The following is a 140348-nucleotide window of genomic DNA, read 5'->3' as shown; positions in this document are numbered from 1 at the left end:
TCACACACACTGATCAAACACAATGAGTAAATATCACACACTCTGATCAACACAATGAGTAAATATCACACACTCTGATCACACAATGAGTAAACATCACACTCTGATCAACACAATGAGTAAATATCACACACTCTGATCAAACACAATGAGTAAAAATCACACACTCTGATCAAACACAATGAGGAAAATCACACACTGATCAAACACAATGAGTAAATATCACACACTCTGATCTAACACACTGAGTTAATATCACACACTCTGATCAAACACAATGAGTAAATATCACACACACTCTTATCAACACAATTGAGTAAATATCACACACTCTTATCAAACACAATGAGTAAATATCACACACTCTGATCAAACACAATGAGTAAATATCACACACTCTGATCAAACACAATGAGTAAATTTCACACACTCTGATCAAACACAATGAGTAAATATCACACACTCTGATCAAACACAATGAGTAAATATCACACACTCTGATCAAACACACTGAGTAATATCACACACTCTGATCAAACACAATGAGTAAATATCACACACACTCTTATCAAACACAATGAGTAAATATCACACACTCTGATCAAACACAATGAGTAATATCACACTCTCTGATCAAACACAATGAGTAAATATCACACACACTCTGATCAAACACAATGAGTAAATATCACACACTTTGATCAAACACAATGAGTAAATATCACACACTCTGATCAAACACAATGAGTAAATATCACACACTCTGATCAAACACAATGAGTAAATATCACACACACTCTGATCAAACACAATGAGTAAATATCACACACTTTGATCAAACACAATGAGTAAATATCACACACACTGATCAAACACAATGAGTAAATATCACACACTCTGATCAAACACAATGAGTAAATATCACACACTCTGATCAAACACACTGAGTAAATATCACACACTCTGATCAAACACAATGAGTAAATATCACACCCACTCTTATCAAACACAATGAGTAAATATCACACACTCTGATCAAACACACTGAGTAAATATCACACACTCTGATCAAACACAATGAGTAAATATCACACACACTCTTATCAAACACAATGAGTAAATATCACACACTCTGATCAAACACAATCAGTAAATATCACACACACTGATCAAACACAATGAGTAAATATCACACACTCTGATCAAACACAATGAGTAAATATCACACTCTCTGATCAAATACAATGAGTAAATATCACACTGTCTGATCCAACACAATGAGTAAATATCACACACTCTGATCAAACACAATGAGTAAATATCACACACTCTGATCAAACACAATGAGTAAATATCACACACACTCTTATCAAACACAATGAGTAAATATCACACATTCTGATCAAACACAATGAGTAAATATCACACACACTCTGATCAAACACAATGAGTAAATATCACACACTCTGATCAAAACACAATGAGTAAATATCACACACTCTGATCAAACACAATGAGTAAATATCACACTGTCTGATCAACACAATGAGTAAATATCACACACACTGATCAAACACAATGAGTAAATATCCCACACTCTGATCAAACACAATGAGTAAATATCACACTCTCTGATCAAACACAATGAGTAAATATCACACACACTCTGATCAAACACAATGAGGAAATATCACACACTCTGATCAAACACAATGAGTAAATATCACACTGTCTGATCAAACACAATGAGTAAATATCACACACACTCTTATCAAACACAATTGAGTAAATATCACACACTCTTATCAAACACAATGAGTAAATATCACACACTCTGATCAAACACACTGAGTAAATATCACACACTCTGATCAAACACAATGAGTAAATATCACACCCACTCTTATCAAACACAATGAGTAAATATCACACACTCTGATCAAACACACTGAGTAAATATCACACACTCTGATCAAACACAATGAGTAAATATCACACACACTCTTATCAAACACAATGAGTAAATATCACACACTCTGATCAAACACAATCAGTAAATATCACACACACTGATCAAACACAATGAGTAAATATCACACACTCTGATCAAACACAATGAGTAAATATCACACTCTCTGATCAAACACAATGAGTAAATATCACACTGTCTGATCCAACACAATGAGTAAATATCACACACTCTGATCAAACACAATGAGTAAATATCACACACTCTGATCAAACACAATGAGTAAATATCACACACACTCTTATCAAACACAATGAGTAAATATCACACATTCTGATCAAACACAATGAGTAAATATCACACACACTCTGATCAAACACAATGAGTAAATATCACACACTCTGATCAAACACAATGAGTAAATATCACACACTCTGATCAAACACAATGAGTAAATATCACACTGTCTGATCAAACACAATGAGTAAATATCCCACACTCTGATCAAACACAATGAGTAAATATCACACTCTCTGATCAAACACAATGAGTAAATATCACACACACTCTGATCAAACACAATGAGGAAATATCACACACTCTGATCAAACACAATGAGTAAATATCACACTGTCTGATCAAACACAATGAGTAAATATCACACACACTCTTATCAAACACAATTGAGTAAATATCACACACTCTTATCAAACACAATGAGTAAATATCACACACTCTGATCAAACACAATGAGTAAATATCACACACTCTGATCAAACACAATGAGTAAATATCACACACTCTGATCAAACACAATGAGTAAATATCACACACACTCTTATCAAACACAATTGAGTAAATATCACACACTCTTATCAAACACAATGAGTAAATATCGCACACTCTGATCAAACACAATGAGTAAATATCACACACTCTTATCAAACACAATGAGTAAATATCACACACTCTGATCAAACACAATGAGTAAATATCCCACACTCGAGTCAAACACAATGAGTAATTATCACACACTCTGATCAACACAATGAGTAAATATCACACACTCTGATCAAACACAGTGAGTAACAGCACACTCTCTGATCAAACACAATGAGTAATATCACACACTCTGATCAAACACAATGAGTAAATATCACACACTCTGATCAAACACAATGAGTAAATATCACACACACTCTGATCAAACACAATGAGTAAATATCACACACTCTGATCAAACACAATGAGTAAATATCACACACTCTGATCAAACACAATGAGTAAATATCACACACTCTGATCAAACACAATGAGGTAAATATCACACCACTTCTGATCAAACACAATGAGTAAATATCACACACTCTGATCAAACACAATGAGTAAATATCACACACTCTGATCAAACACAATGAGTAATATACCACACTCTTGATCAAAACACAATGTAGAAATATCACACACACTGATCAAACACCCAATGAGTTAAATGATCACCACACTTGATCAAACACCAATGAGTAACTATCACACTCTCTGATCAAAACAATGAGTAAATATCACAAACCTTCCTCTATCAAACACAATGAGTAAATATCACACACTCTGATCAAACACAATGAGTAAATATCACCCACACTCTGATCAAACACAATGAGTTAAATATTCACACACACTGATCAAACCACAATGAGTAAATATCACCAAACTCTGATCAAACACAATGAGGTAAATATCCACACACTCTGATTCAAACACAATGAGTAAATATTCACACACAATCTGATCAACACCAATGAGTAAATATCACACACTCTGATCAAACCACAATGAGTAAATATCACACTCTCTGATCAAACACAATGAGTAAATATCACACACACTCTTATCAAACACAATGAGTAAATATCACACACTCTGATCAAACACAATGAGTAAATATCACACACACTCTGATCAAACACAATGAGTAAATATCACACACTGATCAAACACAATGAGTAAATATCACACACACTGATCAAACACAATGAGTAAATATCACACACTCTGATCAAACACAATGAGTAAATATCACACACACTCTGATCAAACACAATGAGTAAATATCACACACTCTGATCAAACACAATGAGTAAATATCACACACACTCTGATCAAACACAATGAGTAAATATCACACACACTGATCAAACACAATGAGTAAATATCACACACTCTGATCAAACACAATGAGTAATATCACACACAAACAAAACTGATCAACACAATGAGTAAATATCACACGCCTCTGATCAAACACAATGAGTAAATATCACACACTCTGATCAAACACAATGAGTAAATATCACACACTTTGATCAAACACAATGAGTAAATATCACACACACTGATCAAACACAATGAGTAATATCACACACACTCTGATCAAACACAATGAGTAAATATCACACACTCTGATCAAACACAATGAGTAAATATCACACACACTGATCAAACACAATGAGTAAATATCACACACTCTGATCAAACACAATGAGTAAATATCACACTCTCTGATCAAACACAATGAGTAAATATCACACTCTCTGATCAAACACAATGAGTAAATATCACACACACTCTTATCAAACACAATGAGTAAATATCACACACTCTGATCAAACACAATGAGTAAATATCACACACACTCTGATCAAACACAATGAGTAAATATCACACACACTGATCAAACACAATGAGTAAATATCACAAACTCTGATCAAACACAATGAGTAAATATCACACACTCTGATCAAACACAATGAGTAAATATCACACACACTCTGATCAAACACAATGAGTAAATATCACACACTCTGATCAAACACAATGAGTAAATATCACACTCTCTGATCAAACACAATGAGTAAATATCACACACACTCTTATCAAACACAATGAGTAAATATCACACACTCTGATCAAACACAATGAGTAAATATCACACACACTCTGATCAAACACAATGAGTAAATATCACACACACTGATCAAACACAATGAGTAAATATCACACACTCTGATCAAACACAATGAGTAAATATCACACACTCTGATCAAACACAATGAGTAAATATCACACACACTCTGATCAAACACAATGAGTAAATATCACACACTCTGATCAAACACAATGAGTAAATATCACACACACTCTGATCAAACACAATGAGTAAATATCACACACTCTGATCAAACACAATGAGTAAATATCACACACTGATCAAACACAATGAGTAAATATCACACGCACTCTTATCAAACACAATGAGTAAATATCACACACTCTGATCAAACACAATGAGTAAATATCACACACTTTGATCAAACACAATGAGTAAATATCACACACACTGATCAAACACAATGAGTAAATATCACACACTCTGATCAAACACAATGAGTAAATATCACACACTCTGATCAAACACAATGAGTAAATATCACACACTCTGATCCAACACAATGAGTAAATATCACACACTCTGATCAAACACAATGAGTAAAAATCACACACTCTGATCAAACACAATGAGGAAAAATCACACACTCTGATCAAACACAATGAGTAAATATCACACACTCTGATCTAACACACTGAGTTAATATCACACACTCTGATCAAACACAATGAGTAAATATCACACACACTCTTATCAAACACAATTGAGTAAATATCACACACTCTTATCAACACAATGAGTAAATATCACACACTCTGATCAAACACAATGAGTAAATATCACACACTCTGATCAAACACAATGAGTAAATATCACACACTCTGATCAAACACAATGAGTAAATATCACACACTCTGATCAAACACAATGAGTAAATATCACACACTCTGATCAAACACACTGAGTAAATATCACACACTCTGATCAAACACAATGAGTAAATATCACACACACTCTTATCAAACACAATGAGTAAATATCACACACTCTGATCAAACACAATGAGTAAATATCACACTCTCTGATCAAACACAATGAGTAAATATCACACACACTCTGATCAAACACAATGAGTAAATATCACACACTTTGATCAAACACAATGAGTAAATATCACACACTCTGATCAAACACAATGAGTAAATATCACACACTCTTATCAAACACAATGAGTAAATATCACACACACTCTGATCAAACACAATGAGTAAATATCACACACTCTGATCAAACACAATGAGTAAATATCACACACACTGATCAAACACAATGAGTAAATATCACACACTCTGATCAAACACAATGAGTAAATATCACACACTCTGATCAAACACACTGAGTAAATATCACACACTCTGATCAAACACAATGAGTAAATATCACACCCACTCTTATCAAACACAATGAGTAAATATCACACACTCTGATCAAACACAATGAGTAAATATCACACACACTCTGATCAAACACAATGAGTAAATATCACACACTCTGATCATACACATTGAGTAAATATCACACACTCTGATCAAACACAATGAGTAAATTTCACACTCTCTGATCAAACACAATGAGTAAATATCACACACACTCTGATCAAACACAATGAGTAAATATCACACACTCTGATCAAACACAATGAGTAAATATCACACTGTCTGATCCAACACAATGAGTAAATATCACACACTCTGATCAAACACAATGAGTAAATATCACACACTCTGATCAAACACAATGAGTAAATATCACACACACTCTTATCAAACACAATGAGTAAATATCACACACTCTGATCAAACACAATGAGTAAATATCACACACACTCTGATCAAACACAATGAGTAAATATCACACACTCTGATCAAACACAATGAGTAAATATCACACACTCTGATCAAACACAATGAGTAAATATCACACACACTGATCAAACACAATGAGGAAATATCACACTGTCTGATCCAACACAATGAGTAAATATCACACACTCTGATCAAACACAATGAGTAAATATCACACACTCTGATCAAACACAATGAGTAAATATCACACACACTCTTATCAAACACAATGAGTAAATATCACACACTCTGATCAAACACAATGAGTAAATATCACACACACTCTGATCAAACACAATGAGTAAATATCACACACTCTGATCAAACACAATGAGTTAAATATCACACACTCTGATCAAACACAATGAGTAAATATCACACACACTGATCAAACACAATGAGGAAATATCACACACTCTGATCAAACACAATGAGTAAAAATCACACTCTCTGATCAAACACAATGAGTAAATATCACACACACTCTGATCAAACACAATGAGTAAATATCACACACTCTGATCAAACACAATGAGTAAATATCACACTGTCTGATCAAACACAATGAGTAATATCACACACTCTGATCAAACACAATGAGTAAATATCACACACACTCTGATCAAACACAATGAGTAAATATCACACACACTGATCAAACACAATGAGTAAATATCACACACTCTGATCAAACACACTGAGTAAATATCACACACTCTGATCAAACACAATTAGTAAATATCACACACTCTGATCAAACACAATGAGTAAATATCACACTGTCTGATCAATCACAATGAGTAAATATCACACACTCTGATCAAACACACTGAGTAAATATCACACACTCTGATCAAACACAATGAGTAAATATCACACACTCTGATCAAACACAATGAGTAAATATCACACTGTCTGATCAAACACAATTGAGTAAATATCACACACTCTGATCAAACACAATGAGTTAAATATCACACACTCTGATCAAACACAATGAGTAAATATCACACACACTGATCAAACACAATGAGTAAATATCACACACTCTGATCAAACACAATGAGTAAATATCACACTGTCTGATCAAACACAATGAGTAAATATCACACACTCTGATCAAACACAATGAGTTAAATATCACACACTCTGATCAAACACAATGAGTAAATATCACACACACTGATCAAACACAATGAGGAAATATCACACACTCTGATCAAACACAATGAGTAAAAATCACACTCTCTGATCAAACACAATGAGTAAATATCACACACACTCTGATCAAACACAATGAGTAAATATCACACACTCTGATCAAACACAATGAGTAAATATCACACTGTCTGATCAAACACAATGAGTAAATATCACACACTCTGATCAAACACAATGAGTAAATATCACACACACTCTGATCAAACACAATGAGTAAATATCACACACACTGATCAAACACAATGAGTAAATATCACACACTCTGATCAAACACACTGAGTAAATATCACACACTCTGATCAAACACAATTAGTAAATATCACACACTCTGATCAAACACAATGAGTAAATATCACACTGTCTGATCAATCACAATGAGTAAATATCACACACTCTGATCAAACACACTGAGTAAATATCACACACTCTGATCAAACACAATGAGTAAATATCACACACTCTGATCAAACACAATGAGTAAATATCACACTGTCTGATCAAACACAATTGAGTAAATATCACACACTCTGATCAAACACAATGAGTAAATATCACACACACTCTGATCAAACACAATGAGTAAATATCACACACACTGATCAAACACAATGAGTAAATATCACACACTCTGATCAAACACACTGAGTAAATATCACACACTCTGATCAAACACAATGAGTAAATATCACACACACTCTTATCAAACACAATGAGTAAATATCATACACTCTGATCAAACACAATGAGTAAATATCACACACACTCTGATCAAACACAATGAGTAAATATCACACACTCTGATCAAACACAATGAGTAAAAATCACACACTCTGATCAAACACAATGAGGAAAAATCACACACTCTGATCAAACACAATGAGTAAATATCACACACTCTGATCTAACACACTGAGTTAATATCACACACTCTGATCAAACACAATGAGTAAATATCACACACACTCTCATCAAACACAATTGAGTAAATATCACACACTCTTATCAAACACAATGAGTAAATATCACACACTCTGATCAAACACAATGAGTAAATATCACACACTCTGATCAAACACAATGAGTAAATTTCACACACTCTGATCAAACACAATGAGTAAATATCACACACTCTGATCAAACACAATGAGTAAATATCACACACTCTGATCAAACACAATGAGTAAATATCACACACTCTGATCAAACACAATGAGTAAATATCACACACACTGATCAAACACAATGAGTAAATATCACACACTCTGATCAAACACAATGAGTAAATATCACACTCTCTGATCAAACACAATGAGTAAATATCACACTCTCTGATCAAACACAATGAGTAAATATCACACACACTCTTATCAAACACAATGAGTAAATATCACACACTCTGATCAAACACAATGAGTAAATATCACACACACTCTGATCAAACACAATGAGTAAATATCACACACACTGATCAAACACAATGAGTAAATATCACAAACTCTGATCAAACACAATGAGTAAATATCACACACTCTGATCAAACACAATGAGTAAATATCACACACACTCTGATCAAACACAATGAGTAAATATCACACACTCTGATCAAACACAATGAGTAAATATCACACACTGATCAAACACAATGAGTAAATATCACACGCACTCTTATCAAACACAATGAGTAAATATCACACACTCTGATCAAACACAATGAGTAAATATCACACACTTTGATCAAACACAATGAGTAAATATCACACACACTGATCAAACACAATGAGTAAATATCACACACTCTGATCAAACACAATGAGTAAATATCACACACTCTGATCAAACACAATGAGTAAATATCACACACTCTGATCAAACACAATGAGTAAATATCACACACTCTGATCAAACACAATGAGTAAAAATCACACACTCTGATCAAACACAATGAGGAAAAATCACACACTCTGATCAAACACAATGAGTAAATATCACACACTCTGATCTAACACACTGAGTTAATATCACACACTCTGATCAAACACAATGAGTAAATATCACACACACTCTTATCAAACACAATTGAGTAAATATCACACACTCTTATCAAACACAATGAGTAAATATCACACACTCTGATCAAACACAATGAGTAAATATCACACACTCTGATCAAACACAATGAGTAAATTTCACACACTCTGATCAAACACAATGAGTAAATATCACACACTCTGATCAAACACAATGAGTAAATATCACACACTCTGATCAAACACACTGAGTAAATATCACACACTCTGATCAAACACAATGAGTAAATATCACACACACTCTTATCAAACACAATGAGTAAATATCACACACTCTGATCAAACACAATGAGTAAATATCACACTCTCTGATCAAACACAATGAGTAAATATCACACACACTCTGATCAAACACAATGAGTAAATATCACACACTCTGATCAAACACAATGAGTAAATATCACACACTCTGATCAAACACAATGAGTAAATATCACACACTCTTATCAAACACAATGAGTAAATATCACACACACTCTGATCAAACACAATGAGTAAATATCACACACTTTGATCAAACACAATGAGTAAATATCACACACACTGATCAAACACAATGAGTAAATATCACACACTCTGATCAAACACAATGAGTAAATATCACACACTCTGATCAAACACACTGAGTAAATATCACACACTCTGATCAAACACAATGAGTAAATATCACACCCACTCTTATCAAACACAATGAGTAAATATCACACACTCTGATCAAACACAATGAGTAAATATCACACACACTCTGATCAAACACAATGAGTAAATATCACACACTCTGATCATACACATTGAGTAAATATCACACACTCTGATCAAACACAATGAGTAAATTTCACACTCTCTGATCAAACACAATGAGTAAATATCACACACACTCTGATCAAACACAATGAGTAAATATCACACACTCTGATCAAACACAATGAGTAAATATCACACTGTCTGATCCAACACAATGAGTAAATATCACACACTCTGATCAAACACAATGAGTAAATATCACACACTCTGATCAAACACAATGAGTAAATATCACACACACTCTTATCAAACACAATGAGTAAATATCACACACTCTGATCAAACACAATGAGTAAATATCACACACACTCTGATCAAACACAATGAGTAAATATCACACACTCTGATCAAACACAATGAGTAAATATCACACACTCTGATCAAACACAATGAGTAAATATCACACACACTGATCAAACACAATGAGGAAATATCACACACTCTGATCAAACACAATGAGTAAAAATCACACTCTCTGATCAAACACAATGAGTAAATATCACACACACTCTGATCAAACACAATGAGTAAATATCACACACTCTGATCAAACACAATGAGTAAATATCACACTGTCTGATCAAACACAATGAGTAAATATCACACACTCTGATCAAACACAATGAGTAAATATCACACACACTCTGATCAAACACAATGAGTAAATATCACACACACTGATCAAACACAATGAGTAAATATCACACACTCTGATCAAACACACTGAGTAAATATCACACACTCTGATCAAACACAATTAGTAAATATCACACACTCTGATCAAACACAATGAGTAAATATCACACTGTCTGATCAATCACAATGAGTAAATATCACACACTCTGATCAAACACACTGAGTAAATATCACACACTCTGATCAAACACAATGAGTAAATATCACACACTCTGATCAAACACAATGAGTAAATATCACACTGTCTGATCAAACACAATTGAGTAAATATCACACACTCTGATCAAACACAATGAGTAAATATCACACACACTCTGATCAAACACAATGAGTAAATATCACACACACTGATCAAACACAATGAGTAAATATCACACACTCTGATCAAACACACTGAGTAAATATCACACACTCTGATCAAACACAATGAGTAAATATCACACACACTCTTATCAAACACAATGAGTAAATATCATACACTCTGATCAAACACAATGAGTAAATATCACACACACTCTGATCAAACACAATGAGTAAATATCACACACTCTGATCAAACACAATGAGTAAAAATCACACACTCTGATCAAACACAATGAGGAAAAATCACACACTCTGATCAAACACAATGAGTAAATATCACACACTGATCTAACACACTGAGTTAATATCACACACTCTGATCAAACACAATGAGTAAATATCACACACACTCTCATCAAACACAATTGAGTAAATATCACACACTCTTATCAAACACAATGAGTAAATATCACACACTCTGATCAAACACAATGAGTAAATATCACACACTCTGATCAAACACAATGAGTAAATATCACACACTCTGATCAAACACAATGAGTAAATATCACACACTCTGATCAAACACAATGAGTAAATATCACACACTCTGATCAAACACACTGAGTAAATATCACACACTCTGATCAAACACAATGAGTAAATATCACACACACTCTTATCAAACACAATGAGTAAATATCACACACTCTGATCAAACACAATGAGTAAATATCACACTCTCTGATCAAACACAATGAGTAAATATCACACACACTCTGATCAAACACAATGAGTAAATATCACACACTTTGATCAAACACAATGAGTAAATATCACACACTCTGATCAAACACAATGAGTAAATATCACACACTCTGATCAAACACAATGAGTAAATATCACACACACTCTGATCAAACACAATGAGTAAATATCACACACTTTGATCAAACACAATGAGTAAATATCACACACACTGATCAAACACAATGAGTAAATATCACACACTCTGATCAAACACAATGAGTAAATATCACACACTCTGATCAAACACACTGAGTAAATATCACACACTCTGATCAAACACAATGAGTAAATATCACACCCACTCTTATCAAACACAATGAGTAAATATCACACACTCTGATCAAACACAATGAGTAAATATCACACACACTCTGATCAAACACAATGAGTAAATATCACACACTCTGATCAAACACATTGAGTAAATATCACACACTCTGATCAAACACAATGAGTAAATTTCACACTCTCTGATCAAACACAATGAGTAAATATCACACACACTCTGATCAAACACAATGAGTAAATATCACACACTCTGATCAAACACAATGAGTAAATATCACACTGTCTGATCCAACACAATGAGTAAATATCACACACTCTGATCAAACACAATGAGTAAATATCACACACTCTGATCAAACACAATGATTAAATATCACACACACTCTTATCAAACACAATGAGTAAATATCACACACTCTGATCAAACACAATGAGTAAATATCACACACACTCTGATCAAACACAATGAGTAAATATCACACACACTCTGATCAAACACAATGAGTAAATATCACACACTCTGATCAAACACAATGAGTAAATATCACATACACTGATCAAACACAATGAGGAAATATCACACACTCTGATCAAACACAATGAGTAAAAATCACACTCTCTGATCAAACACAATTAGTAAATATCACACACACTCTGATCAAACACAATGAGTAAATATCACACACTCTGATCAAACACAATGAGTAAATATCACACTGTCTGATCAAACACAATGAGTAAATATCACACACTCTGATCAAACACAATGAGTAAATATCACACACACTCTGATCAAACACAATGAGTAAATATCACACACACTGATCAAACACAATGAGTAAATATCACACACTCTGATCAAACACACTGAGTAAATATCACACACTCTGATCAAACACAATGAGTAAATATCACACACTCTGATCAAACACAATGAGTAAATATCACACTGTCTGATCAAACACAATGAGTAAATATCACACACTCTGATCAAACACAATGAGTAAATATCACACTGTCTGATCAAACACAATGAGTAAATATCACACACTCTGATCAAACACAATGAGTAAATATCACACACACTCTGATCAAACACAATGAGTAAATATCACACACACTGATCAAACACAATGAGTAAATATCACACACTCTGATCAAACACACTGAGTAAATATCACACACTCTGATCAAACACAATGAGTAAATATCACACACACTCTTATCAAACACAATGAGTAAATATCATACACTCTGATCAAACACAATGAGTAAATATCACACACACTCTGATCAAACACAATGAGTAAATATCACACACTCTGATCAAACACATTGAGTAAATATCACACACTCTGATCAAACACAATGAGTAAATATCACACTGTCTGATCCAACACAATGAGTAAATATCACACACACTGATCAAACACAATGAGTAAATATCACACACTCTGATCAAACACAATGAGTAAATATCACACACTCTGATCAAACACAATGAGTAAATATCACACACACTCTTATCAAACACAATGAGTAAATATCACACACTCTGATCAAACACAATGAGTAAATATCACACACACTCTGATCAAACACAATGAGTAAATATCACACACTCTGATCAAACACAATGAGTAAATATCACACACTCTGATCAAACACAATGAGTAAATATCACACACACTGATCAAACACAATGAGTAAATATCACACTGTCTGATCAAACACAATGAGTAAATATCACACACTCTTATCAAACACAATGAGTAAATATCACACACTCTGATCAAACACAATGAGTAAATATCACACACTCTGATCAAACACAATGAGTACATATCACACACTCTGATCAAACACAATGAGTAAATATCACACACACTCTGATCAAACACGATGAGTAAATATCACACACTTTGATCAAACACAATGAGTAAATATCACACACACTGATCAAACACAATGAGTAAATATCACACACTCTGATCAAACACAATGAGTAAATATCACACACTCTGATCAAACACAATGAGTAAAAATCACACACTCTGATCAAACACAATGAGTAAATATCACACACTCTGATCAAACACAATGAGTAAATATCACACACACTCTGATCAAACACAATGAGTAAATATCACACACTCTCTGATCAAACACAATGAGTAAATATCACACACACTCTGATCAAACACAATGAGTAAATATCACACACTCTGATCAAACACAATGAGTAAATATCACACACTCTGTAATGAGTAATGGAGCCAGCAATAGGATGCAGACCACACACGCACGCACACCTCAAAACTACTTTCAATTCTAGTTCATTCATGCTGTTCGTTTGTTTCCCTTTTTGCTTTTTCTTTTCCATTCATGTAGAGCCAACAGGATGAGGGAGAGGATGAGAGGGAGAGAGCCATGGCTGCAGGCGGTAGCGTTGAGGAGGACATCAAGCACAGCCCTGTGGATACTAAGACTACTGTGGTAGGTAGCCAAGCTGTCACTACATACAAGTATCTGCTGGTGCAGGTATCTCTGTGTGATTAGAAAACCTTCATCTCTGCTGCTTGGCTAGATTACAGCCAGCTACGCCAATTAATTATTGACGAGTCTTACACATTTAACCTGTGATCCATTTGAGTGTGTAGGACTAGGTTCCTATCCAGCAAACCAACATTTAATTAGTTCTGTGACAGTTCCCAGAACATTCATTAGGCCACGGGCAAATGTTCTCTTTACCGAAGAACTGTCCAGTCGTGCTGATGATTATAGAATGTTTGTATAAAACGTTCCCCTGACGTTCCAAGAACGTTCCTAGAAAACATTTTGTTTGTTCTTTAAAGGTTCCTAGAATGTTTCTGGGAACCGTCTGGTGGGAACATTGTGGGGACATTTACTGGAAACATTACTGATTCATTGTGTTATTACATTACCTGGAAACCTAATGAGAACGTTTGGGGAATGTTCTGTGATGGTTGTTACAGATGTTGTGCACAACATTTTTGTGAATTTTAGGAGAACATTCCAAGAATATTTCATAAAAAAATTAAAATAAGAAAATAAATTGATTTTGTTTTAAAAAATGTGAATGTTTTTGGGATGTTATCATCCTAATGTTGGATAAAACCCTAACTATAAGTTAATGGGAATCTTAGCTAATATTTTGGGAATGTTCCCAGTTTGCTGGGTATGCTATTCATTGTCAGCAGTGGATGACAATGTGACTCATTTGACCCTGTACAATACCAGTCAACGTTTGCACACTCTTGGCATTCTCTCAACCAGCTTCATGAGGTAGTCACCTGGAATGCATTTTCAATTAACATGTGTGTCTTGTTAAAAGTTAATTTGTGGAATTTCTTTCCTTAATGCGTTTGAGCCAATCAGTTGTGTTGTGACAAGGTAGGGGTGGTATACAGAAGATATAGCCCTATTTGGTAAAAGACCAAGTCCATATTATGGCAAGAACTGCTCAAATAAGCAAAGAGAAACGTCAATCCATCATTACTTTAAGACATGGCAAGATCTTTGAGTTTCTTCAAGTGCAGTCGCAAAAAAACATCAAGCTCTATGATGAAACTGGCTCTCATGAGGACTGCCACAGGAAAGGAAGACCCAGAGTTACCTCTGCTGCAGAGGATACGTTCATTGGAGTTACCAGCCTCAGAAATTGCAGCCCAAATAAATGCTTCACAGATGCTTCACAGAGTTCAAGTAACAGACACATCGCAACATCAATTGTTCAGAGGAGACTGTGTGAATCAGGCCTTCATGGTTCAAATTGCTGCAAAGAAACCACAACTAAAGGACACCAATAAGAAGAAGAGACTTGTTTGGGCCAAGAAACAAGAGCAATGGACACTAGACTGGTGGAAATCTGTCTTTTGGTCTAATGAGTCAAAATTTTTGATTTTTGGTTCCAACCGCTGTGTCTTTGTGAGACGCAGAGTAGGTGAACGGATGATCTCCTCATGAGTTGTTCCCACTGTGAAGCATGGAGGAGGAGGTGTGATGGTGTGGGGGTGCTTTGCTGGTGACACTGTCAGTGATTTATTTAGAATTCAAGGCACACTTAACCAGCATGGCTGCCACAGCATTTTGCAGCGATACACCATCCTATCATTTGTTTTTCAACAGGACAATGACCCAACACACCTCCAGGCTGTGTAAGGGCTATTTGACCAAGAAGGAGAGTGATAGGGTGCTGTATCAGATTACCTGGCCTCCACAATCACCTGACCTGGTTTGGGATGAGTTGGACCGCAGAGTAACGAAAAAGCAGCCAACAAGTGCTCAGCATATGTGGAAACTCCTTCAAGACTGTTGTAAAAGCATTCCAGGTGACTACCTCATGAAGCTGGTTGAGAGAATGGTTGAGAGAATGCCAAGAGTGTGCAAAGCTGTCATCAAGGCAAAGGGTGGCTATTTTGAAGAATCTTTTTGTTTAACACTTTTTTGGCTACTACATGATTCCATATGTGTTATTTCATAGTTTGGATGTCTTCATTATTATTCTACAATGTAGAAAATAGTAAAAATAAAGAAAAACCCTTCAATGAGCTATACGGAGAGATCACTTTTAACAATACACTATTAACTAAGAACAGTGATACAATACATGACCAAAAGTATGTGGACACCTGCTCGTCGAACATCTCATTCTCAAATCATGGGCATTAATATGGAGTTTGTCCCCCCTTTGCTGCTATAACAGCCTCCATTCCTCTGGGAAAGCTTTCCACTAGATGTTGGAACATTGCTGCGGGGACTTGCTTCCATTCAGCCACAAGAGCATTAGTGAGGTCGGGCACCGATGTTAGGCGATTAGGCCTGGCTCACAGTTGGCGTTCCAATTCATCCCAAAGGTGTTCGATGGGGTTGTGGTCAGGGCTCTGTGCAGGACAGTCAAGTGCTTCCACATTGATCTCGACAAACCATTTCTGTATGGACCTCCCTTTGTGCATGGGGGGCATTGTCATGCTGAAACAGGAAAGGGCCTTCCCCAAACTGTTGCCACAGGTTTGGAAGCACAGAATCGTCTAAAATGTCATTGTATGCTGTAGTATTAAGATTTCCATTCTCTGTATCTAAAAGGCCTAGCCCGAACCATGAAAAACAGCCACAGACCATTATTCCTCCTCCACCAAACTCGACAGTTGGCACTATGCATTGGGGCAGGTAGCATTCTCCTGGCATCCGCCAAACCCAGATTAGTCCGTTGGACTGCCAGATGGTGAAGCATGATTCATCACCACTTCGCGGCAGAGCCGTTGCTGCTCCTAGACGTTTCCACTTCACAATAACAGCACTTACAGTTGACTGGGGCAGCTGTAGCAGTGCAGAAATTTGACAAACTGACTTATTGGAAAGGTGGCATCCTATGATGGTGCCGCTTTGAAAGTCACAGAGCTCTTCAGTAAGGCCATTCTACTGCCAATGTTTGTCTATGTAGATTGCATGACTGTGTGCTCGATTGTATACACCTGTCAGCAACGGGTGTGGCTGAAATAGTCGAATCCACTAATTTGAAAGGGTGTCCACATACTTTTGCATATATATTGTATATGTTGCTGTCTATGTTCATGCTGTCTATGATCTATGTTCCTTCAAGTCTAAAGTTGCTTCCTTATTTCTCTTCTTGGGACTGCCATTGGAAGTCCTACTCCCCCATTGAACTGGCTAACCCCCAGTCTTTGTATGTATCTTGTATGTAGGACTCTGACGGGTGGGTAATAGTAAGCAAAGTCCCTCCTAAGGTAGCCGAAAAGAGAAACATTGTCAACTATAAAGTTATGGCCGTCGATAACACTGTGGCTGAAGGAGCGCTCGGCGGCGCCAGTGGTGTCGTTGTCATCAAGGAGTTTGGCAAACCATACGAGAGCTTCAGCAGTGAACTAGCGTCCAAGACCGAGGAGATGGAGGAGAAGACCTACACCCTGGGCAAGTCCTACGACACCATGTCAGGCAAGATCGTCACCATGACGACGCATGCCAAAGATGGCGGGGAACCGGCCGTAGCCGCTCCGGCGGTGTTCGCCAGGGAGCTGAAGAGGGCGGCGGACCAATCCACCACCACTGTGAAGATCATCCCGGTGTCGACTGAGTACGAGATGCCAGTGTCGGTCCACTTGAGTCTCCCGCCCATAGAGGGAATGGGACCCCCAATGATCACCATCCAGGAGGCCAGGACCCCCTCTCCATCTGAGGGAATGGGACCCTCCATGATCACCATCCAGGAGGCCAGGACCCCCTCTCCATCTGAGGGAATGGGACCCTCCATGATCACCATCCAGAAGGCCAGGACCCCCTCTCCATCTGAGCCCAGCGACGGTGGCCTGGGCGCCATGCGGACCGTAGTGTCCATCCGCTCCAGCCAGGACATCAGTGATGCTGCGAGAGCAGACAGCAGGAAGCAGCTAAGGGAGACTTTTCTCTTGGGAGACAGGAGCACCACCCCTGTTGCGCCTCACACACCCCTCTCGCCACGGTCCCCAATGGCCAAGTCCCCAATGGCCAAGTCCCCAATGGCCAAGTCCCCCATGAAGATGCCCAAGCCTCAAATGGTCGATCTGCGTCTGAGCCCCAGCCCTGTGTCCTATCTATCCAGAACCCCATCGCCCTCCAAAGTGGTAGGATGATATGAAACCCCCCCAAATACCTGAAACCCCTTCTCCCTAACCCCCCACTTTATCCTCAGCTACTTCCCCTTCCCCCCTCTCCCTAAGCCCCCACTTTATCCTCAGCTACTTCCCCTTCCCCCCTCTCCCTAAGCCCCCACTTTATCCTCAAGCTACCGTAAATTCCGGACTATTAAGCGCACCTGAATATAAGCCGCACCCACTGAATTTTTAAAAAAGTATTATTTTGAACATAAATAAGCCGCACATGTCTATAAGCCGCAGGTGCCTACCGGTACATTGAAACAAATGAACTTTACATAGGCTTTAACGAAACACGGCTTGTAACAAAAATAAATAGGCTTTAACGAAACACAACTTGTAACAAAAATAAATAGGCTTTAACAAAACACGGCTTGTAACAAAAATAAATAGGCTTTAACGAAACACGGCTTGTAACAAAAAAAAAAAAATTAGCAGTAAACAGTAGCCTACCAAGAAAGTCATTGCTCCAGACCAAGCTCCCGTGCAGCAGCTCGATTTCCTTTTCCAACAGCCAGATCAATCGCCTTCAACTTGAAAGCTGCATCATATGCATTTCTCCGTGTCTTTGCCATGATGAGGGTGACAAAATGACTACCGTAATCAGAATGATGGGAAGTTTGAGAGCGCTCGATTTAAATCTAAACAGTAAACAAAAAAGTTGTTTGACCTTAACCCGTTCGGCAATTTCATTGGTCTAATGAAAGCTTCATGCCGCCAAAAAACTGAGCACGTCACAGAATGTGTTTTTTATTTTTTTTTATTTGAAAGCAGGAAAAATCCATATATTAGCCGCGTCATTGTTTAGGCCGCGAGGTTCAAAGCGTGGGAAAAAAGTAGCGGCTTATAGTCCGGAAATTACGGTACTTCCCCCCTCTTCCTAACTCCCCACTTTATCCTCAAGCTACCCCCCCCTCCCTAACCCCCCACTTTATCCTCAAGCTACTTCCCCTTCCCCCCCTCCCTAACCCCCCACTTTATCCTCAAGTGACTTCCTCTCCCCCCCTCTCCCTAACCCCCCACTTTATCCTCAAGTTACTTCCTCTCCCCCCCTCTCCCTAACCCCCCACTTTATCCTCAAGCTACTTCCCCTTCCCCCCTCTCCCTAACCCCCCACTTTATCCTCAAGTTACTTCCTCTCCCCCCTCTCCCTAACCCCCCACTTTATCCTCAAGTTACTCCCCCCCCTCTCCCTAACCCCCCACTTTATCCTCAAGTTACTTCCCCTTCCCCCCTCTCCCTAACCCCCCACTTTATCCTCAAGTTACTTCCTCTCCCCCCCTCTCCCTAACCCCCACTTTTTCCTCAAGTTACTTCCTCTCCCCCCTCTCCCTAACCCCCCACTTTATCCTCAAGATACTCCCCCCCCCCCCCCAACCCCCCACTTTATCCTCAAGCTACTTCCGCCCCAGCCTGTTTGGTCGTCTTATCCACTGCAACAAGGCTGGACCCTGCGCTGTTTTGCACTCGACTGAATGTTCATGGGAATTGCATGGGAGTCTGTTTTTTCTTTTTATAGTTTGCTCTGTTTAGTTGATCCCTTTGCCACTGTATTTGGTGTCATTTGTTCACTGCTTGCCTTAGCCAAACTTGCTGCTCCATGGGTACTGGCATTTGTTTACCTCTTTCATTTCGATTTGTACATGAAAATCGTGTTTTGTTTTAAGCTGGTCCCCATGCTGCTAGCCACACCAAATGAATGCTTTCCACTTTGGCTTATGGTACGGTATACTATGGTTGGTATGCCACTGATTGCTTCAGCCCTGCCACTTTTACTTTGACTTCCCTGGGTTTGCGCTCTCTGACCTCTCTGCAGCTTGATCTGACATGATGATATTGGCCCTATTCATAAGAGGAGACCCTCCGACACACAAGACACAAGACACTCTTGTCTGTCTCACCTATTGCCTTTGTGACTGACATTCTCAAGAGAAAAACAACTCGAGTTCAGTGATTGACATGTCACAGGAAGGTGTTTCTACCCATGTGCTCTGTAAAAGAAATGCATTGCTCCGAGTTGCATATTATAGCATAAAAACTGAATTAAAATAGTTGGAAACCAATTTGATAAAACCTTTGTAATTCTTGCATTGTCTTATAGAAGGAAATCAATCTAGGTTGTGATTGACATAATTATTTTTTGAATACTTTAGAATAAAATTTGACAAACCCAATTTTCTCAAACCCAATCTTCTAAGTTTACCTTTCTTAGCGATCAATCATCACCTCAATGCTCTTATGAATAATCCCGTCCAACCCCTCATCCCCTGAGCTTGTGTCAGGGCATTGTGTGAAAGACCTGTCTCTTTGTCTCTCCTCTTCTGTACGTACAGTATCTAACTGTGTGTGTGTCTCTCTCTTCTACTCCTTTTGTGTTGACTCTCCCCATCTCTGTCTGCTCAGCCAAAGCCGACCTTTGAGGAGATGTCCCCGGAGCTCACCGCTCTCTTACAGTCGGCCAGAGATCAGACCAGCACGCGGGTCTGGACTGCTTCGCCTGCCTTTAGTCAGACCGTGTTTAAGGTGGCCTCTTATACCATATAGATAATATACAACTCAACAAACGTGACGACAGCAGTTGTAGTGCATGCATATTTTTTAAATGATTTTTTAACCTTTTATACAGGTGATTCTCATTGAGATAACATCTCTTTTGCAAAAGACCTGTTCAGTATCTTTACTGTTTGTCACTGATGTGTTTGTTCTTGTTGTTGAGGAAATGAAGCCACTGTGTTGTCTGTCAGGATTTTCTGTCCCCTGTCCATCCGTCCGTCCTGCCGGCCATTGAAACAGTGGACAGGTTTATGAGGAGGAATGGTTTGTCTTGACAGAGGCACCACATGGTCCTGGGGCCTTATTGAGTAGGAATGTGAGAGCGTTACCCACTTGGCATATTTGATTTTGCAACTCTACTCCACCTTTAGGTCATTTTGATACCTGAAAGTATCAAAGCAATCATCCAATGGACAGCATGTTAAATGATTTAAACATGCATTCAGAAAGATCAGTACTAACATATGAAGTAACCCTTCCCTACTGTATGGAAGCAGATTCTAGGTTATCCACCCACTCTGCCCAGAGTGGCTGAAAACTTTCTTTGGTGATGAAATTTCACTTCCTTATGATCTAAAATACATTTTTACCAAAAGACAAATATAATTATTCACGTTCTAAATCGTTCAGTGTGGACTTTTCCTCTAACATCCAATAATAAGCACCAAGATCTGTTGACATAGAGGTGCAGGTTTCTTATAACAACTGTTGACATAGAGGTGCAGGTTTCTTATAACAACTGTTGACATAGAGGTGCAGGTTTCTTATAACAACTGTTGACATAGAGGTGCAGGTTTCTTATAACAACTGTTGACATAGAGGTGCAGATTTATTATAACAACTGTTGACATAGAGGTGCAGGTTTCTTCTAACAACTGTTGACATAGAGGTGCAGGTTTCTTCTAACAACTGTTGACATAGAGGTGCAGGTTTCTTATAATAACTGTTGACATAGAGGTGCAGGTTTCTTATAACAACTGTTGACATAGAGGTGCAGGTTTCTTATAACAACTGTTGACATAGAGGTGCAGGTTACTTATAACAACTGTTGACATAGAGGTGCAGGTTTCTTATAACAACTGTTGACATTGAGGTGCAGGTTTCTTATAACAACTGTTGACAAAGAGGTGCAGGTTTCTTATAACAACTGTTGACATAGAGGTGCAGGTTTCTTATAACAACTGTTGACATAGAGGTGCAGGTTTCTTATAACAACTGTTGACATAGAGGTGCAGGTTTCTTAACAACTGTTGACATAGAGGTGCAGGTTTCTTATAACAACTGTTGACATAGAGGTCCAGGTTTCTTATAACAACTGTTGACATAGAGGTGCAGGTTTCTTATAACAACTGTTGACATAGAGGTGCAGGTTTCTTATAACAACTGTTGACATAGAGGTGCAGATATATTATAACAACTGTTGACATAGAGGTGCAGGTTTCTTATAACAACTGTTGACATAGAGGTGCAGGTTACTTATAACAACTGTTGACATAGAGGTGCAGGTTTCTTATAACAACTGTTGACATAGAGGTGCAGGTTTCTTATAACAACTGTTGACATAGAGGTGCAGGTTACTTATAACAACTGTTGACATAGAGGTGCAGGTTTCTTAACAACTGTTGACATGGAGGTGCAGGTTTCTTATAACAACTGTTGACATAGAGGTGCAGGTTTCTTATAACAACTGTTGACAAAGAGGTGCAGGTTTCTTATAACAACTGTTGACATAGAGGTGCAGGTTTCTTATAACAACTGTTGACATAGAGGTGCAGGTTTCTTATAACAACTGTTGACATAGAGGTGCAGGTTTCTTAACAACTGTTGACATAGAGGTGCAGGTTTCTTATAACAACTGTTGACATAGAGGTCCAGGTTTCTTATAACAACTGTTGACATAGAGGTGCAGGTTTCTTATAACAACTGTTGACATAGAGGTGCAGGTTTCTTATAACAACTGTTGACATAGAGGTGCAGATATATTATAACAACTGTTGACATAGAGGTGCAGGTTTCTTATAACAACTGTTGACATAGAGGTGCAGGTTACTTATAACAACTGTTGACATAGAGGTGCAGGTTTCTTATAACAACTGTTGACATAGAGGTGCAGGTTTCTTATAACAACTGTTGACATAGAGGTGCAGGTTACTTATAACAACTGTTGACATAGAGGTGCAGGTTTCTTAACAACTGTTGACATAGAGGTGCAGGTTTCTTATAACAACTGTTGACATAGAGGTGCAGGTTTCTTATAACAACTGTTGACATAGAGGTGCAGGTTTCTTATAACAACTGTTGCGGATTTTATATCTTGTGGTCGTCTTCAAAGTTGTTTCCGAGGGTCGCAAAAAAAGATAAATTAGCATGACACGAGCTGAATTAAATCTAAAAGGATTTGAAAACGAAAGCTTGGTATACACTCAGTGCTCCGTTGAAATTTATAGAGATAAGCTTGTTTTTGTGAGAAATCTTCTAATAATAACAGGAATTTCGAATTAAAATAAAGTGTATACTAAAATATGAAAATACTACATGTCATGTCTCAAAATCAATATCTCTATCTTACCTCTATATTGTTTTATGTCCTGCGGATTTGAGAAGAAAGATGACCAGTTCAAAGGGAGAGTGAGCCTGTCAGGTAGCCAATAGCCTTCATTCTTGCACGGCATCCAGCCTAGCTGACACAATGCAGTTTTCCTGATTTCTGACCAGTTTTTTCCCTCTGGTCTCCCTAATCTTAGCCATCTAACAACGGTAAAAACTCCAATAACTTTTGTATGGATTATGATAGAGACATGAGGTTTGGACCATTGGTTTTTCTTAGAGGACTATCTACACAATTAACATGAGTTTACTCATTGGTCAAAATATGTTTTTTTGATTGGACACCCTACAGATCCATGCTATTTTTTCACCTGCTTCCATACTACTGTAGATTCAATCCATATTGAAGGTTCAAGAAGACTGTTGGTGATGTCTTGTTTGTTTCCTTTGCTAGACAACAGAGAAGGGGGAGCGGATCGTGCTGCAGACAGAGGTGGTATCATCCCAACAAGAAAAAGACCAGGATCAGCCTGAGCTGAAGTCGGCACAGCCAGAACAGCCTGACAACCAGCCTGACAACATGGAGAACCAGGCAGAGCATCAGTCTGAGCAGGTAGAGACAGACTCACTGGAAGGGATAGAGGACGATAGGCCTCAGTCCGCGCTGGGGTTTACAGGGCTGAGCATGCATGATGACCACTCTGACGACTCAGACACGCCAAGCGAGGCAAGTGTCACTAGTGACGCCGCTAGCGTATTCTCAGCGGGGCCGGCCCTGACTGCTGCAGCCAAGGCCGCTGTGGACAAGGCTATAGGGGCGGCGGTGAAGCAGGCGGAGGCCGAGGAGAAAACTCCAGCCCCAGGCTCGGGTGGAAGCCTAGGCCTTGGGCTGGACAGTCAGTCAGAGGGAGAGGAGTCAGCAGGGTCAGTCTCAGAGGAGGAAGCGGAGAAGGAAAACAGCCAAGTCTGGAGAGGGTGCTTCGTGCCCCCCTCCCCCGTGCACCCCTCTCCTATTGGAGCGTCCTGGCAGAGTCTCAGTGGGGAGGTAGCTGCTGCAAGGGCTCACTCGGAGGTAACACCCCCAAAATGTTCCCTAGTTGCCCCATTGACCTGTAGTACCTCTCCATAAGTGCCCCCCTAAACTATCCTTAACTGTCCTTCCCACTTGCCTCGATAGCACTGGAAAAGCTACCCCCGTCTCATATTCCTTTTGCCCATGCTATTTAGAAAGTGCTCAATCTATTACAGTCATGCCTTCCCATTTCCCTGTAATATCACTGGAAAGATTCTCCCAATCTTAGCCTCCCATTAGCTAGTAGTGCCAATGAGCTGGAAGCATGTAATTTATCCCAATCTTAGCCGTATTACCACAGAATCAGCTACCCAACTCCACCAGTCCTGACCCTCCTCTTTGCCAATAGTAGCAGTCAGCCAGCCTGTGCTGCTGTGTGTGCAGTGATGTGCAGGTGGGAGACTGTCCTGTTCCTGGTTCCCTGTCCCTGTTTCTTCCCACTGGGCTTTCTATTGGAAAGCATTACCATGGCCAGGCAGGCTGTACATACTGTAAGCTACTGTATCTATCAGCCAGGGAGGTATTGAAAACTGTTGAAAATTGCATAGAGGGACTTCTTGCGTGTGTGATTGTGTGATTGTGTGATTGTGTGTATGCAGCCCTGTGTTTGTTCTTACAGCGCCACAATAAAGGCTATAATATTTTCGAGCTGCCCGTATACACACAGTATCACAGTGGAAACGGTTTATTTCTTCCTGTTGTTGCTTTATTTCCCTAATGTATCTTAAAACATGAAGAACACCTTCCTAATATTCAGTGGCCTGAAGGCTTAAAGATCCTTCTTTTACCTGTCTCCTCCACCACCTACACTGATTGAAGTGGATTTAACAAGTGACATCAATAAGGGATCATAACTTTCACCTGGATTCACCTGGTCAGTCTATGTCATGGACAGAGCTGGTGTTCTTAATGTTATACTCAGTGTAGATTACCTTTGTGGCAATCATGAGCAGCAATGAATTACAATGTTTTCTGGACACACGTCTATGAGAAGCACAGATTGAATAGATAGCGGTCTGTTGCAGGGTTATTGTCTAACGGTCCACAAATGTTTTCAATTATGTGGACCGTTTCAGTTTAGAAATACAATCCTGCCAGGTAGACCCATTTGGCTTTCTCCTAAATGAATGAATATGCTTCCACAATCCCACATAAGACTTACTCTGTGGTGAACTGTGATGAATTCTTAGTGAATGGTCCAGGATGCTGCACTAAGTTCGTAACCCCTTTCATCATAAATAAAAAAAAAACTATTTATTTTATAACAACACCTCTGCTATTTGCTTTTGGGATTTTATGTTATCATTTTTTGATTTGATTCATTTTGATAATTTTATAGATCTTCTATCAGAGAGAGGATGGTCCTCATGAACAGCCAGTCCTTCAGTACTTTCCCTTCCCTTTTTCTAGGACCTTTCAATTCATTCATGAACTGCTTGTGTGTCCTGTAGACAGAAGGTGACAATGTCATTGTGTGTGAGCATGAATAAATATAAGGGTGAAATCTTATTTTCTGCACCCTTTTCATTTCTCTCTATCCCTCTCTCTCTCTCTCTCTATCCTTTTCTCTCTCTCTATCCCTCTCTCTCCCCCTTTCTTCATCCCTCTCTTTATTTCTCTCTCTCTCCCTCTCTCTCTCTCTCTATCCCTCCCTCTCTCGCTCTGTCTCTATCCCTCTTGCTCCCTCTCTCTATCCCTCTCCCTCTATTTCTCTCACTCTATCCCTCTCTCTCTCTCTCTCTCAGTTGTCTGTGCTCGAGGCTCCAGAGGTCCTGACCTTCAACAGGGCAGACATGGTGTATGTGACCCAGGAGGTCCCTGTAATACACACGGAAATGAAAACTGTCACATACCAGTCACTAGAGGTAAAGGGCCTCTCGTCAGACTTATGTCTCATGCTCTATTCTGGATATTCTCATATACTCCAATGTGTATATTTTTGACCTGGGTAGTGTTCATTAGGGCAAACAATGGAAAATGTTGTAAAACTCTAATTGCAACAAAAAACGTCCAAGTGGTTCCTCCTTGTTTCAGTCCATTTTACAACGTTTGGTGCCTAAGGAATCTGTTCTTCCATCCAGTTGAGAGGATGAATTGTGTCTGTGTTGTTCCAGGCTGACGCTGATCCCGAGGTGTTGATGAGCGCCCAGACCATCACCTCAGACACCACCAGCACCACCACAACCACACATATCACCAAGGTAGATACTACCACACCTCCACTACCACACCAACACTACCTGACCTACACTACCTAACCTACACTACCTGACCTCCACTACCTGACCTACACTACCTGACCTCCACTACCTGACCTACACTACCTGACCTACACTACCTGACCTACACTTCCTGACCTCCACTACCTGACCTCCACTACGTTCACCTACACTACCTGACCTCCACTACCTGACCTCCACTACCTGACCTCCACTACCTGACCTACACTACCTGACCTCCACTACGTTCACCTCCACTACCTGACCTCCACTACCTGACCTACACTACCTGACCTACACTACCTGACCTACACTACCTGACCTCCACTACCTGACCTACACTACCTGACCTACACTACCTGACCTACACTACCTGACCTCCACTACCTGACCTACACTACCTGACCTACACTACCTGACCTACACTACCTGACCTACACTACCTGACCTCCACTACCTGACCTCCACTACCTGACCTCCACTACCTGACCTCCACTACGTTCACCTCCACTACCTGACCTCCACTACCTGACCTCCACTACCTGACCTCCACTACCTGACCTCCACTACCTGACCTCCACTACGTTCACCTCCACTACCTGACCTCCACTACGTTCACCTACACTACCTGACCTACACTACCTGACCTACACTACCTGATCTCCACTACGTTCACCTCCACTACCTGACCTCCACTACGTTCACCTACACTACCTGACCTCCACTACCTGACCTCCACTACCTGACCTACACTACCTGACCTCCACTACGTTCACCTACACTACCGGACCTACACTACCTGACCTACACTACCTGACCTACACTACCTGACCTACACTACCTGACCTCCACTACCTGACCTCCACTACGTTCACCTCCACTACGTTCACCTCCACTACCTGACCTACACTACCTGACCTCCACTACGTTCACCTCCACTACGTTCACCTCCACTACCTGACCTACACTACCTGACCTACACTACCTGATCTCCACTACGTTCACCTCCACTACCTGACCTCCACTACGTTCACCTCAGCTCCATGAGTCCCTCTTGTGTCCCTTTGATATTTGAAGTTGAAATTGTTCACCAATTGTAACGAGTTCGCTGAGAGTCGGGAAGCAAGTTCAGGGTGTGAGTGTTTTAATAAATAAACAAAACAATAAACATGAAAACTGAGTCAATAACACCTGAGGAAAGAACCAAGGGGAGAGACAGATATAGGGAAGATAATCAAGGAGGTGATGGAGTCCAGGTGAGTGTCATGAGGCGCTGGTGTGCGAGACGATGGTGACAGGTGTGCAGGATAATCAGCAGCCTGATGACCTAGAGGTTAGAGAGGGAGGATAATCAGCAGCCTGATGACCTAGAGGCTGGAGAGGGAGGATAATCAGCAGCCTGATGACCTAGAGGTCAGAGAGGGAGTATAATCAGCAGCCTGATGACCTAGAGGTCAGAGAGGGAGGATAATCAGCAGTCTGATGACCTAGAGGTCAGAGAGGGAGTATAATCAGCAGCCTGATGACCTAGAGGTCAGAGAGGGAGGATAATCAGCAGCCTGATGACCTAGAGGCCTAGAGGGAGTATACATGACACCAATATTGCATTTTAAAAGCCTGATATATTAAATAAAGTGCCCTTTAACATAGACCGCATGGACAAATAAATAAATCCGATTTTTTATATTAATAAAGACTTGCTATAGTGCCAAAATCCAGCATTTTGACATGTCCCTCCGTGCACCCTCTGTGACTTTTAGGAAGATTTTAACCCACTTAAACTCCAAAACTTCTCCAAGTTTTCACCATCATTGTAAAGCCCAAGTTATTATTTATTTCATGTGATTATTGATTCATTTACGTCTGTCCCTCATTTTAAGGTCAACCCTGTTACATGAACTTAACTCGTTTTAATAAGATGAAACTATTCCTTTAAAAAAAAGTATTAAAAAAATTCTAAAGAAACCTTGAACATCTAATAGTCAAACCATAGTGTAAAAGCAGGTAAGCTGGTTCTACTCCTTTTGGCCATTTTCTGGTGTTTTGTGTTGGAAAACAAAGCAGTTTGAGCATTAGACTTCAACCCTGTTACCAATACTGCAGTCCGTTTGTTTTTTGTTTTTTAATGATTAAATTGAACATGTTATCTTTATGACAGATTGTTAAAATTAAAATTCACCAAGTTCCACTACCCAAAGGGGACTAGTTTCGTGGAACGACCCAGTGTCATGGGTAGCATACTGTATGAGTGAATAGGGCGGGTTATGGATTCCACTGGTTTGTTAGTGGTGCATATAATTTCACTATTAATTAGGTGGTCCCACTGGCTCAGTTGGTTTCAAGCTTGGTGCTTCCAATACTACAGCTGGGGGTTCCTTTAGGCTTAGTTGTTCCATGTCTGAAATGTACCTCAAATTCAATTCCATTTTTTTCCAGACTGTGAAAGGAGGCATCTCGGAAACCAGGATCGAGAAGAGAATCGTAATCTCGGGTGATGCAGACATTGACCATGACGAGGTAATAAGATATACTGTTCCTTCACTCTTACACTGTGTGTCCTCTAGCATGCATCCTAAGTATCCTTACAGCTACTAAATAGGTTTAGCTATTTTAACAAGACGATTGGTAAGTGGAGACATTGCTGATGTGACGATATTCCGTCCCCTACCCAACGAACCAACTGGTGGCAAAGACATCATTATGCCGTCTGTTATGATGTCATGGAACAGCTGTATACTGGTTGTAACAAGTTTTGTTATCGTCTTTTTGGTAACCAGAAAAATACGTCTTTATCTGGTTGTAATCTGACCAGATAACAATATAAAGTATTTTCATGACGTTTTAAAGTCGTTGTTCACACACACACACACATTGATGGAGGTCTTCACACACACATAGTGACGGAGGTGTTCACACACACAGTGACGGAGGTCTTCACACACACAGTGACGGAGGTGTTCACACACACAGTGACGGAGGTCTTCACACACACAGTGACGGAAGTGTTCACAACCACACAGTGACGGAGGTCTTCACACACACAGTGACGGAGGTCTTCACACACACAGTGACGGAGGTGTTCACACACAGTGACGGAGGTGTTCACACAGTGACGGAGGTGTTCACACACACAGTGACGGAGGTCTTCACACACACAGTGACGGAGGTGTTCACACACACAGTGACGGAGGTGTTCACACACACAGTGACGGAGGTGTTCACACACACAGTGACGGAGGTGTTCACAACCACACAGTGACGGAGGTGTTCACAACCACACAGTGACGGAGGTGTTCACACACACAGTGACGGAGGTGTTCACACACAGTGACGGAGGTGTTCACACACACAGTGACGGAGGTGTTCACACACACAGTGACGGAGGTGTTCACACACACAGTGACGGAGGTCTTCACACACACAGTGACGGAGGTGTTCACACACACAGTGACGGAGGTGTTCACACACACAGTGACGGAGGTGTTCACACACACAGTGACGGAGGTGTTCACACACACACAGTGACGGAGGTGTTCACACACACAGTGACGGAGGTGTTCACACACACAGTGACGGAGGTGTTCACACACACAGTGACGGAGGTGTTCACACACACACAGTGACGGAGGTGTTCACACACACACAGTGACGGAGGTGTTCACACACACACAGTGACGGAGGTGTTCACACACACAGTGACGGAGGTGTTCACACACACAGTGACGGAGGTGTTCACACACAGTGACGGAGGTGTTAACACACAGTGACGGAGGTGTTCACACACACAGTGACGGAGGTGTTCACACACACACAGTGACCGAGGTGTTCACACGCACACAGTGACGGAGGTGTTCACACACACAGTGACGGAGGTGTTCACACACAGTGACGGAGGTGTTCACACACACAGTGACGGAGGTGTTCACACACACAGTGACGGAGGTGTTCACACACACAGTGACGGAGGTGTTCACACACAGTGACGGAGGTGTTCACACACACAGTGACGGAGGTGTTCACACACACAGTGACGGAGGTGTTCACACACAGTGACGGAGGTGTTCACACACACAGTGACGGAGGTGTTCACACACACAGTGACGGAGGTGTTCACAACCACATTGTGACGGAGGTATACCCAACCACATTGTGAAGGAGGTATACCCAACCACATTGTGAAGGAGGTATACCCAACCACATTGTGAAGGAGGTATACCCAACCACATTGTGAAGAAGGTATACCCAACCACATTGTGAAGGAGGTATACCCAACCACACTGTGAAGGAGGTATTACCCAACCACATTGTGAAGGTATACCCAACCACATTGTGAAGGAGGTATACCCAACCACATTGTGAAGGAGGTATTACCCAACCACATTGTGAAGAAGGTATACCCAACCACATTGTGAAGGAGGTATACCCAACCACATTGTGAAGAAGGTATACCCAACCACACTGTGAAGGAGGTATACCCAACCACACTGTGAAGGAGGTATTACCCAACCACATTGTGAAGAAGGTATACCCAACCACATTGTGAAGGAGGTATACCCAACCACATTGTGAAGGAGGTATACCCAACCACACTGTGAAGGAGGTATACCCAACCACACTGTGAAGGAGGTATACCCAACCACACTGTGAAGGAGGTATACCCAACCACATTGTGAAGGAGGTATACCCAACCACATTGTGAAGGAGGTATACCCAACCACATTGTGAAGAAGGTATACCCAACCACATTGTGAAGAAGGTATACCCAACCACATTGTGAAGGAGGTATACCCAACCACACTGTGACTAGTCCAAACCTTGCCCTTGTGACTCTGATCATGCCCATTCCACCTTCCTCTCTGTTTCCCTCCATGGGGTGTTTGGCATATTGTCTGTCTGTCTGTAGGCCTTGGCTCAGGCCATAAAGGAGGCCAAAAAGCAGCACCCTGACATGTCAGTGACCAAAGTAGTGGTCCACAAAGAGACTGAAATCACGCCCGAGGAGGGCGAAGAGTGACAGGTAAGGGGACCACGTCGGTCGGTCTGTGACGGCTGGGTCTGGCTGGCAGGACACTGACAAGTAACCCCCTCCATTTCCTCCACATCCATCTTCTGCTTCTTGTGCTGTCTACAGTCACCGGCTTCCTCATAGGGCTGCTCGATGCTCAGCTTGCTGTACTAACCTGGGCTGCTTTCAGCTTTCCACAGTCCTCTCCCTCTCCACAGTCAACTATAGTATCATGATTCCTTCTGTGTGGATGGAGTCTCTCTGTCATATATATATACATACTGTATGGAGTCTCTCTCTCTCTATATATATATATATATATATATATATATATATATATATATATATATATATATATATATATATACTGTATGGCGTCTCTATATATTTACTGTATGGAGTCTATATTTACTGTATGGAGTCTCTCTATATACTGTATGGAGTCTCTCTATATACTGTATGGAGTCTCTCTATATATACTGTATGGAGTCTCAATATTTACTGTATGGAGTGTCTATATATATATATATATATATATATATATATATATATATACACATTGTATGGAGTCTCTATATATTTACTGTATGGAGTCTCTCTATATACTGTATGGAGTCTCTCTATATATACTGTATGGAGTCTCTATATAGCCTTCCATGACTGGCTTCTGTGCCTGTGATGGCTGCTCTGGAAATGTGATTGGTGCTAATGTTTGCATTTTCTTTCAGCTTCTCATACCATTATTGACAATAAGCAATTCAAACGTTGTGTGTTTGCAATTTATTTTTTACTGTCTTGTCTAAATTTCAAGTTGGGTTTTGATTGTTGTCCATATAATTCTCTCTGTTATCTCTGGTTGTGTTCAGAGGGTACTGGTTTTCATACTGCCAGTTTGTCTCATTCCTATCAAATGAGGGGTTACTTGATGAGTGTGTTGAACTACATTCTATCATTATTCACCCTCTTTCTGGTTATTATGGTTAAATGCTCAGGAGAGACACCAGTTTACATTTCTTATTGTCAAAGTTTCCGTATGCTGTAGTAGAGACATATTGCTTGGCAGGGGCTGTCTAGTCTATTAACCCTTTAAAATAAATGGTCATGTCTTAGCATGCAGCTTGTATGAATCTGTGTCTGATAAGTGTTGGTTTAGATGGAAAAGGTTTCTTCTGCTGATAACAAACAAACCATTGACTGCCATTCACACGACCTCTGGCATTCACACGACCTCTGGCATTCACACGACCTCTGATATTCACACGACCTCTGCCATTCACACGACCTCTGATATTCACACGACCTCTGGCATTCACATGACCTCTGGCATTCACACGACCTCTGGCATTCACACGACCTCTGGCATTCACACGACCTCTGATATTCACACGACCTCTGATATTCACACGACCTCTGGCATTCACACGACCTCTGGCATTCACACGACCTCTGATATTCACACGACCTCTGGCATTCACACGACCTCTGGCATTCACACGACCTCTCTCATGCTATTCTTCTTATCTTCAATCATAACAGCTGCAATAACAGAAAACATTTCCTTTTTTCCATCCTTCTGAAAAAGATGTACCTTGAATAAGAATGGGAGCGTTCATCTGTTTCATCTAAGCACGTACTCTATAACGATACTCTCTCTATTTCAGGAGTGACGGGTCACCGGGTTCACCAACGTTTCGGGAGCATTCTGTTAATGTTACTTCACGCTGTTCAGAGTACGGGACGCAAGCAGGATAGTGGCGTTGCCAACAGACAGCACCACTGTAGCAGACACTAATACTGCATCCGAACACTACTGAATTAACCTCATCCACCCAAACTCCCTCACTCACTCACCATCACTACTGGCAAACACAGACCTCCAAAGCTACCTTCATAGGAACATGTATATTGCATGAAAAGGGAACAATTCTGCATTTTTGTAAAAGAAAAAAAAAACGATATATCAAAAGTTCTACATGTTTTACTTGACCTGTAAACTCAGACACAAAGGTTTAAGAATGTATGTGATGAGAGTTAAGATAGTATAGATCATTATGTTGTATTTATTATCAACCTGCTCACTTGGAAACATGGTATAATAGTAGGCTAGGATGGCACAATATTTATCCACGCAATAGATGTGGCATTCATCTTGTCATAAGTCCCCTTATTTATCCCAAATGCTGATTTTATCCAATTTTACATAGAGTATTCCCTTTAAAAAGACAACAATAATATCTATGGTACTGGTACATGCATTTGCTTAGTAGGTCATTCATCCTCAAAGATGATTTTGTTGTTTTTACTTTAATTGTAAATATGCTTATTTGGTTTTCCTTTAATTACAAGGTGAGGATGAGGATGATGAGGCAAAATACTGTGTAAGTGTTAGTTAGCAGGAAAAGTTAAACAGACTCCATTACTGTGACCTCTGAGGTGATTAAGAAACCCCTTATAATACAGTATGTGTCTTCACACTGTGGATTGAACTTTCTTGTTGGCTTGTATCTGATATTATACCCTATTCCATATGGGCTCTGGTCAAAAGTAGGGTACTATATAGCATATAGGATGCAATTTTAGATACATAATTGTTTAGACACATTCTTAAAGGAAAATTCCACCCAAAAACAATATTTTGGTATTTGTTTCGTTAGTCCATTGTTGTCCCAACATGTTTTGCTTGTCAGCAATCAAGTTTTCAAGATATGTAACTTTCAAAATACAGAAATCATCCCTGTATGATACATTTTGCATCCTATGATGCTGCGTTTTGCATCATATGATGCAAAATGCATCATACAGGGATGATTTCTGTATTTTGAAAGTTACATATCTTGAAAACTTGATTACTGACAAGCAAAACATTTTGGGATTATGGAAATAAAATAATAATATTTTAAAATAATAATATTTTAATAATGGACTAATAAATAAAATAATAAAATAAAATAATAAAATATATATATGTATATATTTTTTTGGGGGGGGGGTGCAATTTTCCTTTAAGTCCTACCCAGAATCCTCCTCATCCCTGTGTGTCACATCCAAGCCTTAAAACTGTGCAGAATGGACAGACAACAACCTCAAGTACAAGCCTGCAGTGTGTGTTTGTGTGCTTGGTTTCTCCCACACAGAGGCATCATGCCCATCGAACCTGAGCTGGCACCATCGGGTGGCACATGCCCCCCTCAATATCATCCACTGGGATGAGAATACATAATTAGCAGTGTCTTACAGAATGAATATTAAGACATGATATATTCGGTCATCAGTGACCCCTCAGAGATATTGGGATCATGATGCCTCTGATCCCAGCCCTTCAAATCATCAGCTGTAAAAACCATCCTTGTTGAATGTGTTTCCCACAAGATAAATAAATGGATAAATACATTTTGTTGGATCTCATTTTTTTTTTGTCAATCGCTGAAAATGTATTGGTGGTTGTGCTCTCATAAACTCATGGCTGTAACTCTACAGTGAAGCCATTTACAGTATCCCAACCCATTCAGAGTGACACTAGCCCGCTACTCTTTTCTTCTTCTAACAAGCTACTAGTTATTTCATGAAAGGAACACCATTAGAAGGAAAGGCATGATTAAATGGCTGATTGTACTTTCACTGAACACAAGTGCAGAGTCCGGTTACAGTCATGTGTTGCAAGTTAAGGTGTAAATCACTTTGGTTGTGTGTGACAGACTAGTAATGTTCCTAACCAAGCCAAATGTCCATCAACAAGTTTGAATGACTCATTTGAGAAGCAGTGTTTGGTAGGAAACTGAAATGTAACATGATAATTCTGTTCCACAACAGCATTGTCTAGAGGGACCCTACCAGTCAGAAACTAGGGTGTCTACTCAAGAAGCATCTCAGAGTAGGACTGCTACCTATCCAGGATCAGCCAGACTGCTTCGTGATCACCCTGCTCAAAGGATGCTGGATGCTTATAGCTGTTTGTCGTGAAATTAGCCTTTTGAACCATAGATGTGTTGGAGTGTACAGTGTATATCTACTGTATATTTCTCTCAGCCCAGTAAATTAAGTGTTATATATTATAGAAATGTTTCAAATGTGTCTTCAGCTTTGCAAAATTGTTTTTAGTATTTTAAATGGATCATTAGGCAAAGGCAAAGTTGTTGACTACCCAGTAGCCACAATATATTTTCAATTACAGATTTGACCTTTCAGAGCATATTGAATCTGGCTTTCCTCTAATTCAGAGTGCAACTACACCAATGGAACATAAAGTCAACTGTAAAGGCACAGCTGCTCTGGCATGAAGCAGATGGGGCCATAGTGCCCACTGCCAATGGCTGTATAAGCATCATGTTCATTATTCTAACTCTGAACACAAACCATAACAAATATCTATTGATGGTGCAATCCAAACCTTCGAAAGATGTGCAGCACATTGTTAAATAACCAAATGACATTTACAGAAATATTAAATTAAAATCTCTGGGATATAAAACAGAGATTCATTATGCAAGGTGGCATCTCCAATTAGCATTAATTATTGCATTGTAGTAGAGACTGAAAGAGAATTGCTTTAATGTAATTTGGTCATATACATTTAGAATATCAATAGAATACCGCAAAAAAAGGAACCATGACGTCATTAACAGCCGATATCCATCATCCCATTACAATTGAGGACCATAAGAAAATGGAAATGAGCCTAATTTAATCCATTTAGGGCTACATTCCTTGTAAAAAAAAAAATAGTTTCTCGATATGGATTATTAATTATTAAAACTGTGTTGTAAAATCAATATTTGATGGGGTATTTCATCAAATTATTATCGGTGGGCCATGTCAAAGGCTCCAGTTTGACACCTGTAGGCTCTGTGGGTGAAACACTGGCTAAAATGATTGAGGGTCAGTGCTATCAGAGATCCTTGGGACGTCCCTACCCTAAACCCTAACCATAATCCTTATCTAACCCTATAACCTTGAACCATACCTTAACCATTTTAAATGTGAACTTCAATGGGGGTAGGGACGTACCGTGGATTGCACGGACTAATTATTGAATCTCTCTGTATAATCTCGATTAAAAAAGCGCACTCGCTTCCCGCTCGTGACAGTAGTTTTCGCGCCCCAAATCTACTCCCGTTTTCATTCTAGGTTCGCGCTCCAGAGACTTCTTATCAGTAATTTGCGTAAGCACAGTGTGGTTTCTGCTTTTTTTGTGTTGTATTTACGCTTTGAGCGTAGGCGGAAACATTTACAATTGACGTACGTACGCGCATAGTCACTTGCCTGCTGCAGTTCCGTGCTGGCGCAGCGCGTCCTTCCGTTAATGCTCGTCCTCAGGCCAACAACACACAAAGTGTATTATTCCCTTTTGACTGCTTGACATATATCGGAGTCTTTCTCAAAGGGGACGACATATTGTACTACAGGTAAGAAACGTATTTTTTTTTTTAGCGAATCAGATCGATTTCCGAAATGTTGCATAATGTTTAACCAAGATGACTGCGCGCTCACGGTTTCAGCAAAAGCTCGAGTTCGTCATTTCAGGAGAGTTCATGGCTGCTCGGGCATTTTCCATGTCGGTGTTACGGGCGCTTCCTCGCGTGCTTGTGGCTAGTCGGATACACAACCCTTCTCTCCCCACCGTTCAGAATGACGCAGATTGATGTGTTGTCATCGACATAAATTACGATTTTACAACCAAAAGCAACATCGTATTCATGTTCTGTTGAAAACGATACGTATATAAGCATAAGTGGATGCAAACTATAGCTAGCTAACGTTAGCCAGATAACGGGAGTACACTCCCCCAAATCTGAAGCTATATTACTAGCTTTTTCCAATCGGTTACCTGTATGCATGCAAATTACCTTGCTAATGAATTGGCTATACGACATTGAGATGTATTGCTATGCAAGCATGCATTCATAATGTGGCCAATTTAACATGTGCAACGTTATATAATGTATGATTTTCTGGGTTGAAAATGATCAAAGTCTAAGACATTCAATTGATGGTCGATTGTACCTGCCTAGATTGAATGTACTAAAATCATTTGGCCACCACAAAACCTTGATTTATTGATTATATTTCGTTAAAATAAACATGACATGATTCAACAATGTGCCTATTTCCCTCTGGTCCACCTTGGGAGGGGATGGTAAACTAGTTATCTAAATAATCAAATGTTATTGGTCACGTACACATGTTTTGCAGGTGCAGCGAAATGTTTCTATTTCTAGCTCCAACAGTGTAGTAATACCGAACAATACAAAACAATACATACCAATCTAAAAACAAATACATATCACTGCAAGTGATTGCATATAGGCTACTCTCATAGTAACGCTTTCCTATCCACATAGATTGCTACATGTATTAGGTTGATATGATAATAAATGATAAAACAAAACAGCTTTTTAAAATCAGCCCATTATTCTCCCCCACAACAGCCATTATGGTGTCATCCAGAGAAACATCATATATATAGGGCCATGACAGACACAGTGCCGCTGCTAATCATTCGCAATGTGGTTAACGTTTTAGGATATTATGATCAGATTGTTTTAGGCTTATTTCCCAATGGTTCAGAGTGAAATGTATCCAGAGACATCTAACGTTCTTTCTATTGTTCCAGAATATCAATCCAAGATGTCAGAGACCGTGAAGTACATGGATGATGAACACAAGACCATCTTCCTGAAGATACTGAATGAGCAACGGTTGGAGGGTGAACACTGTGACATTGCGGTGGTGGTTGAAGATGTGAAGTTCAGGGCGCACCGCTGTGTGCTGGCAGCGTGTAGCAACTACTTCAAAAAGCTGTTCAAGAAGCATGAAGTCGACAACTCCTCAGTCATAGAAATCGACTTCATCCGCTCAGACATCTTCGAGGAGGTGTTGAACTACATGTACACAGCCAAGATTTCTGTGAAGATAAAGGACGTCAATTTAATGATTTCTTCAGGCCAGATACTCGGAATCCGTTTTCTGGACAAACTCTGTTCACAGAAGCGTGACATGTCCACTGAAGAAAGGAACGGCCAGAATGACAAACCCTTTCCCTGTGATCTTTTCAAAATGGCTCTCCCTGCTGATGACCCTACATTGGGCCAGGAAAACGACCTGCAGGTGCTAGGTGACCATGACGACACTCCTACTGACGACCTTGTGGAAGAGCCAATGACCAATCACGACTTGGACAAATCGCCTAACACGGCGTTGAGAGTGACGGGATGGCCTCCTGCCAATGAGGACGTGCACAAGGTGAGCTGTTACGACCAGGACGTGGAACCCATGGACACGGAGCAAAAAGACCTGGCGAGTCACACCACAACAACCTTAGCGTTTGCTGACAGCATTGGCGAGGTGAAGGACGAGCAGCCCCCCGGTTGGACCACAGCCACGACGGACATGAAGTTCGAGTACCTCCTCTACGGCCAACGGGAACAGCTCGCATGCCAGATCTGTGGAAAGACCTTCATCGACGAGAACCGTTTGAGGAAACACGAAAAGCTGCACTCGGCCGAACGTCCGTTCATCTGTGAAATCTGCAGCAAAGCCTTCACTACCCAGGCTCACCTGAAGGAGCATCTGAAGATCCACACAGGCTTCAAGCCCTACCGCTGCGACGTGTGTGGCAAGTCCTTCATCCGAGCGCCTGACCTCAAGAAGCACGAGCGGGTCCACAGCAACGAGCGTCCTTTCGGCTGCCAGATGTGTGACAAGGCCTTCAAGCACAAGTCCCACCTGAAGGACCACGAGAGGCGCCACAGGGGCGAGAAGCCCTTCGTCTGCGGCTCGTGCACCAAGGCCTTTGCTAAAGCCTCAGACTTAAAGAGACATGAAAACAACATGCACAGCGAGAGGAAGCAGATGCCGCCCAGCACCCTGCAGACCGAAACTGAACAGCTGCAGGCAGCAGCCATGGCCGCCGAGGCCGAGCAACAACTGGAGTCCATAGCATGCTCATAGCACACAACGTTTTGTAACATTACCTTACTTGTCATGGACATCTTGAGAACAATATGAGTTTTTTGATGTTTCATTTTGTATTTTCTTTTTGGGAGGCCGAAAAACTCCAATAATCAGATAGATTTGATGTTGATAATTTTTCTCAAGATAGGATTTGACTACATTCATTTATTTTTGGATTTATTTCACGTGATTTAGGCTTTCTCGCACTTGGTTATATTGTAATGGTTAAATAATTTTTGGGGGTATTAATTAAAATATGTTTGTGTAAATGTTATGGCAGCGTTATGGATATAAATGCTATGACTGAGTACTGCCTCTACTCGGTTTTGGTTGTCAATATATTAGTGCTGTTATACAGTACTGGTTTTAACATTTAACTGGAAATTAAATGTTTGATTTGTAAAAATTTATGGAAAAAATTGTTATAAACCACAACGTTTTTGATGGTTAACTATTCCACAGCATCACATACAAGTCTTACTGTAATTGACGTCAAAATATGTGTTGCTTTAATAAACATGGTAGCCTCAACTGCCAACAAATCATTAATCTATTGTCTTTTTCATTATTTTTGGAAATACATTATAGCTTTAATTTGTGTAGACTAGCCAATGTTTGCATGGATTGACATGTCAAAAAAAAAATATGGTGTTGGGAAGTAGTGAACTACATGTTGTTCAACTAGTCATTTAACTACATTTTGCAGTAGCTTTTTGGTAGTTGAACTAGATAAAAATCTAGGTTGGGTTTTCAGCTGTTAATTTCTTTTTTGCCATGTAGCGGTGTAGCTAACTACTGGAACTACACACTACTGTTTTACCATGTAGCGGTGTAGCTAACTACTGGAACTACACACTACTGGTTTACCATGTAGCGGTGTAGCTAACTACTGGAACTACACACTACTGTTTTACCATGTAGCGGTGTAGCTAACTACTGGAACTACACACTACTGTTTTACCATGTAGCGGTGTAGCTAACTACTGGAACTACACACTACTGTTTTACCATGTAGCGGTGTAGCTAACTACTGGAACTACACACTACTGTTTTACCATGTAGCGGTGTAGCTAACTACTGGAACTACACACTACTGTTTTACCATGTAGCGGTGTAGCTAACTACTGGAACTACACACTACTGTTTTACCATGTAGCGGTGTAGCTAACTACTGGAACTACACACTACTGTTTTACCATGTAGCGGTGTAGCTAACTACTGGAACTACACACTACTGGTTTACCATGTAGCGGTGTAGCTAACTACTGGAACTACACACTACTGTTTTACCATGTAGCGGTGTAGCTAACTACTGGAACTACACACTACTGTTTTACCATGTAGCGGTGTAGCTAACTACTGGAACTACACACTACTGTTTTACCATGTAGCGGTGTAGCTAACTACTGGAACTACACACTACTGGTTTACCATGTAGCGGTGTAGCTAACTACTGGAACTACACACTACTGGTTTACCATGTAGCGGTGTAGCTAACTACTGGAACTACACACTACTGTTTTACCATGTAGCGGTGTAGCTAACTACTGGAACTACACACTACTGGTTTACCATGTAGCGGTGTAGCTAACTACAGGAACTACGCACTACTGGTTTACCATGTAGCGGTGTAGCTAACTACTGGAACTACGCACTACTGGTTTACCATGTAGCGGTGTAGCTAACTACTGGAACTACACACTACTGTTTTACCATGTAGCGGTGTAGCTAACTACTGGAACTACACACTACTGTTTACCATGTAGCGGTGTAGCTAACTACTGGAACTACACACTACTGTTTTACCATGTAGCGGTGTAGCTAACTACTGGAACTACACACTACTGTTTTACCATGTAGCGGTGTAGCTAACTACTGGAACTACACACTACTGTTTTACCATGTAGCGGTGTAGCTAACTACTGGAACTACAGACTACTGGTTTACCATGTAGCGGTGTAGCTAACTACTGGAACTACACACTACTGTTTTACCATGTAGCGGTGTAGCTAACTACTGGAACTACACACTACTGGTTTACCATGTAGCGGTGTAGCTAACTACTGGAACTACGCACTACTGGTTTACCATGTAGCGGTGTAGCTAACTACTGGAACTACACACTACTGTTTTACCATGTAGCGGTGTAGCTAACTACTGGAACTACACACTACTGTTTTACCATGTAGCGGTGTAGCTAACTACTGGAACTACACACTACTGGTTTACCATATAGCGGTGTAGCTAACTACTGGAACTACACACTACTGGTTTACCATGTAGCGGTGTAGCTAACTACTGGAACTACGCACTACTGTTTTACCATGTAGCGGTGTAGCTAACTACTGGAACTACGCACTACTTTTTTTGCTAAAATAAAATATGGGGGAAGTAGGCAAGAATTTCCTTTATTTTTCAGCATCAGACCTGCCTAATTCTCCCTTGAAACAGTTTTTGTTTTTAATATATATTTTCTTGCAATTTGTAGTCTATGACTTGAGATTTAGATATGCTAATTCATCACTTAGTAGTTTGGACTTTAGTAACTTTAGTTAACTATATTTTATTTATTTTCAGAGTAGCTTCCCCAACACCACTATCAAAGCAGTGGTGTAAAGTACTTAAGTAAAAATACTTTAAAGTACTACTTAAGTAGTTTTGGGGGGAATCTGTACTTTACTATTTATATTTATGACAACTTTTACTTTTACTTCACTATATTCCTAAAGAAAATAATGTACTTTTACTCCATACATTTTACCTGATACCCAAAAGTACTTGTTATATTTTGAATGCTTAGCAGGACAGGAAAATGGTCCAATACACAGACTTATCAACATGTGGTCATCCCTGCTGCCTCTGATCTGCATCTTTTGTAAATGATGTCGGAGTGTTGGAGTGTGCCATTGGTTATCAATACGTTTTTAAAACAAGAAAATGGTGCCGTCTGCGTTGCTTAATATATGGAATTTGAAATGATTTATACTTTTTCTTTTGATACTTAAGTATATATATATATATATATATATATATATATATATATATATATTTTTTTTTTTCTTCACCTTTATTTAACCAGGTAGGCTAGTTGAGAACAAGTTCTCATTTACAACTGCGACCTGGCCAAGATAAAGCATAGCAATTCGACACATACAACAACACTGAGTTACACATGGAATAAACAAAACATACAGTCAATAATACAGTAGAACAAAAGAAAACAAAAAGTCTATATACAGTGAGTGCAAATGAGGTAAGTTAAGGCAATAAATAGGCCATGGTGGCGAAGTAATTACAATATAGCAATTAAACACTGGAATGGTAGATGTGCAGAAGATGAATGTGCAAGTAGAGATACTGGGGTGCAAAGGAGCAAGATAAATAAATAAATACAGTATGGGGATGAGGTAGGTAGATAGATGGGCTGTTTACAGATGGGCTATATACAGGTGCAGTGATCTGTGAGCTGCTCTGACAGCTGGTGCTTAAAGCTAGTGAGGGAGATATGAGTCTCCAGCTTCAGTGGGATTTTTGCAGTTCGTTCCAGTCATTGGCAGCAGAGAACTGGAAGGAAAGGCGACCAAAGGATGAATTGGCTTTGGGGATGACCAGTGAGATATACCTGCTGGAGCGCGTGCTACGAATGGGTGCTGCTATGGTGACCAGTGAGCTGAGATAAGGCGGGGTTTTACCTAGCATAGACTTATAGATAACCTGTAGCCAGTGGGTTTGGCGACTAGTATGAAGCGAGATTTTTTGATACTTAAGTATATTTACAACCGAATACTTTTAGACTTTTACTCAAGTATTATTTTACTGGGTGACGTTCACTTTTACTTGAGTAACTTTCTATTAAGGTATCTATACTTTTACTCAAGTATGACAATTGGGTACTTTTTTCCACCATTGTATTATTAAAGTGTGTTCATCAAGGCTAGGCTATGTTAGATCTATTCAGTCATTGTGTCACATTTTTTAATGATCTATTTGCTGACCTTGCTAATAACTTTATATTTGAGCAAGTTTTAAACATACACTATTCGTTGTAAATGTATGTCAATATGTTATTTGGCTGGATTTATGGTTGACCCTGGGCGTTCAAGCATGCGCAGTAGGTCGCTTTTGGTACTTGAAAACTTTCAGGTGTCGTGAGTTCTCAATCTCATCGAGAGTGTAATGGACACGATTGTGAATTGAGAACACGGACAACTCTGTTTACAGGTAAATAATGCAAATACTTTCAGATATGTTAGCATTATTCAACTGAAATAAAATAATTGGACAATTTTATGAACGTGTTTGTTTACAAACTTCAAGTAATATTGCCAGATTATCGACCCTCCAATCAGTAAAATCGTGACATGGCAAATTGATTTACAAATAACCATCCGTAATTCGACCTCGTGCGTTTAAAATGGTGTGGAATTGAAACTTTACAATATGACTATACACTATACACAGGTACAATTCAACTTGATAAAACATTGTCTACTTTAAAGACTTAATTGTTAACGCTACCTACATTTTGTACGGTCAAATTTGAGTGATGAAACTGGAAGACAATGACGGGCATGGAGGAGCCAAAACATCCAGCAGGAAAAGAACAGCATCAGAATCTAAGAGGGATGAGAGCCCAACAGACAGGTGAGTTTCCTGAAGATACCTCATACCACTGGTCCTTGGTCAGGTTGTCGTCATGATAGAATTGGGTTTGGGGTGGAAGTGTGTATCGTTGAGGTTACTTATCTCAGTGACAAGGTAGTAGAATAGAGCCTATTCATTACAAAGAGGTCATTGTTTTTATCTGAATATAAATCAGGATTATTATGAAAAGCTAAATTCACACTTCCCTATGGTCCAACACAGGAAGAGGAGTAAGGATGGGGAAAGGGACAAAAAAGAGGAAACGGAGCTGAAGCACAAGGTAATGTAATGCATCATTTGGAGTGTTTGGAGAGTGGAACGTCAACTATATGAAAGTTAAGACCAGACAGAGGCAGCATGCATGAGATCCACACCCCATCTCAATTATATCGCGTGATAAACACCAGGCATTCATAATCAATCACTAACATCCAAATCTTAGCCTTACAGGAAAATACACCATTCATCCATACTCATGCATGCGCATGTCTGATGATCATTTTATTTCATAGGCGAAGCACTCCAGTTCTAAGCATCCTCGTAAACCTCTGCAGGAGCCGAAGATCACAAGGTGAGTATGGATAGATCTATCTATTAGGATTCATTTACATACAGGGGATATGTGAAAGCGCCCTTAATTACAATCTCCCACTTACATGTCTTCATTCACAATGAAGGGTGTAGTATTGTCCGATGTGTTCTGTTTTATTTAAATCAGGGGTCAACTTGTTTAGCGATTCATCTGATTTCATCTTGTTTTAACAATGCATTTGTTTCTGTCTTTCCTTCATCAGTTCTGGGGTTTTAAAAGCTGTCTCGGAGAACGACCATGCAGATGTGAAGACCAAAGGTGTAGCCATGGTAAGAACCACAGACTATCACCAGAGATCTGTACATAATGACAAGATGCTCATGTCTCCGCCCTAACAATGGGAGTCATCCCAAAGGCGGGAAGGCAGGCGACAAGTTTAGGTCCTAAATAAGCGCATTGGTCTTATTTTGGACAGATTTTGGTGTGACAGAAACCTCTCGCTTCACCTCTTCCTCTCTGCTATAACATGATATACACTGGCCTAGTTACTGCATATCCCTGTATTAGCAAAACATTTTAGATCATGTTTATTCATGGGGTTTCTGTCTTTCTCTCACAGGATGCATCACTACCTTCTGGAAAGAAGTAAGTTTTTCTCTGATGTTCAAATTATTCACCCCAAAAGTGAAAATATATTCTTGAACGTAAACGGTGGGAAAGCAAAGTTGGTGATTTTGTTTTTATTTTATTTTCAGCACCATTGACTTAAACAACAATATCTCTGCCAAGCACACGGAATCAGATGAGAGGAAAGTGACCAAGACAGAGATACAGGAAGTTGACTTGTTCGCACCAATTGAGCATTCAGATATGGAGAGGTAGGCTACAATTGACCCTTCGTTGCATGATGAGTTTATTTATTGACAAAAACGGTCACTTGGTTTGGGGTAAATTGCATTTCTCTCTTTAACTAGGTCTGACAAAAAATCCAAGAAAACTGGGGATTCACAAAAAGAGAAACACAAGGTACCTGACTAACCTTTTTTATTATTATTTTCAATTATCAATGTGATTGGTGATGTTGCTTGCCTTGTTTCTCACCTATTATGTCAATGTAGCACAAATCTAAAAGTAGCAAGAAGGGACACCACGGGACAGGCGAGAGAAATCCTGAGCATGGAAAAGTCGGTGAAATATCAGCTAACAGGTGAACAGCATTAAGTTCCACAGTAAAAATGCTTCATACAAGGAATATGCTATGCTCTGAGTGAACCAACTTGTTTTGCGTTGTTCATTTTAATGACAATATCAAATATGTGCCAAATGGCTATGTTTTGTGTTATGGTGGATTTTATAGTACATTTCCACAAAGCTTTATTTACAAGCATTTTCTCTTACCGTTTTAAATAGTTTGCATTTGAAAGTCATGCTAAAAGTGTTATTTTATTTTCTCTGTAGTTCCGATGGCAACTCTAAAAAGAGGAAGAGCAAAGATTCACGTGAAACTGATGTTCTACAGACCGGTGACGGTAAAAAAGAAACTGCCGTAAAAAAGGAGAATGCCAAGAAAGAAAGGGAGAAAAAAGATAGAAGTGGTAAAGACACAAAGACAACCGATGAAAAGAATCGTAAAAAGAAGCCAGAAGGAAAAGAGGAATCTAAGAAGAAAAGAAAAGATGGAGATGATGGGAAGTCCAAGAAGGAGAAGGGTGGTAAAAAAGAAGGGCAGGACAGTACATGGAAATGGTAATTGCGCAATTATTTACTCTGTATTGCATGTAATGGGCAAGTATCATATTTGACTGAATTTATATTTGTTTTTATAACATTTTTTCCCCCTGTTATAGTGGTTGACATTAATATTACGCTCATTTGTAGCCGGAACCGTTAACAGTCGTTTGTTTCTAGGGGGACACTATTAATAGTTCAACACACGTGTACATTGTTTTGACAGAGCTATGAAAGTCCTTGTCGCCTGTGAATCTCATTCATTCTTGCTAATCTGGAATGAACAAATACAGCATTTTTTTTGCAAACTTGATATATCAGTCGGTGAAATTTAATAGAAGTTGGTGTGCGGTTTACTCATTACGATTTTACCGAACTTCTGTAAAGATTAAGCATGAGCCCAAAGCCAGGTGAGTAAACGATGGCTAAAGCTGGCAAATAGCTAATCTTACAGTAGCTTACTCCAAACCACGCATGAACAGTATATCTAAGTAACGTTATATTTGTCAAAACAGTGCAGACAGTGACGACCAGGGTAATTCTAGCCAGCCACACATTGTTAATGTAAACGGGTACGTTAGCTAACCTTACTGTAGCTAGAGCTGGTATGGAGATGTTGTATTTTATATATTGTATTGTCTCACTTGTATTAGAAAAGGTTTGAAGGTTTAAAATCTATCTTTCTGTACTGTAATTAAATTGCGATACGCTTGCTGTCAGGTGGGAGGAAGGTAATTCCAACAACGGGAACAAGTGGACCACGTTGGAACACAAAGGTCCACTTTTCCCACCAGAATACGAGCCATTACCAAATAACGTGACCTTCTTTTACAATGGTGAGTTACTTACCACCCTATATTAAACCATCTTACTCGTCCTCATAGTTTCCCTGTCTCGTTTTAGCTTTACAGCAAAGCAGACCTAACATTCAGCGTTATGTGATTTATAGGGAACCCTGTAAAACTGAGTTTGGCTGCTGAGGAAGTAGCCACGTTTTACGCCAAGATGCTGGACCACGAGTACACAACCAAGAGTTCCTTCCAGGAGAACTTCTTCACCGACTGGAGAGAGGTTAGTCTCTGATTAAGTCTAGGCTTGAGTCGAGACTTGCGTTTTGCAATGAACAACCACACTTGTTAAGCAGCATTTTGTGTGTGTGTGTGAGTGTGAGAATGAAGGTCAATGTAGTGGTTGATATTGAGCTCATCAGGATTTTACATAACAGGAAATGACAGTAGAGGAGAGGGAACAGATCAAGAAGTTGTCAAAGTGTGATTTCACACACATCAACAAGTACTTCCTGGAGAAGTCTGAGGAGAAGAAGGCTATGACTAAAGAACAGAAACAGGTAACTTAGCCATGTATCAACAGCTTAGAGCTGCGTTTATAACGTTATGTAAGTATTGAAGTATATTGTTCCACTTGCTTTGAATTTAATTGATGGTACGTCATTCTGCATATCCAAGTGAATCCTCCAAAATATATATACATTTTTTGAGGTCACACTATCATTGCAAATCTGGAAGTCTTTGGATTGTGCTTCTGTTAGGTCCTGAAAGAGGAGAACAACAAGCTGACGGAGGAGTATGGCTTCTGTGAGCTGGACGGTCACCGGGAGAAGATCGGGAACTTCCGTGTGGAACCTCCGGGGCTGTTCCGTGGCCGGGGAGAACACCCCAAGATGGGCAAGCTGAAGAAGAGGATCCAGCCAGAGGAAATCACCATCAACTGCAGCAAGTGAGGGGCCCCGGGAGAGCACTAAGAACAAACAACATCACTATAACTTTATGGAACTCCCAATCGGGAATTAGTGGCCTAACTTATACATTTAAACAGCAAATATGTGCCGAAAGGCAATAAGCTATATAAATAGTGTTTTGGTTGTTTTTCCAGAGGCTCCAATATTCCGGTGGCCCCTAAGGGCCACAAGTGGAGGAAGGTGCAGCATGACAACACAGTGACCTGGCTAGCCTCCTGGGTGGAGAACGTCCAGGGCAACTTCAAGTACGTCATGCTCAACCCCAGCTCCAAACTCAAGGTACGGAGCCTTTCCCTTCACCTTTGTTTACCTCAGTGGGTTTGTTTTAGTGGAAAAACAAACCCAAACTTTTGAGAAGAGTCTGAAGACTGAACTCAGTAAAAAGATGGCATACATATCAAGCCAGTAGTTCAGAGTTTGCCTTAGACTATGTTTTTCTCTCTGTGCTCAGGGGGAGAAGGACTGGCAGAAGTACGAGGTGGCTCGTAAACTCAAGCTTAAGGTGGAGACAATCAGGAGGCAGTACCGTGATGACTGGAAGAACCGAGAGATGAAGACCAGACAGAGAGGAGTGGCTCTCTACTTCATCGACAAGGTACAGACCTCACAACTATGTCACCACAGTGTGGTTAACAAAATGCAAACCCCTTTAGATAACCTCAAACACATATTGTAGAACACTCATGTGTGCGTACTAGGGTTGGGTGAAGTCTATCTTTGTTCCATTATTTTCCCACATTTTGTTACATTACAGCCTTACTCTAAAATGTTTTTTTTTTTTTAAATCCCTCATCAATGTACGCACTACCCCATAATGACAGTAGAAACAGTAAAAAAAAAAAAAAATGTTGCACAAAAAATAAACTTATTTACATAGGTATTTAGACCCTTTGCTATGAGTCTCGAAATTGCGCTCTGGTGCATCCTGTTTCCATTGATCGTCCCTCATGTTTCTTGATTGGAGTCCACCTGTGGTAAATTTAAATTGTTTGGACATGATTTGAAAAGGCACACACCTGTCTATGTAAGGTCCCACAGTTGACAGTGCATGTCAGAGCAAAAACCAAGCCATGAGGTCGAAGGAATTGTCCATAGTGTCGAGGCACAGATCTGGGGAAGGGTGCAAAAATGTCTGCATCATTGAAGGTCCTCAAGAACACAGTGGCCTCATCATTCTTAAATGGAAGAAGTTTGGAACCACTGAGACTCATCCTAGATGAGGCCGCCCGGCCAAACTGAGCAATCGGGGAAGAATGCCGTTGGTCAGGGAGGTGTCCAAGAACCTGATGATCACTCTGACAGAGTTCCTCTGTGGAGATCGGAGAACCTTCCAGAAGAACAACCATATCTGCAGCACTCCACCAATCAGGCCTTTATGGTTGAGTGGCCAGATGGAAGCCACTCCTCAGTAAAAGGCGCATGACAGCCCACTTGAAGTTTGCCAAAAGGCACCTAAAGTACTCTCAAACCATGAGAAACAATATTCCCTGGTCTTATGAAACCAAGATTGAACTCTTTAGCCTGGATGACAGGCGTTACATCTGGAGGAAACCTGGCACCATCCCTACGGTGAAGCATGGTGGTGGTGGCAGCATCATGCTGTGGGGATGTTTTTCAGCGGCAGGGACTGGGAGACTAGTCAGGATCCAGGGAAAGATGAATGGAGCAAAGTACACAGAGATCCTTGATGAGAACCTGCTCCAGAGCGCTCAGGACCTCTGACTGGGGTGGAGGTCAGGACAACGACCCTAAGCACACAGCCAAGACAACACAGGGGTGTCTTTGGGACAAGTCTCAATGTCCTTGAGTGGCCCAGCGAGAGCCCGGACTTGAACCCGATCGAACATCTCTGGAGAGGGCTGAAAATAGCTGTGCAGCCATGCTCTCCATCCAACCTGACAGAGCTTGAAAATCTGCGGAGAATAATGGGAGAAACTCCCCAAATACATGTGTGCCAAGCTTGTAGCGTCATACCCAAGAAGACTCGAGGCTGTAATCGCTGCCAAAGGTGCTTCAACAAAGTACTGAGTTATTGGTCTGAATACTTATGTAAATGTGATATTTCAGGTGATATGGTGACCAGTCCCATATTGTTTAGCTCTGCTACAAATTTGAAATAAATCCTGAAATAAATTAATCCTTAAGCTTAATGTACCAGGAAAGGCAGTAATAGTTTATTAGCTTCTGAAACCCACAATGCCGACAAAGAAAAGTCACACCAAAAAGCCAGACTTAACGAGTGGAAGTTTAGTCTGAGGACGAAGGCGCCGTGCTAGCTTCATGTGCTAGTGGTGGAAGCAGGACTGAGGCGACAAATGCATGCAGTGCTGTTAGCTCCAAAGATATCCTCAAGGCCATCAAAGAAATTAATGCAGAATTCTCTATCAAATTCGTAAAATGTACTGTCAGCAGTGGACAAAGTTAAAAAGGAAGTCAAATAATGTGCTGGGCAAATCTCTCAGGCTGAGGTACGCATCTCTGGAACCAAAGACATTATAGCCCTGCAGGCAACGACCACCGCTCTTGAGGAAAAGGTTGAATCGCTTACCTCAACTAGTTGATTTGGAGGGCCCCAGCAGGAGATCGAACTTGAGACTGGTACATCTCCCCGACGGCGCCGAGGGGAGCGATGCTTGCTCATTCCTAGAGCGGTGGCTTCCCAAGGCTCTGAAGATGAAGCCACTCTGCTCTCCTTGATCATTGAGAGAGCTCATCAGATTTCTGGCCCACTATCTGCCCCCAACGCACCCCCGAGGGCTCTGGTAATGAAGTTGTTAAACTATAAAGATAAGATGCGCGTGGTGAATGCAGCCAGGGCGAAAGGGAGAGAACTTGCCGATTCTTGTAATGTTTTTCCCAGATCTCTCCATGGAAATCCACAAGCAGTAGAAACACTTCGAATGTGTCAAGCAACAGCGGCTAAGGCTATCCGGTATGGAATCATCTTTCCAGCGCACCTGAGGGTCTCCCACAGCGATCGTTGAAACACCAGCCGAGACAGAGCAGTTTCTTGAGAAGCTAGGCAGACGTGTGGAAGCGGAGCAACACTGAAGAAGAGGCAATAGCAACGTAAAGTTAAACTTTGATCTATTTTTGGGACATTTTCGTACTGTTGCTTTGGGTTTTGTCTAAACAGGTATTTACAGTTTGAGCCAGTTCACCGTGTTAGTTATCTAGTAACATGGTAGCACTGTCTATTAAACTATAATAACATGGCCAGTTTACAAGTAAGTCTTATTATAATTTTATGTACCATGAAACTTTACTTTTATGCATTGGAACATCCTGGTGCGGGTTTGTTTTCTTTAGGCCTGTAGGAGGCTAGATCACGGAGGCCTTATTTTCTGGCTCACTCCTGGTATTTTGTTTGGTTCTTTGTTAAATGGTCGACACAATATGGTGCAATGACAAGTGGCGGGGCAGAAGGTGTACAAAGGGGGAAAAAACTGCAGAGGCGGAGGCGGCACCTCGTGTGTGTGTGTGTGTGTGTGTGTGTGTGTGTAGATCTGAGCACCTTATACGGAGTGTCACTGGGAGGGGGAGGTCTGTTAGAGACTTTGGGGTAAGAGGGTTCATCACACATTCCTGGTTGATTGTTAGGCATGTGTTTTTGTACGTTGACGTGCTTTAAAGCGTCCTTTGTGTTTTTGTTTATGGTGGTAAGAGGTCTATTGGTATATTATTGCTGATCTAATGTGCTCTTGTGGGGCAATGTTTTAGTTTGTGTCCCTGGTAAATTCGATGACTCGTAGTGTTAAGATTAAATTTACATCCTGGAACTGTAGGGGATTAAATAAAACGGGTAATAAGTAGATTAAAACAACTTCAGGCGAAGATCATATTTTTGCAAGAATCACATCTTTTATCTGGTGACATTCCTAAGATACGCGAGAGGTGGCCTGGGCAGGTCGTTGCAGTCTCATTTAGTTCCCATGCAAGGGGAGTTATTATTCTTATCCATAAGTCCATTGCATATCAGATATTGCGAACAATTTGTGATCCCGCCGGCAGGTATATTATTATACGGGGTACCTTGCTGTCCGAGCAGTTTTAATTTAATGCATATAGTCCCAGCGAAGATGACTCTAAAGTCTTTTAATGATTTGTTTTTAAACCTTTCCACACTTCCATGTAATTATATTGTTGCAGGAGACTTTAATTGCACTTTAGATCCTGTTAAAGATGGCACCTCGGGTTCAAACTACTCCCACACCTAATCTAGGAAAACCATACAGCATTTTATGAAGGATTTAAACTTAATAGAGATTTTGAGAGAAATGAACCAGATGATGTGGAATACTCCTGTTACTCAAGCACTCACCAGACTATTTTTATGTTCTCAGCAGCATTACGCTCTAAAATTTGAAGATTGTTTTTATGATAGCATTGTCATCTCTGACCATGCTCCAGCATCTCTTATATATTCCGATTCTAATTTAGTAGGTGACCCACCTAAATGGCGCTTCCAACCTAAATGGCTGCAAGATACAAGTTTTACAGAATACATTGGACAGCAGTTTGACCTATACTTGTCAATTAATACAACAGACTTCAGCTTGTACTAGATGGGAAGCCTTTGTTGTGAGTGCTGAGGGAACTTTATGCACTTGGCCAGATGATTCTACATCTTTGTTGCATTCTTCATATGATTTGTCACAGTATTTACAAATGTACACAGCTTTTCCTTCTACATTAGCTGCAGTGAAATGTCTCCACACATCAGATAGTGCCTGGCATTTTCCTGTAAAGATTAGAAAAAAATTAACAAAAGAAAAACAGATTAAACAACTCCTTTATAAGATAAATGTTTTAAAATGAAACATGTATGGAAACAGTTGAATTACAACTCCTCAGTTAGCAGGCTCAAGCAAGCTAAAACCCACAGGGTAGCAAAAACTATCAGAAATTGTTAAGTTAGAAATTATTTAAACACACTTTGCTGTAGGCTACTATTTACCAGTCATTAAAAAATCATGTATGTCATATAAAATATATTCACCCCACCCAGTATTGTAATCAAAACTTACCAGAAAGCATTTAGTCCTTGGCTCAGACAGTGTAGTAGTGTGGGCTCAATAGCATCTCATTAGTGTGCAAGATCTTGAGAATCAGCTGCACATGTGATGGAGGAATGCACTGTGCATGCAGAGGGTTGCAATTCCATTGAATTGGGGATAGTTTAACCAAAATATGCCACAAGCTCTAGAATTTCCTTATGTGTGTCCCACAAAAAATGTTCACTGTTATAAGCTTACTTTTTTAATGAATTTAAGCAAAATTCCAGGCCTTAGTTTCCCATGGAAAATGTCTGGACATTTACCAGAAAGTTTCTGACCCTTTGCAACCCTAGAGGTATCACATATGATATCCCAAATATAGTATCAGTAAAATTGCCTCTCCATCCCAAAGTGTTTATCCTGGGGTTATACCCAATCAATCCTCATCTAAAGAACCAAGTACAAACACTTAGATATGTGCTTGTTGCAAGAAAAGTGCTTGATAGCTCTTGCCTGGGAAAGTGTGAACAGGCCTAGTATTGCCCAATGGCTTAGGGAAATGTCATCTTGCCTAACCATGGAAAAGATAACACATACGGTTAAGGGTAAACGACATGTTTGAAAAGGTTTGGGGACCATTTTTGGATTTTGTGGAGCAGCGTGATGTGGGTGAAATATTGGCTAATGAAGGGAACTCTGGGTAGTGTACTATGCTTTGTGTGCATGTGGGGTGATGGTGAGAGATATCCGATTGGCTTGTGGCGCTGTGTTTCATCTGAAATTTGTCCCAAATGTTCTATCCTATTGCTTCAGACCACTGTAAAATTTAATTTGGGTGGTTTTACGCTTCTGTAACACTTTTGTTTCGTCTTTGATGGAACTTATTTTTTTGCTTTTAACTTTTGATGTGGTTTTTGATGGGTTTTTTTTCATGTAATATCTGCTTATGTCTTGTTAAAGAAGAAAAATCTAACATTGTTTAAAAAAAAAAGTGATTTCAGTTTTCAATTTTTTTAATTTTTTTAAATATAATTTCTTAACCTGTTTTTGCTTTGTCATTATTGGGTAATGTGTGTATATTGGGGGGGGGGGGGACTATTTAATCCATTTTTGAATAAGGCTGTAACGTAACTGTAGAAAAAGTTGAGGGGTCTGAATACTTTCTGAATGCACTGAAATGGGCGATAGCAAATAGAAATATAATAATTAGTTGGAATGTGCCTTGTGTGCTGCCCGACTCCGTGCTTACGCACCGCCAGCACCGCCAGTCATGTTCAAATTGGCTAAACCGTCGTCTGCCACATGACGATGTCGCCGCCATCGATGGCTATCAAGACAGTAATATGCTAATATTATCCAACCCTACCTAGTACCCACATGTACAGTATACCTCATGTACAGTATATCTCCCTCACTAACGTGTGTGTGTGTGTGTGTGTGTGTGTGTGTGTGTGTGTGTGTGTGTGTGTGTGTGTGTGTGTGTGTGTAGCTGGCCCTGCGAGCGGGGAATGAGAAGGAGGAGAGTGAGACAGCGGACACGGTGGGCTGCTGCTCTCTGAGAGTGGAACACATCACCCTGCACCAGGAGAAGGGGGGCCAGGAGTTCATGGTGGAGTTTGACTTCCTGGGCAAAGACTCTATTCGCTATTATAACGAGGTGCCTGTGGAAGGCAGGGTGAGCAGCACTGTCTAGCACCTGTTACATCTCCTCTCCACCATTATTATGGGGTGGCAAGCAAGGATTAAACATCTGTCTAATGTGCAAAGACATTATTTGTACACAGGTTTTCAAGAACCTGAAGCTGTTCATGGAAAACAAGGATCCTGAGGATGACCTGTTTGATAGAATAAACGTAAGTTGAAGACCTCCACCAGTTTATTTCATGTTTGCTCTAAAATGAGTGTCACCCAAATAATGACTAGCTAGCTATGTGATTCACCCAGTAGCCTTATCTAGCTGTGCGGATACAGTTACACTTGGTTGTTGTTTGTTTGGTAGACTACCTACTTGAACAAGCATTTGAACCAGTCCATGCCGGGGCTGACAGCAAAAGTGTTCAGAACCTTCAACGCCTCCACCACTCTGCAAGAACAGCTCAACAAGCTCACCACTGGTTAGCCCACTTCCTTTTACACCATCAACACACTCAGTGCAGGTTTTTTTCTAGATCTAGTTTAGAATAGCTGCTCTGGCTACCCTCTGTGACATACGTAGCCCTAGTTGTTTTTCTGGAATTGGTCTCGGGCCTAACACCACCCATGCCAATATATTCTCCAAACGACACTGGCTTCTCGGGCATTATCACTTGTGTTCTCGGTGTTATAACTGTATGAAGCTGTGAAACAAGCAGATGTATAGTGAAGACAGTACAATATTGAAAGACATGCCTGTTTTCCTCCTCAGCTGACATGAGTCTGGAGGAGAAACTGCTTTCCTATAACCGAGCCAACAGAGCTGTGGCCATTCTCTGTAACCACCAGAGGGCAGCACCCAAGACCTTTGAGAAATCCATGCAAAACTTGCAGGACAAGGTAACTGGAATATGTATGAATGGTGTATGTTTTTTTTTCTGTACAGTTTATTTAGTAGATAGTGCTTCTTATAGTGCCATTTTAAAACCATCTATGCTCCTTTGCAATATTGTCTAATGTTCAGATCCATTATCTTGATTATTTTTGTTTTATTACCATATAAGCATGTACAGAAATTCCCTTTAACAGTGAATCATTGTCTAACATACTCCATTTTATTGTTCCAGGTTGCGCAGAAGCAGCAACAGTTAGATGTGGCCAAGAAGGAGCTGAAAGAAGCCAAAAAAGAGCACAAGAAGGGCGGAACTGAGAGGACCAGGAAGTGAGTACTTTTTGATAGGGTGAAATTGACCAGTGAAATGAGTGAATCTTGCAGTTGGTCATTTGACTCTACTGTTACTGACATTGTAGGATAACAACCAGTGGATTTGACCTTTCATAACCTATAAACTACTTCTACAATTTCAGCTGGAAGGGCTATTTCAAATTGCTACTGCGGTGCTTGTTAGGCTACTGAGCCTCTATTGCTTTAACATCAGATCATTCTGTTGATCAAATTTAAGCCAGGCAAGCTCAATCAAGCACAGATAAATAATTATACTTTTTATTTATATACATACATACATACATACATACATACATACATACATACATACATACATACATACATACATACATACACTGCTCCAAAAAATAAAGGGAACACTTAAACAACACAATGTAACTCCAAGTCAATCACACTTCTGTGAAATCAAACTGTCCACTTAGGAAGCAACACTGATTGACAATAAATTTCACATGCTGTTGTGCAAATGGAATAGACAACAGGTGGAAATTATAGGCAATAAGCAAGACACCCCCAATAAAGGAGTGGTTCTGCAGGTGGTACCACAGACCACTTCTCAGTTCCTATGCTTCCTGGCTGATGTTTTGGTCACTTTTGAATGCTGGCGGTGCTTTCACTCTAGTGGTAGCATGAGACGGAGTCTACAACCCACACAAGTGGATCAGGTAGTGCAGCTCATCCAGGATGGCACATCAATGCGAGCTGTGGCAAGAAGGTTTGCTGTGTCTGTCAGCGTAGTGTCCAGAGCATGGAGGCGCTACCAGGAGACAGGCCAGTACATCAGGAGACGTGGAGGAGGCCGTAGGAGGGCAACAACCCAGCAGCAGGACCGCTACCTCCGCTTTTGTGCAAGGAGGAGCACTGCCAGAGCCCTGCAAAATGACCTCCAGCAGGCCACAAATGTGCATGTGTCTGCTCAACGGTCAGAAACAGACTCCATGAGGGTGGTATGAGGGCCCGACGTCCACAGGTGGGTGTTGTGCTTACAGCCCAACACCGTGCAGGACGTTTGGAATTTGCCAAAGAACACCAAGATTGGCAAATTCGCCACTGGCGCCCTGTGCTCTTCACAGATGAAAGCAGGTTCACACTGAGCACACGTGACAGACGTGACAGAGTCTGGAGACGCCGTGGAGAACGTTCTGCTGCCTGCAACATCCTCCAGCATGACCGGTTTGGCAGTGGGTCAGTCATGGTGTGGGGTGGCATTTCTTTGGGGGGCCGCACAGCCCTCCATGTGCTCGCCAGAGGTAGCCTGACTGCCATTAGGTACCGAGATGAGATCTTCAGACCCCTTGTGAGACCATATGCTGGTGAGGTTGGCCCTGGGTTCCTCCTAATGCAAGACAATGCTAGACCTCATGTGGCTGGAGTGTGTCAGCAGTTCCTGCAAGAGGAAGGCATTGATGCTATGGACTGGCCCGCCCGTTCCCCAGACCTGAATCCAAGCACATCTGGGACATCATGTCTCGCTCCATCCACCAACGCCACGTTGCACCACAGACTGTCTAGGAGTTGGCGGATGCTTTAGTCCAGGTCTGGGAGGAGATCCCTCAGGAGACTATCCGCCACCTCATCAGGAGCATGCCCAGGCGTTGTAGGGAGGTCATACAGGCACGTGGAGGCCACACACACTACTGAGCCTCATTTTGACTTGTTTTAAGGACATTACATCAAAGTTGGATCAGCCTGTAGTGTGGTTTTCCACTTTAATTTTGAGTGTGACTCCAAATCCAGACCTCCATGGGTTGATAAATTGGATTTCCATTGATTATTTTTGTGTGATTTTGTTGTCAGCACATTCAACTATGTAAAGAAAAAAGTATTTAATAAGATTATTTCTTTCATTCAGATCTAGGATGTGTTGTTTTAGTGTTCCCTTTATTTTTTTGAGCAGTATGTGTGTGTATGTATGTATATATATATATATATATATATATATGTGTGTGTGTGTGTGTGTGTGTGTGTGTGTGTGTGTGTGTGTGTATATATATAAATATGTGTGTGTGTGTGTATATAAATTTGACCCAAGGTCTGGTCTCCTGCTCTCCCCAGGCTTGTTGAGAAGACAGAGTCTGTGGTGAAGAGGCTGGAGGAACAGCTGAAGAAACTCCAGCTGCAGATGACTGACAGGGAGGAGAACAAGGTCATCGCTCTGGGCACGTCCAAACTCAACTACCTGGACCCCAGGATATCAGTGGCCTGGTAACCACCATTTTAGCCTAACATTTATCCTTGACCTCTGTCAGTTCCACAACACTTGTTGCCCTCTAAAAATATACTTTTTTTCACTTTGTATTTTTGTAGCATGTGATTGACTTTAACATTTATTTTCATGGCAGGTGTAGGAAATTCAATGTGCCAATCGAGAAGATTTACAACAAAACCCAAAGAGACAAGTTTGCTTGGGCCATTGATATGACTGAAGAAGATTTTCAGTTTTGAACTGTTGCCTTGTCAGCTAGACAGATTTTGCATTGTTTAATTTCCTGTTACTTTTTTTGTTCCCTTTTTTCATTTCAACTACTTAGGTCTTTGTTGTTGGTTACTAGCAGTGTTTGTTTTCTGACTTGACAATGTGCACATCTGTGAGAATTAATCAGTTATAATAGACAAGAGGAACATTTTGTGTTTAAGATTTGTTTCCTTTGTTAACAATAGTAAATGTGTGAAATAAAATACCTTTTCATTGATATGTTAAGTGTTTGACGCCTTACTAATGAGTGAATTTCTACGGCTCTTCAAACATTTTAAATGTAACATGCAACAATTTCAATGATTTTACTGAGTTAGTTCATAGAAGGAAATCAGTCAATTGAAATACATTTATTAGGCCCTAATCTATGGATTTCACATGACTGGGCAGGAGAGCAGCCGTGGGTGGGCCTGGAAGGACCACCTACTGGGGAGCCAGGTCCAGCCAATGAGTTTTCCCCACAAAAGGACTTTATTACAGACAGAAATACCCCTCAGCAGCCTCCACTGGCTTCTTGATACGCCACACCTGTCAGGTGGATGGATTATCTTGGCAAAGGAGAAATACAAATTTGGACACATGGAACATTTCTGGGAATTTATTTCACCTCATGAAACATGGGACAAGCACTTTACATGTTTCATTCATATTTTTGTTCAAGGTAAATACACTAATTTCCCATTACAGAAGCAGAGGTACATCCCATAACATGACTTATGATTCATATCTAGATATAATTGGCCCTTTTAAATTAAGGGTTAAGATGAATAGAACTTGGGGTTTAAGGCTGGGTTTCTGTATAGCACTTCGTTACATCTGTAAAAAGGGCTTTATAAATACATTTGATGAGAAATGTTATAAAGTGAGGTTTGTTATGAATACATTAGTGTCATATATCAAGAAAGATGCCTATATCCAGCTGTGACTTAACATGCGTTTTATTTTAAATCAGTATATAAAGAGAACTAAATAAAATCATATCAATATACCAACAAGTTAAAGATGCGAGAATGTACTCATGGATATTGTCTTTGCAGTTTGACGCTCCGATGGGTTGGGCTGTATTAACATGGCAAGTTCAATTCTCCTATCATCTCGGAATGCAACCCTCACAACCTGCCTCTAGTCATACCGACTGGATTGGAGGCTTGTGTTTTACCAGCCTTGTTAGCGTAGTTTAAATCTCACCAGGCGAAAGAACGTGCATGAATTTAAAAGGTTCATCTCTGTGGTGTATGAAAACATTGTCCTGTTAAGTGTGCGACTGGCATGAAGTAGTACACTGTAATGGGAGATTTTTTGAGCTACAAGACAATGTGAATCAACAGTTGTTTTGTATTCATCGTCAGGTCTTTTTACACACACATCCTTTTTTTATGTGTTGTCTGTGAAGAAGACACCATAGTTTGACAGCTTTTTACATTTGTCAGTAGTGCTGATGTGAATGTTATTTTCCTCTTCGTATGCATGAGTACTGCTGCGATAGCCCCAAGTGATGCCAGACTCATGTGGTTCCCCACAGGACTGTGGTCAGTAGACTGCAACTCGCCACATCAAAACGCTGTGTGCAGCTCCTCAAAAAGACAGGAAATGTGGGACAAATTCCTCCAGGCCGCATTCCGTTTGCTGCCTGACTGCCTGTAACCCTGGACGCCTGGAAAGTGGTCCTTTTGTTTGACCCTTTTTGCAACTTCTGTCTAGCTTGTCTGAACAGGATATCCTCACGCCTCCTAACTCAAACTCTGTTGCAGCTAAACCTAGTTCTTAAATGTATTTAACCCCTCCTGATGGCGGAGAGAAAAATGTACTTTTTAAAGTACTGATGTTATACACATGTTATACACATTTTGCCATGTAGCTGAGAGAACATTTAGCAATTTAAAAATAAACTTTAATGCAAGTCTACTAATTTTTCCCTGAGGGAGAGAGTAATTCTTGCAATTTTAAAACTAATTTCTGGCAATTCTACACATTTTGCCATGATTTTGCCATGTTAATGAAATCTGAGTGAGAGTGACTAACAAAATCAATGAGGTCCCCCTGGAGGTCAGGGCCCCTGGGCAAGTGCCGTGCCTGGTCGGTATTCGGTCATGATTACTGTAAGTTTAGCTAATCTAAAAATTGTTAGCTGACAAGTCTAATTCAGTGACTGACAAAACAAGAGAAAAACTGCTGATGCACAACGAAATTGTATACTTGCATCTTGTGTATTCTACTATTCTAACTGTCAACAGTAAATTCCTATTATTTATATTTTTTGGGGGGGGGCTTAGGCCTGGAGCCGGGCATGAGTACACATGCTCTAGGCCACCAATGAATCATGCAACAGTCTATTTAACATTGCAACAGTGTATTGTGTAGACATTCTAATACGCTGAAAATTAGAAAAATAACACTTCTTTGCTCCTCTCAAGAGGCCCTTGCAGTCTACAAATGTCCTCCGCCTTTCAATAGCAGTTTGAGATCTGACCTACTGAGCTCTGTCTCAGTAGTAAACCCCTTAATCGGACCAAATTCACATAGAAATATGTATTAGATCTATCATTCTAATTGAAAGCATGTCTGAGAAGCAGTAGATCTTTTCTATGTGTGCTATTTCTATGCTTCTGTGTTCTTAAATTTCAATTTTGCATCTTTTACTTTCGGTTTTGTACACCAGCTTTAAACAACTGAAAATACAATATATTTGGGTACGCCCCTTCTCCCCCGATTGCTCAGTTTGGCCGGGTGGCCAGCTCTAGGAAGAGTCTTGGTGATTCCAAACTTCTTCCATTTAAGAACGATGGAGGCCACTGGGACCTTGGGGACCTTCAATGCTGCAGACATTTTTTTGGTACCCTTCCCCAGATCTGTCCCTCGACACAATCCTGTCTCGGAGCTCTACGGACAATTCCTTCGACTTCATGGCTTGGTTTTTGCTCTGACATGCACCGTCAACTGTGGGACCCTATATAGACAGGTGTGTGCCTTTGCAAATCATGTCCAATAAATTGAATTTACCACAGGTGGACTCCAATAAAGTTGTAGAAACATCTTAAGGATGATCAATGGAAACAGGATGCACCTGACCTCAATTTCGAGTCTCATAGCAAAGGGTCTGAATACTTATGTAAATAAGGTATTTCTGTTAGTCAAAAACTTTCGCTTTGTCATCATGGGGTATTGTGTGTAGATAGATGAGGACAATTTTTAAAAAAAATCTATTTTAGAATAAGGCTGTAATGTAACAAAATGTGGAAAAAGTGAAGGGCTCATATCATACTAAAGGGAGTATCTCTGATTTACGTACAGAATAATACGAAATGCTCTGAGACCACATTGATCACTCTCTCTCTCATAACTTTGTTGGTCATTGTTTGGACAGTTTTTCTCTGCAAGGGAGCAATACAAAAATAATACACTGAACCTGATTGATGCATCCATTCGCTGTTGGTGTTGTGAGCTTGGCATGCCCCGGAGGAAACAGAAAGCCTAGTCAGAATGCTCATTGTTCTAGGTCCTCATTTGAAGTTTGGGCTTGCGAGAAGACTTTGTAGAACAACAGCCAGTGCTCTTGATCTTCCATAGCCTTGTTATTAATGGCAGTTAGCCATCTATGGATGTGGAAGGTTCAGTTCAAACTGCTACTGAGATGCTTGTTACTGATCCTCCAATGGTTGGACTCCTTTTTTCAAATGTTCAAATGTTCTGGGCTACATTTTTAATTGAGGGTTATTATTAATGACTGAATCAGTCTACTTTATGGCAGTTCACTATCTGTGCATGTGGAAGGATTGGTTCCTTCAAACTAATCCTCCAATGATCATCAGTGCAGGTTTCTCTTCTTTTTTTTCTTAAATTAGGGTTATTATTAATGACTGATTATAGTTGCTTATTTTTGAAACAGCAGGGGGAGACAACCCAATGGGACTCGACACACAAAAATCTCGTTTTCAGAACCCCAGAGCCAGAACGACATTCCTTCTTTCCCAGATCTGGCTGTGTTTGTGTCTTCTTGTGTTGGTCGTCAAAGCACCATATGACCACCACATTGAGATGTTCAAGCAACAACACTCACTGCGTAATGTTTCTCCTTCAATTATTTCACAGACAGTTGGCTTGTCAAGCAGTTTGCCTGAGGATGAAACATCAACTTTTGTCTGGTTTGTCTGATCAGACAACCGAGATGACCTGTCTGAAGAAGAACGCTTGATTTTCCCTGTTCTCACATAAGTTATTCTGTTATTAGTTAAAAATAAGAATAAATACTGTGTTGTCCATTTACTGGTTACTCACTGGGCAAAAATATATGTGACAATGTTGGAACAATTTGGAAAACTGATTGGATTTGAAAAAAGTCATCAACCTCAGAGAATTTCGTCTTTTTGTTTCACACCACTTTTAACCTAAATCCAATGACATGGGGACATTTTTGATTGATATCAAATCAAATCAAATGTTATTTGTCACATGCGGAGAATACAACAAGTGTAGACTTTACCGTGAAATGCTTACTTACAAACCCTTAACCAGCAATGCTGTTTTAAGAAAAATAAGAGTTAAGACAAATATTTACTAAATAAACTGAAGTAAAAAGTAACAATAAAATAACAATAATGAGGCTATACACAGGTGTACCGGTACACAGTCAATGTGCGGGGGTACAGGTAGGGGTAAAGTGACTGCATAGATAATAAACAGTGAGTAGCAGCAGCGTAATTTCAAAAAAATATATAATAATAATAAATAACTAAAAAGTAAACCATTTTACTTTTTTTTTTATTAATAAATTGGGGGGGCAATGCAAATAGTCTGGGTTGTAATTTGATTAGCTGTTGAGCAGTCTTATGGCTTGGGGGTAGAAGCTGTTAAGAAGCCTTTTGGACCTAGACTTGGCACTCCGGTGCCGCTTGCCATGCGGTAGCAGAGAGAACAGCCTATGACTGGGGTGGCTGGAGTCTGGCAATTTTCAAATCAAATTTTATTGGTCACATACACATGGTTAGCAGATGTTAATGCGAGTGTAGCGAAAATGCTTGTGCTTCTAGTTCCAACCGTGCAGTAATATCTAACAAGTAATCTAACAATTTCACAACAACTACCTTATACACACAAGTGTAAAGGAATGAATAAGAATATGTACATATAAATATATGGATGAGCGATGGCCGAACGGCATAGGCAAGATGCAGTAGATGGTATAGAGTACAGTATATACATATGAGATGAGTAATGTAGGGTATGGAAACATTATATAAAGTGGCATTGTTTAAAGTGACTAGTGATACATTTATTACATCCAATTTTGAATTATTAAAGTGGCTAGAGATTTGAGTCTGTGTGTAGGCAGCAGCCTCTCTGTGTTAGTGATGGCTGTTTAGCAGTCTGATGGCCTTGAGATAGAAGCTGTTCTTCAGTCTCTCGGTCCCAGCTTTGATGCACCTGTACTGACCTCGCCTTCTGGATGATAGCGGGGTGAACAGGCCGTGGCTCAGGTGGTTGTTGTCCTTGATGATCTTTTTGGCCTTCCTGTGACATCGGGTGTTGTAGGTGTCCTGGAGGGCCGGTAGTTTGCCCCCGGTGATGCGTTGTGCAGACCTCACTGCCCTCTGGAGAGCCTTACGGTTGTGGGCGGAGCGGTTGCCGTACCAGGTGGTGATACAGCTCGACAGGATGCTCCCGATTGTGCATCTGTAAAAGTTTGTGAGTGTTTTTGGTGACAAGCCAAATTTCTTCAGCCTCTTGAGGTTGAAGAGGCGCTGTTGCGCCTTCTTAAACACGCTTTCTGTGTGGGTGGACCATTTCAGTTTGTCCGTGATGTGTATGCTGAGGAACTTAAAACTTTCCACTTTCTCCACTACTGTCCCGTCGATGTGGATAGGGGGGTGCTCCCTCTGCTGTTTCCTGAAGTCCACGATCATCTCCTTTGTTTTGTTGACATTGAGTGTGAGGTGATCTTCCTGACACCACACTCTGAGGGCCCTCACCTCCTCCCTGTAGGCTGTCTTGTCCTTGTTGGTAATCAAGCCTACCACTGTAGTGTCGTCTGCAAACTTGATGATTAAGTTGGAGGCGTGCATGGCCACGCAGTCATGGGTGGACAGGGAGTACAGGAGAGGGCTGAGAACGCACCCTTGTGGAGCCCCAGTGTTGAGGATCAGAGGGGTGCAGATGTTGTTTCCTACCCTCACCACCTGGGGGCGGCCCGTCAGAAAGTCCAGGACCCAGTTGCACAGGGCGGGGTCGAGACCCAGGGTCTCAAGCTTAATGACGAGTTTGGAGGGAACTATGGTGTTAAATGCTGAGCTGTAATCGATGAACAGCTTTCTTACATAGGTATTCCTCTTGTCCAGATCGGTTAGGGCAGTGTGATTGCGTCGTGTGTGGACCTATTGGGGCGGTAAGCAAATTGGAGTGGGTCTAGGGTGTCAGGAAGGGTGGAGGTGATATGATCCTTGACTAGTCTCTCAAAGCACTTCATGATGACGGAAGCGAGTGCTACGGGGCGATAGTCGTTTAGCTCAGTTACCTTAGCTTTCTTGGGAACAGGAACAATGGTGGCCCTCTTTGAAGCATGTGGGAACAGCAGACTGGGATAGGGATTGATTGAATATGTCCATAAACACACCATCCAGCTGGTCTGCGCATGCTCTGAGGACGCGGCTAGGGATGCCGTCTGGGCCGGCAGCCTTGCGAGGGTTAACATGTTTGAATGTTTTACTCACGTTGGCTGCGGTGAAGGAAAGTCTGCAGGTTTTGGAAGCGGGCCATGTCAGTGGCACTGTATTGTCCTCAAAGCAAGCAAAGAAGTTGTTTAATTGGTCTGGAAGCAAGATGTCGGTGTCTGCAACGGAGCTGGTTTTCATTTTGTAATCCGTGATTGACTGTAGACCCTGCCACATACGTCTCGTGTCTGAGCCGGTGAATTGCGACTCTACTTTGTCTCTATACTGACACTTAGCTTGTTTGATTGCCTTGCGGAGGGAAAAGCTACACTGTTTGTATTCGGTCATGTTTCCGGTCGCCTTGCCATGATTAAAAGCCGTGATTCGCACTTTCAGTTTTGCGCGAGTGCTGCCAGCAATCCAAGGTTTCTGGTTGGGGAAGGTTTTAATAGTCACCGTGGGTACAACATCACCGATGCAGTTGCTAATAAACTCGCTCACCAAATCAGCGTATACATCAATGTTGTTGTCTGAGGCTATCCGGAACATATCCCAGTCCACGTGATCGAAGCAATCTTGAAGCGTGGAATCAGATTGGTTGGACCAGCGTTGAACAGACCTGAGCACGGGCGTTTCCTGTTTAAGTTTCTGTCTATAGGCTGGGAGCAACAAAATGGAGTTGTGGTCAGATTTGCCGAAAGGAGGGCTTTATATGCGTCGCGGAAGTTAGAGTAGCAACGATCCAGAATTTTGCCAGCCCGGGTCGCGCATTCAATATGCTGATCAAATTTAGGGAGCCTTGTTTTCAGATTAGCCTTGTTAAAATCCCCAGCTACAATAAATGCAGCCTCAGGATATTTTAGGGTCTTCCTCTGACACCGCCTGGTATAGAGGTCCTGGATGGCAGGAAGCTTTGCCCCAATGATGTACTGGGCCATGCGCACTACCCTCTGTAGCGCCTTATGGTCAGATACCAAGCAGTTGCCATAGCAGTCAAGATGCTCTCGATGCTGCCAGCTGTAGACATTTTTGAGAATCTGAGGACACATGACAAATCTTTTCAGCCTCCTGGAGAGGAATAGGCGTTGTCGTGCCCTGTTCACGACTGTCTTGGTGTGTTTGGACCGTGATCGTTTGTTGGTGATGTGGACACCAAGGAACTTGAAGTTCTCAACCTACTTCACTACAGCCCTGTTGACGGGAATGGGGGTGTGCTAAATGATTTCACATTGAATTCCCATTCATTGACAGCTCAACAAAATGTAAATCAAAACTAAACGTTTAACTAATGTCTGTGCCCAGTGGGTATCTACTCTAGGTCATAGAATCAGGATTTTAGTTATAGTTTCTAGTGCCTAATACACCTCAAATCACTTCAGTCTGGATGTTAATGTTAAAGCCCAGCGTGGGATTTCTATCCATCTATCTGTATCTGCCATCCCTCCACAATTCTCGCCATTCCCGTCTTCCAGAAAGTGATCTGTCCTCTCAAAGGGCCTGAGTGAAGATGAGGTCAGCTGATTCCCTTCTGTAAGGGGCCGCTAACCCTTGACTTCTGGGTCCTGTCACCCCCGGCAACAAAGGCCAGAAGGATTCCCTCCCTAATCGGCCTCCAGACCTCCCCGAGCAGGAGAGGAGCCCTGTAGAGGACCACAGACACAGCTAAGACCACAGACACAGCTGCTCTTTTCATCTCCTCACAGACACTCCCTCATTCATACTCTGTTCCTTCAATGGAGGATCTCCATTAAACATGTCTTTTAGTCCAAGATTATTCTGTATCCAGTGTCCGGGAAACTGTCCCAAAGTGCATGTAGGAGTACTTTTATGTTATAGTTCTAAAGCACAGCTTAGCACCTGACAGTCAACATTGGTGGAAATGTATCAGCATGTCTGGAGGGAAGGGATAGGGGGATGGAGAAGGTGTGACAGGATGTCAGTCAGTGATTGGCGTCAAGTTTAAATACTTGTACTTTATAGCATGTTGACTATCTTCAATAGCTCTTTGTCCAGACATTGACATTGAGGAAACATTCATATCTACTTGATTAAACCACAAACTGAGATTTGATATCAGAACCGTTCAATGCCTTCATCAATTGCAATACTAAGTACTCATTCAAGACATGCCCATTCATGGACATGAAATATAATTTTTTTACTTTCTCGGGTTGCATTTTCACCCCTCTGAGCATCAAAAGGGCATCCAACACAAGCATGTTTCATTAAGCAACACAAATGCCCTTAGTAAGTATATTTTGGTCTTGTTAAATACACTTAGGTTCCCTGGAGGGTTTGGGTGAGCCAGTGCTAGGCGTAGAGGAGTAGACTTTCACTTCTGCACACACACACACACACACACACACACACACACACACACACACACACACACACACACACACACACACACACACACACACACAGCGCAGAACACACACCAACGTGAGACCTTCTACGACTTAGTAGATGAATATCAAAATATAAGGACGCTGAAGTTGGCCATAATGATGGTAGCGATATTGTAAATATATATTGTTTACATTGATAAATAGATTATGGATTTTTATAGATGTGTCTGGATACAATGTATCAAATAATATATTCTCTCAGTGCATGAATTGGTTATCTTTCTGCAAGACAAGACATACTGTACAGTAACTAAGACAGAGTAGTCCATTTGCAGAATGTTGCTATTGGACTTCACAACGTTAGAATACAACGCTTGGGTGTCTCATTGGACTTTGCTATTGACTTCAGGAGCAGGACTTCATACTGCAGGCTTCTTGTATGTTTAGATTCAACCAAGCGGATGCATAATTCATGTAGCTGTCACTGAGGAAATGCAGTTAGATTGGAGTGAGAGGGAATTTTTGACCAAGCGCTGACAGATATCTGTCTCACTACTCAACTGCAAGGCATATTTATATTCCACCAAATTATTCATAACCCATGAGATTTCAATGTAAATAGTGAATGCATTTATGTTGCATTTATATTGCTATAGCCTGATGTAACATTTAGATATTGTGTGATGTGTGTGTTGTATCACTGTACAGTGGATTCATGTATGGCAATACCCTGAACATGTATTTCTTTGAATGTGTAATATTTTACATTAATAATCATTTATGACAGTGGTCTGAAATTTGAGAAATTGAAAATCGCCTTATGATACCGCAGGTCGTCAGTGGCACACTGTTGTGTGTGCAGATCTAGCTGTCCTTATACTATGGTTGGTTATTTTGTCTCGTTCGGGAGTTGACTTTGATCATGTTCAGAATAGGGTTTGACTCATCGGGTTGTTGGGGGGGGGGGGGGGGGGGGGGGGGGGACTGAGTCACAGCACGAGTGCCCTCCTACGAAAGAAAACAGGACTTGTTGTGTGCTGTCAACTATGACACAGACAGACGACAGAGCGAGATGTTCGTCCAATTTAAAATCATTTAAAAAGTCGGATAGAGGAAACCTATAACAAAATAAATTACAAAGTTGCTCTATGAGTCACATCGAACAACGACTTTATTAGTATATTATGAAATGAACTCGTATCAGAGCATCAAGCCACGTTTCTGGGAATGATTGACATCGGAATGTTCTGTGAGGTATTTTATTATTCTGCAATGAACGGTTGGTGATGAAAGGAACAAATGAGAAGAAAGGCAACTGATAATGAATAATACTTGTTAATGGACATAGGAGTGGTTCTTAGCTAATAAATAAAAAAGGTGTCGTCTCAGTCAAAGACTAACAATGTTACTGATGAAATGGATTGTCTCTAGTGCCGTTCTTTTCAATGGTGAGTTTGGAACGTTCAGGTGTAAGTATTTACTAGTGATGTAGCCTAAATATGTTTTATTCCGTATCTATATTGGGCGATATCCTATAATATTAATTTATATGTAGCCTACCAATTATTTGAAAATGTAATTATGAACAACACGTAGTGGATGATTGTGATATTTCAGTATTGAGTAATAGATCTTTAGAAACGCATGCACTATATTGCCATGTTTGTATAGTAAACTTTTCATAAATGTATAGTATGCTACTAAAGCATATATAATAAAAAAAATGACTAACTCATGGAAAAGTTTCCAATGACATCACTCTTTCTCCGCTCCAGGTATTTGTCATGGCTCTCTGCTTCACTCAGACATGAGAGCCAGTGTCGGGACCCTGGGGAGGAAACATGGGCAGCGGCATCAGCACGCTGCTATTGTGGGATTTCAGTGTCAGTACATGCTCCAGCATCTCCAAGCTGGAGGCCAGATCTCAGTGCATATGCCCCCCAACATCGCAGGCCACTGGGTATCCACCAGGTAATATCATGTGTAACATGCGCAATTAAACTGTTTGCTATGAACCCTTATTTAGTACAGAATTGTAAGAATGTATAGTCAATATATTGTAGCGATGTCAAAGGGTAGTCCTGACTGGAGCTTTAACACAGGACCTTGCAGCTGTAGACACTTCAGCTGGTATTCGAATATATTTTAATTTTTTATTTAACCTTTATTTAACTTATTCTAAGATATCTGAACTTCTTGCGGAGGTTGCTAGGCGTTGGGTTTTGTATTTATTAATGATCCCCATTAGTTCCTGCGAAGGAAACAGCTACTCTTCCTGGTGGTCTAGCAACATTAAAGCAGTTATATGCAATTACAAATATTACATGACAAAAAAATTAAAAATTAAAAAAAAATATTACTTGAGTTTACAGTTCAAAATACATTAAGTGTGTGCTCTCAGGCCTCTACTCTACTACCACATATCTACAATACAAAATCCATGTGTACAGTGTGTGTGTACATTGTGTGTGTTAGCATGTGTATGCGTGTGTCTGTGCCTGTGTGTGTGTCTCGTCACAGTCCCCGGTGTTGCATAATGTTAATTTGTATCTGTTTTTTAAATCTGATTCTACAGCTTGCATCATTTACATGACGTGGAATAGAGTTCCATGTAATCATGGCTCTATGTAGTACTGTGTGCCTCCCGTAGCCTGTTCTGGACTTGGGGATTGTGAAGAGACCTCTGGTGGCATGTCTTGTGGGCTATGGGTGTCAGAGTTTAAACAAACAGCTCAGTGCATTCAGCATGTCAATACTTCTTACAAAAACAGTAGTGATGAAGTCAATCTCTTCTCTACTTTGAGCCAGGAGAGATTGACATGCATATTATTAATGTTAGCTCTCCGTGTACATTTAAGGGCCAGCCTTACTGCCCTGTTCTGAGCCAATTGTAATTTTTCTAAGTCCCTCCATGTGGCACTTGATCACACGACTGGACATTAGTCCAAGTGCGATAAAACTAGGGCCTGTAGGACCTTCCTTGTTGATAGTGTTGTTAAGAAGGCAGAGCAGTGCTTTATTATGGCCAGACCTCTCCCCATCTTAGCTACTGTTGCGTCAATGTGTTTTGAACATGACAGTTTACAGGGTTACTCCAAGCAGTTTAGTCACCTCAATTTACTCAATTTCAAGATTTAGTCGAGGTTTTGGGTTTAGTGAATGATTTGTCCCAAGTACAATGTTTTTAGTTTTGAAATATTTAGGGCAAAATGATTTCTTTCCACCCATTCTGAAAGTGACTCCAGCTCTTCGTTAAGCAGTGATTTCCCTCGCTGTAGTGTATAGTGTTGAGTCATCCATCCTCGCAGTGGCGGTTCTAGACCATTTCAACTGGGGGGGCCAGTTTTACATTTTTTTTTTACATTTAGCAGACACTCTTATCCAGAGCGACTTACAGTAATGAATGCATACATTTCATACATTTATTCTTTCTTTCTTTCTTTCTTTCTTTCTTTCTTTCTTTCTTTCTTTCCCGTACTGGCCCCCCGTGGGAATCGAACCCACAACCCTGGCGTTGCAAACATGCTCTACCAACTGAGCTACAGGGAAGGCTTACTGGCCCCTCTAACAGTTGTACTGTTAGAGGGGCCAGTTACATTAGACGTTATTGTTGTCATATCGTTTTCTTCACTTTCTTCACATTAGTTATGTAAAAATGATTTCATACTCCACATTTAGGGGGGCCACAAGGGGATCCAAAATTGTTGTCACAGGGGCACTGGACCCCCCCCCCCCCCGCCTAAATATACACACTGGCTTTACTCATGCCACTTTAAGCCAGTGACATGTCATTTATTTATTGCCTTACCTCCCTAATCTTACCTCATTTGCACACACTGTATATAGATTTTTTCTATTGAGTTATTGACTGTACGTTTGTTTATTCCATGTGTAACTCTGTGCTGTTGTTTGTGTCGCACTGCTTTGCTTTATCTTGGCCAGGTCGCAGTTGTAAATGAGAACTTGTTCTCGACTGGCCTACCTGGTTAAATAAAGGCGAAATTAAAAAAGCAAAAAAACAATTAGTAAAGATTGAAAAAAGTAAGTGGTCTAGACAGCTGCCCAGGGAAATGCCTGATTCTACCTGGATTATGTTGGAGAGGCTTCCATTAAAGAACACCCTCTGGGTTAAGGTCACTCACTACAAGATACAGTACAGTAGTACTGTTCTGTATGAAAGCCTACTTGGCACAACAACAGGTTCAGCTTCAGACTTCTTAGTGTAAAGTCTTAGGTGTTGAATCGACTGGTGAAATTAAAGATGGGGGGGTTGACTCTAGTTACCCACCAGACTCACTGCATAATACCGAAATAACAAATCATTTGACTAAGCCAATTTCATGAATGTTTTCCCCATCAGCTGTGAGGTTAGGCCTGGGTCAGAGTTCATCACCAGGTCCTATCTCTTCAACCACAACCACACCTTCCAGGTCCTCCAGTTCCACTACCGGGACAACCGCTGCTCCTCCCCCACATACACCCTCCTCGCCCGGGGCAAGCTGTACCTGCGCCAGGCCTCCTGGGTGGTTCGCGGAGGCACCGAGGCCGACTATCAGCTTCACAGCGTCCAGGTTGTGTTCCACAGCCCCGAGGCAGCCATGGACCTCAGCCAGTGGCTCAAGCCCAACTGTGGACCTCCGTCCCTAGGTGGAGGGGGAAAGCGGGAGCCCTGGGAGCCCCACGTCAGCTATGACCTGTGGAGTGAGGAGGAGCAGGGGAGGGACTGTGCCCATAGGCTGGGTTTCACTATGAATGAGCTGCAGCTGGTGCGTGTGGAGCGGCGCCGCCGTCATGGTGTCTGGCTCCCTGATGACCACAACGAGGAGCTCTTCCTGGGGGACGTCCACACTGAGCACACCCAGAGGACCCACCACACACCCACCAGCTACCAGCCGCCACTGCAGAACACCAAGGTCAGTCATAGAGATATATATTATGCTCTAATCTAGTCTACTATATTTCTATGGTCAGGGTCTCTTTGTTATCACTTCCATACTGAGACCCCATGAGAGAGAATCCTTTTCGATTTTTGGGCAGATAGTATCATTTTCAAGCATCTGTGAATTGTGAATCTGTTTGTCAAATCCCTACCAACTAAAAAGTATTGTGGGTATTAAAGATGACAAACTGTTGCAGCAATGAAACTACACATGTACAGTAATTGATACGTGATATTCCAGGGCTGTGTATTCCTATTTTCTTTGAACAATCACAGTATTGTCTGTATGTTTTTGTACACAACGACAGACACGTTATGTGAAATGGGAGAGAATATGAATTGTGCAAACTGCAAACCCAGCAGCAGAGAAGATCCATGGATTGCAGTGATCATCCGTTGGTTGGTTTTCCACGGGCGCTCTTCAAAGAGAATAGCAAAGAGTGGCGCAGTATGCTCTGTTCTGAATTTCTGAATTCCTGCCCTTACTCTGTGGTAGTGTTGGTGCCTGAGGCTGTACCAAGGACAGAGGGATAAAACTAGAGCCGGACCAGAGAGATGGAACCAGGCCTTCAGTTCAGAAGCTCCCTCCTTTCCTCCCACTCACAAAAGGATTCGTCCCTTTCATGTCGTCCCCCCCCCCCAGCATTTACCCATATATCTACCAGCATGTATTTTTTTTAACTAATACAAACAACTCCCTGCCTATAAAGTGTCAGGTCAATGTAAATGAGCTGTGGTTAAAAGCTGAGGCGATTGATGTTGAAAGTGACTCATGCATGCAGTGGTGGTGGAGTTACAGTCAGCCTTGAATGAATAGAGTTAGTCACGTTCAGCTAAAACATTAATCTGATGCTCAACCATTGAGTGCAATCTATAAAGGGCTCCACACATAACAGGGGCTTGATGAGCTAATTTACGATATTGTACTCACAACCCAATGAGTGTAAACAAGGATCCAAAGCCATAAAGGCAGTCATAGCGTATGATGAAATTTTTGATGTTCTGGATGTGAAAATAGCTTATTTTATTTGTCTATTAAACTGTGTCTCCGTATTCGCCGCTAATGTCATTTTGAAACACGTACCTGTGGCTGATACTGTTTAATGAAGGACTTGAGACCAAGGCACAGACGGCACCTACTGCTTTTCAATGAGCCCCATCCAGAGAAGAGAGAGAGGAGAAGTAGCTCCATCACCGAGTGCATTTTCCAGGCCAGAGAGAAGCTTTTGATTCTTTGCCTTTGGTGGTTGTTTTCATCCCTGCCATCAATCTAGGATGGCAAACCCATGTTAAATGATCTGTTTATTATCTACGCATAGTTTCTTTACCCCTACCTACATGTCAGTGGAGGCTCCTCAGAGGAGGAAGGGGAGGACCATCCTCCTAAGTGAATTTCATTTTAAAAAATGTTTAAAAATATTTAAAAAAGTTATCCTTTTTAGTTAAAATTATACTAAATATATTAACGTCACCAAATAATTGATTGAAACACACTGTTTTGCAATGAAGGTCTATAGTAGCCTCAACAGCACTCTGTAGGGTAGCACCATGGTGTAGCCGGAGGACAGCTAGCTTCCATCCTCCTCTTGGTACATTGATCAATACAAAACCTAGGAGGCTCATGGTTCTCACCCCGTTCCATAGACTTACACAGTAATTATGACAACTTCCGGAGGACGTCCTCCAACCTATCAGAGCTCTTGCAGCATGAACTGACATGTTGTCCACCCAATCAAAGAATCAGAGAATGAGTCTAGTACTGAAAGCATAAGCTACAGCTAGCTAGCACTGCAGTGCATAAAATGTGGTGAGTAGTTGACTCAAAGAGAGAGAAAGACAATAGTTGAACTGTTTTCAAGAAATTAATTTCGTCAAAAATGAAGGAGAGGCGAGAGAAAGAGAGATTTCATCATTTCTTTTCACTTTTAGTTTCACTTACTTAGCTAGCAAGTGCAGCTGGCTAGTCGAGCCTACTCAAACACCTGCTATGTTAGCTAGCTGGCTATGACTATCCAACATAACACTGGAACTCTTCCAAGTCAAGGTAAGCTTTTGGTTTAATACATTTATTGCCACCGGGGCCCCCCGGTGTAACTGCTAAACTGCTTACCGACTATACACTGTAATGTTACTGCATGATACTAGCGGGTTTACTAACACATTAGTTATATTAGCTATGTTGACTAGGACGTTACTTTAGCTAATATGGGGACAACGATGTATGCTGTGTGTAGCGGTTATGACATGGTTTGAAAGGTTTTTTCGTCTGGTCACATACAGCTTATGTGTTGTGCATTGAAGTCCACAAATGAAGGGAAAAGGTGAGAGGATAGAGGTGAGAAGGAATAAAAAGTGGCTGCTATGAAAGTGAACTGTGTTTGCGGGTGATCAGGGGTGTATTCATTCCGCCAACTCTGTTGAAAAACGTTTCTTAAACGGAAGCAAACGAAACGGGGACAAATACCTGAATTTGTCCAATAGAAACTATCATTTGCAGCTGTTGGAAAATATAAGCTAGATGCAGGCAAGAGTGTGCAAGGCGGTATTGAATGTGTCACTGTGTGCCACCTCAAAATGTTGTCTCTAATGTTTCATTCATAGGCTAGGTTGTAGCAATCTCATGATGGGTATAGGGAAAATTTGAGGATCATGTAGTAGCCTAAACCTATCGATGTTACATTGAACTGGGTGAATGGGAATATGAATGACAATCATCCAATAATGCTGTAATAGAAATAAGGCCATGCTCTTGAAAGAAATGAATTGTCCTCCCTCATCATAAACGGCACTGACCGCCACTGCTACATGTACAAATGACCTCGACTAACCTGTACCTCCGCACATTGACTCGGTACCGGAGGCTATTGTTATTTTATTGTGTTACTTTTTTAGTAAATATTTTCTTAACTCTATTTTCTTAAAACTGGTTAAGGGCTTGTAAGTAAGCATTTCACTGTAAGGTGAAATACCTGTTGTATTCGGCGCATATGACAAATAAAATTGTATCTGATTTGCAGTGGTGCCAGGAACACTCCCAAGTAGCATATGAGAAGACAGTCTGCCAAGCTTCTCCTTTATTAGCTGGGTGGGTCAGAGTCAAACAACAGTTTGAATGGCCTCGTTTGTGTTTTTCATCATCATGATTGATTGTCTGTTGACATTTCAGTGTTACCATCAGTGATGCTATTTATCCCCATGCTGTGACTCATTAAACCGCTTAGAAATCTGAAATATAGTTCAGACTTGTAATGCTTGGGCGTAGTGGAGGAGGAATCAGACGCAGGAAGCAGCGATACGGGTGATGGCTTTTTAATGAGCGACACAGCAAAACACCTGCCACCCCAAATAGCGAACTGAGCGCACACAAAAATCAAAGTGCCCCAAACACAGGGGACAAAACACAATGAGCGCAAAACCACGCACTAGCGCTAAATACATACAGCGCGTCACAAAGAAACCAACAGAGAAACAATCCCGCACAAAGAGCAGGCGGGCCAACTAGCTAATATAGCCCCGCTAATCAACCCAACTAAGGACAGGTGCAAACAATAACAGAAAGGGGGAAAACAAAAATAATCAGTGGCAGCTAGTAGGCCGGTGACGCCGACCGCCGAGCGCCACCCGAGCAGGAGGGGGCGCCACCTTCGGTGGGAGTTGTGACAGTACCCCCCCCCCGACGCACGGCTCCTGCAGCGCGCCGACACCGGCCTCGAGGGCGACCCGGAGGGCGAGGCGCAGGGCGATCCGGGCGGAGGCGATGGAAATCCTTCAACATGGATGGGTCCAAGACGTCCTCCGCCGGTACCCAGCACCTCTCCTCCGGGCCGTACCCCTCCCAGTCCACGAGGAACTGCAGGCCCCTCACCCGGCATCTCGAGTCCAGAATGCCCCATATGCTGTACGCCGGGGACCCCCCGATGTCCAGAGGGGGCGGAGGGACCTCCGGAACCTCACCTTCCTGTAGGGGACCAGCTACCACCAGCCTGAGGAAAGACACATGAAACGAGGTGTTAATACGGTAATAGGAAGGGAGTTGTAACCAATAACACACCTCGTTTATCCTCCTCAGGACTTTGAAGGGCCCCACACACTGCGGCCCCAGCTTCCGGCAGGGCACGCGGAGGGGCAGGTTCCGGGTCGAGAGCCAGACCCTGTCCCCCGGTACGAACACGGGTGCCTCACTGCGGTGGCGGTCAGCGCTCCTCTTCTGCCGTCCACTTGCTTGCTTCAGGGATTCCTGGACGGCTCTCCAGGTCTCCTTGGAGCGCTGTACCCATTCCTCCACCGCAGGAGCCTCAGGCTGGCTCTGGTGCCATGGTGCCAGGACCGGCTGGTAACCCAACACACACTGAAAGGGTGACAGGTTAGTGGAGGAGTGACGAAGTGAGTTCTGGGCTAACTCCGCCCTCTCCCGTACCTCGCCCACTCCCCTGGCCGGTCCTGGCAATATGACCGCAAAAACCTGCCCACCTCCTGGTTCACCCTCTCCGCCTGCCCATTGCTCTCGGGGTGATAACCGGAGGTAAAACTGACCGAGACCCCCAGACGCTCCATAAACCCCTTCCACACCCTGGATGTGAACTGGGAACCTCGATCAGAGACAATGTTCTCCGGCACCCCGTAGTGCCGGAAGACGTGGGTAAATAGGGCCTCCGCAGTCTGCAGGGCCGTAGGGAGACCGGGCAACGGGAGGAGACGGCAGGACTTTGAAAACCGATCCACAACCAGCAGGATCGTAGTGCTCCCCTGAGACGGGGGGAGATCTGTCAGGAAGTTTACAGACAGGTGCGACCATGGCCGTTGTGGAACGGGGAGGGGCTGTAACTTCCCTCTCGGGAGATACCTAGGAGCCTTACTCTGGGCGCACACCGAACAGGAAGAGACATAGATCCTCACGTCCTTAGCCAAGGTGGGCCACCAGTACTTCCCCCTGAGACTCCGCACTGTCCTCGCCACACCAGGATGACCCGAAGAGGGTAGAGTGTGAGCCCACTGAATCAATTGATCACGGACACCGAGCGGCACGTACATGCGACCCACGGGACACTGCGAAGGCGCAGGTTCCAATACTAACGCCCGCTCGATGTCCGAGTCCACCTCCCATACCACTGGTGCCACCAGCCTAGACGCTGGAATGATGGGAGTTGGATCGATGGGCCGGTCCTCAGTGTCATAGAGACGGGACAGCGCGTCGGCCCTCGTGTTCAGGGAGCCTGGTCTATAGGAAATCGTGAACCTAAACCGGGTGAAGAACATGGCCCACCTTGCCTGACGCGGACTGAGCGCACACAAAAATCAAAGTGCCCCAAACACAGGGGACAAAACACAATGAGCGCAAAACCACGCACTAGCGCTAAATACATACAGCCCGTCACAAAGCAACCAACAGAGAAACAATTCCGCACAAAGAGCAGGCGAGCCAACTAGCTAATATAGCCCCGCTAATCAACCCAACTAAGGACAGGTGCAAACAATAACAGAAAGGGGGAAAACAAAAATAATTAGTGGCAGCTAGTAGGCCGGTGACGCCGACCGCCGAGCGCCACCCGAGCTGGAGGGGGCGCCACCTTCGGTGGGAGTCGTGACAAGACTTTTGTGTTAAACATCAAAATGGGATGCATTCCAACATCTACAGTCTCTTGCAGGTGTGTGAATTTCTTTGAATCACAATATGAAAACGTAACATTCTGAAACATTATTGCAGAACCATGAGCATACCTGCAGTGTCTGCCGAGTCATTGCCGGGGCGGACGAGCACCATCCTCCCATCCTGCCCTGCGAAGACAACCTGCCCGTCAAACTAGAGGGCCAATGGGTGAGCCAGCGCTGCGAGGTACGCCCTGGGGTCCTCTTCCTGACCCGCCATTTTGCTTTCCACGACCACAACTGCACTTGGGAGGGTCACTACTGGCATTACGCCGACCCATTGTGCAGACAGCCAACGTTCAGCCTGTACGCCCGGGGTCACTACAGCCACGCGGTCCTCTCCACCAGGGTCCTGGGAGGGACAGAGTTTGTCTTCACAGGTAGGTGTTACTGTCACAATAAATCTAAATATACTGAACAAAAATATAAAACAAAACATTTCACAATTTTTAAGATTTTACTGAGTTAGAGTTAAAAACTCAGTCTATTTAAATAAATTCATTAGGTCCTAATCTATGGAGTTCACATGACTGGGAATACAAATGTGCATCTGTTGATCACAGGATCAGAAAACCAGTCAGTATCTGGTCAGTACCAGTCAGTATCCACCATTTGCCTCATGCAGCGTGACACATCTCCTTCGCTTAGCGTTGATCAGGCTGTTGATAGTGGCCTGTGGTATGTTGTCCCACTCCTCTTCAATGGCTGTGTGAAGTTGCTGGATATTGGTGGGAACTGGAACACGTTGTCGTACACGTCGATCCAGAGCATCCCAAACATGCTCAATGGGTGACATGTCTGGTGAGTATGCAGGCCGTGGAAAAACAGGGGCATTTTCAGCTTCCAGGAATTGTGTACACATCCTTGCTACATGGGGCTGTGCATTAGCATGCTGAAATGTGAGGTGATGGCAACGGATGAATGGCACGACAATAGGCCTCAGGATCTCGTCATGGTATCTTTGTGCATTTAAATTTCCATCAATAAAATGCATTTATGTTTGTTGTCTGTAGCTTATGCCTGCCTGTACCATAACCCCACCGTCGACCTTGGGGCACTCTGTTCACAACGTTGACATCAGCAAACTGTTTGCCCACACGACGCCATACACCTGGTCTGCGGTTGTGAGGCCAGTTGGACGTACTGCAAAATTCTTTAAAACAACATTGGAGGTGGCTTATGGTAGTCAGCATGCCAATTGCACGCCCCTTCAAAACTTGAGGCATCTGTGGCATTGTGTTGTGTGACAAAACTGCACATTTTAGAGTGGCATTTTATTGTCCCCAGCACAAGGTGCACCTGTGTAATGAAACATGGGACCAACACTTTACATGTTGCATTTATATTTTTGTTCAGTGTATATAAATGATCACAGCTAATGATCATGCCATTATTAGCATAACAACCAACCTGACTAATCCCTTCTTGGTCTTCAGTGGACCACATGAGGGTGACTCCAATGGACCGGGCCACCACCTCCCTGCTCAACGTCTTCCAGGGCAAGGAGTGCGGGGCGGAGGGCTCATGGCGCCAGGGTCTGGAGCAGGATGTCACTCCCACCTATGGCTGTGCTGCCCTGGGCATCCGGCTGCCCCACACTGAGTACGAACTCTTCCGCATGGAGCGAGACTATGCGAACCGCCTCCTTCTCTTCAACGGCCAGAGGCCCACGGATGGCTCCAGCCCTAACCAGCCCCACAAGACAGCCACCTCCTACCAGGCTCCTCTGGTGCAGTGTGCAGGGGCTGGCCACGGGCCAGCAGAGTGGAGGGAAACTGACGAGCTCCAAAGACTGTGGAGTAGCTGCTGCAGACACAGAGGTGGTGGCATGGTGGATATGGTTAGACTGCTGCTTATTGCTGCTATCTCCGTTCTGCATCTCAGGTAGGAGTAGCTGAATGTTACTGTTGTTGTGGAGCAGCACTTCATTGACTGTGTATTGGACTTTCAGACTCTTTGAATACAGCATATGTGATGGCAATGTTGAATTGTTACATACTATTATTCAGAGTCGTGTTCAGTAGACATCAAATGAAGAAAACGCTTTGACAGGAAGTGAAACTGGGAAGTACTGTACTCGTCCAATAAGAAATGCTTTTTTCCTATGGTGTGCCCAACACAACACAAATTGTCTACGGCCGTGATTCAATCTGATTGTGATTTGTCGGCAATGTGCCATCAGCGATCGACAGTTTCTACATACATTTTTAGACTTAAAAATGTTTTTATTTAACTACGCAAGTCAGTTAAGAACAAATTCTTATTTACAATGACGGCCAACCCCGGCCAAACCCTAATGACGCTGGGCTAATTGTGCACCGCCCGAAGGGACTCCCAATTACGGCCAGTTGTGATACAGCCTGGATTCAAACCAGGGTCTGTAGGGATGCCTCTAGCACTGAGATGCAGTGCCTTAGACCACTGCGCCCCTCAATACACATTGATTCTTGAAGACTATAACTTATAAATGCCTCATGAGCTTAGTTCAACTGTTATACCCAATCAAACTTTTTTTAACTCCAATATTTGTAAACATTGTAAATGTAAACTCTGTATAGCCTCAACACATGGTCAAAACTATACATTTGATATAACGGATGGGCGACGGCTTTGTTATTGTTTTAACTGCTGATTGGCCCTAAAGACCTATTTGGTCATTTCCAAATGAGCTGACATATGCAGCGTTTACCGTGAATGCAGTCTCCGCAAATATTGCCTTTAAAAGCTGCATTGTCGACAAAGCGCAATCGGATTGAATCCTGGCCTGTGGTATCATGCTTCATGCAGCTCACTCCAATGACATTTGCATGTTCATCACAGAGTTCGGGATTTTGGAGTTAACAAAATGGAAGATACCGTATACAAATTAAGCCTTGCTCTTCCTCAAAGACAAATGATTAACAAAGATGACAAGCCACTAGAATGTTAAAGATTTTATTTCTTTTTCATCAATGTTAAATACCATGGGACAGGACTGCAAGAACGTAGATATTTTTGCCTCACAAGGGATATAGAATTTGTGTAAAGAAAAAAAATCATCTAGAAAGAATTGTAATAATAATAAAATTCATTTTTTATAATTATGTTTATGTCAGTAGGGAAAAGGGAAAATAAATGTCTGTAGGAGACACCTATATTTCCAGCATACTGTATCATTTCACATACCTCAAGAAAAACCAAGATTTGAAGAATTCAGTGAAAATGAGAATGTTTCAGCAACATGTAGCAGTCTTTTGTTTGGAAGGTTTTTTCTTGAAATGATTAAAATAACAGACAAGACACTGAACATTCCAACTCTTATTAAAACCACAGAGAGAGAGAGCTCATTTTTATTTATTTTTTGCTTCCAAGGTCACAAACCCAGTGCCCCGACTCACCTGTTATCAATGCTCAGATAAATGTACAATTTACATTTTCCCCCAAACATCCCTCCCCTGATTCCTCACCCCCAAAAAAGATCAGGAAAAACCCCCAAAAAAGGAGAAAGCTCATTCCTCTGTTTTTCCACGTGTACTAACCATGTGAGATTGTAAAAGGCGAGGCCTGCTTATGATTGGGTACACAGAACATAGGTACGCACGCCGTGAGCTGGCGCTACGGCCAGGCCCTTGGAGACAAACGAGCCCATGCCGGCTCACTTTCCTTTTCTCTCGCTCCACCCCTACAAGACAAACTTCCCTAGGAAGAATCCGATGAAGATGGCTGCTATGACGACCAGTAGCGAGGGGAGGTAACTGGAAGAATGCTGTTTGTTCATCGTGGCGCCCGTGCTGGAGACTATGTTGTCTGACCGGTGGGCCTTCCTCATCCTCAGGCCCTCGTCCTGAGAGGACACAGTAGGTTAGAACCCCAAGGCTTTCACACATGCTTCTCTACCACAGCCATAGGCCGAAGCCAATATCATCTTAACAAGAACATTGTCTTCACAATATATTACTGTATATCGCCAATATATAATACTATCCTAATACCGCCTCAATCTTAGACATCACACAACCTATGACCATACCTTGAGTTGTCTGTTCTCGTCTGAGAGTTTGCCCACATCATACTGCAGCCTCTTGCACTCGTCCATCAGTTTCTTCATCTCAGGGTCGTCCATGGACGCGCTGATTGGCTTGGGCGCTGACGTGCCATCAGCGTTGGAGTTGAGGACGGGGGCAGCTTTGGTTGCATCAACATCATCCTGGAAGCAAGGAAAGTGGAAAAAGGTGGCAAAAAGACAAACGTGAACAAGAGGCTAGTTTCCCTCCTGACATTGCTGTACATGCCAACCACACAAACTCAACACGCTTTAGAGTAGACCAAACTTCATGAAACTGTTGAGCCGATGGATTTATTTATTTATTTATTTTAAATGGCGTTAATTAGTTTGAAATTAGTATGAAGCGTTAATACGTTTTCATTCAGACTACTATTCTAATTACAACCAGCTACGGCAGGGAAATAATTATTTTGGGTAGATGAGAATTTTTTTTTTAAACAGACCTTTCTCTAATCCACAAATCGATTTTGACAAGAGGAGAAGGGAAAAAAAGGATTTAAAAATATATATATATTTTAAATCGGTGCGGCCCTCCATTGAATTTTGAAAGCCCAGTGTGACCTTTCAGCCAAAAAAATTTGCCCACCCCTGGCCTACAGTGAGTAAACGACACCTGAACTGAAACTTCCTGTCCTGCCACAAACCTGCCACTCCCTGCCTCGCACTGAGCTGGGTGCTGACATGAACTCTGGGAGGTCGCTGGCGTTGTTGGCTGCGGTACTCTCCGGGGGTGAAGGCTGCTCTGTCGCCCAGGTGCCTGGTGCTGAGTTTGGGGGTCTGCTCTGGCCCTGGGGTGATGAGGGGTCTGCCCATGGCCCTACCACAGGTCTCCCTGGCACTACCGCTAGGCTATCGCACGAGGGGGAGGCACAAGCAACATGCATGCCAATAGATAATGTATATAGCTTTGGGTTGTTTAGTGGTTGCTTGGATTGTAAGGTAGAACATTCGACACTCAATGTATTATAAACGGTTATACACTCTTACTGCGTTGAATAAACAAAACGGACCTATCACATACTAGGAACAAGCTTCCATTCAAATCTCAATTGTTACAAGCGGTGAGTATTTCAGATATGACTTTGGGGAAGTTTGAGGTAGAAATGCTGGTTAGTACAGCAGCTATTTACTTCAAATCATCAAAAATACATGATATCATTAGCACCCATCAAATGACTGTACCTAGGCAAAGGCAGAGAAAGGAACAATCAACAGTAACAGGGCAAGGAGAAGGAGACAAATCCAAGTAGAATCTAGGAGAAAATGTGAAAAAGATGCATTGACAGACAACATTGACCTGTGGCCGTGACAACAGTACAACATTGGAGGTATAATATCAAACAATTATAACCTGGGTGGTTTGAGCCCTGAATGCTGATTGGCTGAAAAGCTGTGGTATATCAGACCGTATACCAGGGGTATGACAAAACATGTAATTTTAGTGGTCTAATTACGTTGGTAACAAGTTTATAATAGCAATGACGCCCCTCGGGAGTTTGTGATATATGGCCAATACACCACGGCTAAGGGCTGTGACCAGGCACTCCACGATGCATCGTGCTTAGGAACAGCCCTGAGCCGTGGTATATTGGCCATATATATATATATATATATATATATATATATATATATATATATATATATATAGATATATACATCTATATATCTATATATATATCTATATCTATATCTATATATATATCACACCCCCTCGTGCCTTATTGCTTAAATATAACACCAGAACCCTGATGGCAGCTGACAGAATTTACACTCCTTTGGAAAGTCCAGCCTTTACTACTTACCATTTTATTGTTGTCAGTGGGCAGTTCGAACACACATCTCAGCTTGGAGTCCATGAAATCATCTGGCGTTGCATCTTTCCACTGTGGACATTCAACAAGTAGAAGTTGAGATTGACAAGTAAATGATAAGGTGAACAACACAGATTGATCAGTTGATCACAGGGACCGCTGATGGAATAACAATGAACATGCAATATTGTCATTTACAAGTCTATAGACATTGGGATGTAATATGCCATTTGCTGCCCTCTGCTGGAGCAATCATAAAAAGCATTTTTAATACAGTACTGCAGGATTCTCCAACTGGCAGACCAAATAATTTTATTTGGCCCACTAAATTCTGAGCTAAAACAAAAAACAAAACAAGACTAAAAACACCAGCAAATCAGCTCCAAGTGATTTTAATTCTGGAAATCTGTACTGAAACCTGTAAATCATCAAAAGCAGGTTTTCCTTTGATGACATAGCTACTAACATAAAGCACAAGATGTATTTGGTAGTAATGTGGACAGGAAAACTTACCACTGCATCCATGTCTGTAGCAGTGGATGGTGCAAAGATTGTCTGTACCATGAATTTGTGTTTACTTTTTTCATTGGGGTCATAGTCAAAGGGCTGCAGCATTACTGTTGAGACAGAAGATATGGGGTCAAAACTGGGGTCATGACTATGCATACATATAGGCCTACTGATACATGCATTTGACATTTACATGCCTGATTCATCTGTACTTGGGGCGGCAGGGTAGCCTAGTGGTAAAGAGCGTTGGGCCAGTAACCGAAAGGTTGCTAGATCAAATCCCTGAGCTGACAAGGTAAAAATCTGTCGTTCTGCCACTGAACAAGGCAATTAACCCACTGTTCCCAGGCCGTCATTGTAAATAAGAATTTGTTCTTAACTGACTTGCCTTGTTAAAAAAAGGTAAAATAAAAAAACTTACAAAGTCATACAATTAATTAAAGTGGAAAGGGATATAATTTGCTGTTGTTTGATGTTGTTGGCAGCACAGTGAAAAAGGTCTGCAAATACAAAATCCTTACCAGAGACAGTGACAGTGGCTCCTGACTCAATCATGCCGCTGTTGGGCCTTACACAGTACCGGCGAGGTGCCGTAGTCTTCACTTTGAAGCATACTTTTCGGTCAGAGGGATTTTTGAGCTTGAGGTTTGTGGTCACTACATCTGTGAAGGGACCTGCATTGGAGAGAAAGGAGATGGTGTTGAGGGTCAATGGAGTCACCTGTACAATGCACACAACAGACGCAAATGACAACCAACTAGTTACACGTTATGGCAAATGATTTTCTATATAGTAAAATGACCCATTAAACACAATAGTGTTAACTGTTGGCTGGGCTCAGATAAACATGTAGCTGGCATAAAAACATAGCCAACTATAATGTGAAAATAGCCTACGGTTACACATAGTTAACTACACCTCGTTCTCAACGTGATGAGCACTAAGGATGCGGTCAACAAAATAGCATAACAATGCATTAACAATCTGGACACAGTGCAAAGTGTTAATGAGTAGGATAGCTAGCTAGCATATGAGCGGTCAGCTTCTTTTACCTAGCTACTATTTCCATTCAACAACTGCAATTTCAGCCGTGTCACCCTAGCTAGCTAGTTAAATAAATCCGGGAAAAAAATATAGTATATGCAATGACTGGTCTAGTCAAATCAGAATGTGTTGCTTGTTAGTTTACCTATCTAACTAGTTAATGTTATAGTAATTACTTGTCCAAAAAACCATGGCAGTGAATATTATTTCAGGCTAACGTTAGCTAGCTATCAATGATCCCTGAGTGACTGACAGCAAACTAACGTTACAGTAGTTAGCTGGCTGTGTCAATGCCACAGTAAGAAGTCAGCTAGTTAGGGTAACTAGAGACCATACGCCCTCCGCGGCTGACGATAAATGTTGTACAGTGATAGCTAGCTAGCTCTATGGGTAGCTAACTGGGTAAAGGCCCGTAAATCCTCGCTGCCATCTCAAAATGGCGGCGGTATGCGAGAGGTTTCAGTAGGGTTGTTGAAGCTAAACACAGCCCCGGTCCACGGAGCTGGTAACGTTCGCTAGCTTGCTAATCCACTGCCGAAAGCGTCTACAAGTGGTAGCTAACCACCGAAAGTATTCATCTTACCTTTAAATTTGAGATCATACGGCGGTTCAATAACAATGATCTGCTCCAATTTAGACATTGTGTTGTTGAAAAGCTGTTCCAAGGAGCCGGTGTTCAGTGTAAAAATCACTCAGAGCCAATAGACGTGCACACGAGTTACAGTTGTTACGGAAGCGCGCAAAATCCACATCAGCGCGAAACCCGTGTTCTTCACCTGAAATACAGAGCAGATCACTGTATGGGCAACATAAACATTATCAAATACATTTGGTCCAATAGAACCGTGTTCCTTTTCAGAGGGTGCCTACAGAGCCAAAATATACAGTTTTCCCAGTTTTATTTAACTTTTTAAAAACCCTAAGCAAATAAATTAACAGCACTGACTAATCTCAAATGCATGAATGGCACTGTATATTATTTTGTTTTTTACAAGTGTAGGAAAAACATTATATTGTTTTTTTAGGTACGCTTAACCACGACTATAACCATATAATTACATATAGTGACTAAGACATCATTATATTGGACCCTCATCCGTGAAGGGGTGAGTATAATTTGTGGAACGTTCCAACAGGAATCTGTTCCAAAAACTTCGTAAATACCAAGGTTGCCAACAAACAACGCATACAAAATTGTAACGCGGCAGATTAAGATACTGGGTAGGGAGTGGGCAATTTAATTACGTTTTTCAGTTACCACGTTTATTCTGAAAAATGTCTGTCCTCACTCTGGTAGCCTATGGACAAACATTAGGAATAAACTACGTGGTGAATTGATGCCTACTCGGCATCTAGTTAACTAGGTGAATTGATCAGGCTACTTTTGTATGCTTTGTCTGTTGGCATCCTTGTACTCTACGAAGTTTTTGGAACAGATTCCTGTTTGAACGTTCCACAAATTATGCCCACCCTCCGTGAACAGCAAATTTCTCCAGCATGCCAGTAGCCATCAAAGATGAGCATTTGCCCACTGAAGTCGGTTACGTCGAATTGCAGTCAGGTCAAGACCTTGGCGAGGACAACAGACATGCAGACTAGCTTCCCTTACACGGTTTCTGACAGTTTGTACAGAAATTCTTCTGTCGTGCAAACCCAAAGTTTCATCAGCTGTCAGGGTGGCTGGTCTCAGATGATCTCTCAGGTCAAGAAGCCTGATGTGGAGGTCCTGGGCTGACGTGGTTACACGTGGTCTGCGGTTGTGAGGCCAGTTGGAAGTACTGCCAAATTCTCTAAAACAACGTAATCAAATGTAATGCAGTGAATCGAATCGCAGGTTACTCTGTAGAGAAATTGACATTAGATTATTTGGCAACAACTCTGGTAGACATTCCTGCAGTCAGCATGCCAATTGGGTGCTCCAGCAAAACTTGAGGCATCCGTGGCAATGTGTTGTGTGACAAAACTGCACATTTTAGAGTGGCCTTTAACTGTCCCCAGCACAAGGTGCACCTGTGTAAATATTATACTGTTTAATCAGCTTCTTGATATGCCACACCAGTCAGGTGGATGGATTATCTTGGCAAAGGAGAAATTCTCACAGAGATGTAAACAAATTTGTGCACATAATTTGAGAGAAATAAGCTTTTTTGTGCTTATGGAAAATGTAAAATCATTGGGCGTTGTACTTTACTTTCAACCGTAACGCCTCTAGGTGGGGTGGTGATTTCTTCACCGATTTGATACTATCCGGACCGCTCGATCAGTCCTAACGGCAGTTCCTGTATTCTCCCTCTCCAGTTGTTACCTCATCTGCACAGACCACTTTAAATGTAGGACCAGGACAAGATGGCGGGTACGTAGTCTATTTACACTAGCTTCGGGAAAATACACAATTCCGTCCCAATTTTTAACAGTTTCGAGTGAAAGTCGATACAGCAGAACAATTTAGTTATCGATTATCTTTTGATTCCGTTTTTTGGTTGTTTTTAACAGATATATCTTTACTCCAAGAGGATTCCCAGGAGGAGTTGGACGGATGTAAGTTTGTCCCTGTGTTTTCAGTGTTGGAAATTGCTAGCTAGCGGTGAAATGCATGCGATGATTGCTTTGTCGGCTCTTTGGAGTTCACGGGTCTGTGTGGGCCTTGGGTAGACGAGTTGGACTGTTCCCTTTCTTTGCAACTTACTTAACTTCTTCGATGTGTAGTGAGTTATATTCACATCCTACATTTTAAATGCTCTCAAAAATAGTTTCGTAAAAGCTAACACTCACGCGCTTGCTGAAATTTGGCGATAAACTAGCCAGTTAGCTAGCAAGCGAATTGGCGAGCTAGCCTGTCAGATAGCCAAGCAGCTAACTAGCTAAGCAGAGTAACCAGCGATTCGATTCACTGCATTACATTTGTGATCGTCTCGCTTCCTTCGCTAGCTAGATTCTCAACCTAATACATCAAGCTTGCATGCAGGATTGTTAACCTAGCTAGGTCAGCTAGTTAGCTACCACCCATAGTGGAGGGAGGTTACTGGTTTCTGTTAGATCAGATATGGAACACAGTCAGGGCCCTACGACTATAGCCTCAAACTTCCTGAAGTGGACTATTTGGCTTGCTAGTCTTTGCAGCCAAACTAAATTAGTATGATATAACAACTAGCCAGCTATCTATTTTCTATTACTATCCAGTATGCATATTAGACAATTTGGTGACTGATAAATTGTAGCAAAAGTGGGAAGTTAATGCACCTAGTCTGGCTATTGTGCAATAACTGGGATGTGCAGTTACCATACACTGTACAAGCTAGGTATTTATGTTGCAATATGATAGATTGCTTTGTTTCAGTCGTGCATTTTGCAATATACCCATACCATTGCGAGAACAGTCATGCAACAAGTTCACCTACAGATCACTACCATCATCCTATAGCTCCCCACCTGCTTGTATGCTATGTGTATTCACTGTATTTCAAGGACTTCTTGATATGTTTCTTTCACCAAATCTGTCATTTTCACTTTTGCACTTTTTCCCCCCTTGGACTGCATTCTCCTAACCACTGTTGATATGCTAATAGATTTAGCATTGGTGCCAAGCTTCTGCCACTACTGCATGTCACCTCATCACTGTCCCTCACTGGCCTGACTGGGTACGTGGTGGTGGGTGCCTCTCATGCACAATATTCCCAATGTCTCTAATAGTTGGTGTGGATGACTACAGCTCAGAGTCTGACGTCATTATTATACCTTCAGCCTTGGATTTTGTATCGCAAGATGAGATGCTGACTCCTCTTGGAAGATTGGATAAATACGTCGCTAGTGAAAATATTTTTAACAGGTAAATGTCCAATGGAATGTTATTAAAACTCACACTCAGACCTTTTTTATTATGGAGAATATTTAAAATATCACATTTTGTTATGACTTCCAGACAAATGGTGGCACGAAGTTTGTTGGACACACTAAAAGCAGTGAGCGAGGATGAGAGGGACTGTATTGGCGTCTTGGAGAGAGTGGGTCGACTTGCTGATGACTCGGGTAAGACCCCATCGGTGAATAAGAGACGTTTGTTTCATATTTAACGACTGACCGTAGTGAACTGTCTGTCGTGTGTATGAACTGGCTGTGTGTGTCTGCTCTGGACATGCCCTTATTTCTGTGTCATGAAGTAGTCGGTCTGTTCTCTTGGCTGGCCGCTAGTGCAGAGGAGAGAGACCCATGAGTGTTTGATGGAGCGGTGTAGTTAACTGACTGTTAACTGCACCTAGATGCCATTTCACACAGGTGAAATGCTGTCTGAGTATTACAGCTGGTCCCAGTCTGTTCCCTTGGCTCTGTAAGGTGTAGGTAGGCTAAAGGTGTCAGCAGGCTTCAGTTCAGCTGGCACCGAACAAGTGTGCTCGCATACGCCCATAAAATACCTTCACTTGAAAATCGGCAATAGTGATATTTGTCCATTTTGTGACGCCGTAGCCCGTATACACTTCCTCAAAATAGTCTGAATTAATCTAAGACGACTCAAGAAATCTGTAATTCATTTTGAAGTTCTTGCTGAAGAGCTCTTAGTCACACAATTTTACATCTAAGATGTTTGGTGCATATTTTTCAATGAAAAAAAATGCATAAAAGTGTCCCCCTCGTTGAATGACAGCCTTTATTGAATAATCTCTACTTTTGACCATTCACCTACGAAGGGGCGTAGACTTCGGCTCTGAACTTTTACTTGAATTGATGTCCAAAACGAACAAAAACTTCACAAAATCTCATAATATATACACAAACTCTACTGAACTGTTTCGGCCGGGAAGCGTGCGGATGCCTTAAGCAATATGGAGGAAGGTGCACCACTGCTTATACATATCCAGTAGGGATTAGAAAATAGATTGGGATTTGGGCATTTATTAGTTGGGATAACTAATAAATGCATTTTTTTTTTGTGCAATGGTCAGGTCTCTGAATGTAGTGGCCTAGCAGTGTCCTTGTAAGTGCATGTCTTTCAGCGTAATGCAGTAGCCCTGCATAATGGTGCAGGCACAAACCAGTTCCCTTAACCCTGTAGTGAACTGACCAGAGAGGATGTTAGTCAGTCAGTGGGCATGTATTTTAAACAACTACATCAAAATAAAAAAAGTGTTTTCCCTTAGCATTACATAGGCTGGGTGTGCTTCGGGGACATTCTGGCCCATCAGCATCCTTCTCACAGCTATTTATTAGTGCGTCTTTAAAATATAGGCTTAACTAAATTCACACCTGAAGTTAAGACAATCTAACTGTGTTTCTGCAGACAATATCTCTGGACAAATGATATCCTTCTTTGGTCCCAGGGCTGCTGTCGATGATGTAACCAGACCCCTTTTGTCATTGAAGACATTTGATCTTCAGGCTTTATTGACCCCCCCCCCCCCCCCCTTTTCTACTGTCCTTAAAATACCTCTTAAGTGTTTTTAAAATGTCTGACCTTTCTCTTTTCAGAGCCCTCTGTAAGAGCAGAATTAATGGAGCAAGTTCCTCACATCGCCATTTTCTGTCAGGAGAACAGACCTTCCATTCCATTTGCCTTCTCTAAGTACTTGCTACCAATCGTGGTGAGATACCTGGCTGACCAGAACAACCAGGTAAGGGAGGCATGTGATAAGAATACATTACATTCTCCTCTTTTTGTATTGTTCAACATACTTTGTTCTGTTTTTTTCAATTGCCTCTCACTCGCTCTCTCTGGCCATTAGCACATGTTAAAAAAAAAACATCTATTCAGCGACAATGAATTAAGCTCATAGATGTTATTCTAACTGTTATTAATAGCTTCTGTATAATGATTGTGATATCTCGCCAGGTCAGAAAGACCAGCCAGGCGGCCCTGCTGGTGCTGCTGGAGCAGGAGCTGGTTGAGAGGGGGGACATCGAGACCCTGGTGTGCCCCGTTCTGGTGGACCTGACTGCCCCCGACAGCAACGACGACGTTAAGACGGAAGCCATGGCCGTGAGTCACGTGACCAAGGAGATGCCTATAATGGCACCCTATTCCCTATATAGTGCACTACTAAAGTAGCTTTGTTGGTCAAAAGTGGTGTAATACATATGGGAATAGAAGGTGCAGTAGTGTGGAGACAGTGGTCGGGGAACATGACCCACACAACATTATGACATTACCAGGCAGCTACTGGGCCACGTTTTAGATATGATCATATCAAATGCAAAAAGTAGAATAAGGTTGACCCCTTTGTTTTATTTACCATAGCTGTGATTTCCAGAAGCAGGCTGCAGCCAGCATTGAAATGAATGTTTGCACTTCTGCGGATAGTGCAAGCCAAGGGTATTTCAAAGTTGTCTGTAGAATGCAGGTAGTGTTGTTGTGACATTTTAGTTCAAACCACCATACTATGTGAGAAGGATCCTGACGGACGGTGTATTTTGACGCTATGTTTTTGTGGCTGTAGATCATCTGTAAGATGGCCCCCATGGTGGGCAAGGACATCACCGAGCGCCTCTTCCTGCCCCGCTTCTGTGAGATGTGCTGCGACTGCAGGATGTTCCACGTGCGCAAGGTCAGTAGGGACTAAACTAGGGTTGTGTTCATAAGGCACCAAACAAATGAAAACGGACTGAAATAGGAGAGACTAGCTGGACTTGGCACATATGTTTTGTTTTTGTTAACGTCTTCTGTTGAGCCTTAATGAACACGACTCTGGATTAGATCACCCCCAGGCAGTGGCTATACACCCAAGCAGACTTTCTCACATGTAGTATTGGCCTTTTCAGCTTTTTTGTTTAACATATTGTTAAATTTGCTTGGGGTTGGAGTCATTGTTTTAGATGAGGTCATTTTTGTGTGTTTGTGGCAGGTTTGCGCCGCAAACTTTGGCGACATTTGCAGTGTTGTTGGAGGAGAGGCAACAGAGGAACTCCTGGTACGTGTTGACTTCTTTTGGTTTCCTTCTTTCTCAGCCAACTGACTTGGTAACTTTGTTTGCTTCCAGTGACACACCAGGGTTTACTTAAATGAGTCATCTAAAAGCCAGAAGTTTCTGTTGCACATGCTGTTCCCAACTGCCACTTTTCCACCTCTTTCTCTGAATTCTCAGTATATTGTTCTCTGTGTTGTGACATTGAGATTGTAACGGGTGAAACATTGATTTCTTTCTTTCTTTCTTTCTTCCCCCCCACTCAGTAGCTCGGCTTTGTGTGACGATGAAAGGGCATTCTAAGCTCTGACTAACTGAAACACTGTTTTACTTTTCATCTCGCGCTCTCTCTCCTTTCCTGCCCAGCTGCCCCGCTTTTTCCAGCTCTGCTCGGACAACGTGTGGGGGGTGAGGAAGGCCTGCGCTGAGTGCTTCATGACTGTTTCCTCGTCCACCTCGCAGGAAGTGCGCAGGACCAAGCTATCGTCGCTCTTCATCAACCTCATCAGCGACCCCTCCCGATGGGTGAGCACCAAGCAGAAATTTTGGTCAACCCACATCCTAAATGGAAACTAAATACTTTAGCATAGGCATTAAACATTGACCTGCTCGGGCTAGAGTTCTACTCTTAATCCTCTAGGTATTTTTCTGTTTAGGGAACTAACTTGTCCACTGTATCTCAGTTGGTAGAGTATGGCACTTGCAATGCCAGGGTTGTGGGTTCGATTCCCATGGGGGACCAGTAAGAACAAATATGAAACGACAATGTATGCACTCCAGTAAGTCGCTCTGGATAAGAGCGTCTGTAAAATGAAACAAACTTTTTAGAGTGTATACATATTTTATTTTTACTGCAGGGCCTGTGGGTAGTCGTTAGCCCACTTCGGGGAACATTTACATGACATATTTTACCAGGATGTCTGATAGGCCAACTTCCTTATTTGAATGCACAACTTGGCTACTTCTCTTTACAAGAGTGTCTGCTAAATGACTGTAGAGTAATTGACACGTCATACTTGTTTGTTCCTTGACCTCTGTCTCTCTTACTGTGTGTGTCAGGTGCGTCAGGCTGCCTTCCAGTCGCTGGGCCAGTTCATCTCCACGTTCGCCAGCCCCAACAGTGTGGGCCAGTACTTCAGAGAGGGGGAGGAGGGCGAGTGCAACTGTGTCAACTCACAGAACAGGTGCAGCCATTTTGGGCATCTAAAAGGGAATTTAGATTTGAATGGTTTTCTCTCAGTGAAGGAAATCCACCAAGCTTGTATTGTACTGCTTGTTTGTAACATGCTTCCTCTCTCTCTCTCCCCCAGTATTGAAGAGAAACCACTGAACCTGGACACTACAGACCCTTCCCTCAGCGCTAACACAGATGACTCTCAGAGGCGGGGGGATGACTCTCCTGTATGCACAAATGGCAACAACGTAGAGGGTTGTCTACAACAGGACTGCATTTCCAACAATGCCCAGGGGGACCACAGCGAGGGGGAGGATGGGGGGTTTTGCCGGACAGAGGAGGAGATAGGCGGAATGGACGTGGCAGAGCAGGGGGGTGGGGAGCAGGCGGCGGAGGCTTTGGCGGATGCCCTGGACGTTCCCGAGTGCCTCTGTAGGAAGGCGGCTTCCTCGCTCGCCTCCAACCCGGACTCCTCGGAGGAGGGAGACTCTTCCAGCACAGCAGGGGCTCAGGAAGAGGAGGAAGCCCCTTCAGTGGCTACTGAGAGCACTAAGAACGAGCCACAGCCACATGAGAAATGCACATCCTCCAACGAGAAGGACGACTCACCAGCAGACATATTGGCGCCCTCGTCCTTCTCCCTCCCTGAGCCAGCAGAGGAGGAGTCCCCCTTTGTCAGTCCACTGGACAATATCCCAGAGCAGGAGCTCTACAACTCCTTCCACTTCTGGAGGTTGCCCATCGCTGAGATGGACCTGGAGCTGCTCCAGCAGGGGGAGAGTGTCCAGGAGGAGCCCCCCAGCTACGTCTCCTCCAGTCAGGGCAAGACTAAAGCCTCGGCCCCAGTCCTGGATAGGAAACAGCTGGAAGAGCTGATCGAAAACCTGGAGCCTCATATTGATGACCCCGACGTGAAAGGTGAGCTGTGCTCTGTGTAAAGCTGTAGCTTGACCTCACTGTCAGAGGTCTACACTCTACGGCTGAGATCACGAGAAGCTGCTTACTTCAATACCATACGTAGAAATGTTACTCCATAAGAGGTGGTTATTTTGGTAACTGTTGCAATTCATGGTTGTGCATCCATTCACATAGGGACAATGGCTCAGTGTGTAGGCAATTATATTGTAAGAAGTTGTCATGGAGGGTGAATTCCCTTGGGTTATAAATAGACTAATCCTTAACCAGAGCAAGCAGTGAAATTCAATACATTGTTGACAATTAACATTCCTCTGCTGTGATTGGACAGAAGAAGCTCTTTCACAGGTAGTGTAGGATAGGGCTCAGAGGCTAACCCTATAGGCCAATGGTGTGAGAGGCTAGCCGTTGAGTCCAGTCCACTGTGTTTTTGGTGGAATGAAACCCTTAATGTTGCGTGTGAGGCTAGCAGCCTGCTGGCACCTGGCCATTTCACACAATAGAAACCAAGTCATTTTTGGGCCGACTTGAAAGGGAGGGAGAAAATAGAAAACCGGGAGAGGTATGTGTGGCCTATAATGTTACAAATCGCACAACGAAGAGGTGTTGTCAGAGGATACCAGAAAGCAACTTCAAACTAAAACAGTTTTTGTCACTTAACAGTTTTTCCTTCAATCTTCGTTTTATGTGCGAGCCTCCTTGTCTGCCTATAGATGCAATCCCATCATGCTGCATGTAATAAACTCAGGTAGTCTAGGCCAGGGATGGGCAACTCCAGTCCTCAGGGGCCAGAGTGCTGTAACGCTGCCCTGCCATCCCTAGCAAACACAGCTGATTTAAACTAATTGCATTCCAAATTGAGTAGTTGATTATTGGAGTCAGGTGTGTTGGCTGGGGTAAAAGTGTGACACTAATCAGAACCCTGAGGACTGGCGTTACCCTGGGTTAGACCTATACTACAGAACACTGCTGTGTTCCAGTACTGTTTGTTTCTAAGATGGGTCACATGAATCTAACGATCTGTCACTGAGTACGGTTACATGCACACAATAATGCGATTTATTGTAGGTAGTCAGATTAATATAATAATTAGATTTAAAACATTTACAGGCTTTGCAAGAAGAACAATCTGAAATCAGGCTACCTGATGTCACTGTGATAAATGCAGAAAATCACCAGTCTAAATAAACGTTCCACCACAGCGACCATGTTATTTTTGGGTTGGGACGTATAAAGATTGAATGTGAACTACTTCTATGACGTGTACGTTCCGTAGTTCTGAACTCACTTCACTGGCTTCGAAGAGGAAGGCTCTTGGCTGGCGTCGAAGAGGAAGGCTCTTTGCTGGCGTCGGCACAGTTGAAATGCACAGCTGGAACGGCAATTTTTTTTTAGTTTGATATTTTTTGTATTTGTTTTTATTTAAAAAAATAAAATGAATAATTTAAGGTCCTAATAATTACACCTTACGCTGCTTTTTAAAATGAGCAGAGTAAGGTGTTTACATGACTACTGCCATAGTCAGTTTAGTATGGAATTATTACTGTGCACGTAAACGTTATCACCGGTGTCATCATGCCAGACGTGCGTTGGTTTGACGAACCGCTCATTGTTGCAGATGGAAATGGAATTCATAGAGCTGACGGACAATCATCAGTTCTACATGATGGACCATGATTTCTGTCAGAATGTTCCGTAGCGCTAGGCTGCGTCTTCCTGAACAGGCCCCAGATGTACTGAAGCACAATGACTCACTCTGCTTAGCCTTGACAGATTTCCAATCTGCTCTTCCTCGTCTGTTAAGATGAGCCCCGTGTCGGTGCTTCGGGCCAGTGCAGTGGCTCCTCCATGGTTTTGAGTGTGATCTGTTCTTGTGAAGAGGGGCCGACTGTAAGCCCAGACAAGGGCTCCCTGTTGTGTATATGGCACGAAGAACGCTTGTTTGACAATGACGCGCGCACACACAGGCCTCGATGGGCTGTTTTATATACTCAAGGTAATGCTGTCACAACAAGGAGGAATAGGTCTCCTAGACACTTCATGTATATGATAGAATGAGCACAGGCTAGGTATTAGCAATATGGTAGTTGCTCAAGTTGTATTGTTTGGCAATAATACAGCTTACCCCTAGGGCATTGTTTCTGAACAAGTGAACATGGTGATAGAGCAATGTGGAACTCGCCTGCTCAACCATGTCGTCGTCGTCCCCCCCCCCCCCCCTTCCTGCAGCACAAGTGGATGTCCTGACAGCTGCTCTGAGAGCCACAACCATGGACTCTCACCTAGAGGATGCCTTCCTGGAGCCCCGGGACAGCCAGGGGGGTCACCACTACGACAACCCCTTTGGAGTGCACCAGATGCCCCTTATAGGGCACCATTCAGACATGGAGGTGAGGGGGTGGAATGGCGTCACGCCTATAGAGAAATTATCTGTAGGGTTGTCATGTTTGATTTGTGATTAATCCTGGTGTCTGTGTAGAGGCGAAACTCCACCCTGCAGATGAACCATGGCGACGACTCTGAGCTGAGCGATAGCAGCTTCAGTCCAGAGGACGAGAAGAAATCCAAGCATCAGGACGTGATCCCTCAGGCCCTGCTGGACCAGTACCTGTCCATGACGGACCCTTCCAGAGCCCAGACGGTAGACATGGAGATCGCCAAGCACTGTGCCTACAGCCTCCCTGGTGTGGCCATGACCCTGGGCAGACAGAACTGGCACTGCCTCAGGGACACCTATGAGACCCTGGCCTCGGACATGCAGGTGTGTCTATGCTCCAGTTCTGTCTAGGCTACATCTGACTTACACCTTCTGTCAATTTTACTGTAAATGTTTTTGAGGAAAAATACGGGTTTTCTCTTCAGAAGTTGTTTTTGACCCCCCCCTCCCCCCATTCCATTTCAACCTCTAAACACTCCCCACCATGGAACACATTCAGTAGAACACAACTTTGTGGAACGTTTAGGTAGATCTAGATTGTGTATAACTGGCATGCCTCGCTCACTTGTAGCATAAGCTCTAATGGTGACGTTTGCATCTGCACGTTCCACAAGGTCGCGACCTCCTGAATGTGCCCCCATGGCTAGTATGTAGCCTAGCAGTGTGGCTCTCTCACTGTGGTCTATTTCCTCCTCCCCTGCCAGCTGGTTGTTGTCAGGGAGGGTGCTTTGACAGACTGGACCTAGACTGGAGCATGGAGCAGGTTTGCTTTTCTTTCTGGTCCTCCTCAAGCACCTTTTTTATTAATTTTGTGATTCTCCAAAGCCCAATGTGTGGATCCTTGGCTTTCCAAATGCAGTCCTCCAAAAACAAACTTGTGTCCTCTCACCATTCAGTTGTCTACCCCAAAGTTTGCCTGCAAGGAATGACATTTTGCCCCAGGCACGACAGCTGAAGGGCTTGACACTATTGGCTCTGGTCACTCTCAATTCCCCCCCCACCCAAATCAGTGAGCTGGAAGCCTGAGGACTGGAGTTGGCCCCCCCCATGTGATTCCTTTATGTCTCCGGTGCTGTCTCCCCCTGGCAGCTCCCTTTGTCCCACTTTTATACACGCCCTCTAACGTCACTGGGTCTCCCTGGGCTCTAATGTCTCTCTCTCCCTTCTCCAGTGGAAGGTGCGTCGGACGTTGGCCTTCTCCATCCACGAGCTGGCCCTGATCCTGGGGGACCAGCTGACGGCAGCGGACCTGGTGCCCATCTTCAACGGCTTCCTCAAGGACCTGGATGAGGTACGGGTAGGGGTCCTCAAACACCTCTACCACTTCCTTAAGGTCAGTCGGCACCTCTTTCTTTAGCACTCACATCAATATAAGAAAATACTTTATCAATATTAAAGAAAATACTAATAGAACCGATCATTAGAATGTCACGATGAGTTGACTGCAGCGCATAATGATTAATATTTCCCATAGTGATGATAGGATCCAGGCACCCTGCAGTTTCTCTGCCGCGGTGGAGTTTCTCTGTGCCACGGTGGAGTTTCTCTGTGCCGCGGAGAAGGTTTCTCTGTGCCGCGGTGGAGTTTCTCTGTGCCGCGGTGAAGGTTTCTCTGTGCCGCGGTGGAGTTTCTCTGTGCCGCGGTGAAGGTTTCTCTGTGCCCGCAGGGGATCAACCTCTTTCTTTCTCGCTCCATGCTCACCCTCCCTCTAGCTGCTGCACCAGGACACCCGGCGTAAATACCTGTACCAGCTCCAGGAGTTCCTGGTCACAGACAACAGCCGCAACTGGCGCTTCCGATCAGAGCTGGCTGAGTAGGTTCTACCCTGTTACCACACTTCATGTAATCCATTTATTTCCCCTGTGACCTTAGTTGTCACAAACACCATTAGTAGCCAGACAAGTAGCCAGACGTTGTGACATTCCTGTACTGCGTGTGGGTGATGGCTGTTTTGGTGACATTAGGTTCTATGGGTCAGGGTAATCTGTATCCCTCTGTTCTCAGACAGCTGGTGTTGTTACTGGAGCTGTACAGTGGTCAGGATGTTTATGACTACCTTCGACCCCTGGCCTTCAGCCTGTGTCTGGACAGAGTGTCGTCTGTACGCTGGACCTCATACAAACTGGTACGACACACCCCCGACACGGTCACAGCCAGCGGACCCCCCCCCCCCCAGACACGGTCACAGCCAGCGGTCCTCATGAGAACCAGTTTCATCATAGCGCTTGATGGTTTTTGTGACTGCACTTGAACAAATGTTCAAAGTTCTTGAAATTTTCCGGATTGACTGACCGTCATGTCTTCAAGTAATGGACTGTCGTTTCTCTTTGCTTATTTGAGATGTTCTTGCCATAATATGGACTTGGTCTTTTACCAAAGGGGTGTATACCACCCCTACCTTGTCACAACACAGGTGATTGGCTCAAATAAAGAAAAAGCCTTGAATCAGTAGGTGTGTCCAAACTTTTGACTGGTACTGTGTGTACGTACACTATGGTTGAAAGGTTTGGGTTCACTTAGATATGTCCTTGTTTTTTAAAGATTTAGATTTGTCCATTTACAATAACATCAAATTGATCAGAAATACAGTGTAGACATTGTTAATGTTGTCAATTACAATTGTAGCTGGAAAGGGCAGATAAAAAAAATTAAAAATAGAATTCCTGCAGAGAATTCCTGCAACCATCACTCCTGTGTTCCAGTGGCATGTTGTATTAGCTAATCCAAGTTTATCATTTCAAAAGGATAATTGAGCATTAGAAAACCCTTTTGCAATTATGTTAGCACAGCTGAAAACTGTTGTTCTGATTTAAAGAAGCAATTAAACTGGCCTTCTTTAGACTATTTTAGTATCTGGAGCATCTGCATTTGTGTGTTCAATTAGGCTCAAAATGGCCAGAAACAAAGCACTTTCTTCTGAAACTGTAATGTTACACCACCATATCCTTGGTAAATGTTTCTCCCTCCCTACCATTGCCACATATATCTCGAACATTTCTCATGTTTTGCTCAATGTACACAGCAGGGCGATGTCCTGCTTACAGACATCAGCAACAACACAGTTCAAGTCTGCTAAAGATGGCCGTTATTGTCTCTTCCCAATATTAGCCTTTCACTGAGGCCCTGATTGGGAAGAGATCGTAGTAGTTCAGCGATCACTCAGCTATTTCTTTTAATAAAACTACTAATCCGTTCAAGATGTCATATTACTGAGCCCATCTTTTAAGTTCTCTGGGCTTCATTTACTCAGAATTTTTTAATAAGAATTTTGATACAATAAATATTGTATTCCTTTTTGTGTATATTGTTAGGTGAGTGAGATCATCAGGAAGGTGGCGTCATGCCAGGTGCTGCTGGCAGACTTCCTGAGTGAGCTGGTAGAGAAGTTCTGCCACTCCCCCAAGTGGTCGGGACGACAGGCCTTCACTTTCATCTGTCAGGTGAGGACATCTTTGTCATGTTCATCGTTAGGCTTTGGCGGTATACTGTATATACCGGGGTGTTTAGAACTAGCCACACACACCCCCATAGCCAATACTTTAACCATTTCTTTTTAAAGTTATTTGTAGCTACTTTTAAGTAAATACCTGAAGTCAACTTGTGCAATACGTTAGGAAATAAAGCACATCGCGCTGTTCATTTCACCCGTCACATTATTTTTCATTATGAAGCTTAGCGGTAGTCCAGTCACATGGTGTTAGTTTACAAGCACACAACGATGAGTCTGCCAGCAGAGCATTAGTCACTCACTGTTGTGCAGCACACAGCAGGTGATCTAGTTACAGTATGGAATTCATAACTAAATGTTTGCTAGCTAGATATCTTCTTACAACTATTCAGTGAACTGTCTAAAATGTGCTAAATGCTCTGCCGTTGTGTAATTTAGCTTCTTGTGAAATCAGCAGAGTCCACTCCTGGATCAATAGCCTTGCGGTCTAATATTTGTTTTGTTTTTGCAGCAATGTGTGAGTAGCATTTTTGTGTTACTTGTATAACTTTGCCCTGGGATGTCTGTCCTGCAAATAGTTTGTCAGACTTTATAAAATGTTCCCAATTTGCTCGTTAGCATTTAGCTAGCATTTGCTATGGGATTTGACATGTATTCTTTATTTAACCAGGGTAAAACCCATGAGACTATTTATTTCTCTTTTTACTTGTTAGCATTACTATTACTAACATTTGGATTAAAGGGGTTTGACATTAGTGCCCCTTGTGTTCAGTGCCAGTATTACCAAATATCCCAGAATGGCACAAGGTCGGTCTGACAACCGCCCAAGCCTATTCATTGTTATTCTTCTCGTCATCTCCTAGCTTGTCAAACACACAAATAATCATCCAATATGCCTAACCAAATAAACAAGGTAAATACTGTCATACATAAAACCTGATGGAAACTATTTTTTGGGGGGGGAGGGGTAAAGAGGTAAGACTACCAAGTGGCATAGTCTCTGATCTAGTTAAGTTAATCTTGTAGCCTGAGAATACACTGAATAATTGAAGAATATTAACAAGAGGTGTAATTTGAAGTCTCGGGGCTAAAGATGAATATCAAAACATTGTCAGCGCCAAGGATGTTTAATTACGGTTTTTAATTGAAGTGTGTTTTTATTTGAGCCGTTAGTTTCCCCACCCTCATATTACACAGTAGAGTAAGTGGCTATGGTAACTATGAGGACACTGCTTTCAACGGGCCACTTGACAATGTCCCCACCATTTTATTTGATAACATAAGTGGCACCATTCTCTGTCCCACAATGTCTATTGTGTTGGAGGACAATGAGATCATGATGACTGAGTGGTCAAGTGTGTTAACGCACAAACACAACAAAGTGCAAGTGTGTGTGTGTCTTGTGCATGCACACACAGAATCACACACTCCCCCAATCCATCTCTGACACACACACACCCTCTGACCATCCTCCCTCTCTCTCTGTCAGCATCTCTGAAACACACACCCCCCCTCTCTGACCATCCTCCCTCTCTCTCTCTTTCTGTCAGCATCTCTGAAACACACACACACACACACACACACCCTCTCTGACCATCCTCCCTCTCTCTTTCTGTCAGCTGGCGATTGAGGATGACTGTGTGTCGTTGGAGCAGTTCTCGGAGCACCTGCTGGCCCCTCTGTTACAGCTGGCCTCCGACCCCGTGGCCAACGTCAGGGTGCTGCTGGCCAAGACCATCCGTCAGAGCCTGCTGGAGAGAGGTACGTACACACACACCTGCATGCTCCTCTGACCAATTCCATAGAGTTAGGCCTAGGAAACAAGCAATTATGGCTTAATTTATTTTATTATAAAAACGAATTGTATTTAGAAATTAACTGCACTCACAAAATGCATAGTATTATGCATTGTGAAATAGTCTGGATTGTGTGTGTGTGTGTGTGTGTGTATAGCTATGTCATTACTAATCCCCAATAAGGAAACATGACAAAGTATGACTGTTCTCCATATATCGTCAGCTTAACTGCAGTTGAACACTCGTCACATCTGTCCTCTATTCTTCCTGTCGTCCCTGCAGAGTACTTCCTGCATTCTGCCAACTCCCACCAGGAGGCGCTAGAGCAGACACTGGTGGCCCTGCAGATGGACCTGGACAAGGACGTCAAATACTTTGCCAGCGTGCATCCTGGGAGCACTCGCCTCAGCGAGGATGCCATGAGCACCACCTCCTCCACCTACTGAGCCCAGAGCGCCCCTTGTCCCTCTAAACACACACACAGGTTAGGGTGCAGAGGGCTTGAGGTAGCTTCTTTTACTGGCACTTCTAAACAGCCACAAGGGGAGGACCCATGAATCAATACAACTTCAATCAACACAGATTCATTTAGTGCTTTGATTTGTTCATATTTTTTTGCCACAGAAGCCTTAAGTGTCTTCCTTAAACTGGAAAATACTTGAATGTCCGGAGTGGATTCAGTGACTAACAAAACAAATGGGGGGGGAAACGCATGGGGAACGGCGCTAATAGGGACCATTTTCCCACATCGGTTCTTCCCCTTCCCGCTCTCATCTTCCCGAGACTTAGCGGAAAAGCCAGTATCTCACAAGCTTTATCGACCCACATGGCAGGCCGACTGTCTCTAACTCAAAACGTTTAAATGTTTTTTTCTTATTGAAAATGTATAAATGACTCCTATGCTGCATATATTAAAAAAATAATGAAAAAAAAGTAAAAGGCCTGTGGACGTAGCACGTCTCCTACTGGGCTCCTGCCTCCGTTGTTTTAACTCTCTAGTGCAGCACATTGTTGTACCCATAGACAGAGGGCCTCCCCCTGGCAGGCAGGGGTTCCTGTTGTCAATGAGAAATACATGTATTTTTATTAATATTATGGCTGTCCGTTTGCGGTGTTTTTTAAGTAAGCGGCGAGCTATCCAGTTGTAAAAGGTCAGCACACTTGAAACGTGGTATTTAACCTGAGAATAAAATACTGGGCCGCACCTCCGCCCTTATACCCTATCTGTACATATCTCTAGCAACTTTTCCATTTTGATCAACGATCATGTATAGTATTGTGATACCATTTTTTCCCCTTTGTTTTACCTGTCGCAGCATTAAATAAAAAGCAGGCACAAATTTGTAGGTGTATTTTGTTTGTGTAGGAGGGATGGAGGCTCTGGAACATGTTTCTCAGGATATTCTTAACACCAAAGAGGAGTTTTATATACAACTGGTGCCATGCCCTGGCTGGGATTGAATCGGATTGCGGATTACAGGCATTGTGGCTTTTAAAGGCAATTTACAGTAAATGTTGCATATGTCGGCTCAATCGGAAATTGCCTTAAACGTCAACGCCTATAACCCGCGATCAGAATGGCCCTTGTCAGACTGTTTTAACAGAAGTCAATTTTTAACATTTATTTTTTTAAGCATCAATCTTTGAGCCACTTGCATAAACTGTAACGACACCGGGATTCAAACCATGTTACACTCTCCATGTTCCTTCTATTTGTGCTCACTGGTTGCTCTTTGCTCTCATTGGTCACTCTCAACTCTGCCCCCTGGTCCTTGAGCTGGAAAATGATTAGAAGACATTGTGTTGAATCAAACCAGGGACCTGTTGCAGCACAACCCACGTTCTTTACCCCCTCCACAAGCATCCAACCTCAATCTCTACATGACTGGAAAACCCCAGTCGCTAAAGTCCACCCATTGCTCATTCTTCAAATAAATCAATCATTTATTCTGAAGCTGAGGTTTACGACAAAGCAGGATCAATTAGTTAGCCGGCTAACTTCAAATATTGTATTTGCAGCTGTTTTTGAAGCTAGTTTACAAACCAAATTGTGAAAGATGCAAAAACTAAATGAAAGCATAGAAATAGTGCATATAGAACAGTTCTACCGTATCTTATACTTGCTTTCAATGAGTGACAGCTCTATAACGCAAATGTGAATTTGGTTAGGTGGCCCAAAAAGTTACATATTGAAGCTATGTTTAATTTTTGTTTTTGGTTGGCTTATCTATAAAAAAAATATATATAGACAATGTTAATGATTTGGCAAGTTAGCTGGCTAACTCATTAATCCTGCTTTGTAGTATACCCCTCAGCCCCCAGGACCAGATCACGCAAGTTTGCATGTACAGTGAAACACAACTAACCCACTCATTTTCATTAACCAATTGAGCTCGCCAGCTTTTAGTCCTAAAAACCAGAAATGAGTTGCCTTTGGTTCAATCAGTCATTCCAATGGGGGAAACAATAGGGTTTTGTAAAAAAAATGCTGAAAATAAGGTCTGAAGTTAACACATCTTATACTTTTGTTCATGTGGTGTATGTGGACACCTGCTCGTCGAACATCTCATCCAAAATCTTACGCATTAATATGGAGTTGCCTCACCCCCCTTTGCTGCTGTAACAGCATCCACTCTTCTGGGAAGGCTTTCCACTAGATGTTGGAACATGCTACAAGAGCATTAGTGAGGTCGGGCACTGATGTAGGGAGATTATGCCTGGCTCACAGTCGGTGTTCCAATTCATCCCAAAGGTGTTTGATGCGGTTGAGGTCAGGGCTCTGCAGGCCAGTCAAGTTCTTCTGCACTGAGCTCAAGAAACCATTTCTTTATGGACCTCTCTGCAAGGGGGCATTGTCATGCTGAAACAGGAAAGGGCCTTCCCCAGACTGTTGCCACAAAGTTGGAAGCACAGAATCGTCTAGGATGTCATTGTATGCTGTAGCGTTATGATTTCTCTTCGCTGGAACCAAGGGGCATAGCCTGAACCATGAAAAACAGCCCCAGACAATTATTCCACCTCCAATTTGCATTGGGGCAGGTAGAGTTCTCCTGGCATCTGCCAACCCCAGATTAGTCTGTCAGACTGCCAGATGGTGAAGCATGATTCTTCACTCCAGAGTCCAATGGCTGCAAGCTTTATACCACTCCAGCTGATGATTGGCATTGCGTATGGTGACCTTAGGCTTGTGCGTGCGACTGCCATGGAAACCCATTTCATGAAGCTCCAGACGAACAGTTCTTGTGCTGATGTTGCTTCCAGAGGCAGTTTTGAACTCGGTAGTGAGTGTTGCAACCGAGGACGGACTATTTTTACGTGCTAAGCGCTTCAGCATTTGGCGGTCCCTTTCTGTGAGCTTGTGTGGCCTACCACTTCGCGGTTGAGCCATTGTTGCTTCTAGACTTTTCCACTTCACAATAACGGCACTTACAGTTGACCTGGGCAGCTCTAGCAGGGCAGGAACTTGACGAACTGATTTGTTGGAAAGGTGGCATCCTCTGACTGTGCTACGTTGAAAGGCCATTCTACTGCCAGTGTTTGTCTATGGAGATTGCTCGGCTGTGTGTTTGACTATACACCTGTCAGCAATGGGTGTGGCTGAAATGGCCCGAATCCACAGGGGTGTCTACATACGTGTGTATATATATATAAAGTGTATGTTTTGTTCTGAGATATTCAGTTAACATTACCTTTTGATTTTTATTAAATAAATGTTTCAAAATTAACTACGTTAAGCAATGAAGATGACTTACAGCAAATCGTATAAGATTTCCTAAGCCTGTGTTTACCACAGACCTTATTTTCAGCGTTTTATCCAAAAACGCCATTCATTTCCCCATAGGCTTTGTCCCAAAAAGCCCATTACTATTAATCTCTCTTCCCTTTATCAAAGACCATTTGCCTAAACCGAACCTGAAATTCACCACCTTCATAAGATCCATTCCTCCATGCTTTTACAGCCAAACACAATAGCATCATTGTCCAACGCTGCAACAAGGATGTCTGCCTGCACGCAACCCCGATCGACTGCATTGCAGCAGGTTTGGCTGGCTCGCCATGTCAGGAGGACAGACTGGTCACGTGACCAGAGCCATCCTCCTGAGACAAAGGCTTCTTTGTGAGGCCTTGGATGTACCCGACAAGACCAGACACACAACACTTTTGTTGCCTGTCAGCTGGGCAAAGCCCACTGGCTATGTGACCCAACATCATGCTCCTCACTTCTCCATGCCTCCCCTTCCTCTTCTAGCTACAGGGAAAGTGGGCAAACTGATTGGGACACCTGGGTTGTGTGGCAAACCGGTTCAGAATGCCCAGGATGAAAAGGAACTGTTAGGAATCAAATTCTCCTGTGGGGAAACTGTTTAGTGTAAAAATGAGAAATGTTTAATTTATTACATTTTACACAATTATTTTACTGTTTGCAGTTTGGAATGAAGTGTTTTACATATGTTCCTGTCAAAATTCAAATGATATTATTGCTTTTGCATGAACAATGTATCTACTTTACTTTTCCCACCTCATTTTCATACGCGGTTATTTGTGAATAGTTAACAGCTGCATTGGCTTAGAAATTAAAGCGTTTGTCTTTAGTACCTTACTGCTTCCATAAACCACATTGCTCCATTTCTGTGCCAAATAACCAACATTTTCTGTTTCACGAGACCCACTGGCTACACGACAACCCTATAAATACTTGACAGATCAAGGAGATAAGCAATGCACGACAGTGAACCAACACAAGAAAGCAAGGACACAAACAGATTGAATGAAGCACATACCTCTACCAGACCAATAAAGATGCGGAAAGACGTTGCAGTAACGTTTTTGCTGCTCTCTGCCAGCCTCTGTGGCCCTAACTGAAACCAAATGTTGCAGACCTTTAATAAGCATAGCTAAAGACGTGAAGAATGGGGAATAAACACAGAGGGCTTGTGCAATAACAACTGGATTCCTCTGTGACACGACTTACAGTACACACCTCACTCCTGGTCTGAAACAGATCTCACCAGACTACCTTTAGACCAATCAACTGTTCCGTTCCGGAGTGTGTATAGTAACAGTGTGGTATACAGTCGAACAACATACTTGTTCTAGAATGATAGAATGAAAAATGTTTACAGTATGAAACAAATCATCTTAACTGTGCCTATAAAATCAAACCTGTTGTCTGTGAAAGGCTAGCCATCAGTTTTGATTGAATATGGCCGTCGTTTAAAATTACATACACTAAATGGCCAGAAGTATGTGGACAACCCTTCAAATTAGTGGATTCAACTATTTCAGCCACACCCGTTGCTGACAGGTGTATAAAATCGAGCACACAGCCATGCAATCTCCATAGACAAATGTTGGCAGTAGAATGGCCTTACTGAAGTGCTCAGTGACACAACGTGGCACCGTCATAGAATGACACCTTTCCAACAAGTCAGTTCGTCAAATTTCTGCCCTGCTAAAGCTGCCCCAGTCAACTGTAAGTGCTGTTATTATGAAGTGGAAATGTATAGGAGCAACAACGGCTCAGCTGTGAAGTGGTAGGCCACACAAGCTCACAGAACGGGACCGCTGAGTGCTGAAGTGAGTAAAAATCGTCTGTCCTCGGTTGCAACACCCACTACTGAATTCTACTGCCTCTGGAAGCAACGCCAGCACAATAACTGTTCGTCGGGAGCTTCATGAAATGGGTTTCCATGGCCGAGCAGCCGCACACAAGCCTAAGATCACCCTGCACAATTACAAGCGTCGGCTGGAGTGGCGTAAAGCTTGCAGCCATTGGACTCTGGAGCAATGGAAACATGTTCTCTGGAGTGATGAATCACACTTCACCATCTGTCAGTCTGACGGACTAATCTGGGTTTGACGGATGCCATAAGAACGCTACCTGCATTGTGCCAACTGTAAAGTTTGGTGGAGGAGGAATAATGGTCTGGGGCTGTTTATCATGGTTCAGGCCCCTTAGTTCCAGTGAAGGAAAATCTTAACGCTACACCATTCAATGAAATTGGAGACGATTCTTTGCTTCCAACTTTGTGGCAACAGTTTGGGGAAGGCCATTTCCTGTTTCAGCATGACAATGCCCCCATGCACAAAGAAAGGTCCATACAGAAATAGTTTGTCAAGATCGTTGTGGAAGAACTTTACTGGCCTGCACAGAGCCCTGACCTCAACCCCATCGAACACCTTTGGGATGAATTGGAACGCCGACTGCGAGCCAGGCCTAATCGCCCAACATCAGTGCCAACCTCACTAATGTTCTTGTGGCTGAATGGAAACAAGTCCCCGCAGCAATGTTCCAACATCTAGTGGAAAGCTTTCCCAGGAGAGTGGAGGCTGTTATAGCAGCAAAGGGGGGGACCATCTCCATATTAATGCCCATGATTTGGGAATGAGATGTTTGACGAGCAGGTGTCCATACTTTTGGCCATGTAGTGTATGTTATATAGCTAACAATGATATAACAATTATACAAACAGTATTTACTATGATTGTCCATTACAACAAAAATAAAATGCCATTTCACTACAGATTTGATAACATTGATTGCTTGTCTTTACGCGGATATATATATATATATATATATATAAAACTTGTCATAGTGACTTTCAGCATTAACTATATGAGAATATAAAACAATCAATATATATTTATTCTCTGCTAGAGAACCTATTTAAGATATAAAAACAAATTCAAGAGTGAAAAATAATTTGTAAGGGCTAATATTTTACATCACAATATGGAAACATTTTACAAAAGGCTGAGGCACAAGTCATCTTCCTCAATCAACCTCATCAGCTAATCTGCATATTGCAGACAGTGCCCCCTTGTGGCATTTTGAGCACAGTACCCTAACGTGGCTAGTCCCATTGGCTTTCATTAGAACAGGCAGTTCATGCACTTGACGGTTTTGCTGCCGTAGTCGAGGCACTCCGGGCCGATGCATTCACAGCAGGCGTTGTGGAACCAGCGGTACTTGGAGCCGCCCATGGACTCGCAGTACTGCTTGCACTGGCGGATGGACACGCAGTCATCAAAGTACACCACAGTGCACATGTTATCTGTGGAGGGGAGGGGGAAAAAAACATGGAGAAATAAGCCTTTGAATACAACAGCCAAAAATTTGCAATAACATGCTTAAGCGATATATTGTAGTCTTCACTTTACCTTTATGAAGGTACTCTAAAGCACAAAAGAAGCAAAGTCCTGTTAGTCCACCTCTACATATCATATCAATCCCAGTGTTTATTTAAATGTTTAATAAAAAAAAAAAATCACAATATAAAAGTCCACCTCCACCATGTGACCTTCCATAGTTTGAACTATTGTGCCACAAGTATGCCAGCTGAGCTAAAGCCTAGTAGAGCATAACCTCTTGATAGACATGCATCATCCATCCTAAGGGGCTGCATGTGTTCATCTCTGCCGCCCCACACCCATCCTACCTCATAAGGCGAGGGCATCCCCCACCGCTGGAAGCCTGATTAATGAGCGTGTTTTCCCAAAGGGAAAACAGATCTGGGTCACGGGTTCAGAGAGCGGATACGTAAGGAGCTCGCTCACTCTCTCACCCCCCCCAGATTCCTAGTCAATTAGAATCACTAGGACCAGAGGCTAAGGAGAGGACAACTGGAGCGGATGCACATGAAAGTTCACTAGGCCAGCAGCAATCTACTCAATAATTTACAGGGCTGCTTGGTTTTCAAATAGCGGCCTGCTAAAACCATCAAACGAAAGCCAAGGCCCTGAGATCTCATAAGCTTTTATGGAGGGGTCGAGCCACAGAGCTCAGTTCAAAGCTGCCTTAGCCATGAGTTCATTATAGCTTAGCCCTCCCCTCCTAAAACAATATGGTCCCTGCCAGGGGGATGAGTTAGGGAACTCCTGGGGGTTCCCTAAAATAGTGTGTTGGATCAAAGTCCATATATTTAGCACTTATGGGTTGCCCAATCTGCCCCGGTTTATACCCCTAAAGCCAATTGGGCTGTCCTGATTTGTTATGGGATTTACTACATATTCTATATATGCACAACTATATATATATATATACACACACACACACACACACACACACACACACACACACACACACACACACACACACACACACACACACACACACACACACACACACACACACACACACACACACACACACACACACACACACACACACACACACACACAGTACCAGTCAAAAATTTGGACACACCTATTCAAGGGTTTTTATTTTTACTATTTTCTACATTGTAGAATAATAGTGAAGACATCAAAACCAGGAAATAACACATATGGAATCATGTAGTAACCAAAAAAGTGTTAAAAAATTAAAAATATATTTTGATTTGTTTAAAAGTAGCCACTCTTTGCCTTGACAGCTTTGCACACTCTTGGCATTCTCTCAACCAGCTCCATGAGGAATGCTTTTCCAACAGTCTTGAAGGAGTTCCCACATAGGCTTTTTCTTCACTCTGCGGTCCTATCTCAATTGGGTTGAGGTCGGGTGATTGTGGAGGCCAGTTCATTTAATGCAGCTCTCCACCACAGTCTCCTCTGAACAGTTGATGCTGAGATGTGTCTGTTACTTGAACTGTGTGAACCATGTATTTGGGCTGCAATTTCTGAGGCTGGTAACTCTAATGAACTTATCTTCTGCAGCAGAGGTAACTCTGCATCTTCCATTCCTGTGGCAGTCCTCATGAGAACCAGTTTCATCATAGTGCTTGATGGTTTTTGCAACTGCACTTGAAGAAATGTTAAAAGTTCTTGAAATATTCCGCATTGACTGACCTTCATGTCTTAAAGTAATGATGGTCGTTTCTCTTTGCTTATTTGAGATGTTCTTGCCATAATATGAAATTGGTATTTTACCAAATAGGGATATCTTCTGTATACCACCCTACCTTGTCACAGCACAACTGATTGGCTCAAATGCATTAAGAAGGAAAGAAATTGCACAAATTAACAAGGCACACCTGTTAATTGAAATGCATTCCAGGCGACTACCTCATGAAGCTGGTTGAAAGAATGCCAAGAGTGTGCAAAGCTGTCATCAAGGCAAAGGGTGGCTACTTTGATGAATCTAAAATATACTTTGATTTGTTAAACACTTTTTTGGTTACTACATGATTCCATAGTTGTAAAAGTCTTCACTATTATTCTACAATGTAGAAAATAGTCAAAATAAAGACAAACCCTGCAATGAGTAGGTGTGTCCAAACGTTTGACTGCTACTGTGCCTGTCTGCATGCATGCATGCATCCATCCATACATACATACATTACATAACCACCTCACAAGTCCTCAACTGGCAGCTTCATTAAATAGTACCCACAAAACACCAGTCTCAACGTCAACAGGCGACTCCGGGATGCTGGCCTTCTAGTCAGAGTTCGTCTGTCCAGTGTCTGTGTTCTTAATCTTTTCTTTTTATTGGCCAGTCTGAGATATGGCTTTTTCTTTGCAACTCTGCCTAGAAGGCCAGCATCCCGGAGTCGCCTCTTCACTGTTTATGTTGAGACTGGTGTTTTGCAGGTACTACATCTTACATTTTAGTCATTTAGCAGACACTCTTATCCAGAGCGACTTACAGTAGTGAATGCATACATTTCACCCATTTTTTTTCCTTTTTTCCCCCGTACTGGTCCCCCGTGGGAATCGAACCCACAACCCTGGCGTTGCAAACACCATGCTCTACCAACTGAGCCACACGGGACCTATTTAATGAAGCTGCCAGTTGAGGACTTGTGAGGCATCTGTTTCTCAAACTAGACACTAAATGTACTTGTCCTCTTGCTCAGTTGTGCAACGAGGCCTCCCACTCCTCTTTCTATTTTGGTTAGAGTCAGTTTGTGCTGTTCTGTGAAGGGAGTAGTACACAACTTTGTACAAGATCTTCAGTTTCTTGGCAATTTATCGCATGGAATAGCCTTCCTTTCTCAGAACAAGAATAGACTGACGAGTTTCAGAAGAAAGGTATTTGTTTCTGGCCATTTTGAGCCTGTAATCGAACCCACAAATGCTGATGCTCCAGATACTCAACTAGTCTAAAGAAGGCCAGTTTTATTGCTTCTTTAAATCAGAACAACAGTTTTCAGCTGTGCTAACATAATTGACAAACGGTTTTCTAATGATCAATTAGCCTTTTAAAATGATAAACTTGGATTAGCTAACACAATGTGCCATTGGAACACAGTAGTGATGGTTGCTGATAATGGGCTTCTGTACGCCTATGTAGATATTCCATTAAAAAGCAGCCGTTTCCAGCTACAATAATCATTTACAACATTAACAATGTCTACAGTGTATTTCTGATCAATTTGATGTTATTTTAAATGGACAAAAAAAATAAGTGCTTTTCTTTCAAAAACAAGGACATTTCTAAGTGACCCCAAACTTTTGAACGGAAGTGTATATATAAATAAAATAGTATATTGCAATGTGGAATCTTCAGAGTCTGTTTTGCTGTTGAACTGAGTTTAATACTTTGATAACAGGCACAAGACTGTATGATGTGGCTATGTTTTATTCTCTTATTATGAAATTAGTACACAGCAGCTATTAACATCCCCATAATTCAACCCCCTCGCCCCTCCCTACCTTCAGTACTTTGGGTGTTATCGTAGCTGGCGTGGATACTGTTCCCAGGCAGGGAGACATTTTGGTGCTGGTCCTCCATGGTTTCCAGAAAAGACACCAGGTTCTCGTGGTAAGATAGTTCCTCGGCCACGGGGAAGGATACCACCATCATGTTGATGGGCGCTTCACCCTCGGTGAGGGCGCGGAACAGTGAGGGGATGGGTCGGTAGAGTTCCTCCACTGTGCTTTTGGAGGTAGCTGGAGTGTCACTGTAGTTCCTAGGGTTACACATCCCTGTGAGGGGAGACAGGAAGCAAGTTAGTAAATATTGATAAATAAATAAAATATTTTAATAAATTACTGATAATCAGTAAACCACTATTCTTCTCTTGTTCAAATTACCTTGACTAACCTGTACCCCCGCACACTGTCTCGGTACCCCCTGTATATCCTCATTATTGTTATTTTATTGTGTTACTTTTTATATTTATTTATACTTTAGTTTATTTAGTCAATATTTTCTTAACTCTACTTTCTTAAAACGGCATTGTTGGTTAAGGGCTTGTAAGTAAGCATTTCCCGGTAAGGTCTACACCTGTTGTATTCGGCGCATGTGACAAATAATATGTGATTTGATACTCAACATTCACTGTAAAATCTGATGGAAGCAATATCTTCAACAGTCAGTGAATAAAGGACATAGACATGGAAGGATTTGAAGGAGCTCAATATGATGCAGAAATCAAATACCCATCCTCATTAACCTCATCCATTCTGACACCTCATTAACCGCATCCATTCTGACACCTCATTAACCGCATCCATTCTGACACCTCATTAACCGCATCCATTCTGACACCTCATTAACCGCATCCATTCTGACACCTCATTAACCGCATCCATTCTGACACCTCATTAACCTCATCCATTCTGACACCTCATTAACCTCATCCATTCTGACACCTCATTAACCTCATCCATTCTGACACCTCATCCATTCTGACACCTCATCCAGTCTGACACCTCATCCATTCTGACACCTCATCCATTCTGACACCTCATCCATTCTGACACCTCATTAACCTCATCCATTCTGACACCTCATTAACCTCATCCATTCTGACACCTCATCCATTCTGACACCTCATCCAGTCTGACACCTCATCCATTCTGACACCTCATCCATTCTGACACCTCATCCATTCTGACACCTCATTAACCTCATCCATTCTGACATCTCATTAACCTCATCCATTCTGACACCTCATTAACCTCATCCATTCTGACACCTCATTAACCTCATCCATTCTGACATCTCATTAACCTCATCCATTCTGACACCTCATTAACCTCATCCATTCTGACACCGGTTCTTGTTTGTCCTTTCCAATATGCTCACAACTGCACCTAGTCCGTGGCACCTACCCACACAGTCGCAGCACTCCTCCCACAGTGTGCCAAGACAGAGCATACACTCTTTACAGCAGGAGCAGTTCCCATCCGAGGGCCGGCACTGACACAGCTCCTGTACATCACGACACACACACACACACAAAATGGAAACCACTACATGGACACATTTTATGTACGTGTCAGGACTGATTGTTGCAGAATTTCTCTCCTATCTGGTATAATCCTTCTATCATGTTGTGCACATGTGTGTTAACACTCAGACAATGCAGTAGCCTCAGTCAGGTTTCAGTCGTAACATGAGGAGAGCAAAAACAACATAAGAGGGTTTATTTATCTTGGTGTGTATCGAGCACGTCATAGTTGATACAACGCCAAGAAAATAAACCATATAATATCCTGTCCCTATTTAGAAATCACTAGGGAGATGATGTGTGTGTGTGTGTGTGTGCGAGCTGTGACTGTGTGTGTGTGTTTGTTTTACTGCGTATGCTTGAGGTTTCCACCGGAGTGAGTGGGCCGACCTCAAGTTGCCTGTTCTGTGACTCCTCCAGTGCAGAGCGGTTGAAAGGGAGAACAGAGGTCAAATTCCAGATGTGCAAAGGGATGGCGCTAACTGAGCCCACAGTCAAGTGTGGTTGTGGCAGCACCTTGCCTGACGACTCAAACTGAATTCTTCCGCTGCTCTACGTTCACTACATACTTCAAACTGAGCAATGATGGCAATGTCAAAATGAGGGGTGTTGTAAAAAAACAAAGTCATCAGTAATTGGATAATTTCTAAATCAGAGTATCAAAGCCAATAAAAACGTTGCTTTACCCACGTGTGTTCTGGCTCTGGCCCAACCCATCGGTTTCTGGGACCAATCAGAACGGTTAGAATGTGTTTGCGTTCTAGAAATCGTCGGGGAGGTACACCAGACTCATTGAGGAGAAGAAACTAAAGTCTGTGGCGTAGCGTTCGGCTGGCGCAAGAAGTTTGGGTAGCCAGGCAAAGACCAATGCCCAGGGAAGGTACACATTTATACAGTACCAGTCAAAAGTTTGGACACACCTACTCATTCAAGGCTTTTTCTTTATTTTTACTATTTTCTACATTGTAGAATAATAGTGAAGACAAAACTATGAAATAACACATATGGAATCATGTAGTAACCAAAACAGTGTTGAAGAATCTCAAATATATTTGAGATTCTTCAAAGTAGCCAACCTTTGCCTTGATGACAGATTTGCACACTCTTTGCACACTCTTGGCATTCTCTCAACCAGCTTCATGAGCAAAAAAAAATATGAAAAAACCCCCCAAAAAAAACATGTATGAAATGTATGCATTCACTACTATAAGTCGCTCTGGATAAGGGCGTCTGCTAAATGACTAAAATGCAAATGTAAAATGATGTAATCACCTGGAATGCATTTCAATTAACAGGTGTGCCTTATTAATTTGTGGAATTTCATTCCTTCTTAATGCATTTGAGCCAATCAGTTGTGTTGTGACAAGGTAGGGTGGTATACAGAAGACAGCCCTATTTGGTAAAAGACCAAGTCCATATTATGGCAGCTCAAATAACCAAAGAGAAACGACAGTCCATCATTACTTGAAGGTCAGTCAATGCGGAACATTTCAAGAACTTTGAACATTTCTTCAAGTGCAGTCGCAAAAATCATCAAGCTCTATGATGAAACTGGCTCTCATGAGGACTGTCACAGGAAAGGAAGACCCAGAGTTACCTCTGCTGCAGAGGATACGTTCATTAGAGTTACCAGCCCTGGAAATCGGCAGTTAACTGCACCTCAGATTGCACCTCACAGAGTTCAAGTAACAGACACATCTCAACATCAACTGTTCAGAGGAGACTGCGTGAATCAGGCCTTCATGGTCGAATTGCTGCAAAGAAATCACTACTAAAGGACACCAATAATAAGAAGAGACTTGCTGGGCCAAGAAACACAAGCAATGGACATTAGACCGGTGGACATCTGTGCTTTGGTCTGATGAGTCCAAATTTGAGATTTTTGGTTCCGACCGCCGTGTCTTTGTGAGACGAAGAGTAAATGAACAGATGATCTCCGCATGTGTAGTTCCCACCATGAAGCATGGAGGTGTGATGGTGCTTTGCTGGTGACACTGTCAGTGATTTATTTAGAATTCAAGGCACACTTAACCAACTTAACCATGGCAACCACAGCATTCTGCAGCGATACGCCATCCCATCTGGATTGCGCTTAGTGGGACTATCATTTGTTTTTCAACAGGACAATGACCCAAAACACCTCCAGACTGTGTAAGGGCTATTTGACTTAGAAGAAGAGTGATGGAGAGCTGCATCAGATGAACTGGCCTCCACAATTACCAGACCTCATCCCAATTGAGATGGTTTGGGATGAGTTGGACAGCAGAGTGAAGGAAAAGCAGCCAACAAGTACTCAGCATATGTGGGAACTCCTTCAAGACTGTTGGAAAAGCATTCCATGTGACTACCTCATGAAGCTGGTTGAGAGAAAGCAAAGCTATCATCAAGGCAAAGGGTGGCTACTTTGAAGAATCTCAAATATAACATATTTTGATTTGTTTAATGCTTTTTTGGTTACTACATGTGTTACAGTGAGGGAAAAAAGTATTTGATCCCCTGCTGATTTTGTACGTTTGCCCACTGACAAAGAAATGATCAGTCTATAATTTTAATGGTAGGTTTATTTGAACAGTGAGAGACAGAATAACAACAAAAAAATCCAGAAAAAAAATGCATGTCAAAAATGTTATAAAATGATTTGCATTTTAATGAGGGAAATAAGTATTTGACCCCTCTGAAAAACATGAATTAGTACTTGGTGGCAAAACCCTTGTTGGCAATCACAGAGGTCAGACGTTTCTTGTAGTTGGCCACCTGCTTTGCACACATCTCAGGAGGGATTTTGTCCCACTCCTCTTTGCAGATCTTCTTCAAGTCTTTAAGGTTTCGAGGCTGACGTTTGGCAACTCGAACCTTCAGCTCCCTCCACAGATTTTCTATGGGATTAAGGTCTGGGGACTGGCTAGGCCATTGTAGGACCTTAATGTGCTTCTTCTTGAGCCACTCCTTTGTTGCCTTGGCCGTGTGTTTTGGGTCATTGTCATGCTGGAATACCCATCCACGACCCATTATCTATGCCCTGGCTGAGGGAAGGAGGTTCTCACCCAAGATTTGACGGTATATGGTCCCGTCCATCGTCCCTTTGTTGTGGTGAAGATGTCCTGTCCCCTTAGCAGAAAAACACCCCCAAAGCATAATGTTTCCACCTCCATGTTTGACGGTGGGGATGGTGTTCTTGGGGTCATTGGCAGCATTCCTCCTCCTCCAAACACGGCGAGTTGAGTTGATGCCAAAGAGCTCCATTTTGGTCTCATCTGACCACAACACTTTCACCTAGTTGTCCTCTGAATCATTCAGATGTTCATTGGCAAACTTCAGACGGGCATGTATATGTGCTTTCTTGAGCAGGGGGACCTTGCGGGCGCTGCAGGATTTCAGTCCTTCACGGCGTAGTGTGTTACCAATTTTTTTCTTGGTGATTATGGTCCCAGCTGCCTTGAGATCATTGACAAGATCCTCCCGTGTAGTTCTGGGCTGATTCCTCACCGTTCTCATGAACATTGCAACTCCATGAGGTGAGATCTTGCATGGAGCCCCAGGCCGAGGGATATTGACAGTTCTTTTGTGTTTCTTCCATTTGCGAATAATCGCACCAACTGTTGTCACCTTCTCACCAAGCTGCTTGGCGATGGTCTTGTAGCCCATTCCAGCCTTGTGTAGGTCTACAATCTTGTCCCTGACATCCTTGGAGAGCTCTTTGGTCTTGGTCATGGTGGAGAGTTTGGAATCTGATTGATTGCTTCTGTGGACAGGTGTATTTTATACAGTTAACAAACAGATTAGGAGCACTCCTTTTAAGAGTGTGCTCCTAATCTCAGCTCGTTACCTGTATTAAAGACACCTGGGAGCCAGAAATCTTTCTGATTAAGAGGGGGTCAAATACTTATTTCCCTCATTAAAATGCAAATCAATTTATAACATTTTTGACATGCGCTTTCTGGATTTTTTTGGTTGTTATTCCATCTCTCACTGTTCAAATAAACCTACCATTAAAATTATAGACTGATCATTTCTTTGTCAGTGGGCAAATGTACAAAATCAGCAGGGGATCAAATACTTTTTTCCCCCTCACTGTATGTCATAGTTTTGATGTCTCCACTGTTATTCTACAATGTAGAAAATAGTCAAAAAGAAAATGAGTAGGTGTGTTCAAACTTTTGACTGGTACTGTATCTCCATTGGCTATCTCATGTACAGCCAAGACAGACTAGGCTAAATCCTTTGAGGACACTGTGCAGCTGTAAATTGAAAACCTTCACTTCATTGTAGCCCTGCCAACTCGGCAAGTTTTCTTTTTTTTTTGTTAGTTGAGGGATAACAGCAACTGTCATGGTTTAATGCGCCTTTCCAGCACAAAGAGAATACTGTGATCACAGCAGAGAATTCAGGTTAATGTAAAATGACTTCAGACATACAGAGGAAATGCATAGTGGGAGGTTAATCAAATTTTAGATTAACACCAAGGAGTAAAATGTTGGCAAAATATTGTATGGCAGTCGAACTATACTATGAAAATACAACGATCCCTTATAGAAATTGCATAGAGTTATCTCAACGTGACTTAGAAACATTTTATTAGTGAGAACAAAAAAGTGAACCTAATGCCTTTCCAAAAACGTTATGCTAAGAGTTTAGCCTTCTTACCTGAATGAGACATTTACTGACATCACTGGCACAGAGAGCCTTGTTGCAGGCTGTGGTCATGGAAAGTCCCGAGAGAAGGAAAATAAGTGCAGTGGATAGTAAGATTTGAGTAGACTTCATTCCGACACGCACGAAACAATGGTAACCTGAACCGACAAAACAGAGACAGACAATAACTTAGAATGTACCCCTTATTCAATAAGATAACACAAGACGTCATCCGGGCACAAACATACTAATAAAATACAGGGAAAGTCGTGTCAAGGAACCATCCCCTTGATTCAATTGTTATGGTAACTTGCCCGGTTGCTTCAAAAGGAGCATCATTCCTTTTCTATACAAACCCCAAGTCATCAAACCCATTGCAATGCAAAAAGACATTGGTTTCCCACTTGCTGGCAACTCAATTCTAATAAAGGTTGCTGCGCACTTTCATTAAAACATCTGAATACGTTTCAAATCCATGTTCAAACGTTGTATACCTATTACGGTAGTCTAATTCAATAATAGCATGTTTATCATTCCAGTAGTGCAACACTAAGACTTCAGGGTTACATAAGGAAGGAATGTTACATTTTATCCTAAAATTAAACACTTTGGATACATTGTATGAAAAGTCTGACACTTTTCAGGCTGCGTTTATGGACGAGCCTCGTGTTTTGGAGGGGCAAATACTCAACCCAAAGCTATAAACACCTTTTCTCAACATGAACTAACTAGGAAGAAAGAAGGATGGACTTTTTTTGTCTTGGTAAAGAACCCACACCAAGGAACCATAGAAGTAGTAAATAAACTTACCTTGCCCAAATAGTCGATTCTTGCTCCAGAGGATTCTTGCTCCTTTGTTTACCTATACTTTTCAGAATTAAAGCATGTTCTTCTGTTCTGATGGCGTGACTCTCCCCTCTGGCTAAACAAAGCAGACAGTGGTAGGCAAGCGCCTTAAAGATACAGTTACCATTTCAGGCTGCAGGCACAGCAGCCCCGCGCCCCGCAGCTCAGGTGAACCCGAGCCAAGACAACTATGTCTGCTGGCATCATATAATATGCCATTTCTACTTGCTGTTGTTGTTGTGTGTTGATCTGATTTGTTTAGCTATATTCCACTGTACATATTTATTAGATTGTTACTTAGTAAATAGTAGCAACCATTTTGATAGATACTTTTGATCAATTCACTGATCACATTCACTGATAATAATAGCCAGAAGAGGACTGGGCATCACTCTGAGCCTAGTTCCTTTCTAGGTTTCTTTCTACCCGGCCAGTGTGTTTCTGCCTCTGCATTGCTTGCTTTGAGCTTGGTATCTGTTAAGAACTTTGCAACTGCTGATGTTAAAAGGGCGTTATAAAATAAACGTAATGACCAATAACATTATTAATTATGTAGGCTATATAAAAGTAATCGTTTACAATATTGAGTAATTAAATTGCAAATTGTAGGCTAGACTATGAATGAATAACTGGATATTTCATAATGCATTGCGAATAGTGATGAACGAAGACTAGGTTACTTTGGTTTACTTTAGGGCATTCAATGAAAAATAACCTACCAGTTACATTGTTGCCCCTTTTGTAAGCAGTAGCTGCAACACTTTATCGCAATGTATCATTAGATAGAGAAAATGAAACTAACGGGATTCCGTAGTCAAACCCCGATGACGAAAAAGTCTCCTGAAACCAGTAACGCTATCACCCAGAGCTAGCTACAGCAACATCTCACTATATTTTAGTCAGTAGTATGTTTAATACTCATCTTTGAATTACATTGTTAGCTTGTTTGGACCAGATGGCTGCGAAAATCAACGAGGCGCACGACCATATTGCCAAGGCTGAAAAATAGTAAGGAAATCTTGCTAGCTAGCTGACGTTAGCTAGCCAATTTAGCTGTATTGCTTTTGAGCATTTTATTTCAGTAGGTAACGTTAGCCAGTTCCATAGTATTAACTAGTCTATATTGTAAATATACCTATTTACAACAGAAATAGGAATGACATTGTATTTCTAGTTAATTAAGCATATGATATTTAGCTAGCTAGCCACTATACAGGATTGGAAGCCAGTTGAGCTGGCTGGCTAACGTTAGCGTCTTCCTGCGCTACAGCTATTCCTGACAGTATCACTGCATAAATAATAGGACGTCCACACCTGTATTAAACCCTATGGTAAATCCATATGAGACAACCCTGGTGTTATATTTTCACTGAATATAATGCATTTCCCCCCCACAGTTTAAGGACTAGTTTCATGAAATGGAAGCCTGACTATGACAGTGCTGCATCAGAGTACTCAAAAGCAGGTATTGTATTATAGGCTATTTATTACATTATTCAATACACCTGAAAACATGTCCCCTACTACAACGACTGGTGAACACTAGCCAAGTAAAACTAAACTCCACGATGTACTTCACATCAACAGAGTTGAGCGGTGACTAGTGTGTGCGGACTGGAGCTCCGACATCACATAAAATAAAGTTTGTATAAAAAAAATATAAAAACTACAGAGTTGGGCAATAACACACTGTCAGTATTATGATGCTAGATTGCACTTAATGTTGCTCAAGTTGTCCAATGACATAGCTATTTATTATAAACTGGGTGGTTTGAGCACTGAATGCTGATTGGCTGACAGCCATGGTATATCAGATGTATACTACAGGTATGACAAGACATTTCTTTTTACAGCTCTAATTAAGTTAGCAACCAGTTTATAATAGCAATAAGGCACCTCAGGGGTTTGTGATACATGGCTAATATTAGGGGTGCAACTTTGATTTTAGATAAACACTCCAAATAGCTAATATACCACGGCTAATGGCTGTATCCAGGCACTCTGCGTTGTGTCGAACTTAAGAACAGCCCTTAGCCGTGGTATATTGGCCATATACCACACCCCCTCGGGCCTTATTTCTTAATTATTTATGCATAATGAAGCATTCCCTCCTCCATCTTCCAGCTGTTGCCTTTAAAAATGCCAAGATGCTTGAAGAAGCGAAGGAGGCATACCTGCAAGAGGCAGAAGCCCATACCAACAACAAAACGTATCCTTTCAATGCTCACTTCCTATAGGGGGCTAGGCTTATCACACAATTTTAATGACCATGAATGCTTTCTACAGTAGTCTTGGAAATCGCAGACCTAGGGCATTGTTAATGTGGGTGGCAACCCGTCTGCCTAGGGAGACTACTTTCACAGGGTTGTTTGACAGTTAATGTAGGGATTTTATATGGTACATTTGAACAACATTGACTACAAATCTCATATAAACATCAATGTTTTCTTTAACTTAACTAAATGTTCAGACTATTCCATGCTGCCAAGTGAGTATGAAAGATCTGTCTCATGTAATGCTATTCATAGAATCCAGATGATGTACAATAGACACTGGTTGGTCTACTTTTGTCTGTATTGGATGTTGCTAAGGAGATATTTCTGTTGCAGAGCACTTGAAGCAGCTGGTATGATGCTTAAGGTTAGTGTTAATGTGATAACAGTATCTACACTCATACATTATCAGACGTCGGATCAAATTTGCTGTTATTTTTATTCCATATTTTTAACTCTTTGTTGCCCCACTTCAGGATTAAAGCCATTGTTAGTCAGACATTTGACACATGACTACTGTTTTAGTTTTACTATTAACTAGTTACTGAAGCTAATCATTGACAGACATATGTTTCTCTCCAGGACATGCAGAGGATACCAGAGGCTATCCAGTACATTGAGAGAGCAAGCATGATGTATGTAGAGAACGGCACACCAGACACTGCAGCCTTGGCCCTCGACAGAGCTGGAAAGTACGTAGCCAATATTGATCATCATAGATGGGCTCTAGAAATTAATTCCCTGTCATCATTGGCATGTCACTAAATGTATTGATGATGCTGATACTTGTTTTGATGCTTTTCTTTTTTTTAGTTAAAGGCGTACCTTTCTTTTTTTTGTAGGCTAATCGAATCACAGGATCTAGCAAAAGCAGTGGATCTGTACCAGAAAGCTGCATCAGTGTTTGAGGTACAGCTATATGAGTTCAATATTTGATACTATGGTAGACCAGAAATCATTGTGTTGCTTCCATGCCACTACCTCGGTTCAGGGTCACATTTGTAGGGATCTCACTTATTGCATGACACTTATTGCATGGCAATATTAACACAGTCCTATTTGATATTGAATACATAATGTTGTAATGGTAATGCAATGTGATCAAATCAATTGAAATAGTATTGATATGGCGAATGTATATTTCTGCAGAACGAGGACCGTCTACGTCAAGCTGTAGAGATGCTGGGGAAATCATCAAGACTGCTCGTCAGGCAACACAAGTAAATTCTCACTTGCTTAACAGATTTTTCTACCTGTCCTACTCATTCCCTACCCGCTAACTGTGTTTTTGGCCCGTCAGGCTTGATGAAGCAGCAGTGTCGATTCAGAAGGAGAAGAACATGTATAAAGAAATAGAGAATTACCCAACGTGTTTTAAGGTGCGTTTTACTTATTTAACCTGATAAAGAAAATTGACTGTGTGTTGAAACCAAATTGTTTCCTGTGTGTTTGCTTATCTCCAGAAAACCAGTGCCCAAGTGCTAGTCCACCTTCACAGAAATGACTTCGTAGCAGCAGATAAATGTGTTCGAGAGAGTTACAGGTACTGACTTCACATTCTTTTAACCTTTTATTTAACTAGGCAAGTCAGTTAAGAACAAATTCTTATTTACAATGACGGCCTACCCCGGACAACGCTAGGCCAATTGTGCGCTGGATGTGATACAGCCTGGATTCGAACCAGGGACTGTAGTGACGCCTCTTGCACTGAGATGCAGTGCCTTAGGCCGCTGCGGCACTCAGGAGCTATAATTTCTAATTAAGCAATAAGGCCAATATACCACAGCTAAGGGCTGTTCTTACGAATGACGAAAGGTGGAGTGCCAGGATACAGCTCTTAGCCGTGGTATATTGGTCATATACCACAAACCCCTGAGGTGTCTTATTGCTATTATAAACTGCTTACCAATGTAATTAGAGCAGTAAAAATACATGTTTTGTCATAGCCATGTTATACGGTCTGATATACCATGGCTGTCAGCCAATTAGCATTCAGGGCTCGAACCACCCAGTTTATAATTAAAGATAAATAGGAAAGTAATTGTTATGACTGTTATGTTTGACTAACCATTACTCCTAGTCTGCCAGGCTTCAGTGGGAGCGAGGACTGTATTGCCTTGGAGCAACTCTTGCAGGGCTACGACGAGCAGGATGAGGACCAAGTGCACCGTGTCTGTAACTCGCCCTTATTCAAGTATATGGACAATGATGTGAGTGTGTTGCCTACTATGTAACCAATGTTTATTTCAAAACATGTCATCCCGTTTGAGTGTCTACTTTTAAAATTGGTGTTCAGGGGTGTATTTATTAGGTGGATTCCGTTGAAAAACATTGTCTGTTACAAAATGTTTTGCAACAAAAACCGTTTACTCTAGGAAGAAAATGCAATGAAACAGGGAGGGAGTGGGACCTTCATGAATTTGTCAAATAGAAACACTTGTTTTTGTTGCAAAACATTTTCCTTTGGACTAAACGGTTTCCATTGCAAAACGTGTTGCAGCAGAATCCGATTAATGAATACACCCTTTACTGTCTTCTTTGATCACGTCTAAGGACTTTAAAAGGTATGGGATCATGAGCTGTCCTTTCCATATGAAACCTCTCTCCTAGCCACCCCATAGATGCATTTCCAGGCTAGGCTGAGTAATATAAAGTCAGAGAAGTAGTTTATTAATAGACACAATAGCAGTCCAACTGCTTTTTTACCTGCGTCACCCATCTAGACCCCGCTTCCTTGTTGTTTTGTATGATTTATCTTTTCAATTATCGTAATACTCGAGAAATATGTTTCCCAAACCTCTCCTGATCTATTTCTGAAAGAGACACACACACCTGATTCGTTAGTTAGTTGAATCAGCAAAAACATGGAACTGGCTGAGGGGGGTACTCAAGGAGAGATTTGGAATACACTCTTCTGAGAAACATATACTGTAGAGACCACTAACTTGCCTTAACCTGAACAAAGTGCCAATGGTCTTGCAGTATGCCAAGTTGTCCGTCAGCCTGAGGGTTCCAGGGGGTGGTAAGAAGAAGAAGGCGCCAGCTGCCGATGCTGGGGAAGGAGGAGCAGGAGCCGGAGAGGCTGACGAGGATGAGTATGCCGGTGGGCTATGTTAGCCACAGAACCTGGACTTCCTGTCTGGACCAGAACACTTCCTGTTGCCTGTTAGGAGGGGAGTCTGAATCTTCCACAGCCTGTCCTCCCATTCTGAGCATGTCAGGGGGTTGTGAACTCTGCCTTACCCTCCCATCTCCAGAATCCAAACAACAACTGCAGGCACTCGGACCATCAAGCACAACGAGTTATGCTCAGAACAATAACATAAGCATGGTAACATCAGTGTGGAAAATAATCATATGCTACTCAATGATTTGAATATATATTATTTGTCCCTTTTTGGGTTTACTGTGATTGTAAAATATTCTTTATTTTGCTGCATTTAAAGTGATATAAAATATTAGATTGCTTTTGTTGTATTTGCCTCAGTGGATAGATCAGTGATGTTTTTTATCTTTAAATCTACAACCGTATGCAACAAGATACACAGTGTGAAAATATTGATTTGAACATTTAACTTACAATCTAAAAATGCTGTGCCTCAATGATTGATGTGTAAAGGGGTGGATGAATCAATTTCTGAATTTCTATAGTATAAAGTGTTAAAAACAGCTATTTCAGTTGCTGTTGTCTGTGTGAAGGCTACACTCATATATGGAATCAAATGAATGTTGAGAAAATAATAGTGGGTAATTTGGTATAAAGTGATTTATTTTTTTGTTTCGTCAGGATTTCAGAATGCCTTTCCAGTTTTCATATGGCTATGCTTTTTAACCAACTGAAAGATGATTCCTGTTTACAACTCATCTTAAAATATGTGTCAAGTATTGTGGAGCATGCAGGCTGGATGTTTGTGGCATGCCCTCTTGTGTTTTTACTGAATCAAGTCAGAATGGAATAAAATGGCAGCATGTCAGCTTTCAAACATGTGCTTTATGTTCAGGTCGCTGAACCACAATAACACCACAAACTGGATTCCTTACATAATGTCTCTGCACCTCCATAGTGTATCTTCTTTCTCATGACAAAAAAACAATCTATTCACGTACACCTTGTATTGCATGGATCTGATGGCCTTGATCGCATTTTGGTTGACCGTATGAACTTAACACTAACAATGTAAAAAAAAAACAAGAAAGAGGGGTTTTCAAGCAATACAGGTTACAAGCTTAAAAAAGAATGGCTGTATTGACGCTCTCCTATTCTCAAATCACAGGTCTTCATAGGGGTTCCATGAACATGGACATACTCCATAATATGATAGAAATACTCAGTGTTCATCACATCACTGTTTTTCCCTTTATTGTTTCTCCTAGGTGTCCTACAGGTAAAAAAACAAAACGTATTCCCGTTCTGGTGAGATGATATACATTTCCTGAGAACGACAGCTCCATTGATTACTCTGTAGAAACATCAACATAACAACAAAGTATCTTAACTTGTTTTCCATGTCACAACCTCTCGCTGTTGTCTTGCTGGAAAAGTCAAAGCACTTCCAGTAGGCTACTGTAAGGGAAAATATCTTGGAGAATACAAGTGGCTAGTGTCTCTGTCGCTGCCCCCTGCTCTTCCGTGTAGCTCAAGATAACATGTCTGTTCAAGTTTACAGCCAGCTATCTGGACAGTATATTGCACAACCCATGGTTCATGTTTCCCAATAGGAAAAAGGCCAGACGTCTGTCTGTCTGTCTGTCTGTCTGTGTCATCTCTAACACACTGACTGATGGCTGCAAATCTTCAGAGATGCACTAAAAGAGTACAAACAAAAAACTGCTTCTGCAGTCACCTTTCATGTGTAGGTCACATTGTTTCACTGTAGGCACACCAAAAGACAGGGAGCGCAACAAGCTAGCTTGGAACATCTTGCCGGATTGTGCTTTTTTTTAAAATCTAGCATTCTGAAACTTCATGTCTCTGTCGCCTACTAGGTGGCTCTCTCACTTTGTTTTCTGGTCCCTGGTCCACTTGATCATAGTCTCTGGTGATCGGTACAGGAAGATGAGCTTGGCATACAGGTCTTCCTCTAGCTCCAGCTCGCCCGTCTCTCTGACCAGGAAGATGTCGGTACACAGCTTCAAGATGCGGTCCACGACGGGCAGCTCCTCGAACATGATGGAGTGCGAGATGCCGCTGAAGAACTCGCGCACAAACTTTCCTATGACGAGCACCACCGAGGCATAGAGACCCATGATCCTGTCGGTGAGCAATGTAACACATTATAAGCCTTGTAATTATACATTATAAAGGCTCATACATGCTTATAACAAGTAATAAAGCACTATAAATGCAGGATCCCTTTTAGAAATTAAGACCAAGGTTGTGTCCAGTAGGCACAAAACAATATTTTAAAACGAGGTGGTGCTGCCTGACCTTAAACAATAAGAAATGCTCATTTTCATGTTTCGCTGCTTAACGTTTTACTAAGGTGACTGAAAACAACCCAAGTCACACTGTCAGATATCCTCCACTCACCCATATCCTGCCAGGAAGCCCAGACTGGGCGGGCTGACTTTGTCACTGAACACGTACAGCTGGAGGCCCGCCTCTCTCTTCTTCCCAACTGCCGCACCCCTCATCTGGATCTGTCCTGCCGACGGCTGGTCCACAATCCACCACTCCTGGATCTGTCCACTGCTGTTGTGGGTTCTCTCCAGGGCTAGCAGGATGTTCTTGTAGCCATTGTCTGAAAGGGAGATAATATCATTAATGCTACATCAGCAGTCAGTAATAAGAGGGGGATGCTTCAGTTCAAAAACAGTGTCAAAATAACAATTGTAGAAGTGTTAATTTCACATACGATGTAAATCTATTCACTGTATATGAAGTCTATTCAAGGATTTATGCATTTTTTTTTATTTAACTAGGCAAGTCAGTTAAGAACAAATTCTTATTTACAATGACAGCCTAGGAACAGTGGGTTAACTGCCTTGTTCAGGGGCAGAACGACAGATCTTTACCTTGTCAGCTCGGGGATTCAATCTAGCAACCTTTCGGTTACTGGCCCAACGCTCTAACCACTAGGCTACCTGCTGCTCCAAATTACCTTTCTAGAGGCATTACCTTTATAGAGGTATTACCTTTATAGAGTTGTTCTATAGGTTTGGCATTGGAGTCACTGGGAGCTCGGAGGAAGCATGGGAAGACTTGTTCTATCACCCTGGAGAAGAGAGGGGAGAAAGAGACCTAAAAAAAATGCCCATAGTCCATTGACATGGTTGACTAATTACATTTCATCTGATTACAAAAAAAAACTGTACCTGTAATCAGTTATGTTACTAGCAAAAATATTGTAATCAGATTACAGATACTTTTGAATAACTACATGATTACATCTTGGATTACTTTTGAATTCAGAAAGGATGTTTGTGAAAAAACACATTATGACACCTTTTAATTTTCTCAATGACATTAAATTCAGCATTGAAAAAGGCGCAAGTTTCAATTTGTTCCACCTAAGTGAGTCTGAACACAAGTCAAAGACCACTATGATGACACACCAAATGATGACCACCAATCAGAGACCACTATGATGACACACCAAATGATGACCACCAATCAGAGACCACTATGATGACACACCAAATGATGACCACCAATCAGAGACCACTATGATGACACACCAAATGATGACCCCCAATCAGAGACCATTATGATGACACACCAAATGCATTTGCTGGATCCTTTTTGTCTTCTTCTAATGCCTCTTAAGGGGAAAGTAATCCAGAAGTAACTGAAAGTAATCAGATTACGTTACTTAGTTTGGGTAATACAAAAGTTACATTACCGACAAAAAAAAAGAAATGATAACTGTAACGAATTATATTTATAAAGTAACCTACCTCACCCTGTCAAGTGGTTATATACATTATATAGCATGCCACTTAATAATGAATGATTTATGAAGCATTTATAAAGGCCTTATAAAGGGTTTATGAAGGCTCAAAAGTTGTAGTCCGTTTTCCTTAGTGAAGTCTACTTACACAGCCTGGTTTCTGGTCCCATTCAGCAGATCTATTAACTCTTGTCGCGTTGTCATATCAAGGTATGTTATATGTTTATCTGTCGCAACTTCAGCTTTGGCTCCAAGACTGAGATTCCTGTTGAAGAGAGAAAAAACGCAATTGCACACAGTACATTGTGGTCATAAATGGTACACCACACATTCTTCCCACACACATTACTTTGTGAACTCGTAAATGTGTTATTTTCTGGCTCACAGACATTGCAAATGGACAGATATCTCAACAGATATTTTCTGGCTCTTAAAGTACTATGTAACCTATGTGTATCTACACAACTATGTCATTTTATCAAGTTCACACAAATCTCTAACGACACAGACACACTATAGAGCGGAACTAATTTATCCATTCAAAATGGAAACAAGAAAAAAATATATTGACTCCCTCCATCCTTGTCTCCCACCCTCTCCGTACGAAATGTTGAATGTTGAGTTGTGCAAGACACTTTGAGTTTGTAATAAGCGTGTGAGTTTAGGTTTGGTTCTCTCTCAGATTGTGAGTGTGGTTCCATGTGTGCAGTCGAGTATTGGTTTGTTTCTCTATGTCCTGGTTGAGTGCAGCGTGCAACGGAAAACGAAAATGAACGTATCTTATTGGGCAGTTCCAGGTTGTCCTTCCCTGTTTCAGTCTGTTTTATTCCCCTGGTGCCGTGTCACTCTTACCTCTGGATGGTCCAGGACATGGTGACAGGGAAGTATTCCTCCTTGCTGAGAACGTCCATCAGGTTCTTCCTGCTGGGGGGGCTTATGGTCCACAGGGAGTTGGAACTGCCCTCCAGCTCCGCCACAGCCACGTCCGCTGACGTGTAGGCCTCCAGGAACTGCATCGCTGACTGCATTGATAGAAGTATTGAAATATTACAACTACTCAAACATACTGTACAACACTTAGATGCACAAAGTCCCGTGTGAGTGGGACAAGACAGGTCTTTGTTATAGTAATACACATTAATTCAATACACAGTATTATATTCAAAACAGAATGTAATAGTTTTCAAACCTATATCATCACAAGATATTTAGAAATCCTGAGAAATATCTGAAATATTTGTTGTATTGCATGGCCTAAAATTATGATTTAGAAAGCAAGCTGTAAAATGGATGGTCTTCTTACCGGAATGTAGTTGTATGAATTCATGAAGTCTGCAAAATCTGCTTTGCTAATGTCCTTCAGTTGATTTTGCTGGGCACTCATAGTGAAAATGGGCTGAAGGAAGAGATACCAACGTTATAATATTAAAATAGATATAAATGTGACATCTGACAAAAGTCAGTATTTTTTTTTTTAAACATCTACACACCTTCAATCCCAGAGCTATACATAGAGTTTGGACTGATGTTTCTACCAACATGTGCTAACATTTCGCCCAGTGTGAAAAATGGCGGTTGAACTGTCTCTCTATATATGACTGTGGTCAACATGAGTGGCGCTACCTGAAAGCCTCCCAGGGTGATGGTGACCGACACGTCCAGAGGTTTGTTGACCACCCCGGCCACTGACTTTACCAGTGACATGAAAAGCAGCGGGAACCAAACAATGCAGATAAGAAGCATGACGATCAAACCTCCCATCCCATACTTCACCACCTTCTTCTTCTTCTGCCCGCGAGGCTGGGGGTACCTCTGGTAAACAACACACATAAAGGAATATAAAAAATAGTTTGGGGAAATAAACAATTGACTTTCGTTACAGTTTCTATAACTGTTTTAAAACTTTTGGGCAAACCTACGTAATTGGTGCCCCGTGTGAGGATTGTACTGCATAAACCTGCTGTATCTCATTTCTACACAGCCTCTTTGACAACATACTATCTTCTTCCACTCTAAGCATCATTCAGATATGGATAGGGAGGTCCTAGAGGAGAACTAACACAGCAGGCCCATGGTCCCTCACCTTCTCTGACATCCTCCAGCACTTGAGGACAAAGATATGGGCATAGATGTCCTCTACACAGATCCAGCTGGACAGGCTGAGGGTGGTGTCCGTCCACACCCAGTCCATCACCGCTCGCAGCTCCGTCAGGAACGGGACCAGGCGGAACCTGGGAACCAGGACAACGTTAGAGCAACGTTAGGGCAACAATAGGGCAACGTTAGGACAACAATAGGCCAACGTTATGGCAATAGTAATGAACTAGGCAGCCAGGCAACCAGGCAGCCATTGGTTGCATGTGCCGTCACTGATGAGCAGTGTTGGGATTAGATACTTGGAAAAGTAAAACATCGTTACAAAACTCGTTACATTTAATAAAAAGTTACTTTAGAAATATTACTTTGCATAGAAAGTAACACGTTCAATCATTTGTTACATTACTTCACACTATATTCTTGAAAAAAATCTCTAAATATCACCGTTTGACTGTCGGAGGGAGCGAAGCAAGCGAGGTAGCCTGTCTACCCTAGACAGGCTACTTACTATCTCAGGTTTGATCACTAGTTCCCCCTTTCATCTGTGGCGATGCTTTCCTGGACTAGTCTACAAGTGCTGCACTATCATATGGGCTGCATAATTAGTCATAAATACTGTAAGCCAAACATCTATACCTCTCGAGCCGCCAGTTCTGGTTAGACCGCACGTCGCAGAGCCATAGAGATGTATAGAGGGCACGCTTGCCACTAGATGTTGAAGCCCTCTATGGGCTTTGCTATTACAGAAGCGATCAATGGCAAAGATGTGGACCTTCTTTACATTTCTATGGACATTTCTATGGACAAACAGCGTTTCTCCGCTAACTCGAGAACTAAATAAGGAAACAAGTCGAGATCGGATCATGGAAACATACGCCCAGTAGAGATATGATTCGCAAGCGTTACTTGACAAAGTAATTATATTTATATTACCCAGTTTTTAAAAGTAACGCATTCCATTACTAATTAGTCAATCCGTTTACCTAACACATTATTTTTGTAACGCATTACTCCCAACACTGCTGATGAGCCACAGTCTTCCCTGTGGCTCAGTTGGTAGAGCATGGAGTTTGCAACGCCAGCATGGTGTGTGCAACGCCAGGGTTGTGGGTTTGATTCCTACGGGGGGGCCAGTACTAAAAAAATAATAATAATAATAATAACAAAATTAATGAAATGAAATGTATGCACTCACTACTGTAAGTTGCTCTGGATAAGAGCGTCTGCTAAATGACTAAAATGTAAATGTCTTTTCTCAGAAATTCATTCTTCATTATTGTATTCTCAATTGGTGATTGTGGTCACAAGTGGCCTGAATAGCACTCACCCTTGGAAGAGGAAAAGATTGAGGTAGTTGTAACTCTTGGTGAGGAAGTTGCCCAGGACGCGGGTGGGGTAGCCACAGCGGATCTGATAGGCCGACAGGCCAAAGTAGATGCACTTGACGAAGTACCACAGCTGGGCCACTGTGTTCTGACTGAACCGTCTGGTGATTGATATGGAAATAATGTTAGCGTGTATTTTCAAAGTAAAACATTATGCGTTACTTACTAATGACGCAACTATTTAGTAAGTATTTAAAAATATGTATTTAAAAGAAAGAAGGAGCTGGTTGTGACTAAATTATTAAAATGACTCAGTAAATACATGTTATTTCTCCACATTCATACCTCTCTGTGACTCCAGGCAGGATGAAGAACATCCAGAAGTGGATGCCGAACACCAGGATGACCTGAAAGATGACTTTTCCCATGACAGTCTTGCGGAGGTAGAGGGCTCGGTCGATGATCATGGTGCCAAACTGGATCAGCACCATCACCAGGAAGGCTTCTGGAACCTGGTCCTCTGACAGGGAGGAAGTGATGTCAGCCGCTGCAGAGTGTTTCTGTTGGGGTACAAGAAGTACTGTTATATTATGACATGTTATGGAAATGTTATGGTATTAATTTGGAAGTTTCAAGTTCAAAAGTGTTCTTGTCCGTTTAGGGACAATTGAAATTCATTACACTGGGTTTGAATCACAAAGATAATGACAGTTTTTACCCGAATTTTAGCACTAACATATCATATATCAAACTTACCCCAAATGCCCAGAAGCCGAAGACGATGATGATAAAGTCCACTGTGTCGGCCAGGAACATTAGCACATAGACGTCTGTCACTGCACTGTACTCTGGGTGGATCAGGTTGTAGAAGAACTGACGGACGGGGATGTAGATGTCCAGAGTTCTACAGAGAGGCAAAGAAACAATCATCTGTTACAGTGAACTAGGTAAACAAGATCAACTAGATACCTTTATGAACGGTTAATGTCATTTTTATGAACCTTGTAATGTGTATGCATCAAAATCAAATCAGGCTTAAAAATGTACAGTATAGCTACCATTTAACATATTTATTATCTTGGAAAGTGACTGAATAGTAACCTAATAACAGTAATAAGGCACCTTCAAGTCAGTACACCTACTTTTTGACAGTGAAGCTCTTGGCTTTGATGAGCTGCTCTCTGAGTTTCTCCAGGATCATCTCCTTCTTGCTCCTCTGCTGGACACTCAGCACACTGTCCCCTCTGCGCAAGCTGTCCCCTCTCCTCAGGCTGTGCCCTCTCCGCAGGCCGGGCCGTGAGCTCACACTGTCTGTGGAGTCACCAGGTTTGAGGAGGTTTGGAAGACATAGGGCTCACAGATAACATTGTGTTGGTTCATAAATAAAAGTCTAGATATTTCCCCCAAACATATCTAAGCCCAATAAGGGAGTTACTCTACAGACTTGTGACCTCACCTCCTTTGGAGTGGGCGGAGGGCACGGTGCGCTGGGAAAGGTGGGAGTCGGAGCTGGAGCTCTTGCGGCGCAGCGGGGTGGAGGTGGACATGGAGTGGAATTGTCGAGGGATGCGGGTGCGGACCGACTCCAGCAGGGAGCTGGTGCCCTCCGCAGCCTGCTTCTCCACTGGCCTGGAGCTGGTCCTCTTCTCCCTCTCATGGTGGTGCTGCTTGGGGGTTCCCCCCCCTCCTCCCCTGGGGTTGTCCTCATCCCACAGCCCGTAACACTGGAGGTCAAGATCAAGGAATAGGATGGTTAAGCCATTCAGTGTGCTAAATATAACTGTGTATCAATACAGGTAACAAGTCAGAATTAACAACATAGTTAAAGGTGTAGTCCACCTTTTTTTTACCTTATTTTTTGAAAAAAGTTAACTATCCCTTTAAAGGAATAACCATGTACTGTAGCTAATAGGCATCACACCTAGTAAGACTTAGTGGGCACCTTGAGAATAGATCGGTGGAAGAACAGAGCTAGCAGCTGAACCAGGTCATAGTGCACGTATCCCTCCCTCTTCTCCACACCGATGATGTTGGGAGGATGGAAGGGTTTGGACTTGTCCAGCTCAATGTTCTGGTTGAAGGGGAAGAAACCAAACTGGAAAAAGTACTTGATCACAATGGTGACCTGGTGGTACAGAGAGAAGGGGAAAAACATTCAAAAACATTTAGCAGCTGCCTGAGAGATAAAATCAAGAAATAGCAACATTGTCAATCAACACAATTAATTATTGAGTACAGTGCGGTAACAGAGTATTATTTCCACACTGAACATATTTAAACAACAACTTTATTTATCATAGCTGGATAAAGAAAAAAGGGCAAAGCGTCAATACAGGACTAAGATTGAATCCTACTACACCGGCTCTGATGCTCGTCGAATGTTGCAGGTCTTGCAAACTATTACGAAATACAAAAGGGCCAGATGGATTACCAGGATGTGTACTCAGAGCATGCGCGGACCAACTGGCAAGTGTCTTCACTGACATTTTCAACCTCTCCCTGAGTCTGTAATACCTACATGTTTCAAGCAGACCACCATAGTCCCTGTGCCCAAGAAAGCGAAGGTAACCTGCCTAAATGACTTTCACCCCGTAGCACTCACGTCGGTAGCCATGAAGTGCTTTGAAAGGCTGGTCATGACTCACATCAGCACCAACATCCCGGAAACCCTAGACTCACTCCAATTCACATACCGCCCCAACAGATCCACAGATGATGCAATCGCAATCCACACTGCCCTTTCCCACCTGGACAAAAGGAACACCTATATGAGAATGCTGTTCATTGACTACAGCCCAGTGTTCGACACCATAGTGCCCTCAAAGCTCATCACTAAGCTAAGGACCCTGGGACTAAACACCTCCCTCTGCAACTGGATCCTGGACTTCCTGACGGGTCACCCCCGGGTGGTAAGGGTAGACAACAACACATCTTCCACGCTGTTCCTCAACACTGGGGCCCCTCAGAGTTGCGTGCTTAGTCCCCTCCTGTACTCCCTGTTCACCCACGACTGCGTGGCCAAGCACGACTCCAACACCATCATTAAGTTTGCTGACGACACAACAGTGGTAGGCCTGATCACCGACAACGATGAGACAGCTTATAGGGAGGAGGTCAGAGACTGCCAGGACAACAACCTCTCCCTCAACATGAGCAAGACAAAAGAGATGACTGTGGACTACAGGAAAAGGAGGGTCGAACACGCCCCCATTCACATCGACGGGGCTGTAGTGGAGCGGGTCGAGAGTTTCAAGTTCCTTTTGTCCACATCACCAACAAACTATCATGGTCCAAACACATCAAGGCAGTTGTAAAGAGGGCATGACAACACCTTTTCCCCCTCAGGAGACTGAAAAGATTTGGCATGGGTCCCCAGATCCATGCCAAATCTTCAAAAAGTTCTACAGCTGCACCATCAAGAGCATCCTGACCGGTTGCATCACCGCCTGGTATGGCAACTGCTCCGACTGTAAGAAGCTACAGAGGGTAGTATGTATGGCCCAGTACATCACTGGGCCAAGCTTCCTGCCATCCAGGACCTATTTAATAGGCTGTGTCAGAGGAAGGCCCAAAAAATTGTCAAAGACTCCAGTCATCCAAGTCATAGACTGTTTGTTCTCTCTGCTACCGCACGGCAAGCGGTACCGGAGCGCCAAGTCTAGGTCCAAAAGGCACCTTAACAGCTTCTACCCCAAGCCATAAGACTGCTGAACAATTAATCAAATGGCCACCTGGACTATTTACATTGACCCACCCCACTCCCTCCTTTGTTTTGTACACTGCTGCTACTTGCTGTTTGTTATCTATGCATAGTCACTTTACGCCTACCTATATGTACAAATGACCTCGACTAACCTGTACCCCGCACATTGACTCGGTACCGGTACCCCCTGTATATAGCCTTGTTATTTTTATTTTATTGTGTTACTTTTTTAATATTTTTTTTACTTTAGTTTATTTAGTAAATATTTTCTTAACTCTATTTCTTGAACTGCATTGTTGGTTAAGGGCTTGTAAGTAAGCACTTCATGGTCAGGTGTTTCGGTATTCGGCGCATGTGATGAATAAAATGTGATTTGATTTAAAATATATTCATGAAAACGATGAAATGGAAATCATAAAGTGATGGTTCACCTTAATAATTTGGGTGAACTCTCTTTTTAAAACTGCAAAGGACCAGGGTTAAAGGCAGATTTACATTGATGATTGCCTGACTAATGTCTAACTTGGCTTGTTTAGTTCCAACTAGTTGGCTGGCTAATCTAATTTGAATGACGCATCAACACCTGTTAAACACAGCACCGGCTTTGTATTCCACCTGTTTCTGGAAGGATGTGGACTGTGGTGTGAGAGGATGACAGAGGCTCGCCTCGTAGGACGCTGTTACTGACTACTGCCGAGGACTGGTGATCTCTCAGGTGCTTATAGCACCTCGGTGGGTGCTACACTTTCGGTGGTGGAAGTTGTAGCCTACCTACAGAGGAGGAGTAGCTGTGAACAGGTGTTGCCTGATGATGTCTGACGGATGTTTCTCCCTCCCTGGCTGCACCATCGCTGCCACCTCCTCTCAAGTTACTCCTGTACTGAACTGCATTATGGAAGACCATCTCCCATGAACTGCACGCTTCCTGAATGTATCTTTAGTTCTTTTTAAAGCGACTGATATTCTGTATAAAAAAATGCTTTATAAAATACAGTTGAAGTCGGAAGTTTACATACACCTTAGTCAAAGACATTTAAACTCAGTTTTTCACAATTCCTGACATTTAATCCTAGTAAAAATTCCCTGTCTTAGGTCAGTTAGGATCATCAGTTTATTTTGAGAATGTGAAATGTCAGAATAATAGTAGAGAGAATGATTTATTTCAGCTTTTATTTCTTTCATCACATTCCCAGTGGGTCAGAAGTTTACATACACTCAATTAGTATTTGGTAGCATTGCCTTTAAATTGTTGAACTTGGGTCAAACGTTTCGGGTAGCCTTCCACAAGCTTCCCACAATAAGTTGGGTGAATTTTGGCCCATTCCTCCTGACAGAGCTGGTGTAACTGAGTCAGGATTGTAGGCCTCCTTGCTCGCACACGCTTTTTCAGTTCTGCCCACAAATCTTCTATAGGATTGAGGTCAGGGCTTTGTGATGGCCACTCCAATACCTTGACTTTGTTGTCCTTAAGCCATTTTGCCACAACTTTGGAAGTAGGCTTGGGGTTATTGTCCATTTGGAAGACCCATTTAACTTCCTGACTGATGTCTTGAGATGTTGCTTCAATATATCCACATCATTTTCCTTCCTCGTGATGCTATCTATTTTGTGAAGTGCACCAGTCCCTCCTGCAGCAAAGCACCCCCATAACATGATGCTGCCACCCCCGTTCTTCACGGTTGGGATGGTGTTCTTCGGCTTGCAAGCCTCTCCCTTTTTCCTCCAAACATAACGATAGTCATTATGGCCAAACAGTTCTATTTTTGTTTCATCAGACCATAGAACATGTCTCCAAAAAGTATGATCTTTGTTCACATGTGCAGTTGCAAACCGTGGTCTGGCTTTTTTATGGCGGTTTTGGATCAGTGGCTTCTTCCTTGCTGAGCGGCCTTTCAGGTTATGTCAATATAGGACTCGTTTTAATGTGGATATAGAAACTTTCGTACCTGTTTCCTCCAGCACCTTCACAAGGTCCTTTGCTGTTGTTCTGAGATTGATTTGCACTTTTTGCACCAAAGTATGTTCATCTCTAGGAGACAAAACACGTCTCCTTCCTGAGCGGTATGACGGCTGCGTGGTCCTATGGTGTTTATACTTGCGTGCTATTGTTTGTACAGATGAACGTGGTACCTTCAGGCGTTTGGAAATTGCTCCCAAGGATGAACCAGACTTGTGGAGGTCTACAATTTTTTCTGTCTTGGCTGATTTATTTTGATTTTCCCATGATGTCAAGCAATGAGGCACTGAGTTTGAAGGTAGGCCTCGAAATACATTCACAGGTACACCTCCAATTGACTCAAATGATGTCAATTAGCCTATCAGAAGCTTCTAAAGCCATGACATCATTTTCTGGAATTTTCCAAGCTGTTTAAAGGCACAGTCAACTTAGTGTAGGTAAACTTCTGACCCACTGGAATTGTGATACAGTGAACTACAAGTTAAATAATCTGTCTGTAAATAATTGTTGGAAAAATTACTTGTGTCGTGCACAAAGTAGATCTCCTAACCGATTTGCCAGAACTATAGTTTGTTAACAAGAAATGTGTGGAGTGGTTGAAAATGACTTTTAATGACTCCAACCTAAGTGTATGTAAACTTCTGACTTCAACTGTAAATATCTAGTATTATTAATGTGCTTCTGTGTGTTAATACCTCTGTGTAGACAATAGCGGTCATCCAGAAACGTTTGCTGGGCCTGGGGACAGACAGCATGGCCCAGAGGAAGATGAAGATGGGAAGGACGAGTGTAGCCACAGACG

General features: G+C 42.1%; 9 protein-coding genes and 1 long non-coding RNA gene across 21 annotated transcripts in view; 7 read left to right on the top strand and 3 right to left on the bottom strand.

The window, feature by feature from the left end:
- LOC115150149 (band 4.1-like protein 3) overlaps positions 1 to 35049 on the top strand; it is a 94322-nt gene extending 59273 nt beyond the window's left edge. For 5 of the 7 annotated variants that reach the window (XM_029693146.1, XM_029693122.1, XM_029693141.1 and 2 more), the window contains 9 exons: positions 15421 to 15525; positions 18756 to 19670; positions 22104 to 22223; positions 25255 to 25413; positions 27618 to 27737; positions 27987 to 28073; positions 30528 to 30608; positions 32995 to 33108; positions 34758 to 35049. In XM_029693146.1, the coding sequence (XP_029549006.1) occupies positions 15421 to 15525; positions 18756 to 19670; positions 22104 to 22223; positions 25255 to 25413; positions 27618 to 27737; positions 27987 to 28073; positions 30528 to 30608; positions 32995 to 33105 (1698 nt within the window). In that variant the 3' untranslated portion in view covers positions 33106 to 33108; positions 34758 to 35049. Of the gene's footprint in view, positions 1 to 15420; positions 15526 to 18755; positions 19671 to 22103; positions 22224 to 22444; positions 22570 to 25254; positions 25414 to 27617; positions 27738 to 27986; positions 28074 to 30527; positions 30609 to 32994; positions 33109 to 34757 lie in introns of those variants that run through there. The other 2 variants (XM_029693156.1, XM_029693171.1) reach the window with 2 other exon arrangements.
- LOC115150260 (uncharacterized) lies at positions 22577 to 24647 on the top strand. The gene is made up of 2 exons (XR_003867080.1): positions 22577 to 23650; positions 23685 to 24647. It is a non-coding gene; the product is annotated as an uncharacterized LOC115150260 (long non-coding RNA).
- Positions 35050 to 38343: 3294 nt separating the features above from the next.
- On the top strand, positions 38344 to 41595 carry LOC115150248 (zinc finger and BTB domain-containing protein 14-like). The gene is made up of 2 exons (XM_029693346.1): positions 38344 to 38498; positions 39707 to 41595. Exon 2 carries the CDS (start codon positions 39721 to 39723, stop codon positions 41041 to 41043), a length of 1323 nt encoding a protein of 440 aa, XP_029549206.1. The 5' UTR covers positions 38344 to 38498; positions 39707 to 39720; the 3' UTR covers positions 41044 to 41595.
- Positions 41596 to 45159: 3564 nt separating this feature from the next.
- On the top strand, positions 45160 to 60279 carry top1mt (DNA topoisomerase I mitochondrial). Of its 2 annotated transcripts, XM_029693184.1 has the most exons (23): positions 45160 to 45267; positions 45591 to 45690; positions 45913 to 45970; positions 46203 to 46261; positions 46485 to 46551; positions 46842 to 46867; positions 46978 to 47100; positions 47197 to 47248; positions 47341 to 47429; positions 47681 to 47968; positions 48671 to 48786; positions 48900 to 49021; positions 49176 to 49298; positions 49500 to 49687; positions 49844 to 49988; positions 50161 to 50304; positions 56196 to 56381; positions 56491 to 56559; positions 56706 to 56820; positions 57111 to 57238; positions 57466 to 57560; positions 59640 to 59789; positions 59927 to 60279. In XM_029693184.1, the coding sequence occupies exons 2-23, from the start codon at positions 45593 to 45595 to the stop codon at positions 60027 to 60029; spliced, it is 2544 nt and encodes an 847-aa protein (XP_029549044.1). In that variant the 5' UTR covers positions 45160 to 45267; positions 45591 to 45592; the 3' UTR covers positions 60030 to 60279. The 2 variants fall into 2 exon arrangements, with proteins under 2 accessions (XP_029549044.1, XP_029549051.1); XM_029693191.1 differs by lacking the exons at positions 45160 to 45267; positions 45591 to 45690; positions 45913 to 45970; ... (5 more) ...; positions 47341 to 47429; positions 47681 to 47968 and adding an exon at positions 48142 to 48360.
- A 9795-nt stretch (positions 60280 to 70074) lies between these two features.
- On the top strand, positions 70075 to 81905 carry LOC115148095 (protein APCDD1-like). The gene is made up of 5 exons (XM_029690177.1): positions 70075 to 70500; positions 70828 to 71023; positions 73413 to 73965; positions 79696 to 80017; positions 81074 to 81905. The coding sequence occupies exons 1-5, from the start codon at positions 70455 to 70457 to the stop codon at positions 81523 to 81525; spliced, it is 1569 nt and encodes a 522-aa protein (XP_029546037.1). The 5' UTR covers positions 70075 to 70454; the 3' UTR covers positions 81526 to 81905.
- A 650-nt stretch (positions 81906 to 82555) lies between these two features.
- LOC115150104 (vesicle-associated membrane protein-associated protein A) lies at positions 82556 to 87795 on the bottom strand. Its single transcript, XM_029693034.1, has 6 exons — positions 87631 to 87795; positions 86525 to 86677; positions 86007 to 86110; positions 85485 to 85565; positions 83647 to 83823; positions 82556 to 83460 (listed from the first exon to the last, which is right to left on the bottom strand). The coding sequence occupies exons 1-6, from the start codon at positions 87686 to 87688 to the stop codon at positions 83299 to 83301; spliced, it is 735 nt and encodes a 244-aa protein (XP_029548894.1). The 5' UTR covers positions 87689 to 87795; the 3' UTR covers positions 82556 to 83298.
- Positions 87796 to 89294: 1499 nt separating this feature from the next.
- LOC115150087 (serine/threonine-protein phosphatase 4 regulatory subunit 1) lies at positions 89295 to 105047 on the top strand. 3 transcript variants are annotated; one of them, XM_029693022.1, is made up of 20 exons: positions 89319 to 89400; positions 89541 to 89585; positions 90614 to 90685; positions 90789 to 90873; positions 90967 to 91073; positions 92508 to 92650; positions 92869 to 93015; positions 93473 to 93580; positions 93878 to 93943; positions 94304 to 94462; positions 94997 to 95121; positions 95248 to 96029; positions 98256 to 98416; positions 98506 to 98787; positions 99635 to 99796; positions 100176 to 100276; positions 100468 to 100588; positions 101775 to 101903; positions 103531 to 103672; positions 103990 to 105047. In XM_029693022.1, the coding sequence occupies exons 4-20, from the start codon at positions 90815 to 90817 to the stop codon at positions 104151 to 104153; spliced, it is 2958 nt and encodes a 985-aa protein (XP_029548882.1). In that variant the 5' UTR covers positions 89319 to 89400; positions 89541 to 89585; positions 90614 to 90685; positions 90789 to 90814; the 3' UTR covers positions 104154 to 105047. The 3 variants fall into 3 exon arrangements, with proteins under 3 accessions (XP_029548874.1, XP_029548865.1, XP_029548882.1); XM_029693014.1 differs by lacking the exon at positions 90614 to 90685 and having other exon boundaries at positions 89295 to 89400; XM_029693005.1 differs by lacking the exon at positions 90614 to 90685 and having other exon boundaries at positions 89295 to 89400; positions 90738 to 90873.
- A 5115-nt stretch (positions 105048 to 110162) lies between these two features.
- LOC115150080 (twisted gastrulation protein homolog 1-A) lies at positions 110163 to 121489 on the bottom strand. Its single transcript, XM_029692993.1, has 5 exons — positions 121266 to 121489; positions 120468 to 120613; positions 115705 to 115804; positions 114301 to 114573; positions 110163 to 110762 (listed from the first exon to the last, which is right to left on the bottom strand). The coding sequence occupies exons 2-5, from the start codon at positions 120585 to 120587 to the stop codon at positions 110581 to 110583; spliced, it is 675 nt and encodes a 224-aa protein (XP_029548853.1). The 5' UTR covers positions 120588 to 120613; positions 121266 to 121489; the 3' UTR covers positions 110163 to 110580.
- A 617-nt stretch (positions 121490 to 122106) lies between these two features.
- Positions 122107 to 127557, top strand: LOC115150071 (gamma-soluble NSF attachment protein). The gene is made up of 12 exons (XM_029692980.1): positions 122107 to 122309; positions 122699 to 122766; positions 123426 to 123510; positions 123772 to 123789; positions 123911 to 123941; positions 124157 to 124266; positions 124417 to 124483; positions 124724 to 124794; positions 124875 to 124953; positions 125038 to 125117; positions 125655 to 125784; positions 126557 to 127557. The coding sequence occupies exons 1-12, from the start codon at positions 122257 to 122259 to the stop codon at positions 126689 to 126691; spliced, it is 927 nt and encodes a 308-aa protein (XP_029548840.1). The 5' UTR covers positions 122107 to 122256; the 3' UTR covers positions 126692 to 127557.
- The window catches only part of LOC115150054 (piezo-type mechanosensitive ion channel component 2), an 84294-nt gene continuing 71493 nt past the window's right edge, over positions 127548 to 140348 (bottom strand). For all 3 annotated transcript variants that reach the window (XM_029692952.1, XM_029692962.1, XM_029692970.1), the window contains 15 exons: positions 140242 to 140348; positions 135829 to 136011; positions 135343 to 135610; positions 135029 to 135197; positions 134643 to 134790; positions 134232 to 134446; positions 133889 to 134047; positions 132548 to 132695; positions 132088 to 132276; positions 131768 to 131860; positions 131317 to 131486; positions 130613 to 130729; positions 129710 to 129789; positions 129105 to 129315; positions 127548 to 128825 (listed from right to left, as the gene is read on the bottom strand). The exon at positions 140242 to 140348 is cut by the window's right edge and continues 152 nt beyond it. In XM_029692952.1, coding sequence (XP_029548812.1) covers positions 128570 to 128825; positions 129105 to 129315; positions 129710 to 129789; positions 130613 to 130729; positions 131317 to 131486; positions 131768 to 131860; positions 132088 to 132276; positions 132548 to 132695; positions 133889 to 134047; positions 134232 to 134446; positions 134643 to 134790; positions 135029 to 135197; positions 135343 to 135610; positions 135829 to 136011; positions 140242 to 140348 — 2513 coding nt within the window. In that variant the 3' untranslated portion in view covers positions 127548 to 128569. The remainder of the gene's footprint in view (positions 128826 to 129104; positions 129316 to 129709; positions 129790 to 130612; positions 130730 to 131316; positions 131487 to 131767; positions 131861 to 132087; positions 132277 to 132547; positions 132696 to 133888; positions 134048 to 134231; positions 134447 to 134642; positions 134791 to 135028; positions 135198 to 135342; positions 135611 to 135828; positions 136012 to 140241) is intronic.

The sequence above is a fragment of the Salmo trutta genome, chromosome 2 (assembly GCF_901001165.1).
Source record: "Salmo trutta chromosome 2, fSalTru1.1, whole genome shotgun sequence".
In the NCBI taxonomy this organism is placed as follows: domain Eukaryota; kingdom Metazoa; phylum Chordata; class Actinopteri; order Salmoniformes; family Salmonidae; genus Salmo; species Salmo trutta.
The sequence above is the reverse complement of the archived record's forward strand: the minus strand, read 5'-3'. Positions and strand labels throughout refer to the sequence as shown.

Excerpts from the sequence above, each read along its gene's own strand:
- LOC115150104 (XM_029693034.1), bottom strand. The coding sequence starts at position 87,688 with ATGTCTAAATTGGAGCAGATCATTGTTATTGAACCGCCGTATGATCTC. Across the intron at positions 86,111-86,524 it reads AGCCACTGTCACTGTCTCTG|TAATGCTGCAGCCCTTTGAC; the intron begins GTAAGGATTTTG and ends CTGTCTCAACAG. Across the intron at positions 85,566-86,006 it reads CTACAGACATGGATGCAGTG|TGGAAAGATGCAACGCCAGA; the intron begins GTAAGTTTTCCT and ends GAATGTCCACAG.
- LOC115150071 (XM_029692980.1), top strand. The coding sequence starts at position 122,257 with ATGGCTGCGAAAATCAACGAGGCGCACGACCATATTGCCAAGGCTGAA. Across the intron at positions 122,310-122,698 it reads ATTGCCAAGGCTGAAAAATA|TTTAAGGACTAGTTTCATGA; the intron begins GTAAGGAAATCT and ends TCCCCCCCACAG. Across the intron at positions 123,942-124,156 it reads CAGCTGGTATGATGCTTAAG|GACATGCAGAGGATACCAGA; the intron begins GTTAGTGTTAAT and ends GTTTCTCTCCAG.
- LOC115150080 (XM_029692993.1), bottom strand. The coding sequence starts at position 120,587 with ATGAAGTCTACTCAAATCTTACTATCCACTGCACTTATTTTCCTTCTC. Across the intron at positions 115,805-120,467 it reads TCAGTAAATGTCTCATTCAG|GAGCTGTGTCAGTGCCGGCC; the intron begins GTAAGAAGGCTA and ends CGTGATGTACAG. Across the intron at positions 110,763-114,300 it reads TAACACCCAAAGTACTGAAG|ATAACATGTGCACTGTGGTG; the intron begins GTAGGGAGGGGC and ends TCCCCTCCACAG.
- LOC115150248 (XM_029693346.1), top strand. The coding sequence starts at position 39,721 with ATGTCAGAGACCGTGAAGTACATGGATGATGAACACAAGACCATCTTC.
- LOC115150087 (XM_029693005.1), top strand. Across the intron at positions 90,874-90,966 it reads AGTGAAAATATTTTTAACAG|ACAAATGGTGGCACGAAGTT; the intron begins GTAAATGTCCAA and ends TATGACTTCCAG. Across the intron at positions 98,417-98,505 it reads GGCACCATTCAGACATGGAG|AGGCGAAACTCCACCCTGCA; the intron begins GTGAGGGGGTGG and ends GTGTCTGTGTAG.
- top1mt (XM_029693184.1), top strand. The coding sequence starts at position 45,593 with ATGAAACTGGAAGACAATGACGGGCATGGAGGAGCCAAAACATCCAGC. Across the intron at positions 45,691-45,912 it reads GATGAGAGCCCAACAGACAG|GAAGAGGAGTAAGGATGGGG; the intron begins GTGAGTTTCCTG and ends GGTCCAACACAG. Across the intron at positions 46,868-46,977 it reads TCACTACCTTCTGGAAAGAA|CACCATTGACTTAAACAACA; the intron begins GTAAGTTTTTCT and ends TTTTATTTTCAG.
- LOC115148095 (XM_029690177.1), top strand. The coding sequence starts at position 70,455 with ATGTTACTGATGAAATGGATTGTCTCTAGTGCCGTTCTTTTCAATG. Across the intron at positions 70,501-70,827 it reads TAGTGCCGTTCTTTTCAATG|GTATTTGTCATGGCTCTCTG; the intron begins GTGAGTTTGGAA and ends TCTCCGCTCCAG. Across the intron at positions 73,966-79,695 it reads CGCCACTGCAGAACACCAAG|AACCATGAGCATACCTGCAG; the intron begins GTCAGTCATAGA and ends ACATTATTGCAG.